The 119,690-nt window shown below is 41.7% G+C and overlaps 2 long non-coding RNA genes across 2 annotated transcripts; both read left to right on the top strand.

Annotated features, from left to right (window-relative positions):
• The first annotated feature begins 22,217 nt into the window (after positions 1 to 22,217).
• Positions 22,218 to 77,566, top strand: LOC118964914. The gene is made up of 3 exons (XR_005052176.1): positions 22,218 to 22,335; positions 74,313 to 74,452; positions 77,030 to 77,566. It is a non-coding gene; the product is annotated as an uncharacterized LOC118964914 (long non-coding RNA).
• Positions 77,567 to 89,923: 12,357 nt separating this feature from the next.
• Positions 89,924 to 93,021, top strand: LOC110525471. Its single transcript, XR_005052177.1, has 5 exons — positions 89,924 to 90,173; positions 90,545 to 90,606; positions 90,783 to 90,889; positions 91,956 to 92,028; positions 92,667 to 93,021. It is a non-coding gene; the product is annotated as an uncharacterized LOC110525471 (long non-coding RNA).
• Positions 93,022 to 119,690: the final 26,669 nt, after the last annotated feature.

Raw genomic sequence — 119,690 nt, 5'->3', positions numbered from 1 at the left:
TCAGAAATGTTTGGTTTAGGCAACGTGTTTGTAAATTTGATAAAATCGCTATACAAATCTCCTAACACTAGGATCGCTACCAATGGGATAAGTATGTGTAGTTGCACACTGAACACTAGATGGCAGTGTAAATCAATACATTAACCAATGGGAAACAGTCCGTTTGGAACACAACATATAGTAATTGTGTCTTTGTGTCTTTGATCTATAGTCTTTTGGCATGTTTTATTATATATCCATCTTATGATCAGTAACAATTCCATGGTTCTGTATAATACATTGAAACATGCACTGATTATAGAGCAGACTAAGAATGTAAATTGATATGAAATCAGAAGAGAAGCGCATCGCAGAAGTGCAACTCTACCCACAGCACAGAAGTGGGTAGAGAACATAGGTGTCTAAGCAGCCGTGTAATAGGTGGTCTGATAGATAATAACTCTGAACTCTACCCCCCCAAATAGCATGAGTTGCTATTCCCAGACTGGGAATAATTCTTTGTAGTTAGTCAGAGCAAAAGTTATTTGTGTGACCAAGGATGGTTGGCAGCATGTATAAAGATAATAATTTGTGGTTTTAACCTGTCTACGATACTGGTTCCCAATTGGGAATCAACCCTCCCACGTGCAGCTGGAACGGTGGCGCATGGAACGCAAAAATATTCTTAAAAATATTTAACCTCCACACATTAACAAGTCCAATAGCTCAAATGAAAGATAAACATCTTGTTCATTTAGCCAGCAAGTCAGATTTCTAAAATGTTTTACGGCGAAAACATAGCACATATATATGTAAAACCACCACCAGACACAGCTCATTTCAATAGCCAAAACATGCAATCAACAAACGCAGGATTAAAAAATAAATCGCTCACTAACCTTTTGAAAATCTTCATCAGATGACAGTAATATGACATATTACACAGTACATATTTTTTTTTTTCAATAATATGCCATTTATATCCATAAATGTCCATTTACAGTGAGTTCACCTTCAGAAATTACTCAAAAACGCCCGCAGGAAATCTATGTAGCGCGGCAAGATAACGTAAAATAGACATCATAAACTTTGACTAAATATACATGTTCTACATATAGTTAGAAAGATACACTGCTTCTTTATGCAACCGCTGTGTTAGATTTATTTTTAACGTTACAGAAATCGCACACTATTCCATATTGTGAGACAGCGCTCAGTTCCAAGCTACATTTCCACGTAATGTTGGAGTCAACAGAAACACAGATTTAAGCATAAATATTCCCTTACCTTCGATGGTCTTCGTTCAGAATGTTCTGGAAGGCTTCATACTTACCCAATACATCGTTTGGTTTCAAGTCTTGCGTCTTTGTATTAGCTACTGCTAATAACATCAGCTGAAATGCACCCAAAACGTCCTCTGGTCCGGATAAGTTGCGCATCAAAACTTCAAAATTACACATTATATGTCGACTAAACAGGTCAAACTAAGTGCAGAAGCAAGCTTTATGATGTTTTAGACGTGCAAAACAAACTTCAATTCAATCGCCCATCGTCTGCCCTTCTCTTCAGTGCTGGAAACAAAGGAATGACTGTGACCAATTCGCGCCCATACGCACAGCCTATTCTCTCGTGGCACGCACTAATTTCACTCCCATAGGGTCAATTCTCGCGCGATTTGAACGGTTTGAAGCTCTAATGAAAGAGGACATCTAGCGGAAGAGATAGAAAGTGTCCCCAGAATCATAGCTGGTTGGGAGGGGTGGGGGCATGACGTCAAAGTTGCTCCAACTTTCATGGCCACAGAAACTAGTTTGGAAGAATGCCTGCCCTGTGAGTTCTGCTATACTTACAGACATAATTCCAACGGTTTTAGAATCTTTAGAGTGTTTTCTATCCAATAATAATTTTTATTTGCATATATTAACAATTTTTGAAAGATTTTTTTTCCAGTTTACTAGGGGTACCCAATCTCTCCAAAGGGGGCGTATATCTGCCATATCCTACTTTGTATATAGTTATGTATAGCTTGAATGGTTGGCAGCAATGTAGGCCATGACTTAGAATTGATATACTTCTGTATTCTTCTAAAAACAATTGTATGGCTAGCGGGCTAGCTGGTTATCTAAGTGGGTGTCGCTGTGGTAGACAGATTTATCATAGAGCAGTACGTGGTGCCATGTGTTCCCTCAGGGTGACCAGGACACGAAGGGCCATGCCTCCACCTCAACAGCTGTTCAGGGGACACAGGCAGAACTAGGGATTTGTATTAAATAATGTATATATTGACATATTGCAAATTAATAAAAGTTGTTCCCCATGAAAAAGAACCAGGGCTCTGGGGAGATTCAGACTCATTACCCATCTTTTTTTGTAAACAAATGTTTTTCTCGGGTCATCATGGCAATACAATTTTACAATTTTTTAATCAAAAAAATAACATTTTCCTCATATAAGACAGCAGAATATTGAAACCAAGCAAGTGTACCGGCCTCCCATGGCAACAATTTCACACTCACAGTCATGCATTTTAGAGTTGCTGGACAGCGAGCTATCTGTGTCTAAGTGGATCTCTCTCTCTCCAGATGCTGTTGTCTAGTCTGCCATGTCATTTGAAGTCCAGCTGCCAGTCGGACCCAAGGAGAAAGGGGATAATTAAACCTCTATCCCTCTGTCCATCTACTAATCACTCAGCCCCTCTACCAGCTCCACAGACAGGCTCCATCTCCAGCTAACAGCCCCAGCTATAGGTCACTCAGAACCAGCCTTCAGCTAAACAGACAGGTCCAGGGACCAGCCCCAGCAATTGGATCCTGCTGCTAGCTCTGCAGATCCGGATGGAATGGGGGTGCTCTCTCTCCCTCTCCCAAATGTTCCTCCCTCCCTCCCTCCCTCCCTTCCTTCCATCCATCCATCCATCCATCCATCCTTTTGAAATGTTTTGGCAAAGTTTACAGGTAACTTTTGATATATTTTGTAGTCACGTTGAGCAAGTTTGAACCAGTGTTTTTCTGGATCAAACGCGCCAAATAAATTTACATTTTGGATATATATTGACGGAATTAATCGAACAAAAGGACCATTTGTGATGTTTATGGGACATATTGGAGTGCCAACAAAAGAAGCACATCAAAGGTAAGGCTTGAATTATATTATTTTTATTTCTGCGTTTTGTGTCGCGCCTGCAGGGTTGAAAAATGGTTTCTCTCTTTGTTTACGGAGGTGCTATCCTCAGATAATAGCATCGTTTGCTTTCGCCGAAAAGCCTTTTTAAAATCTGACATGTTGGCTGGATTCACAACAAGTGTAGCTTTAATTTGCTATCTTGCATGTGTGATTTAATGAAAGTTTGATTTTTACAGTAATTTATTTGAATTTGGCGCTCTGCATTTTCCCCGGCTTTTGGCCAGGTGGGACACTAGCGTCCCACATATCCCAGAGAGGTTTTTAAACTAATTCCCTATTATGTGAGTGTTAACACTAGTGATTCATTTGTCCCAGAGTCTAATGCACTTTCAAAAGCACTTATCTAAATCATTTGAAAGGCTTCTCTGTCGGTGTCCTATAGTGCACTTCTTTCTCTTTCTTCATTTTTTCTTATTTACAATTCCCTTATCAAATCAAATGTAATTGGATGCGTACATATATATATACCCAAAATTAAATCTAGAATCGGCTTCCTATTTTTTCTTCACTCACGCTGCCAAACATACCCTCGTAAAACTGACTATCCTACCGATCCTCGAATTCGCCGATGTCATTTACAAAATAGCCTCCAACATTCTACTCAGCAAACTGGATGTAGTCTATCACAGTGCCATCCGTTTTGACACCAAAGCCCCATATGCCACCCACCACTGTGACCTGTATGTTCTCGTCGGCTGGCCCTCGCTACATATTCGCTATATCTATATCTATCTATATCTATCTATCTCATCTATAAGTCTTTCCTAGGTAAAGCTCCGCCTTATAGCAGCTCATTGGTCACCATAACAACACCCACCCATAGCACGCGCTCCAGCAGGTAAATCTCACTGGTCATCCCCAAAGCCAACACCTACTTTGGCCGCCTTTCCTTCCAGTTCTCTGCTGCCAATGACTGGAACGAATTGCAAAAATTGCTGAAGTTGGAGACTTATATATCTCCCTCACTAACTTCAAGCATCAGTTATATGAGCAGCTTACCGATCGCTGCAGCTGTACAATAGCCCATCCAACTACCTACCTCATCCCCATATTGTTTTAATTTACTTTTTTGCACACCAGTGTTTCTACTTGCACATCATCATCTGCATATCTATCACTCCAGTGTTAATTTGCTCAATTGTAATTACTTTGCTACTATGGCCTATTTATTGCCTTTCCTCCTTACTCCATTTGCACCCACTGTATATAGCTTTTTCTATAGTGTTATTGACTGTACTTTTGTTTATCCCACATATAACTGTGTTGTTGTTTTTTGTCGCACTGCTTTGTTTTATCTTGGCCAGGTGGCAGTTGTAAACCAGGCCTGCCTGGTTAAATAAAGGTGAAATAAAAAATAAATAAAAAACGTACATTTTGCAGTTGTTGTCGCAGGTGCAGCGAAATGCTTATGTTTCTAGCTTCAGTAGTGCAGCAATACCTAACAACACTACACACAAATCCCCAAAATTGAAAGCTCCTATCCCGGAGGAGTTTCATGTTAAAAAACAAACATCCCTTTTCATTGTGATGCACAATGCATCAGACAATCCAATGATTACTCTGACCATCAGTGTCAGTGTTGCACAGAGTCAGTAATAATTTGCACAAATGCACTATTGATATTATCCCATTCAGCTCTTACAATTTACAGTTATTGATGTTTCTTACATATACACACACATCTGTGCATCTTTCTCCCATGAGAGGTTGTGTGTCTATATGCGCGCCCATGCGCGCCCATGACATTCTGCCCTTGAGCAAGGCAGGTAACACCCAACAACAACAACTGCTCCCTGGTCACCGATGACGTGGTTGTTGATTAAGGCAGCCCCCCGCACCACTCTGATTCAGAGGGTTTGGGTTAAATGCCTCGTTGTCCTTGTGTGTGTGTGTGTACGTGGTCTCTGCTCATTAAAGACAGTGTGGCCATTTGCTGCCTGGTGTCTTCAGGGCAGGACCCTGTTCACAGTCCAGTGTTCCGTGTTGTCAGGGAGGATGTGGCATCATAGCAGCCTACTAAGCGTGCCAAGGTCCTGCTGTTCTACCCCTCTGTACACTAACTACAGCACTGTGTAATATGTCAAATCCTGCTCTTTTTCTTTGACAGATATCTCTGTCCCAAAGAATTGAGGGTCATATCTACCCAAGTAATGCTGTTCACTATACTGCTCTTTCCTCCTACCCGTCTCCCTGTCTCTGTTAGAGTGATTCATTACTGTCCTCTGGCAGAGCATAGGTTGATGGCTGCTCTATCTTTCCCTCTCCACCACACCCCTGTCATTTGTATTTGTATTTATTTGTATTTGTATTTATTACTCTTCCTGGGGTCCAGCAAAATTAAGGCAGTTTATACAATTTTGAAAACGTTACAATACATTCACAGGCTGTGTGCCCTCAGGCCCCTACTCTACCACTACCACAAAAAGATGTGTGTGTGTGTGTGTGTGTGTATGTGTCTGTGCCTATGTTTGTGTTGCTTCACAGTCCCAGCTCTTCCATAAGGTGTTTTTTTATCTGTTTTTTAAATCTAATTTTACTGCTTACATGAGTTACTTGATGTGGAATAGAGTTCCATGTAGTCATGGCTCTATGTAGTACTGTGCTCCTTCCATAGTCTGTTCTGGACTTGAGGACTGTGAAGAGATCTCTTGTGGGGTATGCATGGGTCTCCAAGCTGTGTTCAAACAGACAGCTTGGTGCATTCAACATGTCAATACCTCTCATATATACAAGCTGTGATGAAGTCAGTATCTCCCCAACTTTGAGCAAAGAGAGATTGACATGCATATCATTAATATTAGGTCTCTGTGTACATCCAAGGGCCAGCCGTGCTGCCCTGTTCTGAACCAATTGCAATTTTCCTAAGTCCTTTTTTGTGGCACCTGACCACACGACTGAACAAAACTAGGGCCAGTAGGACCTGCCTTGTTGACAGTGCTGTCAAGAAGGTAGAGCAGTGCCTTATCATGGACATACTTCTCCCCATCTTAACTACTGTTGTATCAATGTGTTTTGACCATGACCGTTTACAATCCAGAGTATCTCCAAGCAGTTTAGTCACCACCACTTGCTCACTTTCCACATTATTTATCACAAGATATAGTTTAGTAAATTATTTGTCCCAAATACCATGCTTTTAATTTTAGAAATATTTACGACTAACAAATTCTTTGCCACCCACTCCTCAAAGCCAGTGGCAATTCATTAGCAAAGATTACTTTTGTCAATGCGCCTAGACAGCTACCATGGGGAAATCCTGATTCTACCTGGATTATGTTGGAGAGGCTTCCATTAACTTCTTACGGGCAGGTGGGACGGTAGTGTCCCACCTGGCCAACATCCGGTGAAATTGCAGAGCGCGAAATTCAAACTACAGAATTATAAATATTGAACTTTCATAAAATCATAATATATAATGCATCAACATAAAGCGTAACTCCTTGTTAATCCAGCCGCTGTGTCAGATTTCAAAAAGGCTTTATGGCGAAAGCACACCATGCATCTGAGGACAGCTCCCCGCATACAAAAGCATGAAAAACACATTTCAACCAGGCAGGTGGGCCACGAAAGTCAGAAATAGCGACATGCCTTACCTTTGATGATATTCTTCTGTTGGCACTCCAAAAGGTCCCAGTTACATCACAAATGGTATTTTTGTTCGATAAAGTCCTTCTTTATGTACATAAAAACACAGTTTAGCTGGCGCGCTTCAGTCAATAATCCACCCAGTTTCCCTCCATCAAAATGCATACAAAGTTCATCCCAAACGTTACTAATAAACTTTTCCAAACATGTCAAACAACATTTATAGTCAAACCTTAGGTACCCTAATACGTAAATAAACTACACAATTTAAGACGGAGAATCATTATTGCCTTTACCGGAGAAAAATACCAAAGAACGCGTTCTCTTCCATGCACTTGGAAACACTACAGCCAAAATGGGAGCCACCTAGAAAAACTACAATATCTGGCTAATTTTCCAAAAAACAAGCCTGAACATTTTTCTAAAGACTGTTGACATCTAGTGGAAGCCCTAGGAACTGCAATCTGGGAGGATTTTGCCTTATAATAAAAGTGACAGCCTTTGAAAACAGTGGTAGGCAGATTTTTTTTTTTGGGGGGGGGGGGGGGGGGGGGGGGTGGTTTGTTCTGCCATATACCACAAACCAGTACAAACACCACAAACCAGTACAAACACCACAAACCAGCATTTCACAATAAATGTTTTATTATTCTGTTCTGTTATTCTGTTATACTCACAGACATTATTTTAACAGTTTTAGAAACTTTAGAGTGTTTTCTATCGAAACACTTATTTTAACAGTTTTCTATGCATATCCTAGCTTCTGGGCCTGTGAGTAACAGGCAGTTTACTTTGGGCACGCTTTTCATCCGGACGTCAAAATACTGCCCCCTACCCCAAAGAGGGTAAAGCACACCCTCTTTGTTCTGTTAGACAGGTAACTCTTTATCCACAATATAGCAGGGGATGTAAAGCCACAAAGTCTAAAAAAACAGCTCCTACAATCTTTTTATCATCAATTTCTCTCAGCCAATCATCAGACATTTGTGTAAGTGCTGTGCTTTTTGAATGTACTTCTCTATAAGCATGCTGAAATTTTGTTGGCTTTACTATTCTTAGGTAGCGGAATGACTTTTGCTTCCCTCCAGGCCTGGGAGCACACACACATTCTAGTAGGCTCAAATTGAAAAAATGGAAAATGGGAGTAGCAATATCGTCCGCTATTATCCTCAGTAATTTTCCATCCAAGTTGTCAGACCCCGGTGGCTTGTCATTGCTAATAGACAACAATCATTTTTTCACCATTGCTTAGTTAGGATGAAAATAATAATTATTGACCGCACCAAGACATACTGTACCTCTCGATGACATTTAGGATGTGCATGTGTGTGTGCGTCCCTGACTACCTTATGTTGGTATGACAACGGCAGCTGTCGAGAAGAGCTCAGGTGAGCATCTGGGGTCTGACTGACCCGGTCACTGGTGACATATTCATAAATATTAATAAACATATTAATAAAACTGGTCACTTGTGGAACAGTGTCAACAGAAATCTCTCAGAAGAAGATGAGGATGTGATCATGCTAAAGCTGGGTAACGAGCTTATTCAGTTCTACACTCGTTCTCCCCTTACCCACAAAGAGGGGTATTACAATACGTGAGGACTTTTTGAGGAACAACAATTGATTCACATTCAAAATCCTATTTTTTTTATAGGCATTTAGCAGATGCTCTTATCCAGAGCGACTTACAGTATTGAGTCCATAAATGTTTCATACTGGTTCCCCTTGTGAATCCAAATCACAACCATGGCATTGCAAGAGCTATGCTCTAACAACTAGCTGACGTTTGTATTCAATACAAAAATGCATAATAAAAGGTCAAATCCATTTAAAATATTCCATGCACCAAAACTGCTGAATACAGCACTGAAATAAAATATGTTACAACCATGCTAGCTAGCATCGACACTTGAATACGTGCTACGTAACCATATTAATAATAGCCTTTTTTATAAGTGAGTGTAACAGTTGTTAAAATACTTTGTGAATTTCACCAGGTTCATATAGCATGTTTATTTGTTATTATGCATGCCTGCCCTGCGTGTTCCTGAATAGGGGAGTGTGTATTTACGTTTTGCCCTGCGTGCTCTTGTACTTTTGTACTTTTTAGGAAGATATTAATATTCTGAATTCATGTGGTTACTAGCTAACTCAGGTATTGTATGTGCGAACGATGACTAGCTCCTCGACTGATCCCAGTCATTTGTATTGTTTGTCTATTATGTAGAAAGAGGTGACATTTGGCAGAACATATGTGCTCTACAAATGTTTTCTTAAAAAACAACCTGATCTCCGAAGTCCACGTCTATCGCCTAAATCAGACACAACACAGAGTTACAGCGGTGCAGTGCACATGAGGACTGGCAAAATCACCATGACGACTTCTGGTATAGCACTGAAAGCACACACACACAACTCCCTATTCCTTATTTCTCCTCTATTCCCCATGCTGCTGAATCAATCTGCTGTGTGTACATTGACACATAGCAGGCCCTATTGACTTTCATGACAGAATATCTCATCCATCCCTTTTGCCTGTCTGTGAGCAAGGTCTTCATATTGTGTAATTGAAAAGACGTTGTCTGAGTTGAATGGAGGTGACAACTTAATGACTTTGAATCCAAACATTTCACACGAACGCTGCATTGCCTTGTGACGTCACCATTGCTAGTCCCTCAATTGATAGGAGACGTTGTGCTATATGGCGTAATACTATGACGAACCCTTTAATCATTTAGAAATACAGTGCAATCGGAATGTATTCAGATCCCTTGGCTTTTTAAATATTTTGTTATGTACAGTTGAAGTCGGAAGTTTAAATACACCTTAGTCAAATACATTTAAACTCAGTTTTTCACAATTCCTGACATTTAATCCAAGTAAGGGTACAAATCTGACGTTCTGCCCCTGAACAGGCAGTTAACCCACTGTTCCTAGGCCGTCATTGAAAATAAGAATTTGTTCTTAACTGCCTTGTTGTTCTTAACTGATTCCCTATCTTAGGTCAGTTAGGATCACCACTTCATTTTAAGAATGTGAAAGAGCAGGAACAGGGAGTACTGGACCCTGGAGGCGCACTGGTGGCCTGGTACGTGGTGCCGGCACTGGTGTTACCGGGCTGGAGACACGCACCTCGGGGCGAATGTGGGGAGGAGGAACAGGGCGTACAGGGCTCTGGAGACGCACAGGAAGCCTGGTGCATGGTGTTGGCACTGGTGGTACTGGGCTGGGGACAGGCACCTCAGGGCGAATGTGGGGAGCAGGCACAGGACGTACTGGGCTGTGGAGGCGTACTGGAGGTCTGGAGTGTAAAGCTGACAAAACCCATCCTAGCTGGATAGCCCGGCCAATGCGAGGAGCTGGAATATAGCGCACCGGGCTAGAAATGCGCACTGGAGACACCATGCGCATCTCTGCATAACACGGTGCCTGACCAGTTACACGCTCCCCACGGTAAGCACGAGGAGTTGGCTCAGGTCTCCTACCTGACTTAGCCAATCTCCTCATGTGCTTCCCCCAAAAAATCTTCTTGGGGCTGCCTCTCGGGCTTCCGTGCTAGCCGTGTACCCTTATATCTTCGCTGTTCCTCCATTCTCCTGTATCCCTCCTCGCACTGTTCCAAAGAATCTCATGCAGGCTCTGGCACTCTCCCTGGATCTCAATCTCCTCCCAGGTTGTTACCCATTTGTCCTTCTCCCGGGTCCATTTCTCCATTAAGCGCTATTCCTCCCAATCACGCTGCTTGGTCCTTTTATGGTGGGTTATTCTGTCACGATCGTCATATTGAGGAGACCAAAGCGCAGCGTGGTGTGAATACATTCTTTTAATGAATGACGAAAATTTCCCTTCACCCTGTCTCCCTCTGCTGGTCGTTGTTAGGTTACCTTTTCTCCCCCGCTTTCCCCCAGCTGTTCCTTGTCTCCTCTGACTACCCATTCACCCCGTTTCCCACCTGTTCCCTTTTTCCCTCTGATTAGGTCCCTATATCTCTCTCTGTTTCTGTTCCTGTCCTTGTCGGATTCTTGTTTGTTGTGTTTCATGCCTGAGCCAGACTATCGTCATGTTTGCTGTAACCTTGTCCTGTCCTGTCGGAATCTGCCGGTCTATCTGAGCCTACCTATGTTTGGTTATTAAAGAAGCTCTGTTTAAGTTAGTTCGCTTTTGGGTCCTCATTCACTCACCATAACAGAAAAACACGAAGTACACTAGACAAACTATACAAAATAATAAGACGACCGTGAAGCTATACTATAAATGTGCAGACACAGGCAACTAGACATAGACATAGATAATAACCCACGAAATACCCAAAGAAGATGGCTGCCTAAATATGGTTCCCAATCAGAGACAACGATAAACACCTGCCTCTAATTGAGAACCAATCTAGGCAACCATAGACATATATAAACACCTAGATGATAAACAACCCCATAAACCAACAAAACCCCTAGACAGTACAAAAACACATACATCACCCATGTCACACCCTGACCTAACCAAAACAATAAAGAAAACAAAGAATACTCAGGTCAGGGCGTGACAAAAATATTAGAGAGAATTATTTATTTCAGCTTTTATTTATTTCATCACATTCCCAGTGGGTCAGAAGTTTACATACACTTAATTAGTATTTGGTAGCATTGCCTATAAATTCTTTAACTTGGGTCAACATGGGTCAAACGTTTCGGGTAGCCTTCCACAAGCTTCCCACAATACGTTGGGTGAATTTTGGCCCATTCCACCTGACATAGCTGGTGTAACTGAGTCAGGTTTGTAGGCCTTGCTCGCACACGCTTTTTCAGGGCTTTGTGATGGCCACTACAATACCTTGACTTTATTGTCCTTAAAGCCATTTTGCCACAAATTTGGAAGTATCCTTGGGGTCATTGTTCATTTGGAAGACCCATTTGCGACCAAGCTTTAACTTCCTGCCTGACTGATGTCGCTATCAGAAGATTCTAAATCTATGCCATTTTTCTGAAATTTTCCAAGCTGTTTAAAGGCACAGTCAACTTACTGTATGTAAACTTCTGACCCACTGGAATTGTGATTTTATTTTTATTTATTTTATTTTTATTTATTTCACCTTTATTTAACCAGGTAGGCTAGTTGAGAACAAGTTCTCATTTACAACTGCGACCTGTCCAAGATACAGTGCGTTATTAGCAAAATAATCTCTAAACAATTGTTGGAAAAATCACTTGTTATGCACAAAGTTGATGTCCTAACCGACTTGCCAAACTATAGTTTGTTAACAAGAAATTTGTGGAGTGGTTGAAAAACGAGTTTTAATGACTCCAACCTAAGTGTATGTAAACTTCCAACTTCAACTGCAGCAGCCTTTTTCTAAAATGGATTAAATTGCTTTTTACCCTCAATCTACTACACACAATACCCCATGATGACAAAGCAAAAACTGTTTTTTAGACAATTTTGCAAATGTTTTACAAGTTGAAAACTGAATTATTACATTCACATAACTATTCAAACCTTTTATTCAGTACTTTGTTGAAGCACTTTTGGCAGCAATTGCAGCCTCGTCTTCTTCGGTATGCAGTTTCAAGCTTGGAACACCTGGTTTTGGGGAGTTTCTCCCATTCCTCTCTGCAGATCCTCTCAAGCTCCGTTAGGTTGGATGGGGAGCGTCGCTGCACAGCTTTTTTCAGGTCTCTCCAGAGATGTTCGATCGGTTTCAAGTCCGGGCTCTGGCTGGACCATTTAAGGACATTCAGAGACTTGTCCTGAAGCCACTCCTGCATTGTCTTGCTTAGCGTCATTGTCCTGTTGGAAGGTAAACTTTCACCCTAGTCTGACGTCCTGAATGCTCTAGAGCAGGTTTTCATCAAGGACCACTCTGTTCTTTGCTGCAATCATCTTTCCCTCGATCCTGACTAGTCTCCCAGTCCCTGCCTCTGAGAAACATCCCCACAGCATGATGCTACCACTACCATGCTTCACTGTAGGCCAAAGAGTTCAGTCTTGGTTCCATCAGACCAGAGAATCTTCTTTGCCGAAAGGCGCCTAAAGGACTGTCAACAAACTCCAAGCGGGCTGTCATGTGCCTTTTACTGAGGAGAGGTTTCTGTCTGGCCACGCTACCATAAAGGCCTGATTGTTGGAGTGCTGCAAATACGGTTGTACTTCTGGAAGGTCCTCCCATCTCCACAGAGGAACTCTGGAGCACTGTCAGCACTGTCAGTTCTTGGTCACATCCTTGACCAAGGCCCTTCTCCCGATTGCTCAGTTTGGCCTGGCGGCCAGCTCTTGAAAGAGTTTTAGTGGTTCCAAACTTCTTCTATTTAAGAATGATGGAGGCCACTGTGTTCTTGGGGACCTTCAATGCTGCAGAAATGTTTTTGGTACCCTTCCCCAGATCTGTGCAACGACACAATCCTGTGTTGGAGCCCTATGGACAATTGCTTGGACCTCATGGTTTGGTTTTTGCTCTGACATGCACTGTCAACTGTGGGACCTTATTAAGACAGGTGTGTGCTTTACCAAATCATGTCCAATCAATTGAATTTACCACAGGTGGACTCCAAGTTGTAGAAACATTTCAAGGATGATCTATGGAAACAGGATGCACCTGAGCTCAATTGAGTCTCATAGCCTGGCGGCCAACTCTTGGAAGAGTTTTGGTGGTTCCAAACTTCTTCTATTTAAGAATGATGGAGGCCACTGTGTTCTTGGGGACCTTGAAGGCTGCAGACATTTTTTTGGTACCCTTCCCCAGATCTGTGCTTCGACACAATCCTGTCTTGGAGCCCTATGGACAATTGCTTGGACCTCATGGCTTGGTTTTTGCTCTGACATGCACTGTCAACTGTGGGACCTTATATAGACAGGTGTGTGCTTTACCAAATCATGTCCAAACAATTGAATTTACCACAGGTGGACTCCAATCAAGTTGTAGAAACATTTCAAGGATGATCTATGGAAACAGGATGCACCTGAGCTCAATTGAGTCTCATTGCAAAGGGTCTGAATATTATTATTTTTTTATATATTTGCCAACATTTCAAAAATCCTGCTTTCGCTTTGTCATTATGGGGTATTGTGTGTAGATTGAGGACATTTTTTTCCATCCATTTTAGAATAAGGCTGTAACGTAATGTGGAAACAGGGAAGGGGTCTGAATACTTTCTGAATACACTTGATAACGGGTCTATGGGTTTAAGCTTGTTGTAGCTTGCCTGCTGCAAGCTAGCTTCACTGATAAACACAGGGATGAAATTCTAGCTAGCTAGCTAAGGATGTTGGACACTGCACTGATAAACAGTGTGTTGCTTGTCACTTATCAACGATAGTTTGACAGCTTGCTGATGAAGTTGTATACACGTTCCCAGCAGTCAGTCCATACTTCTGCGTGTTTCCCATGCCTCAATTTCTACATTGTAATGTTGGGTCAGCTAAACTCACAGTGAAGCAGCAGACTGGACATTGTACTGACTCGGGGCAGAGCAAGCAGTTTCCTGCTTCATTAAAACTTGTTCATTGTCATAAAATAATGTTACTACAGTAGCTAGCTAGCTTGCTTATGGAAGAAGCATTGCATTTAGTGTTGCATTAGCTGGTTGGTTAGCTTCTCTTTTGTTTAATATGAAGTGACTGGCTTAGTCTTAGCTAGCAAGTTAATTACAGACAGTTTTCCTGTACATGATCAAACTTCAGAAATATACTAAACTCCTTTGCTAAATGTAAAATTGTGCGACTAAGACCTTCTATAAATGAAGCTTGATATCTTGGATTTATTTAGACTTTTCTTGGGGTAATCTAGTAGTGACTTTTGTTGCTATGTGACATAATAAAATTCATGGTAAGAAGTTGCTGCCAAGGGCGCCAAGTTAGCATGCACACTCGACGAAGGGGCGCAGTGGATCCCTCGGACTCGACAACTAGCATTTGAGATTGACTCGTGAACAAGCATATCGAGTGCTCAAAGTGTTCGGTTTGAGATTCCTCCGGATAGAGGATGATACAGCTGGCTAATTACTATGGTAACACTTCCTATGAATAACCTTTTCTTAATGCATTGTAACCATATAACACCTCATGAGCTATGCATTAGGCATTATAAACACATTTGAATTGACTTAGGTTTTCGTAGGTACGGCTCCCAAATTGTCATTAATTCTGCCTTGTGTCTGGATTATCAACAAGAGACTTTTAACGCTCTTGAGTCTAAGCCTTCTACTAAGATAACATATGGGATGTTTTAGGATGCTCATACCATGGATTATTTAGTTATTTGACAATTGTAGGACCCCTGTAGGTATACAAAAAATATATTTAAAATATATTTAATAAAATATTGAATATTGCCTTACTCCTATTATCCCATAGAAAGGCATTGAATAATACATTCATACATGGCAAAACAGATCAAAAGGAACTTTGTTTTGAAGTGTATGTCCTATATCTTAGAGATAAGAAATCTTAGAATAAAAGGGAAAGTAATGGACCCATATTTAACCCCTTTAATATTGTCACATTATACCCCCTATTAAATTCCATTTATTTTTAACTCCCGGTAACGGGTTACATTCAGACGAGTCCCATTAAGCTTGTGGCCGGCATAGAGCAAAACAGACAATGTTGTTGTGTTCATAAGAGTTTCAGCTTTCAGTATAGTTTCTAGCTGTTTAAATAGTTTCTAGCCCGTTCAGAGGTACAGACATTTTCGTGAGAAAGAAGGAAAACATTTTTGGCAAACGGAAGGGGCAGACCAAAACAAAGCATATTTTGAAAATGATGTTCAAATAGTTTGTAGCTCAAACTGTTCAGACTTTACAGACAATTTTGTGAAAAGTAACTTTCAATATCCTCTCATGTCTGACAAACACGGGCACTGACAAGAGGGATGGCAGACCAGATGTAGAGAGGAGAATGAAGAAGAAAATTGAGTAGTAGAGGGCTGCCAAAGATCCGTTTTATAGCCACACCAGACCAGATACAAAGAGTAGAGGGAAGATGAGAGAGGGAAGCCAAGGGCCTGTGTTATAGCAATGCTTGACCTTTATCTCTGCTCACTTTAGAGCAACTGGCTGATCTGCTGAAAGACAGCCAGCAGGCAGCAGCCCTCTGATGTTCAAGTGTCTGAGTCTGTCTGGTGCTGGGTTTGCTGACAGTAGCTGTTCCTCAGGAGAGAGGAACTTCTATTGTCGCAGGAGAGAGTGAGTGGTTTAACATGTATGTGAACAGCGGATCCTACTGTACCGAGACGAGAGCCTGGGTAGAAGAAGCAGCCAGCTGCCCTTCAGGTAACCAACACAATCTCTCTTACTGCCTGGTCCTGGGTTTCCTGACATCAGCTGTTCGTAAAGAGACAGAGCGACAGCTCTCACTACCATACTGTGGTGAACTCTAAACATAAACAAATAATGGACTTGGTGATAGTGCTGTTAATGTCTGATAACAGCCTCTGTGACATCAATGGCAGTCAGTGCAGATGAAGTAGATGAAGGATTTTTAAGCATTTGAAATATAGCTCAGAACTAGAGTGGGGGAGATTTGCCTTTTATGGCTGACTTACTAACTCAATGAGAACATGGCAGAAAGGGTGGAACTCCTCTCCAAGTCCAATCCATTTCCACTTGCTGCTCTTCTCTTCTTCCCCTCTTTCCAGAAATCACTTCTCTCCTCCCTTGCTTCTTCTCACTGGTGCATTATCCATGACCAATCAGCTAGCATTGCCAGCCCTGCTCACTGATGCCTGGAAGTAAGTGAGTGCCTCAGTTTGTCTTTCTCTGCTTCTCTCGCTCCCCGTCAGAGAGACAGAGAGACTCCCTCTCAATCTCAAATTCAGATTCAGATAAGCTCTATTAGCATGAATGACAAGTCCACTGTTGCTAATGCCAAGTAAGATAATGACATCAACAATCACATTTTTTTTTAAACAATAGAATAATACATTAAATATAATATTGATAATAGTGATGGTGATTAGAGAAGGGGGACAATATATATTGTATATATGAATTTTACAGGATTTGCATTTTATAATTTTTTTTAAAAGCAAAGTGGTTGTCTAAAAAGCATTTTGCTTTAATAAGTAAACAAAAATAAGATATACTGTATATCGGTGCTATGAGATTATGCAGTGCATACGTTCAGGAAGCAGCAGGTAGCTTAGTGGTTAGAGCGTTGGACCAGTAACCAAAAGGTTTCTAGATCGAATCCCCTAGTTGACAAGGTAAAAATCTGTAGTTCTGCCCCTGAACAAGGCAGTTAACCCACTGTTCCAAGGCTGTCATTGTAAATAAGAATGTGTTCTTAACTGACTTGTCTAGTTAAATAAAGGTTAAATAAAAAAACTATGTCTACATCCTCTCTCTCTCTTCTCCTGTCATCTTTCTATTTCTGTCCCTGATGTGTTCCTTTATATGGTCTTTCTGTTAGGACATCTCTTTCCTTTGCCCATGGGACAACATACCAACTCCAGTTAAAATCTATTCAGAAAATCCTCCTACAGCAATCTTTCTATCCCCCCTTTCTCTATTCCCTCCCTCCCTCTCATTATCTTCTCACCCACACTTACACTTTCTTTCTCTCTCTCTCTCTCTTTATCTTTCTCCCATTCGCTCTGTGTTGACACTATATATCCAAAAGTATGTGAACTCCCCTTCAAATCAGTGGATTTGGCAATTTCAGCCACACCCGTTGCCGACAGGTGTATAAAATCGTCATTGGATGCAACTTTTCCAACAAGTCAGTAAGTGAAATTTCTGCCTTGCTAGAGCTGCACCGGTCAACTGCGAGTGCTGTTGTGAAGTGGAAATGTTTAGGAGCAACAATGGCTCCGCCGCAAACTGGTAGGCTACACAAGCTAACAGAACAGGTCCGCCGAGTGCTGAATTGCGTAGTGTAAAAATCAACACTCAATACAGAGTTCTAAACTGTCTCTGGAAACAACGTCAGCACGAGAAATGTTCGTCGGGATCTTCATGAAATAGGTTTCCATGGCTGAGCAGCCATACACAAGCCTAAGATCACGATGCGCAATGCCATCTGGGAGTCTGGGTTTGGCAGATGCCAGGAGAACACTACCTGCCCCAGTACATAGGGCTGACTTTAAAGTTTGGAGGAGGAGGAATAATGGTCTGGGGCTGTTTGTCATGATTCAGGCTAGGCCCCTTTGTTCCAGTGAAGGGAAATCTTAACACTACAGTATACGATTACATTCTAGACGATTATGTGCTTCCAACCTTTTATTTACTTATTTGATTTAACTTTTAACTGGGCAAGTCAGGTAAGAACAAATTATTATTTACAATGAGCACCTCTCCCTGGCTTGCTGTCACGCCCTGACCATAGTAAGTTGTTTATTCTCTATGTTGGTTGGGGCATGATAGTGACTAGGGTGGGTCATCTAGGTTTTTTGTATGTCTATGTTGGCCTGATACGGTTCCCAATCAGAGACAGCTGTTTATCATTGTCTCTGATTGGGGATCATATTTAGGTAGAAATTTCCTCATTTATGTTTGTGGGATCTTGTCTACATTGAGTTGCCTGAGTGCACACCTGTAGCGTCATGTTTCGGGTATACTTTATTGTTTTGTTTAGGTGAGTTTCAGTTTATTAAAAATATGCGCAACTCTATTCACGCTGTGCTTTGGTCGACTCATTTCAACGAGCGTGACACCTCCCCTCACAACAACAATATCTGGTGTATTTGGCACATAGGAAAACACATCATCTACATCAAACCAGCTTCCCCTTACACAAGAATGTTTATGCATGTGTGTTGTTGGTGAGACCCCTTGTTTCAACTCGCTGGCTATCAGGTCAACAAGGCGGTCATGTCAAGCAATGTACAAATCATTGTATGAACAGCAACCATTCACAACATGGGCAACGGACTCCATTACCTTTGCCTCGTGTAAAATACAAAATGGGTCATGGTTTGCAGGGTTCCAGAGCCAGATTATACAGTATTTTGTTGGTAGAACTTGCCTTAATAGTAAATAGTAATAGTAAAGGTGAGCATGTCCTCACCAACCATTCTGGAACGTGGAATGGGAAACAGAGTGATCAGCACAGTCCAGAGCAATAATGAATCTGTCACTGTGCCCATGTACTTTAATATGCTGAAATGGAATATTTGGCTCCAAAAGCCTGATTGGTTGCTGTGGGTAGATTAATGGGCCTGGGTGACAGCTCTGTGCGGGTTGAGATTAAACACAAAGGCTTCATCCCAAATGTTATTGTATTCCATATTTAGTGCACAATAAATGGAATAGGGTGCCATTTCGAATGCACACAATAGGGTGCCATTTCGGATGCACACATATAAATGAAGAGGTAGGTGCACAGGCACCGCACACCCTATCACTCTGATGCAATACAGTTTAGATGGCAAGCTGCCTTTATCAGGGTTCTTCTGAAGATAAAGTACACAGTCTTCCCACATAACAAACACCCACACAATCCCTAACCCACATTTCTTGTGTATCACTAAAACCAAATAACAAGTTAAATATGATGGGAGAATCTCTTTGTATGCAAACATACTAACTACACAGACATGAAGACTCACAGCATGAAACACACAGACAGTCACTCATTTGAAAATGTAATTTCTAATGAAATAATAGGCTACTGTTGGGTTCAACATTTTGAACATTGAGATATTAAATAAATTATAGAGAAGAAGCATAGAATAAAAGGAGAAAGTTAAGGGTTCTCTGTAGAAAACCAGAAGGCTTTGGAATGTGTTTGATGGAGGAGAGGAGAGTGACGTGTTGATATAGGGAAGGCAGATGGATATCTGTGGACAAGGTGAAGGAGGGGTTGAGGTCAGCAAATGAGGGGCGAGGTCAGTTCCCCTTAAGGGAGTAATCAGGGTTTATTATCTGGTTACCTTCTTCCTGTTGGGCATAAACTGTAATGATTGGAGAGAGGGAGTGTCTTAAGTGGGATATAAATATCTGGATGGGACAAATGTTGAGTTGTCTGATTACAGCTGGACAGAACCTTTGGGAAGAATTAAACTTGGTTAAAGCTTCGAGTGTCCGTGGGTTACTTACTCTGAAAAATAAGAACCTAACAGATGGCGAGCTAGCCAGGAGTTCACCATGATTTGTAGTCAAACCAAAGAGTCCAGATCAGTGGAGCAGAGCTGGCAACGAAGAAGGTAGGCTAGATCCTATATCTGTTTCCACTCATTTTGACACCTTGGGGAGATGAGAATCGTTGGCTGAACTAATTATGGGATACGGACCTGGAGAGCCTAAGTTTAATTCTATAGGCTCATTGTGTAAACGACCAGTCGTAAATATATGTTGAAGGATAGGTTCCATAAGGATAGGTCCCAGTGGAGGTTTTCCTCTGCGAGATCCAGATAAAAATATAAGAGCCAGGCTAACATAAGTGAAGGTCGGTTCCTTTTAAGGATGGGTCCCAAGTGGAGGTTTTTCTCTGCGAGAGCCAGGCTAATATAGGTGAAGGGTAGGTTCCTTTAAGGAGAGGTCCCAAGTGGAGGTTTTTCTCTGTGAGAACCAGGCTAATATACGTGAAGGGTAGGTTCCATATAGAATAGGTCCCTAGTGGGGGTATTCCGCTGCAAGATCTGTAAAAAGTCCCCTTTGCAGTGAGTTTTAAGACGACAGTTCTAGAAGATTGTGAGTTAAAAAAACGAAAAGAAAATATAGGATATTCGAACACTGTTTGATTTACGTGTAGTAGCAGTATCAATATGGAGAGAGGTTGGTTTATATCCTATGAGGAGAGGGCGCAGTGAGAGATGATGTGGGTTATAAATAATACTGATATTTGAGGAAGTATTGGAAAAGGACATAAAGTTCTGTCCATATTCTCCAGTAATAAATTCGCAGACGCTAAGGTATTTTTTCTAATACAAAGTATTAAGTGCCGTGACCAATTAATTATTATCCGGTGAAGTGTGTAGTGCTATCTTAGAAAATAGTTAATAGAAGGTGTGTATTATAGACAGGATTGAAGAAATCTAAGACACCCTGAACACCGTCGGGAGTGTTTAGGCAATAACAACTAGTGATATGGCGACAAACGGACACATTTCTCCATGTAATGTAGAGATAGCGGAATTTAACAAAGCCATGGAGGCGCTAAAATAAGCGCATGAGCATTCTACCGATTCGGCTGGAATATGGGAACATTTTTGCAAATAAGACAAAAATGGACAACATTTTCCTGCTGACGGTGAATTCAAATGAAATAAAGAATTCAGCGAGGCAACAAAGACATGAAACCAGAATCAAAAGCTCAATATATCAGCGTTTTGATGTCAGCATTCTATCAACAGAAAATGCATAACAAATAAACCCAGAAAGTGTTACACCAGAACTTTACTACAGAAGACCTCGGAACGGGAGTGTATTGATAAAATTTGCGCTTCTGCTTTTGATGACGGGGTTGCATGGCTGCAAACTTTCTACTTTTAAAATCGGACAAAACAGAGATGCTTGTTCTAGGTCCCAAGAAACAAAGAGATCTTCTGTTGAATCTGACAATTAATCTTAATGGTTGTACAGTCGTCTCAAATGAAACTGTGAAGGACCTCGTCGTTACTCTGGACCCTGATCTCTCGTTTGAAGAACATATCAAGACTGTTTCAAGGACAGCTTTTTTCCATCTACGTAACATTGCAAAAATCAGAAACTTTCTGTCCAAAAATTATGCAGAAAAATTAATCCATGATTTTGTCACTTCTAGGTTAGACTACTGCGATGCTCTACTTTCCGATAAAGCACTAAATAAACTTCAGTTAGATCTAAATACGGCTGCTAGAATCCTGACTACAACCAAAAAATGAATTGGACTCACATTTTTCTGGTCTTGACTCTGTCTCGGACACCCTCTGGCCTTGGTCTTGACTTGGACTCCATTTGCTCCGGTCTTGGTCTTGCTTTAGGTGTTCTCGAACACAACACTGGCTACACACATGTCAAATTGATTCCCTAATAAATAACAGAGCAATATGTTTGTATGGCGATTTATGATCCCCCCCCCCCCTCAAAATAACAGAGGGCCAATGATTAAAAACTATAATCGACAAAGAGTACTTTACATTTTACCGTAATGATAACAGCGCTCTGTTGTGCGTACTTTGCATTACGTTTGAGCATAGATCACTGTCTGACCTGTGAGAAGAAAGCCACAATAAGGATTAGCCACAATAGTGGAATTTTTGTTTTGCCTGTAAAATAAAAGGACACATTGAAAGTGACAAAAATGGATATAAACAGGGGAATCTGTTTACAATGAATATACTGTAAGTATGCCCCCAATGCAATTCTAAAGTCTGATAGTATTTTGTTAAATGTATATAACAACTTTCCGAACTTGTTTAGCATTATCTATTCCAGATATGGAAGGATTCCATTATTTGTATAAGTTTGAATGACTTTCAATGCGGGACCTTTATTTTGAAGGCAAACCGAAAATTCCACTATTGTGTCTAATACTTATTGCGGCTAGCTTCACACGTATCATTCTCCACTCCATTGCAAACCCGAACAGTACTGTCGCGATTTGAATATCGTGCTGCTTTTCAAATTCAAGTGAAAGGGCAGCTACTCTTCGGATTGTGGTCGCTTTTACACTGCCTGTAAGTAGCCAAACACATACATTTGATTATATATATATATATATTATTATGCTCAATATTTCTTTGCGTTTTGTTTTTTCGGTTTTGAAGAGAAGTCATTTTGTGCGTTGGCATGTGGCTTATTTTGTATTTATTATTATGCTGGAACTTCTGTGGACAAATAGCCAATAAATTAATAGATTGAGAAAAGTTAATCATGATTAGCGTGTGGCAGAACTATTGGAATTTAGCCAATGTTTGATACTCATAGAATTTAAAGATCCACGCATATATAAGTTCAACAGCGCCGCGCTCTACAACAAAAACAGCGCGTGCCCATTTGACGCTTCTGTGTAACGTTTATTCCTTGATGCAGCGTTTTCACATCTGGGCGGATGAGTCAAATGTAGCCTGGGCTAATTTTATTGCTTATACTGTGAAACTTTGCCCAAACAAACTACTTTAGGTCGAAAGGATAATCGCAACATTGCGAATGGTTCTGTTCATCCTTCATGTCTCCTTCAATTTGTTGTCTGGGGCGCCTACAGCCCACCCAGTTCTACTATACGGGTAGCCTAAAAGGCAAACGTTTATGGAGTAATTGCATGGAGAGACCAGACATATTAATTATACTTTTGATTAATCCAGATGATTAGAGTGGTAATTAATTTTCTATTTCTGTTATTTTCTGTCCATCTCCGATGCTGTGTGCCCCATGGTGTTGTGTTGAATGTGTTGCTGTTTTACATGCTAAAGCACATTTCTCTACTATATATTTTCTCTCAATGAATGTCTGTCATTCCTCTTCATGCTTCAATATGAACTGTGAGTGTGTGAACTGCAGATGACCAACCATACGTAAAAGGATAAACCACCTTTTTCACAGATAAGATAAAATAAACATGAATCGGTGTAATCCACTATAGGGACAAACTATCATATCTGTTCAATTAAAATAATCACTTTGAAATTTTTTAAAAGAGCTGGAACCACTCAAATGCACTTAACTTTTGACAGATTTGAGAATACAGGGATTAATGGCCCTTTCAGGTAGAGCGAGAGGGGGGGGGGGACTGAATGAGAAAATAATAGAATTATCCTTTTGGCCATGTAGTGTATGTGGACGCCCCATCAAATTAGTGGATTTGACTATTTCAGCCACACCCGTTGCTGACAGGTGTATAAAATTGAGCACACAGCCATGCACTCTCCATAGACAAACATTGGCAGTAGGATGGCCCTTACTGAAGAGCTCTGACTTTCAATGTGGCACCGTCATAGGATGCCACCTTTCCAACAAGTCAGTTTGTCAAATTTCTGCCCTGCTAAAGCTGCCCTGGTCAACGGTAAGTGCTGTTATTGTGAATTGGAAATGTGACTGACCGACCCAAATCGTTCTTATGTAGCAAAATTTGAAATTGTGTTTTTACATTGGATAAAAGTAGAGACTCAGAGCTACAAAATGCTATATCATACACTACAGTTGAGGAACTATGGGAAAGTACTTTTGCTTTGAAAGTTGATTAATTTGTAAACTTACTTTTGAGAAAATTGCCTTTGAATCTTTTGGTACTTCTACTGGAGAGCCCTTTCTTTGTCCACACCCATTCAACATCGTTCACACCCTTGAAGCTAGGGGGCACTATTTTTATGTTGGGAAAATAACGTTCCCAAAGTAAACAGCCTATTTCTCATGACCAGATGCTAGAATATGCATATAATTGACATATTAGGATAGAAAACACTCTAAAGTTTCCAAAACTGTAAAAATATTGTCTGTGGGTATAAAATAACTGATATTGCAGGCGAAAGCCTGAGGATAATCCAATCAGGAAGAGCCTCTTATTTTGAAACGTCTGTGTTCCTATACGTGCCTGTCCTCCATTTAAAGGGATATCAACCATATTCCTTTTTCTGTGGCTTCCCTAAGGTGTCAACAGTCTTTAGACATGGTTTCAGGCTTTTATTTTGAAAAATTAGCGTGAAGGATTACATTGCGTAAGTGGAGAGGTGGGGGCTCTCAGTGAGTTGGTGCGCAATTGAGTAAACCGGCCATTGTTCCTCCCTCTGCTTTGGAAACAGCTACACACTCGGTTGATATATTATCGAATATATATATATTTTAAAAACTACCTGAGGAATGATTATAAAAAACGTTTGACATGTTTCTGTGGACATTAAGAAGACTATTTGGAATTTCCGTCTGCGTTGTCATGACCGCGCTTTCCTGTGGATTTCTGAACATAACGCGATAAACAAACGTCGGTATTTTGTTCAGCGTGCACACCGGATGCTCTGGCCTACGAGTAGGGTTGATCCGAACGTTCTGACCTCACAACGGCACTCAGGCACCCACGCTAACTGGCTAACATTGGCTTGCTTGCTAGCTACTTCCAGACACATAATGAGAGAACACCCCACTCTGACCATTTTACTCGCTCTAGCAGAGCTGGTTAGGCTGTTTTCATGTTATCCAGAGTGTTGGTGGCTGTAACTGCTGCTGGTAACAATTAAATTATGTTTTCTTGCCGACATTTACTGACACCGGCCATATTCAACGGGTGTTGAGTGTTCTTAAGTTCATCAGTTATTCTGCACACTGGCACACTCAGATGAGAGTGCTCTGAAATTGGAGTAGATGGCCAGACTGAATTTACGAAAGCACCCGAAATGGATACTTGCATAGTGGAGTTTTTTTTGTTAAGACATGTAGCTAGTTAAACAATGAACCATAATCCCAACTCATGACATTATTACCCTGCATGAATCTGCAGGTACCTAGCCCACCAGGTTCAATGTTAGCTAGCTAACATTAGGCTATAGCTAGCCAAGCAAATGGCTCTCTGTCAATTAGTAACGTGTAATATCTGAAAATGTAGCTAGCTAGACTATCTTACCGGCATACATCATTCATGGTTGGAAGCATATCCTGTCAGATGCCATGGTTGACCTTAGTTTGAAGATGTAATCCGGAAAGAGGTGTTTTCTCCATCTCCTTAACTGTCATACTAAAATTCCACTGATTTCAAAACTCGGTGGAGAGCAACACTGAGACGACAGGGTGATTAACAAAAGGCTAAGCTGTGTTTCGCTTGGAGTGGCTTGGACAGGCAAGTCCCATACTATTGTGGAGGACTTAATTCTTCCTGCTGCTGTGGATATGGCTGGGATAATGCTGGTGGATGAGTTAACAGATGTGGTGGACCTGGCACCGCTCCTGGTATATGTCTTATGTTTATGGGGGGTCAATTAAGGAAGACATCCTCTCCTGCAAACCACAGGAAACCAGGACAACATGGGAGGATATTTGTAAAGTTTTGAACAGCTTTGTGACATCAAATGGACTTTGGTGGTCAAGATGTGTTGGTATCTGTAGTGATGGTGCAAAAGCCATGATAGGGAGACATAGTGGAGTGGTAACGCGCATATGCAAGCAGTTGCTCCTGACGCCACTTGGGTACACTGCAGCATCCCCAGAGAGGCTTTTGCTTCCAAGGGAATGCCTGACAGCTTGAAAGACGGTTTGGACACTGCAGTGAAAATTGTTAACTTTGTAAAGCAAGGCCCCTGAATACCCATGTATTTTCTGCAGTATGCAATGATATGGACAGTGACCATGTAACACTTTTACAACATACAGAGATGTGCTGGTTATCAAGGGGCAAAGTATTGACACATATTTTTTTTAAATTGAGAGACTAGCTTAAAGTTTTCTTTAATGACCATTTTCACTGGTCTGACCGCTTGCATGATGACGAGTTTCACACGACTGGCATGTCTGGGAGATGTTTTTTCTTGCCTGAATGATCTGAATCTAGGATTACAGGGACTCTGCAACTATATTCAATGTGAGGGACAAAATTGAGGCTATGATTAAGAAGTAGGAGCTTTTTTCTGTCTGCATTAACAAGGACTACACAAAGGTCTTTCCATCATTGTCTGATTTTTTTTTTGTGTGTGCAATTTTTATTATTTATTTTATTTTTTATTTTACCTTTATTTAACTAGGCAAGTCAGTTAAGAACAAATTCTTATTTACAATGACGGCCTAGGAACAGTGGGTTAACTGCCTGTTCAGGGGCAGAACGACAGATTTGTACCTTGTCAGCTCGGGGGTTTGAACTTGCAACCTTCCGGTTACTAGTCTAACCACTAGGCTACCCTGCCGCCCCAATTACGCAGGTACTTTCCCGAAACGAACTTTCTCGAAACAAACAACTGGATTCGTTATCCTTTTCATCCCCTGCCCCCAGTCCACTTACCGATATCTGAACAAGATTGCCTCATTGAAATTGCAACAAGTGGTTCTGTGAAAATTGAATTTCATCAGATGCCACTGCCAGATTTATGGATAGGGCTGTGCTCAGAGTTTCTTGCCTTGGCAAATCGCTCTGTTAAGACACTGATGCCCTTTGCAACCACTTACCTATTTGAGCATGGATTCTCCGCCCTCACTAGCATGAAAACTAAATACAGGCATAGACTGTGTGGAAAATGTTTAGACTGAGACTCTCCAATACAACCCAACATTGCAGAGTTATGCGCATCCTTTCAAGCAAACCCTTTTCATTTATTCACAATTTTTGATTAAGAAACAAGGTTTTATATGTAAGATGGCTAAATAAAGAGCAAAAATATTGTTTATTATTTGTGCCCTGTTCCTATAAGAGCTCTGTCACTTCCCACAAGCTGGGTTGTGATAACTCCCACTCATTCTTATGTTTAATAAATTTATCGTGTGTGTGGCAGGCTTACAATGAGGGGGAAAAACATTTGAGAGTGCGCTGACCCTGGTACTGGAGGTTGGAGGTTTAATGTTTTGAAGGGGTACGAGACTAACAAATTTGGGAACCACTGCAGAGTGATGAATCATGCTTCACCATCTGGCATGTAGTGTGAGAGGTTTGGCAAATGACAGTAGTCCTCCAGGCTCTTTCATGGGCTGAATGGTCTAAAATGTGCCTGGCGTAATGTTATGGTCTCCTGCAGGAGGAGGAGAAGGCAGTGTGTGTTGAAAAAGAGCGTGAGTGTGTAGGTCCATGTTTGTACTTGGGAGAGTTATTGACTCTGAAGTCAGGAAATTTGATGAAATTTGGATGGATACCATGCATGAGAAGAAAAGTTCAACAAAGGGCTTCTTCCTGTCCCTTCCTTTAAATTAAGCTAATTGATTGCACCCAAATTGGCCATTTTAATTGATAGGATAAATATAATCTGCTGCTTGGAGTATTGCTTCTTCATCTTTTGTTCTGTATTCCCTGTGAATTTGGTGATTTGTTTTTCCCCCCTGTTCAGAGATCCATATTTATTGCAAATAAAATGTTGTGATAAATTTATCTAGTGGGCAAAACCTTTATATTTTCACACATTTATTCTATATTCTATTGACTTCAATGGCAAATGTCTCAGAACACGGTGTGGGGAAACTATCACCTGAATACAGGGAATACATTACAAATGGTGAAGAAGCAGTACTGCAAGCAGCAGCTCCATACTACTTGTCAGACATAGAGAACTGATACGGTAGACTGGTTGTTGGGGTGGGATTGGTGTGGAGGGTCCGTGGGTGTCTCTTTACCATTTTAATGGATTCCTCATGTCTTGTGAAATGGCAGGAAGAATTTTGGTCGAAATTGGCTGTTGAGTACTATATTTGTTGAATCCTATAAAAGGGTGAATTTGGATGCAACCAATTTGCTTAATTTCTGAGATTACATTTCAACATATTTCAGGAATGGTGATCTGTTTCAAACTCCAGAAATTATTTCGGAACAATCTGAGATGGTGGGTGTCATAGCTTGCTGGAATGACCCCTCTCCTTTGAGCATTCGATCACTCCATATGAGGGTCTGCGGACACATAGCAATGGGTGTTTTGAATACATAATGAAGTGACATGGTTCTGTACCGATGTTGTCAATGTGTAGGTTAATTGTATGTAGGTGTTACTGTTAATTTCTTGGAACTAGCTCTGCAGCATGTGGTAGCTTTTTGAGCCTGAAATAAGGATAAGGCCATCTGGATAGATACAACGACGAAGTTCTTGAAAATGTCCGCTGACTGAATGCAGAGATTGTGTTGTGGATCAAACGGTAGACTCCTGAAATATAACACCGTCCTTGACCTTTCTTCACCTATGACAACCATTCAAACACTTTAAAAAAATAGTTCTCCATGTAAAAAAAAAAAAAAAAGGCTAACACAAGGGGCTGGTTTCCCGTAGTCAGCCAAACTAAATAGCACTTTCAATTTTATTTTACTCCAGGCCTGATGTGTTTAGTGATTGGTCGATGTATCAGCCAATCACATCCCAGCTGCTAGGCTACATTGGTTTCTCAAATTATCAGTATGGATAATTGTCAGTATGGATAATTGTACAGTTTGATGAAAAGACAGTCTTTTCCTCGCCTTAATGCCTGAACTTGTGATCGACTGCATGTTGCTTTTTTATAATTAAGGCATAATGTTCTTAGCCTTGGAACGGCATTAACAAAGACATGTTTCTTGAGACCTTTCCTAATTTGCCATCATGCGTAGCTTTGAGTTGCTTGCTGAGATTTTTTTTCTTAAGGCATAATTCCATAGCTGCAGTGTGGCACACAGGGATGGAGGGGGTATTTCTTTATTTTTCATTCTTCCTTTCCTAGCTCCCATAGACATAAAGATGCATCTTGAGAAAACTATGTAGAAAAGCTATGGCTGACCCCAATTAGCCGACTGGTTGGTCTGTTGGTTGACCAACAATAATATATATATTTTTTTTTTAGCAGTAGCATATACAGTTGAATACAGAAGTTTACATGCGCCTTAGCCAAATACATTAACTCAGTTTTTCACAATTCCTTGTAAAAATTCCCTGTTTTTTAGGTCAGTTAGGATCACCACTTTATTTTAAGAATGTGAAATGTCAGAATAATAGAGTGATTACACCTCCAATTGACTCAAATTATACCAATTAGCCTTTCAGAAGCTTCTAAAGCCATGACAACATTTTCTGGAATTGTCCAAGCTGTTTAAAGGCACAGTCAACTTAGTGTATTTTATCTTCTGACCCACTGAAATTGTGATACAGTGAATAAGTGAAACAATCTTTAAACAATTGTTGTAAAAATTACTTGTCATTCACAAAGTAGATGTCCTAACTGACTTTCCAAAACTATAGTTGGTTAACAAACAATGTGTCGAGTGGTTGAAACACTTAGGTTGGAGTTATTAAAACTAGGTTATGTAAACTTCTGACTTCAACTGTACCATTACAGAAGGTAAAGTAAAAACTCAAACAGGTCTGTACATCAACACCGGTATATTTAATAATTAAAGCTGAGTGCGTGTTGTGTATGGCAAATATACCATGGCTTAGGGCTGTTAACTACGACGCAACGCGAAGTGCCTGGATACAGCCCTTAGCCATGGTATATTAGCCATATACCACAAACCCCTGAGGTGCCTTATTGCTATTATGAACTGGTTACCAACGTAATTAGTAAAAAAATAAAAATCAGTCATCTCCTGGTATACAATGCCTGTCAGCAAATCGGCATTCAGGGCTCCAGCCACCCAGTTCATGAAGTTAAATAAGCTATACGGCCCACCCCTAATATCATAGTGTAACATTTACCCCCAAGGAGACGAGGACATTATTGTTCCTCCACACGTCTATCCAATCCTCTGAGGTCCAGACAAAAGCCAAGGGGTTAAGGACTTGTTTTCAATTTGGAACTCAATCATCTTCACGATTATAATAACCTTGGGTGGGTTTGAGCCTGATGAGGAAAACCGTGTGGGCAACCAGCCCCTTCTCAGCTCCTCATCTGCCCAATCATCATCTACATAATTGTTAACCATGCCTCACATATAGCTTTTCTTAGGGCTGTCCCCGTCACTTGTCTGAATCTGTTCTTTCGACCAATCGATTGTATTTTTCCATACAGTGTATTCAGGCCACTTCCCTTTTTACACATTTTGTTACGTTACAGCCTTATTCTAAAATTGAATCATTTTATTTAATCCATCTACACACAATACCCTATTGACAAAGTGAAAACAGATAAAAACATACCTTATTTACAGAAGTTTTCAGACTCTTTGCAATGAGACTTGAAATTGAGCTCAGGTGCATCCCGTTTCCATTGATCATGCTTGAGATGTTTCTACAACTTGACTGGAGTCCACCTGTGATAACCAAATGTTATTGTACAAGATTTGGAAAGGCACACACCTGTCTATAATTAGGTCCCATAGTAGACGGTGCATGTCAGAGCAAAAACCAAGCAATGAGGTCGAAGGAATTGTTCGTAGAGCTGTGAGACTAGATTGTGTCGAGGCATAGATCTGGGGGAGGCTACCAGATGGAAGACACTCTTCATGACCCCATGTGTGTTATTTCATAGTTCATGCCATCACTATTAGTTAACAACGTGGAAAATAGTAAAAATAAAGATATCCTTGAACGAGTAGGTGTGTCAAATTTTGACTGGTAAAGTGTGTGTGTGAGAGAGAGATCTATCTATCTATCTATCCATCTATCTATCTCAACAAAAAAAGAAATGTCCCTTTTTCAGCACCCTGTCGTTCAACAATAATTCGTAAAAATCCAAATAACTTCATAGATCTTCATTGTAAAGGGTTTAAACTCTGTTTCCCTTGTTGCTTGTTCAATGAACCATAAACAATTAATGAACATGCACCTGTCGACGGGACGTTATGACTCTAACAGCTTACAGACGGTAGGCAATTATGAAAACTTAGGACACTAAAGAGGCCTTTTTACTGACTCTGAAAAACACCAAAAGAAAGATGCCAATGGTCACTGCTCATCTGCGTGAACGTGCCTTAGGCATGCTGCAAGGAGGCATGAGGACTGCAGATGTTGCCAGGGCAATAAATTGCAATGTCTGTACTGTGAGACGCCTTAGCGCTACAGGATGGACAGCTGATCATCCTCGCAGTGGCAGACCACGTGTAACAACACATGCACAGGATCGGTACACCTGAACATCATACCTGCGGGACAGGTACAGAATGGCAACAACAACTGCCCGAGTTACAGCAGGAATGCAAAATTCCTCCATCAGTGCTCAGGCTGTCCGCGATTGGCTGAGAGAGGCTGGACTGAGGGCTTGTAGGCCTGTTGTAAGGCAGGTCCTCACCAGACATTACTGGCAACAACATTGCCTATCGGCACAAACCCACCGTCGCTAGACCAGACAGGACTGACATAGTGCTCTTCACTGGCGAGTCACGGTTTTGTCTCACCAGGGGTGATGGTCGGATTTGCGTTTATCGTAGAGGGAATGAGCATTACACCGAGGCCTGTATTCTAGAGCGGGAGCGATTTGGAGGTGCAGGGTCCGTCATGGTCTGGGGCGGTGTATCACAGCATCATCGGACTGAGCTTGTTGTCATTGCCTGCAATCTCAATGCTGTGCGTTGCAGGGAAGACATCCTCCTCCCTCATTTGGTTCCCTCACGTGGTACCCTTCCTGCAGGCTCATCCTGACATGACCCTCCAGCATAACAATGCCACCAGCCATACTGCTCGTTCTGTGCATGATTTCCTGCAAGACAGGAATGTCAGTGTTATGACATGTCCAGCGAAGAGCGTGGATCTCAATCCCATTGAGCACATCTGGGACCTGTTGGCTCGGAGGCTGAGGGCTAGGTGCCATTCCCCACCCCCTTTACAGAAATGTCTGCGAACTTGCAGGTGCCTTTGTGGAAACATCTCACAAAAAGATTTGGCAAATCCGGTGCAGTCCATGAGGAGGAGATGCACAGCAGTACTTAATGCAGCTGGTGGCCACACCAGATACTAACTTATTTTGACCACCCCTTTCTTTAATCAATTTCTGTTAGTCACGTATGTGGAATTTGTTTTGTCCATGTCTCAGTAAATATGTTCATACAAATATTTACATATTAATTTTGCTGAAAATAAATGCAGTTGACCGTTAGAGGGCGTCTTTTTGCTGAGATGTAGAGTTGAAGTCGGAAGTTTATATACACTTAGGTTGGAGTCATTAACACTCGTTTTTCAACCACTCCACAAATTTCTTGTGAACAAACTATAGTTTTGGCAAGTAGGATAGGACATCTACTTAAATAATCTGTAAACAAATGTTGGAAAAATTAACTTAACTCAGCCTATCATAAGTTTCTAAAGCAAAAAGTGCAAGTCATTCCCAGAACCTTGTGAAGATCCAGGAGGAAACAGGCACAAAAGTATCTATATCCACAGTAAATTGAGTCCTATATCAACATAATTTGAAAGGCAGCTCAGCAAGGAAGAAGCCACTGCGCCAAAACCACCGTTAAAAAAAGCCACACTACGGTTTGCAACTGCACATGGGTACAAAGATTGTACTTTTTGAAAAAATGCCCTCTGGTCTGATGAAACAAAAATAGAACTGTTTGGCCATAATGACCTTCAGTATGTTTGGAGGAAAAAGGGTGAGGCTTGCAAGCCGAAGAACACTAGTCATAAAGTGCGGGGGTGGCAGCATCATGTTGTGGGGGTGCTTTGCTGCGGGATTGACTGGTGCACTTCACAAAATAGATGGCGTCATGAGGGAGGAAAATTATGTGGATATATTGAAGCAACATCTCAAGACATCAGTTACCAAGTTAAAGCTTGGTCGCAAATGGGTCTTCCAAATGAACAATGATCCCAAGCAGACTTCCAAAGTTGTGGCAAAATGGCTTAAGGACAAAGTCAAGGTATTGGAGTGGCCATCACAAAGATCTGACCTCCATCCTATATAACATTTGTAGGCAGAACTAAAAAAGGATGTGTGAAACCTGACTTAGTTACACCAGCTCTGTCAGGAGGAATGGGCCAGAATCTTCCCAACTTATTGTGGGAAGCTTGTGGAAGGTTACCCACAATGTTTGACCCAAGTTAAACAATTTTAGGCAATGCTACCAAATAGTAATTGAATGTATGTAACCTTCTGAGCCACTGGGAATGTGAAGAAATAAATAAAAGCTGAAATAGTGTAGCTTACTATTATTCTGACATTTCACATTCTTAAAATAAAGTTGTTATCCTAAGTTACATAAAACAGGGAATTTTTAATAGGATTAAATGTCAGCAATTGTGAAACTGAGTTTAAATGTATTTGGCGAATGTGGATGTAAACTTCCGACTTCAACTGTATTTCAATATTTGGTTTATTAAATGTGATTTGCCACTCTCCGCCGAGTGTAACGTCTTTTTCTAGCTTACTGTCTTGAGTCATCTCTCCTTCTACATGCCGTTTTCCACCACACACAGCAATCCCCGCCCCCTGTCATTCAGCCATAACCATGGCCTAATGATGGCTTGTGTTGAGGACCAATGATGTCTTTGATAACATTGCCTACCAAGGAGTCAATCATGCTACAATTGGAATGCGATTCAATGTGCTTACTCCCCTAAGTGGCACCTTTTGATAAGTTATATATCCTTAGAATTGCTGTCCTCGTCTCTGTTTCAGCCTGATGGACAAGGTTAACAATGTGTCACAATAGGATGCGTTTTATGCACTACCTTCTTGTATGAATGAGGTAACCATGGCCTTAATGGCATTCATTGTGTCCCTCTTATCCTGAGTGCTTCTGTCTCTGAAAGCACGATCCAGCCACCTCAACCAACCCAGTAATTACTAATTAGACACTTGTGCATAAAGTGGTTGTCCTTCGAGCTCATAACAATCTATCTAATGGGTTACATTTAGCATTTAAGGCATGGGCAACAATGGGGATGATATTATTGTGGCCGTAGGCAGCACAGAATAATCAATAGATCTGACTGCACAGAGGTGCTTGGCAAGATAGGTTACAGCGGGAGACCAGCTTATGTGTATTGGGGGAAATCCAAGCTCCATCAGCTAGGACTAGATATTGGTTAATCAAATCTTCCCATTCCTGCTCAATTTGGCATGTCTCCCTAAACAGCCGAACTGTAAAAGGATTCAGTATTCTCTCTAGTTGGGCTCTGAGATGGAATAACTATTGAATATTTTCACTTTTGATTGTGTGGGGTGAGTGAATGCATTCCAGTTCTGTTGACAAAAATTTGGATTTTTTTTCTTTCTACTGCCACTGTTATAGGTAACAATCCTTATAGGTAACAAGTGCTTATATTACTGTGCAGATTTTTTGACAATTGTGGGAATAAATTAAGATAAACCAGATTTGCTTTACCCCCTTTTTCTTCCCCGATCCAACTATCATCCTGTCTCATTGCTGCAACTCCCCAACGGGCTCGGGAGAGGCGACGGTCTAGTCTCGTGTCCTCTGAAACATGACCCGCCAAGCCCGCTCTGCTTCTTAACACCCGCTTGCTTAACCCGGAATCCAGCTGCACCAATGTGTCGGAGGAAACACCGTTCAACTGACGACTGAAGTCAGCCTGCAGGCGCCCGGCCCACTACAAGGAGTTGCTAGAGCGAGATGAGCCAAGGAAAGTGCTCATGGCAAAACCCTCCACTATCCCGTACTACGCTGGGCCAATTCTGTGCCACCCTATTTGAATCACGGTCACGGCCGGTTGTGACACAGCCTGGGATAAGCCTGGGATAAAGCTTGTGGAAGGTTACCCAAAACGTTTGACCCAAGTTAAACAATTTAAAGGCAATGCTAATTGACTGTATGTAACCTTCTGACCCACTGGGAATGTGATGATATAAATAAATCATTCTCTCTACTATTATTCTGAGATTCACATTCTTAATATAAAGTGGTGATCCCAACTGACCTAAAACTGGGATTTTTTTTCTTACTAGGATTAAATGTCAGGAACTGTGACACCTTAGCAAAACACATGTAAACTCCGTTTATGTAAACTTCCGACTTCAACTATATTTGTGGAAAAACCTCCCTGATTAATTCTTTAGTCATATTCCAGTTTCCCAATTTACTCATGGCCAAGTTTACAGTGAACGCTGAGGCTATTAGGGCTATTTGGTCTGTAACACCATGGGTCAAATAAGTCACTGTAAATTGTGTTGAATGATGCAGGAAACTACTTTCCAGAGAATTTGAAACTGTAGGCTACCCGTCTGCCTACTGGAATATTTGTATATTCAAGCCCTTTTAATTAAGCTTTTTACCGGACTGGCTTTACAAAGACAACTTGAAATGTAGCCTACATGGTTTGTCCTCTTGTAGGAAGCAGTAACTCCCCATTGCTGGCCCATACTTAGCCCAGTTATAGATAACAACTAGCGAAGAATATCAACAAATGTGTCCACGTGCAGATCTGAAAAGCTCAATTACTTGTAGGTAATTGAAAGACCACTTGTAGGCTACCCCTGATAATAGAATTCTACTCCATTGCGCTCTTGGCTCTACCTACAACAAAATCATAGACTCAATCTTGCAAAGTTAGATTTGTTTTGTCATTGAAAAGGAGCTAATATAATGTGGATTCAATCACAGAAAAAACATTGATCTATATGCAAACTGGCTCATCAAGCTGCTCACTCAAAAAAAACGAATGACTGTAACCAGTGCCTACAACCTGGTTCAGGTTGTGAGTCAACCTTCCAGGGTAGTTACAAACAGCACAGGAATGTAATCATCAACATGTATTGATCATATCTTTACTAATGCTGCAGAAATGTACTTTTAAAGCAGTATCCAAATCCACAGGATGTCGTGATCACAATAATAGTAGCCATATCTAGGAAAACCAAAGTTCCAAAGGCTGGGCCTAATATAGTGTATGAGGTTATACAAGACGTTTGGTAGTGATTCATATGTTGATGTAAATTAGTATTTGCTGGTCTGTGGTGTGTAATGAGGAGCAACCAGACGCTGCACTTAACGCATTCATGAATTCATGAAATTGCTTATTCCAGTTACTAATAAGCACGCACCTATTAAGAAAATGACTGTTAAACTGTTAAATCACCTTGGATTGATGAGGAATTTAAAAATGGTATGGATGAGGCAAAAGGTATGGAAAATAAGTCTGGCAGCCCAACTGATTGTCAAACCTACTGAAAATGCGACCTTTTGCCACATTTCAGGCTTCAAACATAAAGATATAAAACTGTATTTTGTGAAGAATCAACAACAAGTGGGACACAATCATGAAGTTGAACGACATTTATTGGATATTTCAAACTTTTTTAACAAATCAAAAACTGAAAAATTGGGCGTGCAAAATTATTCAGCCCCTTTACTTTCAGTGCAGCAAACTCTCTCCAGAAGTTCAGTGAGGATCTCTGAATGATCCAATGTTGACCTAAATGACTAATGATGATAAATACAATCCACCTGTGTGTAATCAAGTCTCCGTATAAATGCACCTGCACTGTGATAGTCTCAGAGGTCCGTTAAAAGCGCAGAGAGCATCATGAAGAACAAGGAACACACCAGGCAGGTCCGAGATACTGTTGTGAAGAAGTTTAAAGCCGGATTTGGATACAAAAATATTTCCCAAGCTTTAAACATCCCAAGGAGCACTGTGCAAGCGATAATATTGAAATGGAAGGAGTATCAGACCACTGCAAATCTACCAAGACCTGGCCGTCCCTCTAAACTTTCAGCTCATACAAGGAGAAGACTGATCAGAGATGCCAAGAGGCCCATGATCACTCTGGATGAACTGCAGAGATCAGCTGAGGTGGGAGACTCTGTCCATAGGACAACAATCAGTCGTATATTGCACAAATCTGGCCTTTATGGAAGAGTGGCAAGAAGAACGCCATTTCTTAAAGATATCCATAAAAAGTGTTGTTTAAAGTTTGCCACAAGCCACCTGGGAGACACACCAAACATGTGGAAGAAGGTGCTCTGGTCAGATGAAACCAAAATTGAACTTTTTGGCAACAATGCAAAACGTTATGTTTGGCGTAAAAGCAACACAGCAGAACATACCATCCCCACTGTCAAACATGGTGGTGGCAGCATCATGGTTTGGGCCTGCTTTTCTTCAGCAGGGACAGGGAAGATGGTTAAAATTGATGGGAAGATGGATGGAGCCAAATACAGGACCATTCTGGAAGAAAACCTGATGGAGTCTGCAAAAGACCTGAGACTGGGACGGAGATTTGTGTTCCAACAAGACAATGATCCAAAACATAAAGCAAAATCTACAATGGAATGGTTCAAAAATAAACATATCCAGGTGTTAGAATGGCCAAGTCAAAGTCCAGACCTGAATCCAATCGAGAATCTGTGGAAAGAACTGAAAACTGCTGTTCACAAATGCTCTCCATCCAACCTCACTGAGCTCGAGCTGTTTTGCAAGGAGGAATGGGAAAAATTTTCAGTCTCTCGATGTGCAAAACTGATAGACATACCCCAAGTGACTTACAGCTGTAATCGCAGCAAAAGGTGGCGCTACAAAGTATTAACTTAAGGGGGCTGAATAATTTTGCACGCCCAATTTTTCAGTTTTTGATTTGTTAAAAAAGTTTGAAATATTCAATAAATGTCGTTCCACTTCATGATTGTGTCCCACTTGTTGTTGATTCTTCACAAAAAAATACAGTTTTATATCTTTATGTTTGAAGCCTAAAATGTGGCAAAAGGTCGCAAAGTTCAAGGGGGCCGAATACTTTCGCAAGGCACTGTATCTTATTAATTCCTTTACACGTATGTATGTAATGTATGTATGTATGTATGTATGTTAATTGTTAGGTTTGATTACTCGTTGGCTATTACTGCAGTGTCGGAACTAAAAGAACAAGCATTTTGCTACACTCGCATTAACATCTGCTATCCATGTGTATGTGACAAATTTGATTTAGTGGGAAGGTTCCTCGCTTTTTCTCGGGCTAAAACAACTAGGCTCTAAATAAATCATGTGTATTTACAGATAGAATAAAAGTTTAAGGCACATGAAAGTTCACATATTCCAGAAGGCATTTCTGCTAAAAAAAAGTTTTAAAATATTATAAAATAAAGATGTTCATATCCCCCTGTGAAGTTCAACAGTGAATCCCTGCTGTATCTGTCACATTCCAACAAACTTCAGTGTTTCCTGTCAAATGGTGTCAAGAATATTAATATCCTTGCTTCAGGTCCTGAGCTACAGGCAGTTAGATTATGATATGTCTTTTTAGGCAGAAATTGAAAAAAAAAAGAAAAGGTAATGGTAAAGAAAGCTGGTAGCTCTCACAAAATGAATAAACGCTAAACCAGTTATACTTTTAAAAGATCCAAATGGGGTAATTTGAAATAATGTGATGCATTTAAAATGAATATAAATCAGAATTAAACGACAGTTAGACATATTCTATAGCCTTCTTAGACTCAACAACCCTGAAGCAATTATCAGCACAATTATCTTTTTTATTAAAAATCGTTTTTCCCAAATTTAAGTTTTGGTTTCTTTTAAAACATTTGTGCATATAAAAGCACCAGGAATGGATGGCTTTACCATAGAATTGTATTCAACATTGAGACAAATGAGTGACCCTATTCACACAAATGAGAACACTTATGTCATTCAATGCAGTACTTCCCAATTCCATGTATCAAACCATTATATTAAAACAAGGAAAATATGGAGTCCCCTACTTATTATAGACCCATGAGTTGACTAAATTGTGACAAAATAACAAGAAGGCTTATAAGCAATAGACTGGCAAGTATTACCGGACTTGATACACACAAATCAAATGGGATTTATTAAAAATAGAATTGTACAAACAAATAAAATAACATGTTTCAGTTTAATACAATATGCAAACAAACAAGATTGATCCATTTAAAAATATATATATTTCACCTTTATTTAACCAGGTAGGCCAGCTGAGAACAAGTTCTCATTTACAAATGCAACCTGGCCAAGATAAAGCAAAGCCACAACAGAGTTTCACACTAACAAATGTTCAGTCAACACAATAGGAAAGAAAAATAGAAAAATCTATGTACAGTGTGTGAAAATGTAGGGAGGTAGGCAATAAATAGGCCATAGAGGTGAAATAATTACAATTTAGCATTGATACTGGAGTAATAGATGTGCAAGTAGAGAGTGGGGTGCAAAAGGGTAAGTAGTAATATGGGGATGAGGCAGTTGGGTGTGCTATTTACAGATTGGCTGTGTACAGGTACAGTGATCGGTAAGCTGCTCTGACAGCTGATGCTTAAATTTAGAGAGGGAGATGTAAGACTCCAGCTTCAGAGATTTTTTTTTATTTTCAATTCGTTCCAGTCATTGGCGGCAGAGAACTGGAAGGAAAGGCGGCCAAAGGAATTGTTGGCTTTGGGGATGACCAGTGCAATATACTTGCTGGAGCGCGTGCTATGCGTGGGTGTTGCTATGGTGACCAGTGAGCTGAGAAGGCGGTGGTTTACCTAGCAAAGACTTCTAGATGACCTGTAGCCAGTGGATTTGGCAACGGATATGTAGTGAGGGCCAGCTAACGAGAGCAAACAGGTCAGTGGTTGGTAGTATATGGGGCTTTGGTGACAAAACGGATGGCACTGTGATAGACTACATCCAGTTTGCTGAGTAGAGTGTTGGGGGCTATTTTGTAAATTACATTGCCAAAGTCAAGGATTGGTAGGATAGTCAGTTTTACGAGGGTATGTTTGGCAGCGTGAGTGAAGGAGGCTTTGTTGTGAAATAGGATGCCGATTCTAGATTTAATTTTGGATATTCAGTGGGGCAAAAAAGTATTTAGTCAGCCACCAATTGTGCAAGTTCTCCCACTTAAAAAGATGAGGCCTGTAATTTTCATCATAGGTACACTTCAACTATGACAGACAAAATGAGAGAAAAAAAAATCCAGAAAATCACATTGTAGGATTTGTAATTAATTTATTTGCAAATTATGGTGGAAAATAAGTATTTGGTCACCTACAAACAAGCAAGATTTCTGCCTCTCACAGACCTGTAACTTCTTCTTTAAGAGGCTCCTGTGTCCTCCACTCGTTACCTGTATTAATGGCACCTGTTTGAACTTGTTTATCAGTATAAAAGACACCTGTCCACAACCTCAAACAGTCACACTCCAAACTTCACTATGGCCAAGACCAAAGAGCTGTCAAAGGACACAAAATTGTAGACCTGCACCAGGCTGGGAAGACTGAATCTGCAATAGGTAGGCAGCTTGGTTTGAAAAAATCACGTGTGGGAGCTATTATTAGGAAATGGAAGACATACAAGACCACTGATAATCTCCCTCGATCTGGGGCTCCACGCAAGATCTCACCCCGTGGGGTCAAAATGATCACAAGAGCGGTGAGCAAAAATCCCAGAACCACATGGGGGACCTAGTGAATGACCTGCAGAGAGCTGGGACCAAAGTAACAAAGCCTACCATCAGTAACACACTACGCCGCCAGGGACTCAAATCCTGCAGTGCCAGACATGTCCCCCTGCTTAAGCCAGTACATGTCCAGGCCCGTCTGAAGTTTGCTAGAGAGCATTTGGATGATCCAGAAGAGGATTGGGAGAATGTCATATGGTCAGATGAAACCAAAATATAACTTTTTGGTAAAAACTCATGCTTTGGGGCTGTTTTTCTGCAAAGGGACCAGGACGACTGATCCGTGTAAAGGAAAGAATGAATGGGGCCATGTATCGTGACATTTTGAGTGAAAACCTCCTTCCATCAGCAAGGGCATTGAAGATGAAACGTGGTTGGATCTTTCAGCATGACAATGATCCCAAACACACCGCCTGGGCAACGAAGGAGTGGCTTCGTAAGAAGCATTTCAAGGTCCTGGAGTGGCCTAGCCAGTCTCCAGATCTCAACCCCATAGAAAATAGAACACCACTGTATCTAGACAGAACTTTAGGAATATGTTCTTCTTCACTTCATCTGACCTGACCTCTGCCCAAATTCCTCACTCCTCCCCAACTCATGGCTGTCATGTTGGCTTGAACCAGACTGTGGCCCTAATCCTTCCCATAGCATCCCTGATGTCTAACAATATCATATTCTAACAGAATGTAAATGTTCTACATTTCCCTCTCTCCCTCAGTGACATAAGGATATTTCATATTTCAGTCAGAACCCATCAGTCTCCCATTTTGAACATGACATCCATACTGTTCAACGTTATATCAACTTGGAAAATATTTATAAATTAACAAATAATGATAATAAAACATGAACAAAAAATAAAACATGATTAACATTCACAGTTGATGATTGTTTACAAATCCAAGACTTATGGCCTCTGTTCTATAATCACACTTTGCGCACTTATTTCCATTTCTCGCTGGACAGCAGAATTACATTTCAGCTGGAGCTTTTGGCTTCTTCCATTTCAGCTTCTGGTTTGTAAGAGTACAAGACTTGAAAAGCAAAAATAAATACAAAACGTATTAATGTGTTTAAACTATGCATAATTATATGCAAACACAACCAAAGTTTGATAACATAACAATTCCCACTCTCTCTTTGCCAGACTATGCCTTCAGGATACTTTTGTACTGGGTTCCACAGAAATGAAGGCCCTAAAAAAACCTACTCATGCTTTCAGCCAGTCTTCCCCGTTCAGACCACAGGCGCCAAGAGGTGTTCCCAGGCCAGGTCATTTTCACTTTACTCCCCATCTCCTTCCTCCATAGCCACCCGATATACACGTGCGGTGGCCTTAATCAACTTTACCTCATCTTGAGGTAACTCAGCATTGTATTTACCTTTCAGCATCAATGCATTAGTCTTTCCTCTGCTTCCAGGGAGTGGCCCTATAAAGTCTATCTGTAATGATGTAAATCGTCCATCCGGCAGGGGTTGCTGTCGGGCAGGGGTAGGCATTGTAGGTACAATATTGTGTTGAGCACATATCACACAACCCAATCCCGAAATGTTCCTAACACCCCTTGTCCCAATCATGTCGCCTTGAACTGAGAGTACATGTTCACAGCCGATTTGATGTTGTTGGCATGTGAAACATTTCAAAAAGAGTAACATGTATCACTACTTGGTGCCACGGTCCTCCTAGTGGTAGTATCATACCACATCCCCTCAGTGTCAACTTGGCACCCATGTTCTAACCACTCCCACATTTATTTGTTAGTTTGCTGCTGTAAAGCTTTCAGACTTAGAATCCCAGCCCTGGTATTCACAATATTTACATGTGGTTCCTTAACACCTTCTTTGACTAAGGCTGCCGCCTTCACAGTTTCGTCTGCTCGGCGAATCCCTATGTCTATTTTATCTGTACAACTAGTATGAGCTTCACATTTCACCACTGCTAATTTACAGGGTAGCTGACACGCTTCTAATAATGCATCTACCTCCTATTTATTATTGGTGTTCCTGTCACTGTTAACATGCCCTATTGGGACCATAATGTACTGAAATCATGCACTGCCCCAAATGCATATTGAGGATCAGTGTATATTGTTACATTCTCCCTTTCATAAAACCTACAGGCCTTGGCTAATGCACATAACTCCGCTCCCTAGGCTGACACAGAGGCTAGCAGTGGGTCAGCCTTCACCACACACCTGTCATCACACAGTGTACCCCATTACACTCTTCCCTTTTTCTGGTCATCTAACTAGAGCCATCTGTATACAATACTTGTCCTAATTCCAATGCCGTCTCTTTCAAACCCGGCCTAGGCTTTGGCATAATTTGATCTGGGTAACTTATGCGATTCACTCTCCCCAGGCAACGATATTAATGACTCAGGATTCAAAGCACCAACCTTATGGAATTGTTGATTTCTTTCCCCATTTTAACATGAACTCCCATTTTGTCTATCTTGCACTAGTAACATGTTGTGCTTTCGTGCTGTTAACAATGTTTGCTACTGCGTGTGGAACATACAAATCCACTTTTTCCCCCGTTGTAATCGAAGCCGTGTTACGCAACACCATTTCTGTCGCTTCTACCACTCTCAGGCATGGTAGCATTCCTCTCGCAACCGAGTCTAAACATTTACTCCAGTACATTACTGGGCTCTCTCTTCCCCCATGATTTTGCACAACCACCATGCTACAATGTCCTTCATGTTCATGAAAAACATTTTATAAGGTAATTTTAGGTTTGGAGACCCCAATGCTGACGAAGACTCCAGCCAACCGAGTCATAGACTGTTCTCTCTGATACTGCACGGCAAGCAGTACCGGAACGCCAAGTCTAGGTCCAAGAGGCTTCTAAACAGCTTCTACAGGGCCATAAGAATCCTGAACATCTAATCAAATGGCTACCCAGACTATTTGCTGCTGCCACAGTGTCCGATTTCAAAAAGGCTTTACGACGAAAGCACACCAAACAATTGTTAGGTCAGAGCCAAGTCACAGAAAAAACAGCCATTTTCCAGCCAAATACAGTGGGGCAAAAAAAGTATTTAGTCAGCCACCAATTGTGCAAGTTCTTCTACATAAAAAGATGAGAGGCCTGTAATTTCCATCATAGATACACAAAATGAGAAAAAAAAATCCAGAAAATCACATTGTAGGATTTTTAATGAATTCATTTGCAAATGATGGTGGAAAATAAGTATTTGGTCACCTGCAAACAAGCAAGATTTCTGGCTCTCACAGACCTGTAACTTCGATATAGGGGGCACTCTTTTAATTTTTGGATGAAAAACGTTCCCGTTTTAAACAAGATATTTTGTCATGAAAAGATGCTTGACTATGCATATAATTGACAGCTTTGGAAAGAAAACACTCTGACGTTTCCAAAACTGCAAAGATATTGTCTGTGAGTGCCACAGAACTGATGTTACAGGCGAAACCCAGATAAAAATCCAATCAGGAAGTGCCGCATATTTTGAAACCGCCTCATGGCAATGACTCCTTATATGGCTGTGGAGGAGCTAGGAGTCAGCTTACCTTTTCCATGTTTTCCCCAAGGTGTCTGCAGCATTGTGACGTATTTGTAGGCATATCATTGGAAGATTGACCATAAGAGACTACATCTACCAGGTGGTCGCTTGGTTTCCTCCGTCACAATTATTGCGTAATCTCTAGCTGCAGTATTTTTCCGTTTGCCTCTGATGGGAAACCGACTGCCAGGAATGATTTTTCATCGAATAGAATTGTGAAAAACATCTTGAGGATTGATTCTAAACAACGTTTGCCATGTTTCTGTTGGTATTATGGAGTTAATTTGGAAAAAAGTTTGGCGTTGTGTTGACTGCATTTTCGTTTTTTTTTCTTCGCCAAACGTGATGAACAAAACGGAGCTATTTCTCTTAAACAAATAATATTTTTGGAAAAAATGAACATTTGCTATCTAACTGAGAGTCTCGTCATTGAAAACATCCAAAGTTCTTCAAAGGTAAATTATTTTATTTGAATGCTTTTCTTGTTTTTGTGAAAATGTTGCCTGCTGAATGCTAGGCTTAATGCTATGCTAGGCTATCGATACTCTTACACAAATGCTTGTGTAGCTTTGGTTAAAGCATATGTTGAAAATCTGAGATGGCAGTGTTGTTAACAAAAGGCTAAGCTTGTGTTTCAATATTTATTTCATTTCATTTGCGATTTTCATGAATAGGAAACGTTGCGTTATTGTAATGAGCTTGAGGCTATGATTACGCTCCCGGATACGGGATTGCTCGACGCTAGAGGTTAAGAGGCTCCTCTGTCCTCCACTCGTTACCTGTTAATGGCACCTGTTATCAGTATAAAATACTCCTATCCACAACCTCAAACAGTCACACTCCAAACTCCACTATGGCCAAGACCTAAGAGCTGTCAAAGGACACCAGAAACAAAATTGTAGACCTGCACCAGGCTGGGAAGACTGAATCTGCATAGATAAGCAGCTTGGTTTGAATAAATCAACTGTGTGAGCAATTATTAGGAAATGGAAGACATACAAGACCACTGATAATCTTCCTCGATCTGGGGCTCCACGCAAGATCTCACCCCGTGGGTTCAGAATGATCACAAGAACGGTGAGCAAAAATCCCAGAACCACACGGGGGGACCTAGTGAATGACCTGCAGAGAGCTGGGACCAAAGTAACAAAGCCTACCATCAGCAAGGGCATTGAAGATGAAACGTGGTTGGATCTTTCAGCATGACAATGATCCCAAACACACTGCCCGGGCAACGAAGGAGTGGCTTCGTAAGAAGCATTTCAAGGTCCTGGAGTGGCCTAGCCAGTCTCCAGATCTCAACCCCATGGAAAATCTTTGGAGGGAGTTGAAAGTCCGTGTTGCCCAGCAACAGCCCCAAAACATCATTGCTCTAGAAGAGATCTGCATGGAGGAATGGGCCAAAATACCAGCAACAGTGTGTGAAAACCTTGTGAAGACCTCTGTCATTGCCAACAAAGGGTATATAACAAAGTATTGAGAAACTTTTGTTATTGACCAAATACTTATTTTCCACCATAATTTGCAAATAAATTCATAAATCCTACAATGTTGTATTCTGGATTTTTTTTCTTCTCATTTTGTCTCATAGCTACACTTCAACTATGATGAAAATTACAGGCCTTATCTTTTTAAGTGGGAGAACTTGCACAATTGGTGGCTCACTAAATACTTTTTTGCCCCACTAGAGGAGTCACAAAAAGAAATAGATTAAATTAATCACTAACCTTTTCTTCATCAGATGACACTCCCTGGACAACATGTTACACAATACATGTATGTCTTGTTCGGTGCAGTTCATATTTATATCCAAAAATCTCAGTTTACATTGGCGCGTTATGTTCAGTAGTTCCAAAACATCCGGTGATTTTGCAGAGAGCCACATCAATTTACAGAAATACTCATAAAACATTGCTAAAAATTACAACTTAGGCATGGAATTTTAGATCCACTTCTGCTTTATGCAACTGCTGTGTCAGATTTGTAAAAACTTTACGGAAAAAGAACACCATGCAATAATCTGAGTACAGCGCTCAGAGACCAACACAACCCAAACAGATATCCGCCATGTTGTGTTGTCAACAGAAGTCAGAAATAGCATTGTAAATATTAACTTACCTTAGATCTTCATCAGAATGCACTCAAAGGAATCCCAGTTCCACAATAAATGTCTGATTTGTTCAATAAAGTAAATTTATGTTCAAGTACCTCCTTTTTGTTCGCACGTTTAGCCCAGTCATCAAAATTCATGAGGCGCGATCACTAGGTGCAGACCAAAAGTCAAAGTTCCGTTACAGTCCGTAGAAACATGTCAACCGATGTATAGAATAAATCTTTAGGATGTTTTTCACGTAAATCTTCAATAATGTTCCAACCGGAGAATCCCTTTGTCTTTAGAATTGCGATGGAACGCAAGCCATCTCTCACGTGAACGCGCGTGGTCAACTCATGGCACTCACACCTTACTCAATCCCCTCTTATTGGCCCCACTCACAGTAGAAGCCTCAAACAAGGTTCTAAAGACGATTGACATCTAGTGGAAGCCTTAGGAAGTGCAATATGACCCCATAGAAACTGTATATTCGATAGGCAATGAGTTGAAAAACTACGAACCTCAAATTTCCCACTTCCTGGTTGGATTTTTTCCCAGGGTTTTGCCTGCCATATGAGTTATGTTATACTCAGACATCATTCAAACAGTTTTAGAAACTTCAGATTGTTTTCTATCCAAATCTACAAATTATATGCATATTCTAGGTTTTATGGCTTTCAGATTCTCATCCAAAATTCCCAATGCTGCCTAGTGAAGTTAAGTTGCTTTTGCCTATCCTTCAGGGCTTTCTCGAACTCTTGATTTAGGTTTTGAATCTTTTCTAACGCATTTGCCAATTCCTGCCTCTGTTCATCTAATCTATACTCATGCCCTACGGATATGCATAGTTTTTTATTTGCCGCTTATTGTCTACTGCCTGCTCCATTTTACCTCACAGGTCTCTATTTTTCTCGTTTTACAGTTTTATCTGCTGCTGATTTTAAAATGCAGTGGTTAGGATGACTACATATTTTGGTCTAGATTAAATAGTACCCTCAAAACACCAGTCTCAACATCAACAGTGAAGAGGCGACTCCGGGATGCCGGCCTTCTAGGCAGAGTTTCATAGAAAAAGCCATGTCTCAGACTGGCCAATAAAAAGAAAATATTGGCAAAAGAACACACACTGGACAGAGGAACTCTGCCTAGAAGGCCAGCATCCCGGAGTCGCCTCTTCACTGTTGACGTTGAGACCGGTGTTTCGCCGGTACTGTTTAATGAATTTGCCAGTTGAATACTTGTGAGGCATCTGTTTCTCAAACTAGACACTAATGTACTTGTCCTCTTGCTCAGTTGTGCACCGGGGCCTCCCACTCTCTTTCTATTCTGGTTAGAGACAGTTTGTGCTGTTCTGTGAATTTCTTGCATGGAAGAGCCTTCATTTCTCAGAACAAGAATAGACTGAGTTTCAGAAGAAAGTGCTTTGTTTCTGGCTGTTTTGAGCCTGTAACGAACCCACAAATGCTGATGTTCCAGATACTCAACTAGTCTGAAGGACAGTTTTATTCATTATTTTAATGAGCACAACCGTTTTCAGCTGTGCTAACATAATTGCAAAAGGGTTTTCTAATGATAAATTAGCCTTTTAAAATGATAAACGTGGATTAGCTAACACAACATGCCATTGGAACACAGGAGTGATGGTTGCTGATAATGGGTCTCTGCACACCTACAGTGGGGAGAACAAGTATTTGATAACCTGCAAAATCGGCAGTGTTTCCTACTTACAAATCATGTAGAGGTCTGTAATTTTTATTACAGGTACACTTCAACTGTGAGAGACCGAATCTAAAACAAAAATCCAGAAAATCACATTGTATGATCTTTAAGTAATTCATTTGCATTTTATTGCATGACATAAGTATTTGATCACCTACCAACCAGGTAGAATTCCGGCTCTCACAGACCTGTTAGTTTTTCTTTAACCTTTTGCGATGAGCAAACCCGTATCCGGGAGCGTAATCATAGCCTCAAATGCATTAGCATAATGCAACGGACATAAATACCCCTATAAACTTTTCCTATTCATGAAAATCGCAAATGAAATAAATAAATTCAAACACAAGCTTAGCCTTTTGTTAACAACACTGTCATCTCAGATTTTCAAAATATGTGTTACAGCCAACGCTAGACAAGCATTTGTTTAAGTTTATCATGGCATAATGCTATGCTAGGCTCTGCTGGCAGCAGGCAACATTTTCACAAAAATAAGAAAAGTAACCAAATTAAATCATTTACCTTTGAAAAACTTAGGATGCTTTCACTCAGGAGAATCTCAGTTAGATAGCAAATGTTCCTTTTTTCCAAAAATATTATTTTTGTAGGCGAAAAAGCTCCCGTTTCTTCACCATGCTTGGCTGAGAAATCGACCGAAAAATGCTACAACTATAAACGCCAAACTTTTTTCAAAATTAGCTACATAATATCGACAGAAACACGGCAAACGTTGTTTAGGATCCATCCTCAAGGTGGTTTTAACAAATGTATTCGATAATATATCCGTCGAGGCAGTTGGTTTCTCATATGGCTACCTCTATATCTGTATTTTACGCAAGGTTTTCTGCGGGAGACACCATGTGACCACATGCCATATATGGTCCCTTACAGCCATTCTTCAAGGGAAATGCCTAAAAAGACGTCACAATGCTGTATACACCTTGGGGAAAACGTGGAAAAAGTAAGCTCATTCGTAGCTCTTTCACAGCCATATTAGGAGTCATTGTCATGAGGCGGTTCAAAAAATGCGGCACTTCCTGGTTGGATTTTTATCTGGGTTTCGCCTGTAACATCAGTTCTGTGGCACTCACAGACAATATCTTTGCAGTTTTGGAAACATCAGTATTCTTTCCAAAGCTGTCAATTATATGCATAGTCGAGCATCTTTTCGTGACAAAATATCTAGTTTAAAACGGACGTTTTTCATCCAAAAATTAAAATAGCACCCCCTAAATCCAACTGGTTAAGAAGCCTCCCTGTTCTCCACTCATTACCTGTATTAACTGCACCTGTTTGAACTCGTTACCTGTTTGAAAGACACCTGTCCACACACTCACTCTCCACAATGGCCAAGACCAGAGAGCTGTGTAAGGACATCAGGGGTAAAATTGTAGACCTGCACAAGGCTGGGATGGGCTACAGGACAATAGGCAAGCAGCTTGGTGAGAAGGCAACAACTGTTGGAGCAATTATTAGAAAATGGAAGAAGTTCAAGATGACGGTCAATCACCCTCGGTCTGGGGCTCCATGCAAGTTCTCACCTCGTGGGGGGCATCAATGATCATGAGGAAGGTGAGGGATCAGCCCAGAACTACACGGCAGGACCTGGTCAATGACCTGAAGAGAGCTGGGACCACAGTCTCAAAGAAAATTAGTAACACACTACGCCGTCATGGATTAAAATCCTGCAGCACACGCAAGGTCCCCCTGCTTAAACAAGCGAGCGCATGTCCAAGTGCTTCTGAAGTTTGCCAATGGCCATCTGGATGATCCAGAGGAGGAATGGGAGAAGGTCATGTGGTCTGAGACAAAAATAGAGCTTTTTGGTCTAAACTCCACTCTCTGTGTTTGGAGGAAGAAGAAGGATGAGTACAACCCCAAGAACACCATCCCAACCGTGAAGCATGGAGGTGGAAACATCATTCTTTGGGGATGCTTTTCTGCAATGGGGACAGGACGACTGCACCGTATTGAGGGGAGGATGGATGGGGCCATGTATTGCGAGAGCTTGGCCAACAACTTCCTTCCCTCAGTAAGAGCATTGAAGATGGGTCGTGGCTGGGTCTTCCAGCATGACAACGACCCAAAACACACAGTCAGGGCAACCTAGGAGTGGCTCCGTAAGAAGCATCTCAAGGTCCTGGAGTGGCCTAGCCAGTCTCCAGACCTGAACCCAATAGAAAATCTTTGGAGGGAGCTGAAAGTCCGTATTGCACAGCGACAGCCCCGAAACCTGAAGGATCTGGAGAAGGTCTGTATGGAGGAGTGGGCCAAAATCCCTGCTGCAGTGTGTGCAAACCTGGTCAAGAACTACAGGAAACGTATGATCTGTAATTGGTTTCTGGACCAAATATTAAGTTCTGCTTTTCTGATGTATCAAATACTTATGTCATGCAATATAATGCTAATTAATTACTTAAAAAAATAATACAATGTGATTTTTCTGGATTTTTGTTTTAGATTCTGTCTCTCACAGTGAAAGTGTACCTATGATAAAAATTACAGACCTCTACATGCTTTAAGTGGGGAAAACCTGCAATATCGGCAGTGTATCAAATACTTGTTCTCCCCACTGTATGTAGATATTCCATAAAAATGTGCCATTTCAGCTACAATAGTCATTTACAACATTAACAATGTCTTCACTGTATTTTTTATGAATTTGATATTTGAAATGGACCAAAGAATTTTATTTTCTTTCAAAAACAAGGACATTTATCAGTAACCCCAAACTTTTGTATGTTTACACACACACACACACACACACTATAAACAGTGTATTCAGACCCCTTCACTTTTTCCACCTTTTTGTTAGGTTACAGCCTTATTTGAACGTTTAACATTTTCCTCATCCACACCATAATGACATGGTTTCAGACATTTTTTTCAAATGTATAAAAAGTAAATAACAGAAATACTTTATTTACATAAGCATTCAGACTCTATGCTATGAAACCTGAAATTGAGCTCCGGTACATGCTGTTTCCATTGATCATCCTTGATGTTTCTACCACTTTATTGGAGTCCACCTGTGTTAAATTCAATTGATTAGCCATGCTTTGGAAAGGCACACACCTGTCTATATAAGGTCCCACAGTCGAAAGTGCATGTCAGAGCAAAAACCAAGCCATGATGTCGGAGGAATTGTCCGTAGACCCTCTGAGACAGGAATATCTCGAGGCACAGATCTGGGGAAGGGTAACATGAAATGTCTGCAGAATTGAAGGTCCCCAAAAACACAGTGGCCTCAATCATTCTTACACGGATGAAGTTGAGGCAGCAAGACTCTTCCTAGAGCTGGCCTCCCGGCCAAACTGAGCAATCGAGGGAGAAGTGCCTTGGTCACAAGAACCCAATGGTTACTCTGACAGAGCTCCAGAGTTCATGGAGATGGTTGTCCTTCTGGAAGGTTCTCCCATCTCTGCAGCACTCCACCAATCAGGCCTTTATGGTAGAGTGGATGAAGCCACTCCTCAGTAAAAGGCACCTGAAGGACTTTGACCATGAGCAACAAGATTCTCTGGTCTTTTGAAACCAAGATTGAACTCTTTGGCCGGAATGCCAAACATTACATCTGGATGGGGATGTTTTTCAGCGACAGGGACTGGGAGACTAGTCAGGATCAAGGGAAATATGAACAGAGAAAAGTACAGAGATCCTTGATGAAAACCTGCTCCAGAGCACTCAGGACATCCGACTGAGGCGACGGTTCACCTTCAAAAAAGGACAGTGACCGAAGCATATAGCCAAGACAATGTAGGAGTAGCTTCGGGACAAGTCTCTGAATGTCCTTAAGTGGCCCAGCCAGAGCCTGGACTTGAACCCGATCTAACAGCTCTGAGACTTGAAAATAACTGTGGAGTGATGTTCCCCATCCAACCTGACAGGGCTTGAGAGGATCTACAGAGATCACAAGTTTGGCACACCTGTATTTGGAGTAGTAGTGTCATGCCCAAGAAGGCTCGAGGCTGTAATCTCTACCAGAGGTGCTTCAACAAAGTACTGAGTAAAGGGTCTGAGTACTTAAGTATGTGATATTTTCCTTCTTTTTTTTTTTTTGTTGCAAAAAAACAAATCTAAAAAGACAGTTTTGATTTGTCATTATGAGGAGTTGTGTGTAGATTGAGGGGGCAAACAACAATTTAATCAATTGTAGAATAAGGCTACAATGTAACAAAATGTGGAAAACGTTGAGGGGTCTGAATACTTTCTTGATCCACTGTATATTTAAGGAAAGCGACTCGATATACAATCCCAAAATCAGCTGAAACTGTCAATAGTAAAACAAAGCTTAAATACAGTTTAAGTGAACCCTGAATACAGAAAAATAATGGTGAAATCACTTCCGGACACGGTAGACAACTCTTCCTCACCACTCTTGGGATTGAGCCCTGGTTTCGGCTTTATGTAGACTGAAACTACTTGCTGCTCTGTGGGTTTTGAACAGTGGTTCAGTCATGTTGTTATAATGTAGGTTTAGTTAACAGGAGGTGTCTGTCTGCTCATTGTGGCACCCTATTCCCAGGGCCTGGTCAAAAGCAGTGCACTATATAAGGAATAGGATGCCATTTTGGATGTACTGAACTGTCTGCTCTCCTGCAGTGAGATGATTCACACACAGTGTGGGCAGAGAGGGAAAGTGTCAGCTCTGTTTTCCTCATCCTGTTCCTGCTGCTCCTGTATAATAATTCCCACTGAGCCATAGACAGATCCGACCACATAGACATCACACTGAACCCCAGCCCCCCCATACCAGTACAAACCATTCCCCACCCCAGTACTTGGACAGTAGTCAGTCAGTGTGCTAGTCATTCACCACTTACTGCCATGTTACTGAAGTTTTGTGAAGAGAGTGTGTGCAGGTTGCCATGGTACAAAGTGTATGTGTGGTACACACACACACACACACAGTGAGCCACTACAAAACAGTGACTGCTTGAAGGAACATTTAGCCTTCCTGTAAATATAATATTCACTGTGTACAAAACATTAAGGACACCTGTTCTTTCTGTGACAAACTGACCAAGTGACAGCTATGATCCCTTATTGATGTCACCTGTTAAATCCACTTTAATCAGTGTAGAAGGGGAGGAGACAAGTTAAAGAAGGGTAGTACGTGCCATGCACACCGGTTTGTGTCAAGAACTACAATGCTGCAGGGTTTTTCACGCTCAACAGTTTCCTGTGTGTCAAGAATGGTCCACCACCCAAAGGACATTCAGCCAACTTGACAACTGTGCCCCACAAAAAATTGAGGGGAAAGGGGCGAAGTCACTTCTGGACACGGTAGACGACTCTTCCTCGACAGTGTTCCTGTCTCAGTGTTGTGTGTAGAGCATGGTTGCCAGGGCTCGTACCTGTGAGCTGCAATGTGCTGTAGCCTGGTGAGACTGAGGGAATCCTCTGCCTTCCCCTTTGTCCTTTGTTGATAAGGAGCTGTCATAGCACTGAGCATTGTGTGTCGGTTTTCTACTGTTTTCACTGCCCTTGTTTCCACTACGTCAGTGGAGACTAGGTGTCAGACATAAAAGGACTGTTGAGGGGAATGGTGGAGCTTAAACACTAAACTGTCTGTAAAGAGGTAGCCTGGTACCAGGTCTGTTTGTGCTGTATAGCCAACTCCTATGGTCATTGTCATGACAAGACAGCACAGACTGGCCGACAGATATAAAAGGGCTGTTGATGGTGGTGAGAGGAGCCCTGGAGCTTGAGGAAACCCTGATAGAGGCAGCTCGCAGTCAAAACGTTGCTGTCCAAATAAATTAATGTATTGCGTTAGTGCGGCTTGTCGGCTACTTTATTTTTATTCATGTTTTATTCTGCTGGCTGATTTTATATTTGTTTTGGTCACTTTTGAATGCTGGCGGTGCTTTCACTCTAGTGGTAGCATGAGACTGAGTCTACAACCCACACAAGTGGCTCAGGTAGTGCAGCTCATCCAGGATGGAAAACAATGTGAGCTGTGGCAAGAAGGTTTGCTGTGTCTGTCAGCGTAGTGTCCAGAGCATGGAGGCGCTATCAGGAGACGTGGAGGAGGCCGTAGGAGGGCAACAACCCAGCAGCAGGACCGCTACCTCCGCCTTTGTGCAAGGAGGAGTAGGAGGAGCACTGCCAGAGCCCTGCAAAATGACCTTCAGCGGGCCACAAATGTGCATGTGTCTGCTCAAACGGTCAGAAACGGACTCCATGAGGGTGGTATGAGGGCCCGACGTCCACAGGTGGGGGTTGCCAGAGAACACCAAGATTGGCAAATTCGCCACTGGCGCCCTGTGCTCTTCACAGATGAAAGCAGGTTCACACTGAGCACATGTGACAGTCTGGAGACGCCGTGGAGAACGTTCTGCTGCCTGCAACATCCTCCAGCATGACCGGTTTGGCGGTGGGTCAGTCATGGTGTGGGGTGGCATTTCTTTGGGGGGCAGAACAGCCCTCCATGTGCTCGCCAGAGGTAGCCTGACTGCCATTAGGTACTGAGATGAGATCCTCAGACCCCTTGTGAGACCATATGCTGGTGCGGTTGGCCCTGGGTTCCTCCTAACGCAAGACAATGCTAGACCTCATTTGGCTGGAGTGTGTCAGCAGTTCCTGCAAGAGGAAGGCATTGATGCTATGGACTGGCCCGCCCGTTCCCCAGACCTGAATCCAATTGAGCACATCTGGGACATGTGTCGCTCCATCCATCAACGTCACGTTGCACCACAGACTGTCCAGGAGTTGGCGGATGCTTTAGTCCAGGTCTGGGAGGAGATCCCTCAGGAGACCATCCGCCACCTCATCAGGAGCATGCCCAGGCATTGTAGGGAGGTCATACAGGCATGTGGAGGCCACACACACTACTGAGCCTCATTTTGACTTGTTTTAAGGACATTACATCAAAGTTGGATCAGCCTGTAGTGTGGTTTTCCACTTTAATTTTGAGTGTGACTCCAAATCCAGACCTCCATGGGTTGATAAATTTGAATTCCATTGATAATCTGTGTGTGATTTTGTTGTCAGCACATTCAACTATGTAAAGAAAAAAGTATTTAATAAGAATATTTCATTCATTCAGATCTAGGATGTGTTATTTTAGTGTTCCCTTTATTTTTTTGAGCAGTGTATAATGATAATTAGGGTATTATTTTTCAATCCTGTTCTGATTTTAATCTCTTCAATTTTTGTTGGAAAGGGTTAAAACTGAAGAGGAAAAAAATCTGGATTTTTCTTTGCCTCTCTCTGGGGAGATAAATCTAGCCAGCTAAGTCAGACATTGGCTAGTCCATCAGAAGGTAAATCAAGGCATCTGCCATTCAACTGTATTAGGGCAACATTTTGGAGTGACAGTGGAATCAACCAATCACATTTTGACTTCATGGATGGGGCCATTTTTACAAAAATTCATGGAATCTTCTGCCTTCTTGAAGGTGAACAGGTCACTGCACAATAGCAGGCAGCAATTTTCCCCCAGGTCTAGCTAGCTAGCTTTTGTTGTCGGCTAGTTTGCAGTGGATGCAGCAGGTGTTATCAAGGAGGATGTTAATTTGAATGAGTAATGTCTCATACTGGAGTGCTGGTAGTTTGCCCCTGGTGATGCACTACCCTCTGGAGAGCCTTGCGGTTGAGGGTGGTGCAGTTGCCATACCAGGCGGTGATACAGCCCGACAAGATGCTCTCAATTCTGCATCTGTAAAAGTTTGTTTTTGGTGACGAGCCGAATTTCTTCAGCCTCCTGAGTTTGAAGAGGCGCTGTTGCGCCTTCTTCACTACGCTGTCTGTGAGTGGACCATTTCAGTTTGTTCGTAATGTGTATGCCGAGGAACTTAACTTTCCACCTTCTCCACTACTGTCCGGTCGATGTGGATAGGGGGCTGCTCCCTCTGCTGCTTCCTGAATTCCACAATCATCTCCTTTTGTTTTCTTGAGTGAGGTTGTTTTCCTGACACCACACTCCGAGGGCCCTTACCTCCTCCTTGTAGGCCATCTCGTCATTGTTGGTAATAAGGCCTACCACTAGTGTCGTCTGCAAACTTGATGATTGACTTGGAGGCGTGCATGACCACGCAGTCATGGATGAATAGGGAGTACAGGAGAGGGCTCAGAACACACCCTTCTGGTGCCCCAGTGTTGAGGATCTGCTGGGTGGAGATGTTGTTTCCTACCTTCACCACCTGGGGGCGGCCCGTCAAAGTCCAGGACCCAGTTGCACAGGGCGGGGTTGAGACTCAGGGTCTCGAGATTAATGATGAGTTTGGAAGGTATTGTTGGATTCGACATTTTGAACATTGAGATATTAAAGACATGATAGATCACTCATAGTATATTAAGGAGTGAAAGAGACTGGGTCTCTGTAGAAAGACAGATCGCTGTGGAATGTGTTGGGTGACAAGAGGAGAGCAACGTGTTGATACAGGGGAGAGAAATGGACATCTGTTGATTAGATGGAGGGATTGAGGTCAGTAGGTGAGGACAGATTCTCATCTGGGAGTAATAAAGGTTTGGTATCCTGTCACCCTCTTTATTCTCTTCCTGTCAAACCATAAGATGTAACCATTGGAGAGGAGGAGGGTCTTAAGTGGGATATATATATATATATATATATATATATATCTGAATGGGACAAATGTTGGGATGTCTGAATTACAGCTGTACAGAACCTTTGGGAAGAATTAAACTTGGTTAAAGCTTCTCTAGTGTCCGTGAGTTATTTACTCTGAAAAATAAGAACCTAACAGTACTATGGTGGTAAATGCTGAGCTGTAATCAATAAACAGCATTCTTACATAGGTATTCCTCTTGTCCAGATGGGATTGTGCAGTGTGATGGCGATTGCATTGTCAGTGGACCTATTGGGGAGGTAAGCAAATTGGAGTGGGTCTAGGGTATCAAGTCAGGTGGACGTGATATGATCCTTGACTAGTTTCTCAAAACACTTCATGATGACAGAAGTGAGTGCAATGGGGTGATAGTCATTTAGTTCAGTTACCTTGGCCACCATTGTTTCTGTTCCCAAGGAGGCTATCTTGAAGCATGTGGGGACAACAGACTGGGATAGGGATTGGTTGAATATGTCCGTAAACACACCAGCAGTTCTTTCCGACTGTATATAATAACACTTGAGATTTTCTAGGCTAACAATGTAAGAAATAATACATAATAAACTGCATAGTTTAAAAACCTGAAGCGAGGCGACCATCTCTGTCGCGCCATCGGTGTGCGTGCTTGCTAATGTTAGTATCTTTGAAAATAACTTTTAACGTCTGAAACATTGTTGCATTTAAAGTGGAACTGACAGCATTTGAGCATCATTAAATATGATTCAAATCTGTTCATATACACCCCCAAGAAGAATGACACTGTTTCAAAACTTTTCTGACAAGCGACCACTTTTGATATGGTCACTCTCTTTCATGAATCCCTAGAATATTTGGGAATTACGTGTAGTTAGGCCTTTCTGAAAATTCTATAGAATTATAGAGTGGGAAAGCGGCCATGCATTTGGACAATTAATAGACACTGCAGCGAATTAAAAACATCTGTCTTGTTCAGGACTGGCCTCTACACAGACGCGCTATAGCCAATCATAGTTTCAGTAGGCCTTTATACGAACAAGCCTTTTGCCACATGGGCCTGCCATCATTCACTGAACTGGATTTGTGTTTACAGGCAGTTGCAACAGCACGACTTTAGATCATTAGAACGCATTCGCCAAAAGCCACCAAAATACACCTGAATGGATTTCTGCAAATATGTAAATACCACGGGAGTCCTCTCACATTTGAGAACTTTGCATTCCTATTGATCAAACAACCATGAAAAGGTAGGCTTTCCCTCCCTAAGTTATGCACATCAACAACTGTTTGCAAGATGAGCAAAAATCTAACGAAGGAACATTAGATTAAGACTCAACTTTTTCAGCTAGTTGGCCGTCAAAACACTGATAAACGATGGGGAATTGTAGCCTCCTCATCCATTTGCAGCTCGCCTGCCAATGCATGCTTGTCCCAACCAAGCACCCAAGCTAACTGGTTAAAGTTGGCTTGCTAGCTACTTCCAGGCACAAATGAGAGAACACTTCACTCTGACCATTTTACTCGCCGTTGCAGCGCTGGTTAGGCTGTTTACATGTAATCTAGAGCATTCCTGACTAAATATAACTTTTTTTGGTCTACGTTTATTGACACGTTTATTGGGTAGATAGCCAGAGTGAATTTTGGAACGCAAGAGATAAGCTAACTGGATAAGTCGTTCAAGTTCTTGCTAGCTAACCATATGACACCTGCATTTCTAGCTGTGCATAGCCACCGAGGTGAAAAAAAGTCACTCAACCACTCCTCCAATAGCATGACATGACACCTATTGAAACCGAAACATTCTGCATACTGAATGGAGGCAGCAAACAATGTAACAGGCCAGCTGTGATTTTACAACCTGATAGCAAATAAATTGGACTACCAAGAAATGTATTGGTGAATTATATTAATTATGCATTGAACTGCATCCTTCTATTCTGCCAACAATGCCTTAGTTGTAGTCATGGAATGTTGAGTCAAATTTAACATATTTTGAAAGTTGGTTTTGTAGCATAATCTGGGAATTGTATATTTTTGACTGATATTATGGTCTGTTTGTTTTATATCTGCAATGAAGTTAAAATGCTGTCAGTTCCACTTTAAACTAGGTCACTGGTTACTTTGTGTGCTTAACGTAAAATATTTTTTGGAATGGGAAGTAATAGTTGTACATTTCGATTGAGAAATGCTTATTGGCTGTGTTTATGTATTATGATTTGGAACCTACTGTTTTATTATGTCTGAGTTCATAGACTGCGTATCCTTTAACACCCTTTAACATTTTGCCAAGAAGTTCCCAAATGGCCCACCCAGAGAAGGAAAGACACCCTGTGTGAAATCCTTTTTTAAATTTTTTAAAGTTTTCCTATAGATGTTCCTTTTTCGCTCTCAAAATATCACTTAAAAAAAAAGTTAAGTCCACAACAATGCTTAAAACACTTCAATCTGATTGGGTGGGCCTGTCAGGGCGCCCCAGTGGGTAGGCCTTAGTCCACCCAGGCCCATCCATGTCTACGCCCCTGATGCAAACTGCACATGATGACCTATTGCACATCACAAATAGCCTACTAACCAACACTTCGGACTAAAGTTTTTCAACACCTGGTTTGCATACCCATTGTTGCCTTAGTTAGCATTTACGGGTAGATATCATGAATTGAGATGTCTCCTACGCTTCTGGGTACCAATATCATTTTTCAGTGAGCTGCTCCATACCAAAAACAGTTTGTATTTATTATGGATCCCCCATTAGCTGCTGCTTTGGCAACTACTCTTCCTGGGGTCCAGCATAATTAAGGCAGCTTATACAATTTAAAAAAACATTACAACACATTCACAGATTTCACAGCACATTGTATGCCCTCACCACTACCACAAATCCATGTGTATGTATGTTATCGTGTTTGTGTGTGTGTATGCATTTGTCCGTGCCAATGTTTGTGTTGCTTCACAGTCTCCGCTGTTCCATAAGGTGTTTGTTAAATCTAATTTTACTGCTTGCATCATGTAGTCATGGCTCTAAATAGTACTGTGTGCTTCCTATAGTCTGTTCTGAACTTTGACTGTGAAGAGGCCTCTTGTGGCATGTCTTGTGCGGTATGCATGGGTGTCCGAGCTGCATGCCAGTAGTTTAGACAGACAGCTCGGTGCATTCAACATGTCAATACCTCTCATAAATTTAAGTAGTGATGAAGTCAATCTCTCTTCCACTTTCAGCCAGGATAGATTGACATGCATATTATTAATATTAGCTCTGTGTCCATCCAAGGTCCAGCCGTGCTGCCCTGTTCTGAGCCAATTGCAATTTTCCTAAGTCCTTTTTTGTGGCACCTGACCACACGACTGAACAGTAGTCAAGTTGCAACAAAACTAGGGCCTGTAGGACCTGCCTTGTTGATAGTGTTGTTAAGGCAGAGCATCGCTTTATTATAGACAGACTTCTCCCCATCTTAGCTACTACTGCATCATGACAAAGTATCCAAGATGGCGTAGCAGTCAGACGTCTTTGTCCTCTCGTGTCCCTTGTATATATCATTTTACATCTTTTTCGTTGCATATCCTTTAAAATATTTTGCTAAACCTCAACATCTAAATACTCTCCTGAAACCTGCCTCACCCAATGTGATCTGCTTTTTTTTTTCCTAAAGTATTTATATTTACTTCGGATCTGGAATCCCTCAACTGAAGCTAGCCAGCTAACTACCAGCTATCAGTCAGCAAACCATTGCCAGCGGTCATCAGCTAACCTTCAGCTCGGAAAGCTCTCGTCAGTTCGAACAACGTGACTCTAGAGCATAACGGACCTGTTATTTTTATCCCCGGATTCCTACCGCAAACTGACCATTTTCATCTGGATCTTCACAACTAGCTAACTGCAATCCCGGATGACTACTCCTGGCTAGCGTTTCCATCCCAGAGCAAGCACAAATTAGCTTGAAGCTAGCCCGGCCAGGGCTCCTGGGCTACCACCGAAGTATACTCCTGGGCTACAATATCCGGACCCCTTCTACAGCCGGTACGGGGCATGGAACCCCGCAGATCCCCTACGACTAGAATACCGACATAATCTGCCTGAGGACTCCCAACATGCCCCTCAGGCGCAACACCCGCTGAAGGCCCATTATGCTAACCAGCTAGGCCTGCTAGCTACCTAGAGCTACTTGGAACCCTACTAATTCCACGACTGGTCTATCGACGTCACCGCACGAAGAGGCAAAAACAGAACTACCCCCATTGCGACGTCCCCAAAGGCTAACTTTCTAGCCCCTGAAATCTGCTTGCTTGCTAACCTGGTCTGCTAACTGCTAGCTTGCCTGCCCGGTCTGCTAACTGCTAGCCCCTGCTAACTGCTTGCTAACCCGGCCTGCTAACTGCTATCTTACCTGCCCGGTCTGTAACTGCTAGCCCATGCTAACTGCTAGCTTGCCCCGGTCTACTAGCTGCTAGCTTGTTAGCATCGGCCTGCTAACTGTCTGAATCGCTGTGTCCCCAGCCAGCCCAACCACTCACTGGACCCATATGTTCACTTGGCTACGCATGCCTCTCTCTAATATCAATATGCCTTGTCCATTACTGTCCTGGTAAGTAAGCCCACGCCTTCCAATCTGAGTTCTGGATACACTTTGTGATCCTTCCCAAAATTAAGATGACTTTTCATAAGTGTAGTTAGACCACTGGGAATGGCTTTGATCACAGAAATAAACTCTCTGAAAGGTATTGGAAACTCTTTCAAAGTTATAAATTGTTCATATGAGAGAATATTACCCTTGTTGTCGACAAAGTCGATGCTCCTCTCATGCCAGCTGGGGTAGAACAATGACTTATTCCTTACAGTTATGTCTGAATTATTCCACAAAAGAGCTTTATGAGGGGAAAAATTGTGCAGGAAACATATTTTCCAGGCCAGTAAAGCTTGTTGGTGAAACCTAGCCAATTTAGCAGGTAATCTTTCCGGAATATAATTACATTTCATTAAAAATTGAAAACCTCCCAATTTATTAAACATTATTTAGGAATGAAATACCATATTGAATCAGTATCGAGCAAACATTTTTTCAACCAGTTTATCTTGAAAGTGTTTGTTAACAAAGTCCAACACTTTTAGACTGCCTTCAGCTATTTGGTTAGAAAGGACATATTTCTCCAGATGAAGTCAAGAAAGGTCTTATTGATCTCTTTACAAGTAGCTGGATTTACACATAACGATAATGAGGGGTACACAAAACGAGACAGTCCCTCTGCCTTGGACAGAAGTACTCTCCCAAGTATAGAAAGATCTCTTTGTAGCCAATTATTAAATATATTTTTAGTTATCTTAATTTTAGGAGAGAAACTCAAATGTTGTCTGACTAAGTGTTTTTTTGACAGATGTATTCCTAAATATTTAACACAGTCCTTTACAGGTATATTTTCAATTTCTTTATCATCAGAGTCAAATAGACATAAAATGTCACATTTAGAAACATTCAGTTTTAATCCTGATGCAATAGAAAGTGCAGTTATAGCATTAAGGGCATGTGCGTCCTGGTCTTTGTCTCTTAAGAAAAGAGTAGTGTCATCAGCCAGTTGGGAAATTTTGATTTCTTTGTTAAAAATGGTTAAGCCATATACATTTACATCATTCAGAATATCTAGAGATAGAAGTTCCACAACCAAAATGAATAGAAATGGCGAAATTGGGCATCCCTGTCGTACACTTCTTTTGATACTAAATATTTTGGAAGTATTAAGGTTTAGTAGCACAGAACTATTTATATCTTTGTAAAACATGCAAATTACTTTCATAAAATGTTCGAGACCTAAAGAGAAATTCATGTTCAATTGTGTCAAAGGCTTTACAGAAGTCCAGAAATAGGACAACCGCATCTGAATAATCTATAAGGTCCAAGACTAAACAAATGTTAGAGCTTATGTGACAGCCCTTCATAAATCCTGTTTGAGGCTCATTCATAATGGTATCTATTTATTTCTTTAATCTTTTGGCATAAAGCAGAGCAATCAATTTGTAATCAGCATTTAATAAAGTAATTGGTCTACAATTGTCAATGAGAGAAGGGTCTTTATCAGGCTTCGGAATCAGTGAAATAAAGCCCTGTTTCATAGTGGAGACCATTTCCCCTTTTTTAATGCTATCTTGAAACATATTGAAAACCAACCATGTTGTTCCACCTCCTACATATGCGGTGACATCACCTGGTTTAAATATGTCTAAAGACTATCTCTCTCTTCATTACTCAATGCTTAGGTTTACCTCCAATGTACTCACATCCTACCTTACCTTTGTCTGAACACTATGCCTTGAATCTATGCTATTGTGCCCAGAAACCTGCTCCTTTTACTCTCTGTTCTGAACGTGCTCGACGGCCAGTTCGTATAGTTTTTATCCATACCCTTATCCTACTTCTCCTCTGTTCCTCTGGTGATGTGGAGGTTAATCCAGGTCCTGCAATGCCTAGCTCCACTCCCACCCCACAGGTGCTCTCATTTTTTGACTTCTGTCAAATTAAAAGCCTTGGTTTCATGCATGTTAACATTAGAAGCCTACTCCCTAAGTTTGTTTTACTCACTGATTTAGCACACTGCCAACCCAGATGTCTTAGCCATGTCTGAATCCTGGCTTAGGAAAACCACCAAAAACCTTGAAATTCCCATTCCTAACTATAACATTTTCCGCCAAGATAGAACTGCCAAAGGGGGCGGTGTTGCAATCTTGCCCCCCCATCTATCTTCTGAGCTCGTGCTACTAGGTGACCTAAACTGGGACATGCTTAACACCCTGGCCATCCTACAATCTAAGCTTGATGCCCTCAATCTCACACAAATTATCAATGAACCTACCAGGTTCAACCCCAAATCAGTAAACACGGGCACCCTCATAGATGTCATCCTAACATACTCGCCCTCCAAATACACCTCTGCTGTTTTCAATCAAGATCTCAGCAATCACTGCCTCATTGCCTGCATCCGTAATGGGTCTGCAACCAAACGACCACCCCTCATCACTGTCAAACGCTCCCTGAAACATTTCTGCGAGCAGGCCTTTCTAATCGACCTCGCCGGGGTATCCTGGAATGATATTGACCTCATCCCGTCAGTAGATGATGCCTGGCTATTCTTTAAAAGTGCCTTCCTCACCATCTTAAATAAGCATGCCCCTCTCAAAAAATGTAGAACTAGGAATAGATATAGTCCTTGGTTCACTCCAGACCTGTCTGCCCTTGACCAGCACAAAAACATCCTGTGGCGTTCTGCATTAGCATCGAATAGCCCCCATGATATGCAGCTTTTCAGGGAAGTTAGGAACAAATATACACAGGCAGTTAGAAAAGCTGATCTGACAATCTGGACCCTCTCTTTCTAAAAATATCTGCCGAAATTGTTGCAACCCCTATTTACTAGCCTGTTCAACCTCTCTTTCGTATCGTCTGAGTTTCCCAAAGATTGGAAAGCTGCCGCGGTCATCCCCCTCTTCAAAGGGGGTGACACTCTAAACCCAAACTGCTACAGACCTATATCTATCCTACCCGGTCTTTCTAAGGTCTTTGAAAGCCAAGTTAACGAACAGATGATTGACCATTTCGAATCCCACCATACCTTCTCCGCCATACAATCTGGTTTCAGAACTGGTCATGGGTGCACCTCAGCCACACTCAAGGTTCTAAACGACAACATAACCGCCATCAATAAGAGACATTACTGTGCAGCCGTATTCATCGACCTGGCCAAGGCTTTCGACTCTGTCAATCACAACATTCTTATTGGCAGACTCGACAGCCTTGGATTATCAAATGATTGCCTTGCCTGGTTTACCAACTACTTCTCTGAGAGTTCAGTGTGTTAAATCGGAGGGCCTGTTGTCCGGTCCTCTGACAGTCTCTATGGGTGTGCCACAGGGTTCAATTCTCGGGCCGACTCTCTTTTCAGTATACATCAATGATGTTGCTCTTGCTGCTGGTGATTCTCTGATCCACCTCTACGCAGACGACGCCATTCTGTATACTTCTGGCCCCTCCTAGGACACTGTGTTAATTAATAACTAACCTCCAGACGAGCTTCAATGCCATACAACTCTCCTTCCGTGGCCTCCAACTGCTCTTAAATGCAAATAAAACTAAATGCATGCTATTCAATCGATCACTGCCCGCACCTGCCTGCCCGTCCAGCATCACTACTCTGGACGGCTCTGATAACTACAAATACCTGGGTGTCTCGTTAGACTGTAAACTCTCCTTCCAGACTCACATTAAGCATCTCCAATCCAAAATGAAATCTAGAATCGGCTTCCTATATCGCAACAAAGCATCCTTCACTCATGCTGCCAAACATACCCTCGTAAAACTGACCATCCTACCGACCCTCGACTTCGGTGATGTCATCTATAAAATAGCCTCCAACACTCTACTCAAAAACTGGATGCAGTCTATCAGAGTGCCATCTGTTTTGTCACCAAAACCCCATACACTACCCACCATTGTGACCTGTATGCTCTCGTTGGTTGGCCCTCACTTCATACTTGTCGCCAAACCTGGAGACAGTGGGTTATCTCCAAGTCTCTGCTAGGTAAAGCCCTGCCTTATCTCAGCTCACTGGTCACCCATAGCAGCACCCACTCGTAGCACGCGCTCCAGCAGATATATCTCACTGGTCACCCCCAAAGCCAATTCCTCCTTTGGTTGTCTTTCCTTCCAGTTCTCTGCTGCCCATGACTGGAACGAATTGCAAAAATCTCTGAAGCTGGAGACTCACATCTCACTCAGTAGCTTTAAGCACCAGCTGTCAGAGCAGCTTACAGATCACTGCACCTGTGCATAGCCCATCTGTAAACAGCCCATCTATCTACCTACCTCATCCCCATACTGGTATTTTTATTTATTTATTTTGCTCCTTTGCACCCCAGTATCTCTACCTGCACATTCATCTTCTGCCATTCTACCATTCCAGTGTTTAATTGCTATATTGTAATTACTTCGCCACCATGGCCTATTTATATCCTTAACTTACCTCATTTGCACTCACTGTATATAGACTTTTTGTTTTCTTTTGTTCTACTGTATTATTGACTGTTTTCTTTATTCCATGTGTAACTCTGTTGTTGTATGTGTCAAATTGCTACGCTTTATCTTGGCCAGGTCGCAGTTGCAAATGAGAACTTGTTCTCAACTAGCCTACCTGGTGAAATAAAAAATACAAAAATCTATATATTTTGACCATGACAGTTTCCAATCTAGGGTTACTCCAAGCAGTTTAGTCATCTCAATTTGCTCAATGTCCACATTTATTTATTACAAGATTTAGTTGACGTTTAGGGTTCAGTGAGTGTTTTCTTCCAAATACAATGCTTTTTGTTTTAGAAATATTTAGGACCAACTTATTCCTTGCCACCCACTCTGAAACTAACTGCAGCTCTTTGTTGAGTGTTGCAATAATTTCAGTCTCTGTCGTAGCTGACGTGTATAGTGTTGAGTCATCTGCATACATGGACACTCTGGCTTTTTTCAGTCATTGGTATGTCGTTATTTAAAAAAAATCAATGGTCCTAAACAGCTACCATGGTGAATTCCTTATTCTAACTGGATTATATTTGAGAGGCTTCCATTAAAGAACACCCTCTATGTTCTGTTAGATAAGTAACTCTATCCACATTATAGCAGGGGTGTGTGAACTTGAAATCGGCCCTAATTAATTGGCCATTCCGATGAATCAGTCGACCTCTAGTCGTGGCTTGCTTAGATGAGATTAGGAGTGAAAGGTGTTCAACAGGGGTTGCTGAGCTGATTGGAGGTGGATGTGGGGGAGAGAGTTGAGGTTTGAGGTGACGATTGGGGATGGAAGCCATTGTTCAATTCCAACTGATTGGATTCCCTGGGGTTTGAGAACCTGCAGGAATACCAGTGGACTCACAGCTTGTTGCCTAACCCTTCCCACTTCACTCTCTCTTCACCTCATTTACTTTCCTTTCATCCGCTTTCCCAATCTCCCTCCTCTCCTTCCCCACACTCTCCCCCACTCCTTCCCCACACTCTCCCCCACTCCTTTACCATCGGGGTGCTCATCTTTGTGTTAAACCAAGTGAATTCCTCCCCTCCCCTCTCTGTTTGTTCATTTCCATCTAAAAGGACCCATGAGCACCAACATGGGAAGTTCAGAGGAGCTTATCCAATTGTGTGTCAAATGAAAGCTAAGCAAAAAAAAAATAGGGCATAAGTAATGGCTTTGATTTCTAGTCAAACAGATGGAAATGGGGTCTTAGAAAACATTTACCATAGTCTTAAGGTATTATAAATGCATCAAAACACAATGTTGAAGACCCCTGCCAACTAATATCAACACTTATATTTAGTTTTGGGGAAATTATTTGCCTTGTGTAAGTTTAAGTGACATTGCCTTGTGCCAAGTAATTCCATTACTTGGCACAATCCCATCGGGGCGGCAGGGTAGCCTAGTGGTTAGAGCGTTAGAGCGTTGGACTAGTAACCGGAAGGTTGCGAGTTCAAACCCCCGAGCTGACAAGGTACAAATCTGTCGTTCTGCCCCTGAACAGGCAGTTAACCCACTGTTCCCAGGCCGTCATTGAAAATAAGAATTTGTTCTTAACTGACTTGCCTGGTTAAATAAAGGTTAAAAAAAAAAAAATAAAAAAAAAATAATTACCAAAAACCTACATCTTTAAGATATTTTCTAATTTCTCTCCCTCATGAAGGAGGATAATGAAAATTCACCAAATCAGTAACGGAATGCACTTGAATTGGCAACAATGGTTGATCATAGTAGTCACAAACCAAAGTTGGGTCACCTGCTACTGTCCACCCTGCCACTGGCTTACTATTATGTTCAGCTCATAACTGTTTTCTTTCTCTTTCTGTTGTCTGGTGGTCAAATCGCGAGTGTGAAAACAGTCTGGACAACCCCTCCTCTCTCTGACTCGCTCTTCTCTCTCTCAGTTAATATTACCTCTCCGGCTCTTACGACACCTAGGGATGAGTAGACTTGGGCATTATCCAGATTGTCATACCGATATGTGGTAATACTGGCACTGAACACAAGGGGTGCTATTTTCAAATCCCATTGAACCTCTGTAAATCCAAAGGTTAGTAATGCTAACAAGTAAATGTAAAATCCTATACTGAAGGCTAGCTACATGCTAATGAGCTCTTTGCGAACATTTTATACAGTCTGAAACTATATACAAATGCAACACATAAAGTAGGGACAATAAAAGGCCACTTCAAAATATGCAGTTTTGTCACAACATAATAACAGATGTCTCAAGTTATTATATATTTCTGTTTTTCCACCCAATTTCATGGTATACAATTGGTAGTTAGTCTTGTCTGCAACTCCCATACGGACTTGGGATAGGTGAAGGTCGAGAGCCGTGCGTCCTCCGAAACACAACTCAGCCAAGCCGCACTGCTTCTTGACACAATGCCCACTTAACCCAGAAGCCAGCCACACCAATGTATCGGAGAAAACACCGTACACCTGGCGACCGTGTCAGCATGCACTGCGCCCGGCCCGTCACAGGAGTCACTAGTGCGTGATGGGACAAGGACTCCAACAGGCAGCCAAATTACTAGCTTGTGGCTCAGTAAATCTGTGTATAAACATAATAATTTGTGTGCAGGTAGATAACTCCTCCTTTATTCATCCCTCTTCATCAAATCAAATTTTACTTGTCACATATGCCGAATACAACAAGTGAAATGGTTACTTGCAAGCCCTTAACCAACAATGCAGTTAAGAAAATACCCTTTAAAAAAAAGAAAATAATAATTAAAGAGCAGCAGTAAATAACAATAGCGGGGCTATATACAGGGGGTACCGGTACAGAGTCTGTGCGGAGGCACTGGCCTCAAGGTAATTATTTACATGCAGGTAGGGTTATTAAAGTGGCAATGCATAGATAATAACAGAGTAGCAGCAGTGTGGTGGGAGGGGGGAGGGTTGCAAATAGTCTGGGTAGCCATTTGATTAGCTGTTCAGGAGTCTAATGGCTTGGGGTTAGAAGATGTTTAGAAGCCTCTCTTGGACATAGACTTGGTGCTCCGGTACTGCTTGCTGTGCGGTAGCAGAGAGAACAGTCTATGACTAGGGTGGCTGGAGTCTGACAATTTTTGGGGCCATCCTCTGACACCACCTAGTATAGAGTTCTGCACTGCCAGAGCCCTGCCAGAGCCCTGCAAAATGACCTCCAGCAGGCCACAAATGTGCATGTGTCTGCTCAAAAGGTCAGAATTAGACTCCATGAGGGTGGTATGAGGCCCCGACGTCCACAGGTGGGGGTTGTGCTACAGCACCCAAGTCACGTTTGGCATTTGCCAAAGAACACCAAGATTGGTAAATTCGCCACTGGCGCCCTGTGCTCTTCACAGATGAAAGCAGGTTCACACTGAGCACATGTGACAGACGTGACAGTCTGGAGACGCCGTGGAGAACGTTCTGCTGCCTGCAGCATGACCGGTTTGGCGGTGGGTCAGTGGGGTGGTATTTCTTTGGGGGGCCGCACAGCCCTCCATGTGCTCGCCAGAGGTAGCCTGACTGCCATTAGGTACCGAGATGAGATCCTCAGACCCCTTGTGAGACCATATGCTGGTGCGGTTGGCCCTGGGTTCCTCCTAACGCAAGACAATGCTAGACCTCATTTGGCTGGAGTGTGTCAGCAGTTCCTGCAAGAGGAAGGCATTGATGCTATGGACTGGCCCGCCCGTTCCCCAGACCTGAATCCAATTGAGCACATCTGGGACATCATGTCTCGCTCCATCCACAGACTTTCCAGGAGTTGGCGGATGCTGTAGTCCAGGTCTGGGAGGAGATCCCTCAGGAGACCATCCGCCACCTCATCAGGAGCATGCCCAGGCATTGTAGGGAGGTCATACAGGCACGTGGAGGCCACACACACTACTGAGCCTCATTTTTACTTGTTTTAAGGGCATTACATCAAAGTTGTAGTGTGGTTTTCCACTTTAATTTTGAGTGTGACTCCAAATCCAGACCTCCATGGGTTGATACATTTGATTTCCATTGATCATTTTTGTGTGATTTAGTTGTCAGCACATTCAACTATGTAAAGAAAAAAGTATTTAATTATTTTCTTATTTTCAATGACGGCCTAGGAACAGTGGGTGAACTGCCTGTTCGGGGGCAGAACGACATTTGTACCTTGTCAGCTCCGGGATTTGAACTTGCAACCTTCCGGTTACTAGTCCAACGCTCTAACCACAAGGCTACCCTACTACCCCAAGGGTGTATAGTTTAAAGTGACTAGTGATACATGTATTACATCCAATGTTTTAATTATTAAAGTGGCTAGAGATTGAGTCAGTATGTTGGCAGCAGCACACTCAATGTTAGTGATGGCTGTTTAACTCCTTGACGCTACCCATCCCTTTAGTTGGATCATTTTTGTCAGCAACCGCTGAATAGCATAGCGCAACAGTCAAATAATATTACAAAAAAAATATTAATATTCATGAAATCACAAGTGCAATATTGCAAAACACAGCTTAGCCTTTTGTTAATCCACCTGTCATCTCAGATTATGAATTTATGCTTTACAGCGAAAGCAATCGAAGCATTTAAGTTTATCGATAGCATAACATAACATTATGTACACTAAGCATTAAGTAGCTAGGTCACGAAAAGCAATCAAATTAATCATTTACCTTTGATCTTCAGATGTTTTCACTCACGAGACTCCCAGTTACACAACAAATGTTCATGTTCAAATAATAAAGATTATTTTTATACCCAAAATACCTCAGTTTATTTGTCGCGTTATGTTCAGAAATCCACAGGAAAGAGCGGTCACGACAACGCAGACGTATATTACAAATAATATCCATAATGTCCACAGAAACATGTCAAACGTTTTTTATAATCAATCCTCAGGTTGTTTTTAAAATATATATAGTCGATAATATATCAAAACGGGTGTGAAGGTTTTTCAAAAACAAAACTCACTGAGAGCCCCCACCTATCCACTTACGCAATGTGATCTTTCACGCTCAATTTTCAAAATAAAAGCCTGAAACTATGTCTAAAGACTGACACCTTTAGGGAAGCCATAGAAAAAGGAATCTGGTTGATATCCCTTTAAATGGAGGATAGGCATGCATAGGAACAGAGGTTTCAAAATAAGAGGCACTTCCTGATTGGATTTTCCTCAGGCTTTCGCCTGCATTATCAGTTCTGTTATACTCAGACAATATTTTTACAGTTTTGGAAACTTTAGTGTTTTCTATCTTAATCTGACAATTTATATGCATATTCTAGTTTCTGGGGCTGAGAAATAGGCAGTTTCAAATGGGTACGTTTTTTTGCCAAAAATGAAAATACTGCCCCCTACACGCAGAAGGGTTAACAGTCTGATGGCCTTTAGATAGAAGCTGTTTTTCAGTCTCTTGGTCCCAGTTTTGATGCACCTGTACTGACCTCGCCTTCTGGATTATAGCGGGGTGAACAGGCAGTGGCTTGATGATCTGAGCAGGAATCAGAGTTATGGTCAGATTTTCCAAATGTGTGGAGTAAAGGTGGACAAAATTTTTGTTCCCTCTGGCTGCACATTTAACATGCTGATTTAAATCAGGTTTACCTGATTTAAGTTTCCCTGTTTTAAAGTCACCGGTCACTATGAGCGCCGCCTCTGGTTGAGCTGTTTTCCGCTTATTGCGGAATACAGCTCTTTTAGTGCGGTTTTAGTGCCAACTTCGCTCTGTTGTGGAATGTAGACGGCTACAGAAAAAACAGATCAATGATACTCTACCTTAGGCGAGCAAAACCTTGAGACTTCTTTAGATATCGTGCATCAGCTGTTGTTCACATAAATGCATAGGCCGCCGCCCCGTGTCTTACCAGAGGCTGCTGTCCCTCTCGCACTCTTTCGTTTCTCTCCCTGTAATAAACCTCAGCTGGGCAATTTGGCTTATGAATGAATCAAAAGTTTTTTTGCTTTCACTTACAGATATTTGTGTGTGTCTAACTGTGTTGATACACTTTCAATTGGACAAATGAAGCCCCTCTGTATCACGCACAATGCTTTGCTTTATATGTTCTTCAATAGCAAATGGATCCTCTTCATGTGCCAAGCCAAGAGTTAGTTTTTTTTTCTTGCAATTTCCTGTCGGGAAATCATTACTTTAAGAGGAAGAGAACATTAATTTCCCTCTCTTGTTGTTCATTTTCTTTGTCTGTCTGAAACGATTTATTCTTATAGACAAATGGCAGCAGGGAGTCCCAGATTGCTTGTCTGGAGGGTGTGTGTGTTCTGTCACAACGTTGGTTTGGAGGGTCACACTTGTCTCTGTCATCCCAAAGCGTTGGTCTGGAGGGTGACACTGAGTCTGATCCCCCTTCATTACTCTGTTCTGATAATAGCCTGGTTCCATTCGGGCCTCAGTTGGACCTCTAGCTCTATTCATTAGCCCTGATCAATAGGATCCCTACAGCATGTCCTGTTCCTCTCATCAATGGTCCTTATGGATAGACGACTGACAAGGAGGCAGGCAGACAAACAGCCAGCCAGCCGTCCATAGTCCTTATTCTCTGCATCGAGGGGTCCTCATAATGGACAGATATCCAGACAGGTAGGCAGAAGTGCCGAGCCTTTGTTGCTGCCGGCACAATGTGGATGAGTGAGTGAGGTGAGGTGAGATATGATACAGATTATAAAAGGTGATTTATGGATGACCAATTTATTTATTTAGTTCGCCAACGTGTTAAACAAGAGTCATGTTCATGTAAGAATGATGTGAATCTCACCTTTTACCTATATTTCACACTAATCCACATTAGGACTCTCTGAACTAGGGATGGGCATGAGTAATTGAATGGACGTCAAAACTTTCTTTAACCAGAGATAAAAGTGTCTTGAAGACCACGTTCATTTGCTTGGACTCATGTTCCATTTGTACATGTACATTTGAAAGGCACAACACAAAAGAAACCAAGCCAACCATCACAGTTCTCCCTAAAATCCCTTTCCCGTCCATGTCTCACTCACTCAATTGCGTTCCAACCACTCCCTCTGCACACGCGTGCTGAGTTTGCACACAAGCTCCCGTTAGGCCTACAGAAATAAATGCCTATAAAAATGTATCTAACTGACGGGATAGACAAGCTACATAGTTTTATCACATTCAAAATGGAATGGTTGACTGAAGTAGGAAAAGCTGAGCTGCAGTTTTGGAATAAATGCGTCCCGTCTATTTTCCGGTTAGGGTACCTTGTGAACTGCTTTTGCCATTTAGAATTGGTTAGACTAGGCAAAAAATCCCCGTAAACAAAGACAGTGAAATTATGCAAATACTTTAGTTTGATAAAGACAAGTTTATTTATCAGAATCATTCAGCCTAGGCCTACTCACCAAATGTGTTGTGGCAGTAATTCATCCCCATGTAGTATTCAATGTGGAGTTGTTAATCCCATCACTTCTGATGTTGACAGTGGAACCTAATTGATCTAGACAGACACACTTCTGCCTCCAGAGAGAATGACAGACGGCTCCACTTCAAGGTGTGTGTGTTCAAATACTTCCTGACGAGCCACCACCAGGTAAGGTAGGCAACAGCACATGCTGATCCTCAACACTGTGGCCCCTCACTGCGGCCCCTCAGAGGGGTGCGTGCTTAGTTCCCTCCTGTACTCCCTGTTCACCCACGATTGTGTGGCCAAGCACGACTCCAACACCATCATTACATTTGCTGACGACGCAACAGTAGTGGAGCAGTCAAGTTTCAAGTTCCTTGGTATCCACATCCCCAACAAACTATCATGGTCCAAACACACCAAGACAGTTGTGAAGAGGGCATAACAACACCCCTCAGGAGACTGAAAAGATTTGGCATGGGTCCCCAGATCCTCAATGTTCTACAGCTGCACCGTCGAGAGCATCCTGACCGGTTGCATCGCCGCCTGGTAGCGTCAAGTGTAATTCCAAAGGCTCTTCAACAGCTTCCACCCCCAAGCCATAAGACTGCTGAACAATTAATCAAATGCCACCCCCCTGTTTTTACACTGCTGCTACTCGCCATTTATTATCTATTCATAGTCACTTTACCCCTACCTACATGTACAAATACTTTACCCCCTACCTATGTACCTCAACTAACCTGTACCCCTGCACATTAACTCGGTACCGGTACCCTTGTATATAGCCTCGTTATTGTTATTCTGTGTTGCTTTTATTACATTTTTTTGCTTTAGTGTATTTAGTAAATATTTTCTTAGCTCTATTTCTTGAACTGCAATGTTGGTTAAGGGCTTGTACTGTATGTAATTTCACATTAAGGTCTGCACCTGTTGTATTCAGCGCATGTGACAAATAACATTTTTATTTAATTGAGCTTGCCTGTTGCAAAGAAATCAATATAATAGTCACAAAAAGTCCAAACCCCACCCATCTGGCACTCCAGGCAGGGTAAAGCAAATGCTCAACCTATTTGAAAGATTTCAAAGACTATTTGTCATCGATACAGTGAGTACTACCTGTATCTGCAGTATAGAGATACTGTATTGTATGGGCTCTACTGTAGGTTACCCTATGGTTGCTTGTCCTCTGTCCTCTTACATAATGCTGGTGTTGCATAAGATACTTTACTCTCCCCCTAGTGTTATTGGTACAGTATGGTTGTATTGTTGTCTGTGATATCTAAAGGCAGGGGGATGACATTACAAGGTTTTCTGAAAACTCTCACTCTGTCTCTCTCTATCCCTCTTTCCTCTCTCTGCCCTCATCTCTCTTCCGCTTCATCTGTGCACCCCCTTCACTCTCTCTCCCCTAAATTTCTCACTCTTGCCCCTCTTTCTTGTTGATCTTTTGCATGATTGTTCTGAATCGAAGGACCATGCAAGCTCTGTATTATCCCCTTAAGTGCTAAAATGTGTGTTAAAACTCTCTCCCACTCTACCCAGGTTAGTGTACCATGGCTTCTAAGCCCCATCCTCCTTTGATGAAGAAACACAGTCAGTCAGACCTGGTGAGCCGGCTGAAGACCAGGAAAATACTTGGGGTTGGAGGAGAGGATGACGATGGAGAGGTGCATAGGTCAAAGGTCAGTATAATAATACAGTAAAAGTGTGCACTAGCTCCTTCTCCATCACGGTGGATCAATCGTTGACATTGTGCAAGCATTGACTACAGGGAGATTCTACCATGATTTAATTCCTAAAAAGTAGTGTGGATAGAATGATCTCTTAATTGCATCAGTTGATGAATTACTCATGCAACATGACAGCTCATTCAAACTGACACGCATAGCTGTAAAAGTAACAATTATTCATGACGCATTTGTTAAAGGTCCCGAATAGTGAAAATCATGTTTTTCATCAAATTGGATGATATTTTGATCTAAGCAGTTCAAAGTAGGGTGACCCAAGTATGAACATTGACTGTAGCTGGTACATTGATAAAGTTTGATCATGAAGTTACTGGTCCCCTCCGCCCGTGTCAAACACTTGGATTCAGGAGGCAGGCATTACCAAAGATTTACTTCTGACTTTATGCAACGTAATTAATGTGTCTTATCTTTACTAATTTAACTATATACCACCTTAAAATCATCATGTGCGCTTACGCCTTATTTTTTGTCAACAAAGCCAAAGCATGTGGACACTTGCTTGTCGACCTTTACATTCCAAAATCATAGGCATTAATATGGAGTTGGTCCCTCCTTTGCTGCTATAACAGCCGCCAATCTTCTGGCAAGTCTTTCCACTAGATGTTGGAACATTGCTGCGGGAGACTTGCTTCCATTCAGCCACAAGAGCATTAGTGAGGTTGGACACTGATGTTGGGTGATTAGGCATGGCTTGCGGTTGGCATTCCAATTCCTCCCAAAGTTGTTCAATGGGGTTGGGGTCAGGGCTCTGTCAACATTTTCCACACAGATCTCAACAAACCATTTCTGTATGGACCTTGTTATTGCATCGGAGCACTGTCATGCTCTAACAGGAAAGGCCTTTCCCCAAACTGTTGCCACAAAGTTGGAAGCACAGAATCGTCTAGAATGTCATTGTATGCTGTAGCGTTAAGATTTCCCTTCACTGGAACTAAGGGACCGCGACCGAACCATGAAAAACAGCCCCATACCATTATTCCGCTTCCACCAAACTTTACAGTTGGCACTATGCATTCGGGCAGGTAGCATTCTCCTGGCATCCGCCAAACGCAGATTCTTCCTTTCGACTGCCAGAATGTGAAGCATGATTCATCACTCCAGAGAACGAGTTTTTTTATTTTTTTATTTTTTTATTATAAATTATTTGTTTATTTATCGTTAAGATTTCCCTTCACTGGAACTAAGGGACCGCGACCGAACCGAGTTTAATTGGGTTTACTCGATAGCTACCTACACAAATAGCTAGCTAGAACAAAGTGTTAATAAGAAATTCATTTAAAAAGATTATAAGCAATACAAATAATTGTGCTGGCCACTGCTCCAAAGTCCAATGGTGGCAAGCTTTACACCACTCCGCCATGCGCAATGCCAAGAGTTGGCTGATCTTAGGCTTGTGTGCGGCTGCTCGTCCAAGGAAACCCATTTCATGAAGCTCCCGACAAACGGTTATTGTGCTGACTTTGCTTCCAGAGGCAGTTTGGAACTCAGTAGTGAGTTTTGCAACTGAGGACAGACTTTTTACACGCCTAGGCACTCCCGTTCTGTGAGCTTGTGTGGCCTTCCACTTGAGCCGCTGTTGCTCCTAAATGTATCCACTTCACAATAACAGCACTTACATTTGACCAGGGAAGCTCTAGCAGGGCAGAAATTTGACTTACTGACTTGTTGGAAAGGTGGCATCCTATGACGTTGCCAAGTTGAAAGTCACTGAGCTCTTCAGTAAGGCCATTCTACTGCCAATGTTTGTCTATGGAGATTGTGTGTGTGTGTGTGTGTGTATTAGTGTAGCTAGCTCAAGGAGAACGTACAACCGAAGATGGTGGTAGACTTTCATCTGTTGTGTGACTGTGACTGGATGCCATAGTGTAAATTGAACGCTACACTGTTTTCCGTAGAATGAAAATATCCGACAGCAGTGGCTGCTTTTCATTTCGGGTGGACAGGCTGAACCGAAAATTACGATCATGTCACATGTGCAATGCACATTTTTAGCGTAGTTGCTTGATCAGTTGGGGAGAACATTCGATGGGTCTTACCAGGAAGCTAATCCTGAAGACGGATGCTGTACCATCGTTGACAGTGGATCTTGCAAGTGCTGACCATAATGACCATAATAAGAACCAGAGTTGGATGAGTCTGATACCGCATTTTCGGGGGAATCGGGGTGCTAACGTTAGATAATCAGGGCGGTTGCTGCTTGGATGTTATATTTTCTGTGACACACCTGATAGCCACTTTTTTTTGTTCCATCCCTAAACCCCCTACATTGAGTCTGAGAACTGGCAACACACAGCTGGCATGAAGGAATATTGTCCACAAAAGGAGTTGTTTTTTTGTAATTTACCCCTGAAAATCACATGTTGCCATTCCATTGTGTAGGTTGCTGTTTTACAGTTGATGTGGCTTGTCATTGGGGCTAATCATGAGGATTAGGAGGGGGGTTATTATTTGGTCATTTTCCAGCAGTAATGATAGACATTTTCGGAAAATCAACATCTACTGTCTGCACAGCTTCCCAGGCTACCACCGCAGAAGGAATGCTGTGAGACAAAATCAGCTTTCCCAAAGGCAAAGAAGGGGGAATATGCTGTGAAGACAGACCCAAGATGCTGTAAATCATAGTTAGTTATTAATTTAAAATCTGCATCAATTGAGCATTTCAGGCACACAAACATTTCCAAATTGTCACGCCCTGGTTGAAGTATTTTGTGTTTATTTTCATTTATTTGGTCAGGCCAGGGTGTGGCATGGGTTTTTGTATGTGGTGTGTTGGGATTGTAGCTTAGTGGGGTGTTCTATTGAAGTCTATGGCTGTCTGAAGTGGTTCTCAATCAGAGGCAGGTGTTTATCGTTGTCTCTGATTGGGAACCATATTTAGGCAGCCATATTCTTTGGGTGTGTTGTGGGTGACTGTCCTTAGTATCATGATGTCCTTGTAACTGTCTAGTGTTAGTTTGCACCAGTTTAGGCTGTTTCGGTTTTTACATTACGTTTATTGTTTTTGTATTGATTCGTGTTTACTTTGTTTTTATTAAACATGAATCTCAATAGCCACGCCGCATTTTGGTCCAATCCTTGCTACACCTCAGAGTGCCCCACCAAATATTGCATATTTCAAATTGAGTATTTCAAAAAAACAAGAAAACACATTGTAGAATTAGTAGATCACTATATCAATGAATTGATAGCATCGTAACAATAAATACACTGAACAAAAATAAATGCAACATGCAACAATTTCAAAGATTTTACTGAGTTACAGTTCATATAAGATAATCAGTACATTGAAATAAATAAATTAGGCCCGGTCTATGGATTTCACATGACTGGAAAAACAGATATCCATCGGTTTGTAAGAGATATCTTTAAAAAAAGTAGGGGCATGGATCAGAAAACCATTCAGTATCTGGTGTGACCACCAATTCACATTTCCTTTGCATAGAGTTGATCAGGCTGTTGATTGTGGCCTGTGGAATGTTGTCCCACTCCTCTTCAATGGCTATGCGAAGTTGCTGGATATTGGGGAGAACTGGAACACGCTGTCGTACACGTTGATCCAGAACATCCCGAACACGCTCAATGGGTGACATGTCTGGGGAGTATGCAGGCCATGGAAGATCTAGGACATTTTCAATTTCAAGGCATTGTGTACAGATCTTTGCGATATGGGACTGTGCATTATCATACTGATACATGAGATGGCACGACAATAGATGGCACGACGATAAATGGCACGACAATAGACAATGGATCTCATCAAGGTATCTCTGTGGATTCAAATTGGCATCGATAAAATGCAATTGTGTTCATTGTCTGTAGCTTCTACCTGCCCATACCACAACCCCACCATCACCATGGGGCAGTCTGTTCACAACGTTGACATCCCATTTAACAAACATATTTTCCTTTTCTTACCCCTTTTTTTTCTCCTCAATTGGTAGTAGTTAGTCTTGTCTCATCGCTGCAACTCCCGTACAGACTCGGGAGAAGCGAAGGTCAAGAGCCATGCGTCCTCCGAAACAAAACCCAACCTAGCCGCACTGCTTCTTGACACAATGCACATCCAACCCGGAAGCCAGCCGCACCAATATGTCGGAGGAAACACTGTACACCTGGTCACTGCACCCGGCCCGCCACAGGAGTCGCTAGTGCGCGATGAGACCAGGATATCCCTGCCGGCCAAACCCTCCCTAACCCGGACGACGCTGGGCCAATTGTGCGCTGCCCCATGGGCCTCCAGGTCGCGGCCGGCTGCGACAGAGCCTGGGCTCGAACCCAGAATCTCTGGTTGCGCAGCTTGGAAGCCTTAGACCACTGCACCCACCTGGGGGTAAAACATTTCCCCTTTCAATAACATTACAGGCTACTTAGACAGGATCCTGGATCTCCTCTTCAATGAGGTCACCCTTTATCCAGCACTATGAGGGAAAGCTGTGCTTGCTCTCCATCCCAGAACTCCTGTCTGCCCAGTGTGAGAGCCTAACTAGGAGGCCATAGCTGTATTTGTTTCCCGCTTCAGTCTTGGGGGTGACTGAAGCCAACTGGGTGACTGAGGCCTGCTTGATTGAAGCGGGGTACATGGGTCTCCCTCCTTTCCCGCTCCCCTATCAATCTCTGTAGTTGTTTGCATTTCTTAAAGCCTATCTAACTTTTACATTATGATATTTTGTTACTTTGTATTGTTTTTTTCAAGCATTTGGACGAGAGATGAGTGTTAAATGTATGAATCAATGGGTCCTGTGCACGGCTTATGGTTCTAATTATTGTTTATTTTATGTCAAATGTCTCACCATGATTTCTCACGAGCATTCATGTTGATCCATATTTTGTCTATGCTGACCTATTCTAAAATATCAAATAAGTGCCTGATCAATACATACCATTATGAACAGTAATTTATAATGCTGAGGCACTAATACATTGTCCAGTACACTTATTGTATGCTGTTTCCATGTACATTCCCTTATGTTTAGGGTGACTCGGGCTTTACTCATTATTGTGAAGAAGTGTATCAGTGAACTGTATTCTGTAATTAGTTACAAAACAATTGTGTATTGCTGCTGATTGTCTGAAATCCAACAGTCCATAATCAACTCTGTTGACCATGAATGCAATTCAGAGAAAATGGGTTGAGGCATTTTATTTAGGCTTGGTTTATTTTGGACATGCTGTCCATTGTTTACCTTGTCATCAACGACATGTTTACCTTGTTACCTGGCAATGACCACAAGGGTGTTTCAAAGAGTTCTCACTCAAGGCGAGTTCTGAATATTTCAGGCTTCCTGAAAGTTAGAGATGAGAGAAGGTACAATTTCTTAATTCTGATCATTTTAATAGTATAAAAAGATTGGGTGATGTTTTGGTCATTCAAAGGTTATTTTTACATGGAAATAGGATGACTGTGCAGGACCTTTTAAAATGAGCTATAGTTCCATGCAGGGGTTGGAACCGGTTCAGGAAACAGAACAGGAAACTAGGCCAACCAGGCAGGATATAACCCCACCCACTTTGCCAAAACACAGCCCACACCACTAAAGGGATATCAACAGACCACCAAATTACTACCCTGAGACGAGGCTGAGTATAGCCCACGAAGATCTCCTCCACCGCACGAGCCTGACGGGGCGCAAAACCAGACGGGAAAATCACAGTGACTCACCCCTACTCGGGAAGGAATGGAAGAGCATTAGTAAGCCATAATATGGTCATAGGCAGAGATTCACAGTGGAGAGAGGGGAGCCGCCCAGGCAGAGACCGCACTCAATCATAGGACCTACTGAAGAGATGAGTCTTCAGTAAAGACTTAAAGAAGCCACTGTAGCGATGTAAAAATTAGTGGTTTCTTTTCTGCATAATTTTTGGACAAGCTTCTGATTTTTGCAATGTTATGAAGAAGGAGAAAAGCGGTCCTTGAAATATTCTTGATACGTTTGTCAAAAGAGATCAGGGTCCAGAGTAACACCGAGGTTCTTTACAGTTTTACTTGAGACTGTACAACCATCAAGATGAATTGTCAGATCAAACATCAGAGCTCTTTTTTTTTCTTGGTACTCAGACAAAACAGATGGTAGTTCTGAGTTTTTAAAAGTAAACATTTGCCGCCATCCACTGTCTGAAACACAGGCTTGCAGGTTAGGCAATTTTGGGGCTTCGTCGTGTTTCATCTAAATGTACAGCTGTATGTCATCCGCATAGCAACGAAGTTGACATTGTGTTTCCAAATGACATCACCAAAAGGTAGAATATATATATATATATATATATATATATATATATATATATATATATATATATATATATATATATATATATATATATATATATATATATATATATATATATATATATATATAATGAAAACAATATTGGTCCTAAAATGGAGCCTTGAGGAACACCGAAACATACAATTGATTTGTCAGAGTACAAACCCTCCAGAGACAACCCGATATCTTTCTGACACATAAGATCTAAAATAGGCAAGAACTTGTCCGCGTAGGCCAATTAGGGTTTCCGATCTCTCCAAAAAGAATGTGGTAATCGATGATGTCAATAGCACCACTAAGGTCTAGGAGCACGAGGACAGATACAGAGACTTTGTCTGATGCATTAAAATATAATTTACCACCTTCATGAGTGCATTCTCGGTACTATGATGGGGTCTAAAACCAGACTAAATCATTTCATATACATCATTTGTATATGAGTTGCAGTGAGTTGCTACGCAACAGCATTTTCCCCAAAAAATTGAGAGGAATTTTTTAATTTTAGGGGTTTGGCTTTTTCAGTAGAGGCTTTATTACAGCCACTTTTAGTGCATTTGGTACACATCCGGAGGATAGAGATACGTTTATTATGTTCAACATAGGAGGGCCAAGCACAGGAAGTAGATTCTTCAGTAGTTTAGTTGGAATAGGGTCCAGTATGCAGTTGAAAGGTTTAGAGGCCATGACTGTTTTCATGAGTGTGTCATGACACAGGATTCAACAACTTGTCTCCATTGATCCTAGGTCCTGGAAGTTGTGTAGACTCAGGACAACAGCTTTGGAGAAATGCACAGATTCAAAGAGGAGTCTGTAATTTGCTTTCTAATGATCATAATATTTATAAATCCTCTCTTGGGGAATGCTTCTTTTTATTCAGCTTTGCGACAGTATCACATTTTTGGGGGATTCTTCTAATTCTCAATTAGGTTAGAAAAATATGTTGATCGAGCAGCAGTGAGGGCTCTTCGATGTTGCATGGTACCGTCTGCAAGGTAATCAGAAGACTTCCAGTTTGGTGGATCGACATTTCCGTCCCAATTTTTTGGAAGCTTGCTTCAAGGCTCCGGTATTTTCTGTATACCCGGGAGCAAATTTTTTGTGACAGTGTTTTGGTTTTTAGGGGTGTGACAGAATCTAGGGTATTACGCAAGGTTAAATTTAGTTCCTCGATTTTTGTACTCGACGTCCTTGGGTCGGTGGAGGGAGTCTTGAAGAGCATCAAGGAATCTTTGTTATCTGAAAATGTATAGCACAGCTTTTGATAATCCTTGGTTGGGGTCTGAGCAGATTAATTGTTGGGATTGCAAATGTAAAATGGTGTTCCGATAGTCCAGGATTATGAGGAAAACAGATCCACAATATTTATTCCATGGGACAAAACGATCTAGGGTATGACTGTGGCAATGCGTAGGTCCGGGGATGTGTTTGACAAAACTCACTTTGTCGATGATGGCTCCGAAAGCCTTTTTGGAGTGAGTCTGGACTTTTCCATGTGAATATTAACCTCTTGAACCTATAGGGGCGCTGTGTCATTATTGGATAAAAAGACGTGCCCGTTTTAAGCGCAATATTTTGTCACGAAAAGATGCTAGACTATGCATGGAATTGACAGCATTGGAAAGACACAACTGACGTCTCCAAAACTGCAAAGATATTATCTGTGCGTGCCCCAGAACTAATGCAACAGGCGAAACCAAGATGATGTTTCATACAGGAAATGCCCCGGATTCTGAAGGCGCTGTGTTCCAATGTCTCCTTATATGGCTGTGAATGCGCCAGGAATGAGCCTGCGCTTTCTGTATATTCCCCGAGGTGTCTGCAGCATTGTGACGTGTTTGTAGGCATATCATTGGAAGATTGACCATAAGAGACTACATTTACCTGGTGTCCCGCCCGGTGTCCTGTGTGCGTAATCAGTAAGTCCATGCGCGTTCCATTTCTTCAGAATTGAAAGTAAACTGCCACGATGGATTTTATCATTGATAGATATGTGAAAAACACCTTGAGGCTTGATTCTAAACATCGTTTGCCATGTTTGTTGATATTATGGAGTTAATTTGGAAAAAAGTTCGCGTTTTAATGACTTTTTTTCTTTTTTTTCTTACCCAAACGTGATGAACAAAACACAAAGAGTGATTAGTCGACACAAATAATATTTTTTGTAAAAACGGAACATTTGCTATCTAACAGAGTCTCCTCATTGAAAACAGCTGAAGTTCTTCAAAGGTAAATTATTTTATTTGAATGCTTTTATGTTTTTTTGTGGAAAATGTTGCATGCTGAATGCTAGGCTTAATGCAATGCTAGGCTATCAATACTCTTACACACATGCTTGTTTAGCTATGGTTCAAAAGCATATTTTGAAAATCTGAGATGACAGTGTTGTTAAAAGGCTAAGCTTGAGAGCAAATAGATTAATTTCATTTCATTAGCCATTTTCATGAATAGTTAACGTTGTGTTATGCTAATGAGCTTGCTGATAGATTTACACAATCCTGGATACAGGGGTTTTTTCGTAGCTAAACGTGACGCAGAAAACGGAGCGATTTGTCCTAAACAAATAATATTTCAGGAAAAACTGAACATTTGCTATCTGAGAGTCTCCTCATTGAAAACATCTGAAGTTCTTCAATGGTAAATGATTTTATTTGAATGCTTTTCTGTTTTTTTGTGTAAATGTTGCCAGCTGAATGCTAATGCTACGCTAAATGCTATGTTAGCCATCAATACTGTTACACAAATGCTTGTTTTGCAATGGTTGATAAGCATATTTTGAAAATCTGAGATGACAGTGTTGTTAACAAAAGGCTAAGCTTGAGAGCTAGCATATTTATTTCATTTGCGATTTTCATGAATAGTTAACGTTGCGTTATGGTAATGAGCTTGAGTCTGTATTCACGATCCCGGATCCGGGATGGGGAGATCAGAAAGTTTAAAGTAATCAAAAATTTGAATTATCTGCTATGACCACAAGGTCCGATAGGAATTTAGGGAACTCAGTGAGGAAGACTATACTGCTCAGGATGTCTGTAAACAGTAGCAATACAAAGTGATTGAGTAGGCTGCATCAAGATCCTGACTAAAAGCTCAAAAGATAAGTCTTTTTTTTTTTTTACTATTGTAATTTGCTGTCGTAAATGTTAGCAGCACCTCTAGTCACTGTTGTAAACAGGAGGAGGCCTCGTTTACCACAGTAAATTAATCAGGCTTGAGCAATGTTTCAGTCAGGCCACTCACATCAAGTTTGTTAATCACTTGTTGAGGCATCTGTTCTTGCAGCGACAGTCATTTGTCCTCGTGTTTTTTTGTTTTAAAGTTGCAATCTACCTCAACCAACCAAGTTTTTAGTGGTGTTAAATTGGACAGATAATGAGGCAAATAGCAATACTTTAGCTGTTAGTTTTAATCAGTATTTGTAAAACGCACCAAACAAGCTGTCGGCCTAACCTTCAATGGATACAGCGAGCCACAACTGCAAATATCATACACAAGCGATGTCCTGCTCAATCTCTGACCCTTTGCTGCAAGTCTACACTGCAATGGAATATCACCATCAGTACAATGAACATGTTCCCAAGGAAAGGCTTCCAAACCAAGGAAACGTGGCAGTAGAAGAGAAATTCAGAATTCGGATTAAAAAACAGCCCTTCAGAACACCTCTTTCATCTATTATACATGGTGATGTATAAGGAATAAGACTGAGCTATGTGCTTGTTCCCAATACCTCGGAGTACCGACAATCCTGCTTGATCTGTCTGAGACCTGGCATACGGAACAATAAATCAAGTCCGACTACTGTTTACATAGCCCCCTCCGCTGACACCAAAATAGCTGCCGACTTAATTCATGACCTTGTATCCAAGGCTGAGAGTCACCTGAAGCAGTAAAGCTGATCATGGGAGAAATTAACATGTGCAAGCTATCTGAACATTTAGAGAGAAGGATAAAAAGGTGGAGATTTTCCGGACTGTTTTGAGTCCACTGAGTGGGCGACCCTGATGGACAGCGCGGATGACCTGGAAGAGGCAGCGGATATCGTCTGAGTCACCGTTTCTGTGAGGATCTCATTATTCCCAAAGAAAGTCAACATCTTCCCCAATATTAAACCATGGGAAACTCGTGAATTAAGAGCTTCTCAAACAGAAAAGAATAGTGTTTTTAAATCATGTGGCAGTAAAGAGGGAAGGAAAAATATTCAGAGGCGACTTTAAAGCAAAATCAAGGAGTGCAAGGCAGCTACAAACCATCACAGGCTACAAATCAGAGACATTGTATGACTGTCTAATGACCTTGCTTTTGCAAGTGATTTGAACAGTTTCTATTGTAGGTTTGAAGTGTGAATTTACATCGCAGCAGAAAGTGGCCTTGGACAGTAGACAGCATAGCAGCTGTTGATATACAGATCTCTGTGAATGACTTCAAGCAAAACATTCAACATGTCAACCCCACGAAAATCATATGGTCCAGATGGCGTCAGCAGCAAAGCACTTCAGGCATGCTCAGACCAGCTCACATTACCGTTCCAGAAGCTGTTCCAGCTGTCACTGAACAGTGGGATGATTCCAGACTTATGGAAGAAGTTGCTAATTGTCGCAATACCTAAAAACAGGCCAAAAGAAAAATGATTTATGCCCTGTAGCCATGACATCTATACCTAATGCAGTGTTTTGAAAAAAATTATTCAAAATCAACTTCTCTCTGGTCTCTCATCCCAATTAGACTCAAACAAATTTTCCTGCTGTGCCTCCAAAGGTGTTGATAATGCGTTACTTGTGCATAAACTGGTCAACTTGGGTGTTAACTCTCTACTTATCAAGTGGATTAATAGTTTATTTATGAACCGTACTCAACAAGTGAAGTTTAACTCTGCCATCTCCACATCTAAAATGGTGAATACGGGAGCCACTAAACAAAAAAGATGGCGACCAGCAATTTAGGCATGGTGGCAGCACTTTTACATTGTTTTAAATGTTACTGAAAATAATTGCATCTGCTATTTACATTAAATAATAGTAAATTCTCAGCAACTTCCCAGTCATGCAAACACTTTTGATGGCATCCAGCACTGTATTTGGAAGGAATGTTATATACCAAACTTTATAGCACCTTGGCACAAACCAAAATGGTCATCCAGTCAAATCGCAAATTAATGGTGGAGCTCTTATAATAACTCTATGCCTTCTCTTATCGGGTGATATCCATCAATGCCCTGGACCTCACTTTATCACAAACTCCATCAAACGGCCTATGCACCCATGTTCCTCTTGCGAACGGTGGATAAAGAGTAACAAAGCTTTGGTATGTTTTGAATGCGTGCAGTGGATTCATTTAAAATGCAGCGATTCTAGCTTTGGGCAAGGGGTCAATGAAGCTTACCGTTGCTGTCAGTGTGCTGTATCCACAGGGTGTGTGAGCACTGAAGGTGGAGTGGGACCAGAGGACTTACCGAGGGTGGAGAGTGCACCGGAGGGGGGGGGGTCCACAGTAGAGCGGAGGCAACCAGAGGTGAGTGACGGGGGACACGGTGAGGACGATGGAGTGGCACCTGGGGAGGGGTGCTCCATGGCGACAGAGGCCACCGGAGGCAGGGCAGTGGGAAGATGGCAGCGCAGGGGGAGGCGAGTTACAAGTGGATCGGGAATTCAATGAGGTCTTTGGGAAGAAAGGCTTACATTTTGTTCACCTAAACGTCCGAAGCCTACTACCGAAGATCGATGAGATACACCTGTTTGTTTGCAAATCAGAGGTGGGTGTCTTATGTTTTACTGAGACATGGTTGGATTCATCTGTTTGTGACTCAGAAATTGAGTTAGGTAATTACTCTGTCAGGAAGGATTGGAATCGGAACAGTGGGGGAATATGTGCGTTTGTAAGATCAGACATTGCTTTTAAAGTCAGATCGGATTTAAACGCTGATCTGGAGATTGTCTGGCTGGATATTTGCCTTCTCATGGATGGATGAAGCTAAGAGGGGTTAATTTGCTGAGAAAATAATTGAAAACTAAAATGACCTTAAAGCTTTGAAAATCATTTAAAGAACTAGGCTGTAGTAGTACTACCAAAAACAAACTAAACAGTATTGGACTGAACATCAAAGGGGAGATGATGGTATATGAAAAAGCAGAGGTTGCCAATGAATTCAACTTTTAATTTTAATTTTATTTTTTACTTCTGTTGTCAGCAAGCTGCCCATCAGTTCTGGATTGTATGAAAGCAAACAAGTCAAGAAGTATTATGTAGAGTTAGGAGTTCCGCCAAACTCTTTTTGTTTTGCAAAGGTAGCAACAGCCAAAATAGTCAGTATGCTGGCAGAGCTTAAATGCTCCAAAGCCACAGGCCTTGATAATATTCCTGCAAGGTTTCTTATAGATTCTGCTGAGCAAATTGGCCCTTGTATTATGCTTATTGTTAATCTCTCTCTTGAACAAGGCACCTTTCCCAGGGACATGGAACAAGCTAAAGTTATATTTCTGTATAAGAAGGGGATAAAGTCTGACCCTGGGAGTTATAGGACTGTATCTATCGTCTGTGTAACAAAGATCCTGGAGAGAATTGTACATGAGCAAATGTATGAATATGTTAACAAACAGGGTCTAATGTATGATTTTCAGTCAGGTTTTAGAAAAACATACTCCACTGATTCATGTCTACTTGACTGACTTCATCAGGAAAAAGATTGAGGTAAATCTGTGTGGAATGGTACTGCTTGACCTACCGAAGTGGTTAACTGTATCAAGGCCTATCTCCTCATTTCCAAACTGGAGGCACTGGGGATAAGCAGTATCCCTCTAGGCTGGGTAAAGTCCTATTTAGTAGTGTAGTGGAGTTCTGCAGGGGAGCATGCTTGGGCCCCTGCTGTTTTTATTGTATATTAAGTATATGAAAGATGCTTGTTCTTGCTGTCTTTTTCTTTATGCAGATGACTCTACACTTCTGGTGTCTCACAAAAATAAAACTATATTGAAGAGCATACTTCGCACAGAGCTTACTAACATTAGCAAATGGCTTGGAGATAAGCTATCTCTGCTGGACCCAAGGAAAGAAACTACAAGCATCCAAAAACACCCCTAAGCTAAACTAGCCTATTTCAACAACAGCTAACTAACTAACCAAAAATACAGTGGGTGGTCCACCCAGTTCTAACTAGTTTTTAACAAAGTTTACCTACGGGTAGTGTATGCCCATGGGTGACTTGTCTTGGTTCTCCCTTATTCCACCATCAAACACCATAACAAAAACAATACTCACAGGTGAGGACAAAGCGATATGGAGGTGCTCAAACAAAAGAGTGCTCAATACATAAAGCGAGATAGAGACATAGAATGGAGCGAGTGAACCAGAGAGGATCTACAAACATATGGCATTTACAGAGAGATTGAGCTCCAGAGCAAACAACTGAAAGGGTTTTTAAACCAAGGGAAATGAACTGTGATTGGGTAGGAAACAGGAGGAGGTGTGTCTTCTGATTGATTGGTGACTGATTGTGGAGTGATTATTTCCACCTGTGAGGGGAGAGAAACGACAATCCATAATTACTTTAAGACATGAAGGTCAGTCAATATGGAATATTTCAAGAACTTAAGTTCATTCAAGTGCAGTCGCAAAAAGCATCAAGCACTATGATGATACTGGGTCTCATGAGGACCACCACAGAAAAGGAAGACCCAGAGTTACCTCTGCTGCAGAGGATTAGCGTTACGAGCCTCAGAAATTGCAGCCCAAATAAATGCTTCACAGAGTTCAAGTAACAGACACATCTCAACGTCAACTGCTCAGAGGATTGGATTGGATTGGAGGATTCTAAATTGTTTGCCTTCATTAGACAACTGTTTCAATATTTCTGTAAATCAGTATTTATTCCCGTAGTAATTTGTTATAGATCCATAACTAAATAAACATCTGCAATTTGAAAGTGTTTTTTATCATTATTTTATTAACGAAATGTATTTATTTGTTTATTAGGCTACTGTGTAGTCTACAATACATACTGTAGTAAACATGGGAAAGTGCCTCATTCCTCACATAAGGGAGAGCAGGCCATGTCTGTACTACAGAATGCGGGGCATGCGGGAGACTGGTGTTATTTCATAGTTGTGATGTCTTCACATATGTAGAAAATAGTAAAACTATAGAAAAACTTGAATGAGTAGGTGTGTCAACTTTTGACTGGTACTTGATTAATTAATTTGATTTAATATTATGGTGTTTCTATTCCATGAAAAACCCACTGGGTTTCCGTTAGGATGGAACAGAAAATATGGCGCTGTACAGTGTTACGCTCATAAATTCAGAGCATTGTCATATTGTCAGTTTGTAAATTCAGACCGTTTTGCTCTCAGAACGCACACTGGACGTTTGGGCCGAGGAGTAGGGTTGATTTGAGCATTCTGGCCTTACAACGGCAGTCAAGCACCCAAGCTAACGTTGACTAGCTTGCTAGCTACTCCCAGACACACATGAGACCACTGACCATTTTACTCACCCTAGCAGAGCTGGTTAAGCTGTGTTGGTGTTAACCAGAGCGTTGGTGACTAACTGTGCTGCTGGAAACAATTTAATTACGCTTTTAATTACGTTTGCTGACACGGCCATATTCAACGGGTGTTGAACGCTCGTAAATTAATTATTCTGCGCTCTGGAGAGATGGAAAAATCTCCAAGTTCTGGTACACTCAGACGAGAGTGCTCTGAAATTGGTGTAGATAGCCAGAGTGAATTTAGATAAGCTCAGAATGACGTAAATAATCAAGTCAATAAACATTGGGTAGTTAGCCTGTAGTTAATATACTGTCAAGTTTGATTTTTAACTACTAACGTTAGGTAGCTAGCTAACATACCGGTACATACTGCTGTAATGATATGTTATGTGGTTTGCAAGGACAGCGTAGCTAACAAATTGTCAGCCAACATAACATGTAAGGTAACATAACTTTATTACATTGAGTAGCAAGCTACCCCTTGGTCGTTAGGGCAAATCTGGTCTGTGATAGGAGGGGGGGTTTCACACCTAGCTCGGCTATTAGACTATTCTTTAGTAAAGGTTAAATAGTCTATTGTTCAGCTATTAGCCCCCTTCCCCAACTTGCAGCAAATTGTTGTTGTTCCCATCTCATTCCTTTCCCTCTTCCACACGTCATCATTCTGCGCCTGAGGGGCTCGCTTGTGGGTGTGCTGGCAGGATATTTTTGTTTGTGCGTCAAGAATTCTACATACAGTAGCACGTTTGTATGAAGGTGTGATTATTCACAGGCAAATTGTTATATGCTATGGAGGTACATTTGTGTCTTTGTCGAGAGCAAAACGTTTTATTTTCAATCAAAAAGCAAATTTTTCAAACACAAAGGAAGTCATAGCGGACACCACCAAAGAAGGACTGTGATGATGGCATCTCAGGTAAGCAGCACTGGGCGTTCTTCCGTACAACTTTTACATAGCTAGTAGTTAGATCTTCCGATTCAGTGTTGGTTCATAACATTCTACTACATACATACATACATACATACATACATACATACATACATACATACATACATACATACATACATACATACATACATACATACCGTAGAATGATAAATCATGCAATTATTATTCTCAAGCTAACCAAAAGCATTTAGCTATGAACGCCAGTTCTCGTCATTTTCAGCATAATTAATCTAACTCTTTCATGGCAACTCATAAGCAGGCCATGTCATATTTGTTTCATAGTCGATATATAATTATATTTCATGACAGTAACGGTAAGCTTTTTTTTTTTACTGAAGGATGAAAGAACACCGTCTGTCACGAAGAGTTAAGGAGTCTTTACAGCGTGTAGATGGTGCAGGTATCATTGCATATTTCCCATCACCTGATGAACAACCACAATACCAGTCTGATGTTAACATTTCTGTGCTGTATTGACGTATCCTGAAAATGACATCTGCTGCTTTAGATTGAACGGTCATATCTCAATTATTGTTTTCATATCTACAAAAAATAAGCTATTTTCTTTACTTTCAGAGAGCAAGCTGATCAAGGGGTCAAAAATGTAGATATTCCCAGATGTTCACTGCCCGAGGAAAAGGCAGTGGAAGCTTCATTGCTGGCAAAAGTGTCCATAACCAGAGGTAATTAAACTGTTCTGTGTTCTTTTTCTCCATCTCTGCCTGTCTTGTTGTACATAGAACCTGTCTCACATGCCTTAATTAAAAAACCTTTAAGATGTCAGTTGCTGATTTTCAGATTTACACCACATAAACACAGCCGTTTTCACTGGACTATCTGTTGCTGCCAAGTCATGATTTCCCTGGGAGTTAGCCTTGCAATAACCAAGTGCCCTCTATATTTAAATGTTTCAGGTACACTCCGATAGGTGTCTGCTTCACATACAGTACCTTCTATTGACATTATATTCTCAAATCAAATTTTATTGGTCACATACACATGGTTAGCAGAGGTTAATGAGAGTGTAGTGAAATGCTTGTGCGTCTATGCAGTAATATCTAAAAAGTATTGTAAAAAATTCACAACTACCTAATACACACAAATATAAAGGGATGAATAGAATATGTACATGTACAGTTGGAAGTTTACATACACTTAGGTTGGAGTCATTAAAACTCATTTTTCACCCACTCCACAAATTTCACAAATATAGTTTTGGCAAGTCGGTTAGGACATCTACTTTGTGCATGACAAAGCACTTCATGATGACAGAAATGAGTGCAATGGGGCGATAGTCATTTAGTTACCTTCACTTTCTTGGGAACAGGAACAATGGTGGCCATCTTGAAGCATGTGGGGACAACAGACTGTGGGAGGGTTTGATTGATATGTCCGTAAACACACCAGCCAGCTGGTCTGCGCATGCTCTGTAAATGTGGCTAGGGTTGCCATCTGGGCCGATAGCCTTGCAAGGGTTTACACATTTAAATGTTTTCCTCACGTTGGCCACATTGGCTTTGGTAGCAGGCTGTGTCAGTGACACTGTATTGTCCCCAAAGCGAGCAAAGAAGTTCTTTAATTTGTCTGGGAGCAAGACGTCAATGTCCGCGACCGGGCTGGTTTTGTGTCTGTTTTTCAGCATAAAGTACTCTTTAGCCACTTAGTGTGGACACCAGGTGAGACCACACACACACAATAAGTCTCTCTTCTTCACTTCATCCCTCTCCCCCTTCTCCCTAAATCCTCTAGGTTATATCTGCTGTTTTGTAGAACCCCTCATGCATCTGAACTGGCTGACACAGATGGCATAGCATGATCATAGGTGAGAGGACACTTGGTCGGGTCAACAGGAAGTGTTATTAAAGATATGCTTTACATTGAAATAGAGATGTAGTAGTTCCAGAGTTAATGATCCAAAGTTAGTTTTGAATTTCACCTCCTGATGATTATTTTTATTTATTTTATTTATTTTACCTTTATTTAACCAGGTAGGCAAGTTGAGAACAAGTTCTCATTTACAATTGCGACCTGGCCAAGATAAAGCAAAGCAGTTCGACAGATACAACAACACAGAGTTACACATGGAGTAAAACAAACATACAGTCAATAATAAAGTATAAACAAGTCTATATACAATGTGAGCAAATGAGGTGAGAAGGGAGGTAAAGGCAAAAAAAGGCCTTGGTGGCAAGGTAAATACAATATAGCAAGTAAAACACTGGAATGGTAGTTTTGCAATGGAAGAATGTGCAAAGTAGAAATAAAAATAATGGGGTGCAAAGGAGCAAAATAAATAAATAAATTAAATACAGTTGGGAAAGAGGTAGTTGATAGGGCTAAATTATATGTGGGCTATGTACAGGTGCAGTAATCTGTGAATTATGATGACTGACCGTGTTAGAATAGAAAAAACAAGGCTTAATCATAATCTCTCTCTATCCATCTGTCTCTCGTCTGCAGGTATGTTTTGATGTGAGAGAGGAAGCCTGTCCCATCATCGGCACCTCACACGCTCTTAAGATTTGGGCCCCCAGTTGGCCCGAAGGGTTAGGAGACACCGTGATTGTGATGAACTGAGAGAATATTAGGGTAGCACTGTAATTCATTAATCGGATGCTGTCTACCGCTGGTCTTACCACTTTCCCTTTGTCTTCCACACCTCTCTCCCCACCTCGTCTTTCTTCCTTGTTTAATAATGCACACCGTATGTTCATTGAAGTACAGATTGAACTTGTATTTATATTATAATGCATGTATTATGTTTTTATAACACCTGGCTAATGAACGTCTTTCAATAAATGTTTCACATTCTCCACTGGTTGAAATTAAGTATCTCATTGCAATACTATCCTGTGTCCTCAGATTAATGCAGATGAAGGGAGTTAGATATGCATTGTTTTTTTTCTGTATATATGAATTACAAATCAATCATGTTTCTAGTCTATTGCATAGTTACAATGTGTAATCATTGATGTCCCAGGAGCAGGAGTAGTAAACACTGTTGAAGTGTATAATTGTAATACATACATGCAGACACAGCATCATTCAAATAATGGAGTTTGATATGCCTGAAAAGAATGTCTCAGATTCATACCTGAACCGCACCTTTATTTGCCAAGGGAGAGTTCATGATCAGTGAATATATTCAATGTACAGGCTACAATGTGGGGATCTCACGTGTGGTAATAACTGCAGTACATGTATATAGGACTTCCATGGCACAGTAAAGTTATTATATTCTACTCTATCCATAGGCTTCATTAATGCCATTCAGACTTGAAGTTGATACAACAACTATGATAGCTGATTTGCTGGTTTTCTCAGGAGTCCCTAAAACATTAAACACAAATTACAAATGCATTCTCCTGTCATAACACTAGCTAGCTAGCTGGCTAATGTTAGCTAGTCAGATAACTTGCTAAATAACGATTTTTGTAAATTAACTTTATGACAAAAAAATATGCACAAACGTTTCACTACACTAGCTAACACATTCCTCTCAATTGTACATTTTTTGCTTGACTCGTTATGATGTTATAACTACTTACATTTTGTTCCACTATAATGTTTTGTCAGCCATGTTTGTTGAAGAAAGCCACCAGGAACGGGTGGCTCGCGTCAAATTCATCATTGGAACCACTCGATATGATTGGTCATATAAAAGCCTTGGGACTCAAATGCATAATGAGTTTTCTAACTCCCCCTTGTGGTGGTCTGGAGCAATGAAGCTGTTACGCTGGGTACCTCTAAGTCCCACGGTGCAAGCTCGCAACTTTTAAAGGAGGAACCACTGTAGGTATAATTCTACGAACCTAATTCATACGAACCTAAGAACACCTACTCCTTCCATGACATGGACTGATCAGGTGAAAGCTATGATCTCTTATTGATGTCACTTGTTAAATCCACTTCAATCAGTGTAGAAGGGGATTTTTAAGCCTTGAAACAATTAAGAAATGGATTGTGTTTGTGAATGGGCAAGACAAAAGATTTAAGTCCCTTTGAAAGGGGTATGGTAGGAGGTGCCAGGCGCAAAGTTTTTTGTCAGAACTGCAACGCTGCTGGATTTTTCACGTTCAACAGTTTCCTGTGTGTATCAAGAATGGTCCACCACCCAAAGGACATCCAGACAGCTTTCGACACCTTATAGAGTCCATGCCTGACGAATTGAGGCCGTTCTGAGGGCAAAAGGGGGTGGGGGGGTGCAACTCAATATTAGGTGTCCTAATATTTTGTATACCTAGTGTATAATGCATGTCATAACAAGATGCTCATTACTTCAAGCCTCCTCTTCAACTCTATCTCGCTCTCTGCCACCACAACATTTCTGTGGCATCTTGCGCCATCTGTCCATCACGCATGTAAAACAAACTAGCTTGCCTGCTCTATCTGCACTGAATGGTGATGTAATTTAATGAGCTAAATGTAAAAAAACAGTTTTTCATAAGTTAAAAAGGAACAGAAAGTAACTATATAAATAGGTAATTTTGTTTGGATTCGAACCGGTTCAGAACTTTAGTTTGCTGGTCGGAACAGTGGAACGAAACAAAAAAGTGGTTCTGTTCAGAATGAAACGGTTGGAAAATAATTTCTGTTCCACGCCTTGAGTCAGTATTGGTTTCTTAATTACGTGCTTATTGCGGCGCAATGCACTGAATGATTGCATTTTCTTCATGTTGGCGTGGTATTGGGTCCATTGACCCATCTCTCTCGATTTGTTCAATTGCGTTTATATCCCCCATCACATCTGGATCACTTAGTCATACCATGGTAGATATTGTATCGGATGCTGAGACTCTCCGCTGCATAATTCCTCTGGGATCCTCTCTCTCCTTGCTCACTGCTCATTCTGCACTTTCCTCATGTTCCCTCACCTACGATGGATGCACGCATGCATTCTCACATGTGAGCTTACACACACATGCACCAATGAAGACGGGCACTGATGTAAACGCATACAAAGATACAGAGATCCTCACATAAAGAGACATGCACACATTTGTTGTACTCATAACTACAGGATTATCTTTGTATTCCATCAAATGGCATTAGACACACAGACCACAGTCTGATCAGAGCTGAAATATTAATCAGAAAGCAGGAGACCGTCATATATGGTGAAGGTTGGCTTGTGATGAAACGTCAGTCTGCATCCCCATCTTTCTTTTCCTCCAGTGTATGTTTTCTCTCCTGATGTTTTAGCAGATAGGCAGCTCTGATCTTTCTCTCCCTCATCTCCCTCATCTCTTTCTCCCTCCTTTCATCTCATCCCTTTCTCCTTACTGTTAGTGTTTTTGCTGGGAGGCAGCTCCAATATCTCTCTGCCCAAATCCTTTTCTCCCTTATCTCTCCATCCTCAGTGTTATTGTGTTCAGCTCCCTCCTTGCTAAAACTATCTGACACTTTGATCCGTATTTGTTTAGTCTCTGGCCGCTTCCGAAATCTCTTGCCTAATACTTAAACTGCATACCGTGTATTCATCGTACTACATACTATTTAGAATGTACTGGTTAGTAAAAAGGTATGTAGTAAGCAACAAATCAGCATACTACTCATCCATACTGAGGAGTCATCGTCGATGCGTAATATTATTTGTACCCCGCCATTCGTTCAATTATCAGCTGTTGTCAAACACAGGTGGGTGTGAAAAGACGATTCTCTTCCACAATCGTGTGCAGCAAATTCGACTAGATGAAAATCTTAAATTAGTATGAAATCCTGACTTTTAAAGCATACACTTTGTTTTATTTAACACTCAGGAGTTGAGGGAAGGGAGGGCGAGAGAGATGGGAACTGCCTCTGCTAAAACAAGAAAGCATATACACATGACGGATTGTCAGGGGTCCGGAACATAATTACAACTATTTTGTAGATTGCAAATTGACCGCAAGAATCCAAAATATTTGACTAAAACATAATAAATTCTGTACATTTCTGTACATTTCACTTACGATCACATACATCTCTCTACTATGCGTGGCAATACTTTGGAACATATATCCTGAATTAAAATCCCTTGGGAGCTTATTTGCTTGTGTTTTTACAGTCTCCAACAATTTATTATTATTATTTTGCTCAAAAAACTTTGCAGGGCAAATAAAATCACCCGCTATCAATGGGGAACCTTGCCCAATGAGATAATGGAGATAAAGGAGAAACGCATACATTCATAATCACTCACTCTTTCCCCAATGACATACTGTAGATTAATGCAGATATTCTTAACTCATTGTTTAGTCTCTGACACCGGGGACTTGGTTAGAGAGACCGATTGTGGAGATACAGTACCAGTCAAAAGTTTGGACACCTACACATTCCATGTTTTTCTTTTATTTTTTACAATTTTCTACATTGTAGAATAATAGTGAAGACATCAAAATGATAAAATTACACACATGGAATCATGTGATTATTCAAAGTAGCCACCCTTTGCCTTAATGACAGCATTGCTCACTCTTAGCATTCTCTCCACCAGCTTCATGAGGTAGTCACCTGGAATGCATTTCAATTAACAGGTGTGTCTTGTGGAAAGTATTTCCTCAATGCGTTTGAGCCAATCAGTTGTGTTGTGACAAGGTAGGGGTGGAATACAGAAGACAGACGTATTTGGTACAACTGTGAGTCCCAAAATGTCTTGAATGCTCCTACATAAATTATGCAATATGCCAGGGAGATGCAGTGCAATTGGAAAGTATTCAGACCCCTTGCCTCTTTTCCACATTTTGTTACGTTACAGCCTTATTCTAAAATGTATTCAATTGTTTTTTCCCCTCATCAATCTACACACAATACCACATAATGCCAAAGCATAAACTGTTTTTTAGACAATTTGTTCTAAATAAATAAAAAAATATATACATTTACATAAGTATTCAGACCCTTTACTCAGCACCTTTAGCAGGGATTACAGCCTCAAGTCTTCTTGGGTATGATGCTACAAGCTTGGCACCTGTATTTGTGGAGTTTCTCCCATTCCTCTTTGCAGATCCTCTGAAGCTCTGTCAGGCTGGATGGGAAGCATTGCTGCACAGCTATTTTCAGGTCTCTCCAGAGATTTTCGATCGGTTTCTAGTCCGGGCTCTGGTTGGGCCGCTAAAGGACATTCAGAGACTTGTCCTGAAGCCACTCCTACGTCGTCTTGGCTTGTGCTTAGGGTCGTTGACCTGTTGGAAGGTGAACCTTCGCCCCAGTCTGAGGTCCTGAGCACTCTGAAGCAGGTTTTCATCAAGAATCTCTTTTGTACTTTGCTCCGTTCATCTTTGCCTCAATTCCTACTATTCTCCCAGTCCCTGCCACTGAAAAACACACATGGTTCCACCACCATGCTTCACCATAGGGATGGTGCCAGGTTTCCTCCAGACGGGATGCTTGTCATTCAGACCAAAGAGTTCAAACTTGGTTTCATCAAACCAAAGAATCATGTTTCTCATGGTCTGAGAGTCTTTAGATGCCTTTTGGCAAACTCCAAGCGGGCTGAGGTGTGCCTTCCGTCTGACCACTCTACCACAAAGGCCTGATTGGTAGAGTGCTACAGAGATGGTTGACCCATCTTCATGGAGAAACTCTGGAGCTCTGTCAGAGTGACCATTTGATTCTTGGTCACCTCCCTGATTAAGGCCCTTTCCACCATTTGCGCAGTTTTGCCAGGCAGCCAGCTCTTGGAAGAGTCTTGATGGTTCCAAACTTCTTCCATTTAAGAATGATGGAGGCCACTTACTCTGACTTGCACTGTCAACTGTGAGACCTTATATAGACAGGTGTGTGCCTTTTCTAAATCATGTCCAATCAATTGAATTTACCACAGGTGGACCCAAACAAGTTGTAGAAACATCAAGGATGATCAATGGATTCACCTGAGCTCATTATTGGGTATTGTGTGTAGATTGCTGTGAGGAACATTTTGTATTTAATCCATTTTAGAATAAGGCTGTAGCGTAATAACATTTGGAAAAAGTCAAGGGGTCTGAATACTTTCCAAAGGCCTGAATGTATACTGTAGCTAAGAAAGTAATAGTAAGTGTATGTTGTGTAGTAAGCTGTTAGTAGCCTATGTACCTCTCCCTAATAATTTGGTCATTTTCTCCCTTATAACTTAGCCTACTGTTCTGAGTAGTTTGAACAGCCCAGTACGTCACTGGGGCCAAGCTTCCTGCCATCCAGGACCTCTATACCAGGCTGTGTCAGAGGAAGGCCCTAAAAATTGTCAAAGACTCTAGCCACCCTAGTCAAAGACTGTTCTCTCTGCTACTGCATGGCAAGTGGTACCGGAGCATCAAGTCTAGGTCCAAGAGGCTTCTAAACAGCTTCTAGCCACAAGACTCCTGAACATCTCGTCAAGTGGCTACCCTGACTATTTGCATTGCCCCTCCCCCTCTTTGCATCACTACTACTCTCTGTTGTCATATGCATAGTCATGTCAATAACTTTACCTACATGTACATACTACCTCAACTAACCGGCGCCCCCGCACATTGACTCTGTACCAGTACCCCCCTCTATATAGTCTCGCTATTGTTGTTTTACTGCTGCTCTTTAATTACTTGTTACTTTTATCTCTTATTCTTGTCTGTATTTTTTGAAACGGCATTGTTGGTTGGCGGCTCTTAAATAAGCATTTCACTGTTATATTCGGCGCATGTGACTACTAAAATTTGATTTGATTTGACTTGGTGGTGCACATGTCGCCTATAGCCTCTTTTTAGAGAAATGTCATCATTATTGTAACAGCTTTCATTGCCTGCTTATGTCCCCTTTATTTATCCTACGGTTCTGACTTGGTGTACAGGGAGAATACTGTAAGAACAGCCCATGTTCTGAATTCTGTCGCTGTACATTTCAAAAGTGCGGAATAAATTGTCTGTCTTAACCCGTCTTAACCCGCTCATGAATGTCTTAATCGAAATTACGGATTGCCTCTTATCCGCTTATTCCCTTATGCTGTAGTTTGTACATCTCAATTGTCAGTAGAAAATATTTGTTTAACCCCTCTAGGGTATGTGGGATGCTAGCGTTTGACTATGCATGCTTCTGGTGACCAAGCAGCACACAGGGCACTGCTTCATTCCAGTCTATTCAATACAAGTCATTAAGCATGCTTCTGGTGACTAAGCACTGTGCGGTCACTGCCTCCTACTTCCAGTCTTTTCAATAGTCATACACAGCATGATAGTCTCTTACACTGTGTTGGGCCGGCTACTGCTACAGTATGTTTTGTTCTTTTTGTTTGGCATCTTTACCTCTGTCTTTGGCATCATTAAAGTGAAGACTTATTTTATCAAATCAATTCTCTGTAGCTATTATTACATTATTAAACCAATCATGTACATGCAATTAACTAGGAATTCAGGGCACCAAGGAAAATCTTCAGATTACAAAGTTGTAATTTTCCTAACATAACTCTTCAGATATTTTATCTTATTTTATCTTATATTTTAGATCTGGTCAATTAGTCTTCTAACTAATTATTCTTTACCTCATGTTTGTCTCATTCCAAACATCGTAAATTGTTGGTTATCTGCACGAACCCAGCCTTTACTATGAATCATCCATACACCAATTGTCTTAGTAAATAAATAATCCAACTAAGTAACCACAGAAATGCATAAACACACAAACAGTAGATATGGTTACAAGGAAATGATAGGGGAGGTTCCCTAGTGGGCTAAGCCGGTATGATGCTAAATGCTAATTCTTTACGCATGAACGCTCACTCATTCGGGAATAATTGCAATCAATATATATATATATTTACGCCCAGTGTGTCGTCGTGATCTCTGTTGGAATCGTGCGTCCTTCTGTTGGAGAGTCAGTTCACCATTGCCTCTCAGCCTCCCTGAATATCAGAAGTATTCCGTGGTTAGAATGGATACTTCAGATTACCATACAGAAATGTTCTCATAGAAACCATGTATCAACACTCGTCATACGTGTCTCTTAAGTGTCCACGGGCCTTTCCCACCTTCTCACAAGTGGACATTTTGTATCAAATGATCATTTTGGGGGATTTAGGAGTTCGCCATGTGAAATCCTTTGTTCTCTCTCTGTCTCTTTCTGCATGGCCAGGGGGAGAGCGTCTCCTCCAGGAATTTACAAACTGAGATAACAGAACCTGGGTGTAGGATAGAGAAAGGGGGAAGCCACTAGTTATAGCCAAAAAGGGCCACATCATGACACCTCTAATGTCCCCATTTGAAAGATCGAAATGTATTTTCAGGACTATCAGCTACTATATAAGAATGTGAGTTATAAGAATGAAGAATGATTTCCTGAAAGCAATTTTCTGCTTATCTGCCAGCGTTACTGTTCCATCTCCCCTGAGGAGAAAATAAAATGCTATTGCAATTACAAGTAATTGCTTTATTGAATGGCAAACACATTAAATGGTGTTGTTTTTGTTTCAGTTGAATTGTCCTCTTGCCATATGTACCTCGGCAGTTGGTCCAACTCAGACAAAGAGACTCCTGGGATATTTTAATCAGGTTGCAAAAAGAGCGCAGAGTGGGAGTCGGAGGTTTGTGTGGAGGGAAGTGTTGTCTCAGTGTTTAAACATCCTGTTGTCGTTCTGTTCTCCTGCCCTTCCATGGTTGGAAAAAACATTGATGCTTTCCCTCGGTGAGGGATAGCAGTCTTTCCTGTGCTGTGTGCTACGTGCCAAGCAGGGGCATAGGGTAGGTAGACTTGTGCTAACAAGAAGCATTGGGTGAGGGTGGTTGGATGTGTGCCAACCAGGATTTTGTACCCAGGCCATTAGAAATGTAGTCTACTATAGCACACTCCCAAAAAAATATTATTTTTAGTTATGTTTTATTGTCACATGCACTGGATATGTGCAGTGAAATGTGTTGTTTTAAAGGTTCAGTCTTAGTAGTACGGTGCCTCTGGAGAATTTGGGTTATTAAGTGCCTTGCTCAACTGTATGTTGACAGATTTTTTTACCTTGTCGGCTCGGGTATTCGAACCAGCGACTTTGTGGTTACTGCTAGGTTACCTGCCACCTTGTATGCAGGAAATAAGAGGTAATTTTGTGAGCCATTGGAGCCAATGCTAACTACCGTTAGCGCAATGGCTGGAAGTCTACAAGAACATCCCATAGACTTTCAGTCATTGTGCTAACGCTATTGCTTAAAAACACTAGAAAGCAACTTCCTGCAAGCTGTACGCAGAGAAATAAAAATGATATCCACGAGTTCATCTGACTCTGGGGAAGTAGATAAAGGGCCTCATTGACAAAATCTCAAACTCTTGTTATATATTTATCATGCCCGTTATCAAGTCATACTGTTAAAATAACAACACAGGCATGTGTCATGTATGCTTAGGCTCCTACCAAGTTAGGGATACTGTTTTGGAGCCTAGTTCCTGTCTTTAAAGTTGTACCTGCTCAGTCAGGTTAAGACCAGTGAATTCCAGATACCCCAAAGCTGCCACAGACCGAGCCAACCAGACAGAGGAAAAGCTTCAGTTTCGCTAGACAGTGAAATACTGTGGGCTGGGCTGGCACAACAGATGGAGCTTAGAGACTCCATGCTGTACACAAGCTCATTTTGTCTTTTCCGTCTTTCCACTTCAATTTAGACTCCTTATTTTTCCACTTCCTCCCTCTATTACATTGTGATTTGGACATCCTTAACATCCCAAATTGGATGGCTATAAAGCCAATTCAGCCTTTCTCTTTTTCAATAAATTGTTCAGTGTCTGTGTCTAAGGTTGTGCACCCACTGGGGTTCTGATGGTAGGGAGTCTGGGTACCTAATGCTCTGGGTACCTAATTCTCTGCTTGAAGCCATCTCCAGGCTCTAGAAACCATGGGCAGCCATGTGAAATGTTAATCTCATTATTTTATGGAAACAGTTAAAGGTCGGTATGTGTACTGTGACCTTCTCTCATGACGTCCTCCTGCCTTGAGCCAGTTATGACAAACAGTAGGTGGAACATCTCCATTATTTTTCCTTGGCATTGCATACTTCTCTCTCCTTGCAGTCTTCTCTTAACGCATTGGAGGAGAAGGCCCGAGGGGAGGAACCTGAGATCTTCTACTCCAATTTGATTTTGAGAAGGATGCGAAGATAGAGTATGAATCTAATCAAGGATAAACAATTGAGGTTCATCCATAGACACAAGGGTAAGTGCATGTGAATAAAGGGTCTTGGGAGAAATTAGGCTTGTGCTATTTCAGGGAAGAATCAATATGCTCAAAGAGAAACAGGATATAGAGAGGTGTGAGGTGATGTTGCCCATTTGAACTTGAAATGTTTGTTTGAGGTTGTCTGTACGGTGAGGAAACTGCCCGGAACAGACGAGGGTTCAATGGAAATGCCCTTCTAGCCTTGTTTTAGGTTGTCTGTATGGTGAGACAAGGGTTCACTGGAAATGCCCTTTTCTTCTAGCCTGGTACTAGGTTGTACAGTTGAAGTCGGAATACACTTAGGATGGAGTCATTAAAACTTGTTTTTCAACCACTCCACACATTTCATGTTAACAAACTATAGTTTTGGCAAGTCGGTTAGGACATCTACTTTGTGCATGACACAAGTCATTTTTCCAACAATTGCTTACAGACAGATTATTTCACTGACAATTCACTATCACAATTCCAGTGGGTCAGACATTTACATACACTAAGTTGACTGTGCCTTTTAAACAGCTTGGGAAATTCCAGAAAATTATGTCATGGCTTTAGAAGCTTCTGATAGGCTATTTTACATCATTTGAATCAATTGGAGATGTACCTGTGGATGTATTTCAAGCCCTACCTTCAAACTCAGTACCTCTGTGCTTGACATCATGGGGAAATCAAAAGAAAGCCAAGACCTCAGAAAAAATGTTGTAGACCTCCAATTGTAGACCTCTGGTTCATCCTTGGGATCAATTTCCAAATGCCTGAAGGTACCATGATCATCTGTACAGTCGTGGCCAAAAGTTTTGAGAATGACACAAGTATACATTTTTACAAAGTCTGCTGCCTCAGTTTATATGACGCAATTTGCATACACTCCAGAAGGTTATGAAGAGTGATCAGATGAATTGCAAAGTCCCTCTTTGCCATGCAAATGAACTGAAACCCCCCAAAACATTTCCACTGCATTTCAGCCCTGCCACAAAAGGACCAGCTGACATCATGTCAGTGATTCTCTCGTTAACACCGGTGTGAGTGTTAACGAGGACAAGGCTGGAGATCACTCTGTCATGCTGATTGAGTTCAAATAACAGACTGGAAGCTTCAAAAGGAGGATGGTGCTTGGAATCATGATTACCTGCAAGGAAAATGTGCCATCATCATTGCTTTGCACAAAAAGGGCTTCACAGGCAAGGATATTGCTGCCAGTAAGATTGCACCTAACTCAACCATTTATCGGATCATCAAGAACTTCAAGGAGAGTGGTTCAATTGTTGTGAAGAAGCCTTCAGGGCGCCCAAGAAAGTCCAAGCGCCAGGACCGTCTCCTAAAGTTGATTCAGCTGCGGGATTGGGGCAACACCAGTACAGAGCTTGCTCAGGAATGGCAGCAGGCAGAGGTGTGAGTGCATCTGCACGCACAGTGAGGTGAAGACTTTAGGAGGATGGCCTGGAAGGGCAGCAAAGAAGCCACTTCTCTCCAGGAAAAACATCAGGGACAGACTGATATTCTGCAAAAGGTACAGGGATTGGACTGCTGAGGACTGGGGTAAAATCATGTTCTCTGATGAATCCCTTTTCCAATTGTTTGTGGCATCTGGAAAAAAGCTTGTCCGGAGAAGACAAGGTGAGCGCTACCAACAGTCCTGTGTCATGCCAACAGTAAAGCATCCTGAGACCATTCATGTGTGGGGTTGCTTCTCAGCCAAGGGAGTGGGCTCACTCAGAATTTTGCCTAAGAACACAGCCATGAATAAAGAATGGTACCAACACATCCTCCTAGAGAAACTTCTCCCAGCCATCCAGGAACAGTTTGGTGTCAAACAATGCCTTTCACAGCATTATGGAGCACCTTGCAATAAGGCAAAAGTGATAACTAAGTTGCTCGGGGAACAAAACATCGATATTTTGGGTCCATGGCCAGGAAACTCCCCAGACCTTAACCCATTGAGAACTTGTGGTCAATCCTCAAGAGGCGGGTGGACAAACAAAATCCCACAAATTCTGACAGAATCCAAGCATTGATTATGCAAGAATGGGCTACCATCAGTCAGGATGTGGCCCAGAAGTTAATTGACAGTATGCCAAGGCGGATTGCAGAGGTCTTGAAAGAGAACGGTCAACACTGCAAATATTGACTCTTTGCATCAACTTCATGTAATTGTCGATAAAAGCCTTTGACACTTGTAATTATACTTCAGTATTCCATAGTAACATCTGACAAAAATATCTAAAGACACTGAAGCAGCAAACCTTTTTAAAATGTAAATTAGTTTCATTCTCAAAACTTTGTGCAAATCAATCCCAGAACAACAGCAAAGGACCTTGTGAAGATGCTGGAGAAAACGGGTACAAAAGTATCTAAATCCACAGTAAAACGAGTCCTATATCGACATAACCTGAAAGGCCGCTCAGCAAGAAAGAAGCCACTGCTCCGAAATCACCATAAAAAAGCCAGACTACTGTTAGCAACTGCACATGGGGACAAAGATCGTACTTTTTGGAGCCCCGCCCACATTCCAATGGCTGATGAACAGAGTGCTTTGACCCCACCAGCAGTACGCAGCGGCATATCTGGATGATATCATCATCCACAGCCAAGGTTGGGAAGAGCACGGGCGGTGCTGGACGCGCTCAGATAAGCCGGGTTGACCGCAAACCCCAAGAAATGCAAGCTAGGGTTCGAGGAGGTGGAGTACCTGGGGTATTTGATCGGACGGGGGAAAAGTCAAGCCCCAGGAGAGGAAGGTACACACGGTGCGTGACTGGCCCGTTCCATGCACCAAGACACAGGTCAAGTACTTCCTGTGACTGGCAGGATACTATAGCCAGTTTATCCCTAACTTTGCGACTATAGCTTCCCCCCTCACCGATCTAACCAGGGCCCGCCTCCGGAACACAGTGAAATGGACGGACGAGACAGAAGCGGCGTTCAACAGTCTGAAGGAAGCGCTGTGCTCCCATCCGAATCTTGTAACTCCCGATTTCCAGGTGCCAATGGTGGTCTAGGCACCACGGACGCATGTGATACGGGATTAGGGGCCGTTCTGTCTTGGTCACAAATGGGTCTTCCAAATGAACAATGACCCCAAGCATACTTCCGAAGTTGTGGCAAAATGGCTTAAGGACAACAAAGGCAAGGTATTGGAGTGGCCATCACAAAGCCCTGACCTCAATCACATGGAACATTTGTGGGCAGAACTGAAAAAATGTGTGCGAGCAAGGAGTCCTACAAACCTGACTCAGTTACACCAGCTCTATCAGCAGGAATGGGCCAAAATTCCCCCAACTTATTGTGGGAGGCTACCTGAAACGTTTGACTGAAATTAAACAATATAAAGGCAATGCTACCAAATACTAATTGAGTGTATGTAAACTTCTGACCCATGGGGAATGTGATGAAAGAAATCAAATCTGAAATAAATAATTCTCTACTATTATTCTGACATTTCACATTCTTAAAATGAAGTGGTGATTCTAACTGACCTAAGACGGAATTTGTACTAGGATTAAATGTCAGGAATTGTGAAAAACTGAGTTTAAATGTATTTGACTAAGGTGTATGTAAACTTCCGACTTCAACTGTATGTACGGTGAGACAAGGGTTCACTAGAAGTGTCCTTTGCTTCTAGCCTGTTACTAGATTGGTTAGTGCTCTTGCCAACTCCATTGCTAATTTTAAAGCAAAACATGACAGAGTGACAAGGAAGTTGGCATGATAGTAAATAAGCACTGGCACTCAAGCTACCTTTTCTCAAGTAGGCATTAAAAGCAATAAGTCAAGTGAGGACAATGTGAATAATCTTTGTCTTGGTCTCTCTAATGCTTTCTGTCTCTTTCTCTAGTGCCTCTTCTGTTTATGTGACCATGGATATATTTAAACATTTGAGAGACTGGGTTTCATTTTTTCCCTTTGAGGTGGATCAGATTAGGTTATGACATGGTGACTGGGCCATGACACATCCAATGCTAATGTAAGGATAATGTAAACATAAAAAGTTGCAAGTCTGATGTTGAAGAAAAGGCAGATTTTCACAGTTTGTTAGGGTAAATGTTGCAGGGTGACTGACCCAGGGTAATGTAAGCCTATACGTTGCAGATCTGATGTCAAAGAAGTTAGGACTTATTGCACCAATATTTCTAAAAAAGCTTGGTTCCCCATTTCACTCTTTCATGGGTCTGTCTTTTAAAGTAAACATCCGCTTTCTGTTTCTGAATCCTAAACATCTATCCACAATGAATCATTCCAGGTTTATTTTTCAAATCCCAGATTTATAGAGTCACGAATACAATACGAAAGTGTTCTTTTTTTATTATGTTTTTATTTATCACCAGAATTGAGCCTGTTTGTGCTATCACCCCAACTCCTTGTCACTCATTGGCATGGCTTGACAATGAGCAATGGAGTTGGTAAGAGCACAAACAGATCTGGGACAAGGCTGCCGGTGTTGTTAAATAGCCTGTTGTAAAATGAAAGTTAAGCTGGAAAACGGTCTCTCTGTTTTAACTGTTACAGAAAAACAAATGAATAAAGAATGATTCTGTTTCATTTCACTTTGACATTTCACAGGCTTGTCATGCCGAAAACGACTTTTGCGATTGGTAGTGGCTTCCTTCTCAACACTACCAACCATAAAATTATTCAAATCTTCCGCAGATTCTTTATGCTCCACTATCCTTCAGTTACATGAACACACACCTCGATAACCACAAAAAAAATGGTGTGTGTCTTCTAGACCTAGAGGGATGTTGTGAAGCATTGTGAAGTGTATAGGAATAAAACCTAGGAGAAAAGAATGGAACATGAAAGACTTTAACAAATCCACAAATTGTCTACACACACAGAAATTGTTTATCTTTATTTTCTGTTTGTTTGCTCTCCACTGATGTGGAACATTTTGCAAAAAAAAAATGACACAAACAAACCCAGAAAGAACAGAGTACTGAACACAGAAATAAATCACAGAAATCTTCTCATCCTTGAACAATACATGCCAGTGAGGCTAGACAATGTGTCCAAATGGCACCCTATTCCCTATGTAGTGCACCCATTTTAACCAGACCCTGGTCAAAAGTAATAAACTATAAAGGTAAAAGGGTGCCATTTGTGATATAGCCCAATATCAAAGGCCTTCATTGAGTTGACTCCTTGATAATTCGGTCACAACATTAAATTATTTTTGGCCTTGGAAAGCAGCTAAACTAACCTGCCACGCAGGACTCCCAGCAATAGTCATTATAGCTACAGTACAGTGAATGTGCGTGTGTGTATTTGTGTGCGCCTGTGTGTGTGCTTGTGTGTGTGTGTGTGTGACTCCCCCGGCTGCAGGGGACTGATATGGCCTTGGGGTGAGCCATGAAGAATTCACTGACATTGCTACAATGACATCTATTCAGGTAGCTCGGGCAAGTGATTCAATAATAGTGTGGGAGTTAAAGGTATGGGTTGTGTCTCAAATGGCACCCTATTCCCTATTAATTACATCACATTTAACCAGGGTCCATAGTGCCCCAGAGGCTGGAATTTGGTACTTCAGCCTGGCTGGGAGCAATCTGGGATTCACCCAGTTAATTGCATTATGAATTATCATGTTATATACACACAGAATATTATAAAGACTAGACTAATAAACAGACTAATATAATACCAATGTCTTTTCCACAGTAAAGTCACAAATAATGCTATGTTTATGTTTTTAAGAGATAATGTGAATTTAATTAGACACTCACAAACATAGCATTTTAGATACTAACACATTTTTGGAGGGATGATACTAATATATAATATGCCATTCAGCATGACTTACATATTAGTGGTCTCAGGAATCAAACCCACTACCCTGGCATTACAAGCACCATGCTCTACCACCTGAGCTACAAAGGACCACACTATGATAATGTATAATATCATGATGATGATTTATACGGCATGCGTCTTCAGTTTTGAGGTACTGTATGTGTGGTATGGCATTAGTTCTGTAAATGTTAGATATTAACTGTACTCACATGATGTTATTGTATTGCACCATCTGTGTTGACACGCTGGGTTCTAGAATACTGCACAGAATTGAGTTCATTTGTGGTTTATATACAGTGACACATTGAATAAGCAATCATCTGATGTATTGCACCATAGTGTGTATACTGTAACTCACACTAATTTTGCCGTGCATCACTCAGGTGGGTGGCGCACATTGGTGGTAGATGAGGTGAGTTTCTCCCTTACTATGTAAAGTGCTTTGGATACCTCAGCTGGTAGAAATGCGCTATATAAAACCAATCCATTATTATTCCTAGGGGTTCATAGCTTAGACCATGAAACTTCACTGCTCTGAAACAGAAGTTGGTTGGAAATAGACATTATCAGTGACTGAAAAGAGGGTGTTTTCAATGCTAAAATGTGAGCTACACTAACTTCACGTCCATAAACCTTCAGGCTTTCCATCTATGGCAGAGAAGGAAAAATGCTTTCCATCAACATTCCATTTTCAGAAATAGACTGAGAAATTGCTCATCGTCCGTCACCACCCAGACAGATTGTTCCCTTGATGTTACTAAGAATATGGGCTTGCTACCAACACAACACTCACCTTACTGCAGGAACAAGATGGGAAGATTGCAGCAGGTTCTAGGTTCGAGTGGCGATGGTCAGAATTCCCATGATTGCAACCATGTTCAGGAAATTTGTTGGACTCTCTCCAATGAACAAGATGAAACTTGTGATCATGAGGTTACCTATAGTCATAGTGTCATGGGTTGGCTGGCTTTTCCAGGTACTGGTGTGTCCTTAGGGAAAAGTTGGTCCAAAACGATGAGGGTGCCGATGCACCGGCACAGGATGACGCAACATGGCTGTGCACCGCAAACCATGTACCTCAAAAGAAGGAAAGACAGGCTGCTCTCAAAGACCAGGGATGGTCTTTGTTTTCCTGGTCTATGGTCTGCTCTCTGCTCTTCATCAACTCTGATATCCAGATCATCTTCCTCTGAATCCTCATCTGATGTCATCTCCCAGGTGGGATCTTCATCACCTGCATCTTCATCTGCTCCACAACACTCAGCCAACTCTTCTGCCCGGAAGTTTCCTCTTAGGGGTATCGATCTGGAGTTTTACCTGGATTCCCCTAGAATATGTAGATCTTCTCCCAGGGGCCTGGCAGGATTGTATTACTACTGGCAATTTTGTATCCCTTGGGTTCTGTGTTTTTGCTCAACCACATGATCATCCAAAGCAACATCCACTGTGCCATCCACAGCATTTTCTTGCCCAAATGCATTTGGAAAGTCTGGAATAGTAATTCACAGAAATATGTAGTAGGATTCGTATGCACACAAGAAAACTGATTAGACTACACATTTTGTCTGACGATAGGCACCATTCCAGGTTTGCATTACGTTTTTGATTTGATTCATAAACTCAGCAAAAAAAGAAACGTCCCTTTTTCAGGGCCCTGTCTTTCAAAGATAATTAGTCAAAATCCAAATAACTTTACAGATCTTCATTGTACAGGGTTTAAACACTGTTTTCCATGCTTTTTTAATGAATCATAAACCATTAATGAACATGCACCTGTGGAATGGTCGTTAGGACACTAACAGCTTACAGACGGTAGGCAACTAAGGTCACAGTTATGAAAACTTAGTAGAAAGGCCTCTTTAGTGTCCTAACTCTAGAAAAACACCAAAGGAAAGATGCCCAGAGGCCCTGCTCATCTGCGTGAATGTGCCTTGGGCATGCTGCAAGGAGGCATGAGGTCTGCAGATGTGGCCAGGGCAATAAATTGCAATGTCCGTACTGTGAGACGCCTAAGCCATCGCTACAGGGAGACAGGACGGACAGCTGATCTACCTCACAGTGGCAGATCATGTGTAACAAGACCTGCACAGGATAGGTACATCCGAACATCACACCTGCGAGACAGGTACAGGATGGCAACAACAACTGCCCAAGTTATACTAGGAATGCACAATACCTCCATCAGTGCTCAGACTGTCCGCAATATGCTGAGAGGGGCTGGACTGAGGGCTTGTAGGCCTGTTGTAAGGCAGGTCCTCACCAGACATCACCGGCAACAACGTCGCCTATGGGCACAAACCCACCGTCGCTGGACCAGACAGGACTGGCAAAAAGTGTTCTTCACTGATGAGTCGCGGTTTTGTCTCACCAGGGGTGATGGTCATATTTGCGTTTATCGTCAAAGTAATGAGCGTTACAACGAGGCCTGTATTCTGGAGCGGGATCGATTTGGAGGTGGAGGGTCCGTCATGGTCTGGGGCGGTGTGTCACAGCATCATCGGACTGAGCCTGTTGTCATTGCAGGGAATCTCAATGCTGTGCGTTACAGGGAAGACATCCTCCTCCCTCATGTGGTACCCTTCCTGCAGGCTCATCCTGACATAGCCCTCCAGCATGACAATGCCACCAGCCATACTGCTCGTTCTGTGCGTGATTTCCTCCAAGACAGGAATGTCAGTGTTCTGCCATGGCCAGCGAAGCGTTGTGGGACGCTTAGCGTTGTGAAGATATTCCAGGTTCTTGTGATCCGTCCACACTATGAATGAAAGTTCTGCCCCCTCTAACCAGTGTCTCCACCCCTCCAAGGCCAACTTCACTGCGAGTAGTTCTCGATTCCCCACATAATTCCTCTCAGTGGCGTTAAGGCATTGGGAGAAGGCGGCGCAGGGATGCAGCTTAAGGTCCAGGGCAGAACGTTGGGAGAGAATGGCCCCCACTCTGACATCCGAAGCGTCTACCTCCACCACGAACTGACGGGATGGGTTCAGATGAATCAATATGGGAGCTGTAGTGAAGTGGTGGTTAAGGTCCAGGAACGACCGGTCAGTAGCTGGGGACAACGTGAACAGGACCTTGGGAAATGTGAGTGCTGATGGGGGAAGCCAGGGTGCCAACTTCACTGCGACTATGGATAAAACAGCGATAGAAATTGGAAAATCCTAATAAATGTTGCATTCTGGAAGTGGTTTGGGGCCAATCCACCACCGCTCTCACCTTTCCCAGATCCATCTGCACATTCCAAGCAGCGATCATGTATCCAAGGAAAGAGATGGTGGAGTGATGGAACTCACAATTTTCGAAGTGGCTCTAAAGCGGGTAGCGTTTCTTAACGTGTCTAGGACCAGGGTTCCGTTCCTCTAGCAGAACCCCTCGCCAACAGCCAATGAAAGTGCAGGGCGCCAAATTCAATCAACAGAAATCTCATTATTCAGATTTCTCAAACATACAAGTATTAGACACCATTTTAAAGATATAATTCTCGTTAATCCAACCACAGTGTCCGATTTCAAAAAGGCTTTTCGGCGAAAGCAGAACTTTTCATTATGTTAGGTCAGCAACTTGTCACAGAAAGCATACAGTGATTTTACAACCCACGAGAGGAGTCACAAAAAGCAGAAATAGAGATAAAATGAATCACTTTGATATTCTTCATCAGATGACACTCCCGGGACAACATGTTACACAATACACGTATGTTTTGTTCAATCAAGTTTATATTTATATCCAAAAACCTCAGTTTACGTTTGGCTTTGCCTCCAAAACATCCCGTGAATTTGCACAGAGCCACATCAATTTACAGAAATAGTCATCATAAACATTGATAAAATATACAAGTGTTATTCACAGAATTAAAGATATACTTCTCCTTAACTTCCTAAGGTATAGGGGGCAGCATTTTCACTTTTGGATAAATATGCATATTAGTAGTAGATTTGGATAGGAAACTCTCTGAAGTGTCTAAAACTGTTTGAATCATGTCTGTGAGTATAACAGAATTTACTAACCATTCAGCATTTTTTTTTTTAGGACATTGGGAAACAATATTTCTTAGGCACTTGTTTGCAGTTCCTACCGCTTCCACTGGATGTCACCAGTCTTTGAAATTTGGTTGAGGTTATTCCTTTGTGCAATGAAGAAGTACGGCCATCTAGGAACTGGGTAACACTATTGAGAGTTGCGTAAGACTTGAAAAGTAGCGTTGGTTTGTTGTCTTCCTGTATAGAACACAGATAGACCCGTCTTCAATTTGATCGATTATTAACGTTTAAAAATACCTAAAGTTGTATTAAAAGTAGTTTGAAATATTTTGGCAAAGTTTACAGGTAACTTTTGAAATATTTTGTAGTGACAAGTTGGAAGCTGTTTTTTTCTGGATCTAACATGCCAAATAAATGGACATTTTGGATATATATGGATGGAATTAATTGAACAAAAGGACCAATTGTGATGTTTATGGGACATATTGGAGTTCCAACAAAAGAAGCTCGTCAAAGGTAAGGCATGATTTATATTTTATTTCTGTGTTTTGTGTAGCGCCTGCAGGGTTGAAATATGCTATTCTCTTTGTTTACTGTTGTGCTATCATCAGATAATAGCTTCTTATGCTTTCACCGAAAAGCCTTTTAAAAATCTGACATGTTGGCTGGATTCACAATGAGTGTAGCTTTAATTTAGTATCTTACATGTGTGATTTAATGAAAGTTAGATTTTTATATCATTTTATTTGAATTTGCCGTGCTGCATTTTCCCTGGCTTTTGGCCAAGTGGGACGCTTGCGTCCCCTATCCAAGAGAGGTTAATGCAACCGCTGTGTCAGATTTCAAAAAAACTTTACGGAAAAAGCACACCATGCAATAATCTGAGTACGGCCCTCAGAGACCAAAACAACCCAAACAGATATCCGCCATGTTGGAGTCAACAGAAGTCAGAAATAGCATTATAAATATTCACTTACCTTTGATGATCTTCATCAGAATGCACTCCCAGGAACCCCAATTCCACAATAAACTTTGTTTTGTTCGATAAAGTTCATAATTTATGTCCAAACACCTTCTTTTTGTTAGCGCGTTTAGCCCAGTATTCCAAAATCATGACGCGCGATAACTAGGAGCAGGCGAAAAGTCAAAAAGTTCCGTTACAGTCCGTAGAAACATGTCAAATGATGTTTAGAATCAATCTTTAGGATGATTTTAACATAAATCTTCAATAATGTTCCAACCGGAATATTCCTTTGTCTTCAGAAATGCAATGGAATGCAAGCTAACTATCACGTGAACACACATGGTCAGCTCGTGGCACTCTGGGAGAGACCTTACTCAATCTCCCCTCTCATTCGCAACACTTCACAGTAGAAGCATCAAACAAGGTTCTAAAGACTGTTGACATCTAGTGGAAGCCCTAGGAAGTGCAATATGACCCCATAGACACTGTGTATTCGATAGGCCAAGAGTTGAAAAACTACAAACCTCAGATTTCCCACTTCCTGGTTCAATTTTTCTCAGGTTTTTCTGTTATACTCACAGAGTGCGCCGACTTCAGACAACGGGCAATGCAGAACGGGCTCCAGCACACGATAGTACCAGCAGTCCAGTTGATAAGGGGATGTTGCTAACATTCACGATATCAAATCTCAAATTACAAAAAAAAAGCAGTTTTCGTCTTTTGAGCTTCTAGTCATGAAATCAATGCGCCTACTCAATCACTTTTTATAGCTACTGTTTACAGGCCTCCTGGGCCATATACAGCGTTCCCCACTGAGTTGCCTGAATTCCTATTGGACCTTGTTGTCATAGCAGATAATATTCAAATTTTTGGTGACTTTAATATTCACATGGAAAAGTCCCCAGACCCATTCCAAAAGGCTTTCGGAGCCATCATCAACTCAGTGGGTTTTGTCCAACATGTCTCCGGACCTACGCACTGCCACAGTATTACTCTGGACCTAGTTTTGTCCCATGGAATAAATGTTGTGGATCTTAATGTTTTTCCTCATAATCCTGGACTATCGGAACACCATTTTATTACATTTGCAATCGCAATAAATAATTTGCTCAGACCCCAACCATCAAAAGTTGTGCTATAAATTCTCAGACAACCCAAAGATTCCTTGATGCCCTTCCACAGACTCCCTCTGCCTACCCAAGGACGTCAGAGGACGAAAAGCTGTTAACCATCTAACTGAGGAACTCAATTTAACCTTGCGCAATAACCTAGATGCAGTTGCACCCCTAAAAACATTTGTCATAAGAAACTAGCTCCCTGGTATACAAAAAATACCCGAGCTCTGAAGCAGGCTTCCAGAAAATTGGAACGGAAATGGCACCACACCAACCTGGAAGTCTTCCGACTAGCTTGGAAAGATAGCACCGTGCAGTATCGAAGAGCCCTCATTGCTGCTCATCATCCTATTTTTCCAACTTAATTGAGGAAAATAAGAACAATCCGAAATGTACTTTTGATACTGTCGCAAAGCTATCTAAAAAGCAATATTCCCCAAGAGAGGATGGCTTTCACTTCAGCAGTAATAAATTCATGAACTTCTTTGAGGAAAAGATCATGATAATTAGAAAGCAAATTACGGACTCCTCTTTAAATCTGTGTATTCCTCCAAAACTCAGATGTCCTGAGTCGTCACAACTCTGCCAGGACCTAGGATCAAGGGAAACACTCACATGTTTTAGTACTATATCTCTTGATACAATGATGAAAATAATCATGGCCTCTAAACCTTCAAGCTGCATACAGTGCCTTGCGAAAGTATTCGGCCCCCTTGAACTTTGCGACCTTTTGCCACATTTCAGGCTTCAAACATAAAGATATAAAACTGTATTTTTTGTGAAGAATCAACAACAAGTGGGACACAATCATGAAGTGGAACGACATTTATTGGATATTTCAAACTTTTTAACAAATCAAAAACTGAAAAATTGGGCGTGCAAAATTATTCAGCCCCTTTACTTTCAGTGCAGCAAACTCTCTCCAGAAGTTCAGTGAGGATCTCTGAATGATCCAATGTTGACCTAAATGACTAATGATGATAAATACAATCCACCTGTGTGTAATCAAGTCTCCGTATAAATGCACCTGCACTGTGATAGTCTCAGAGGTCTGTTAAAAGCGCAGAGAGTATCATGAAGCACAAGAAAGACACCAGGCAGGTCCGAGACACTGTTGTGAAGTTTAAAGCCGGATTTGGATACAAAAAGATTTCCCAAGCTTTAAACATCCCAAGGAGCACTGTGCAAGCGATAATATTGAAATGGAAGGAGTATCAGACCACTGCAAATCTACCAAGACCTGGCCGTCCCTCTAAACTTTCAGCTCATACAAGGAGAAGACTGATCAGAGATGCCAAGAGGCCCATGATCACTCTGGATGAACTGCAGAGATCTACAGCTGAGGTGGGAGACTCTGTCCATAGGACAACAATCAGTCGTATATTTCACAAATCTGGCCTTTATGGAAGAGTGGCAAGAAGAAAGCCATTTCTTAAAGATATCCATAAAAAGTGTTGTTTAAAGTTTGCCACAAGCCACCTGGGAGACACACCAAACATGTGGAAGAAGGTTCTGGTCAGATGAAACCAAAATTGAACTTTTTGGCAACAATGCAAAACGTTATGTTTGGCGTAAAAGCAACACAGCAGAACATACCATCCCCACTGTCAAACATGGTGGTGGCAGCATCATGGTTTGGGCCTGCTTTTCTTCAGCAGGGACAGGGAAGATGGTTAAAATTGATGGGAAGATGGATGGAGCCAAATACAGGACCATTCTGGAAGAAAACCTGATGGAGTCTGCAAAAGACCTGAGACTGGGACGGAGATTTGTGTTCCAACAAGACAATGATCCAAAACATAAAGCAAAATCTACAATGGAATGGTTAAAAAAAAAACATATCCAGGTGTTAGAATGGCCAAGTCAAAGTCCAGACCTAAATCCAATCGAGAATCTGTGGAAAGAACTGAAAACTGCTGTTCACAAATGCTCTCCATCCAACCTCACTGAGCTCGAGCTGTTTTGCAAGGAGGAATGGGAAAAAAAATTCAGTCTCTCGATGTGCAAAACTGATAGAGACATACCCCAAGAGACTTACAGCTGTAATGGCAGCAAAAGGTGGCGCTACAAAGTATTAACTTAAGGGGGCTGAATAATTTTGCACGCCCAATTTTTCAGTTTTTGATTTGTTAAAAAAGTTTGAAATATCCAATAAATGTCGTTCCACTTCATGAGTGTGTCCCACTTGTTGTTGATTCTTCACAAAAAAATACAGTTTTATATATTTATGTTTGAAGCCTGAAATGTTGCAAAAGGTCGCAAAGTTCAAAGGGTCCGAATACTTTCGCAAGGCACTGTACTGGACCCTATTCCAACTTAATTACTGAAAGAGCTGCTTCCTGTGCTTGGCCCTCCTATGTTGAACATAATAAACATCTCTCTATCCACCGGATGTGTACCAAACTCACTAAAAGTGGCAGTAATAAAGTCTTTTTTGAAAAAGCCAAACCTTGACCCAGAAAATATTAAAAATGATCACCCTATATCGAATCTTCCATTCCTCACAAAAAAAAAAAATACTGTTGCGCAGCAACTCACTGCCTTCCTGAAGACAAACAATGTATACTAAATGCTTCAGTCTGGTTTATAACCCTATCATAGCACTGAGACTGCACTTGTGAAGGTGGTAAATTACCTTTTAATTGCGTCAGACTGAGGCTCTGCATCTGTCCTCGTGCTCCTAGACCTTAGTGCTGCATTTGATACCATCGATCACCACATTCTTTTGGAGAGATTGGAAACCCAAATTGGTCTACACGGACAAGTTCTGGCCTGGTTTAGATATTATCTGTCGGAAAGATATCAGTTTGTCTCTGTGAATAGTTTGTCCTCTGACAAATCAACTGTACATTTTGGGGGTTCCTCAAGGTTCCGTTTTAGGACCACTATTGTTTTCACTATATATTTTACCTCTTGGGGATGTCATTCGAAAACATAATGTTAACTTTCACTGCTATGCAGACGACACACAGCTGTACATTGCAATGAAACATTGTGAAGCCCCAAAATTGCCCTCGCTGGAAGCCTGTGTTTCAGACATAAGGAAGTGGATGGCTGCAAACCTTTTCCTTTAAACTCGGACAAAACAGAGATGCTTGTTCTAGGTCCCAAGAAACAAAGAGATCTTCTGTTGAATATGACAATTAATCTTGATGGTTGTACAGTCGTCTCAAATAAAACTGTGAAGGACCTCGGCATTACTCTGGACCCTGATCTCTCTTTTGAAGAACATATCAAGACTGTTTCAAGGACTGCTTTTTCCATGTACATAACATTGCAAAAATCAGAAATGTTCTGTCCCTAGGAGGGAGGCGTCACTTGAGTAGGTTGAGTCACTGACGTGACCTTCCTGTCGGTTGGCACCCCCTTTGGGTTGTGCCGTGGCTGAGATCTTTGTGGGCTATACTCGGCCTTGTCTCAGGATGGTAAGTTCGTGGTTGAAGATATCCCTCTAGTGGTGTGGGGGCTGTGCTTTGGCAAAGTGGGTGGGGTTATATCCTTCCTGTTTGGCCCTGTCGGGGGGTATCATCGGATGGGGCCACAGTGTCTCCTGGCCCTTCCTGTCTCAGCCTCCAGTATTTATGCTGCAGTAGTTTGTGTCTGGGGGCTAGGGTCAGTCTGTTACATCTGGAGTATTTCTCCTGTCTTATCTGGTGTCCTGTGTGAATTTAGGTATGCTCTCTCTAATTCTCTCTTTCTTTCTCTCTCTCGGAGGAAGACCTGAGCCCTAGGACCATGCCTCAGGACTACCTAGCAATTAACACTGGAGTGATAGATGTGCAGATGAGGATGTGCAAGTAGAAATACTGGTGTGCGAAAGAGCAGAAAAAAACAAACAAATATGGGGATGAGGTAGGTAGTTGGTTGGATGGGCTATTTACAGATGGGCTGTGTAAGCTGCTCTGACAGCCGATGCTTGAAGTTAGTGAGGGAGGCCATGTTCTGTTATAATCTCCACAAGGGACAGCCAGAAGAGGACTGGCCACCCCTCAGAGCCTGGTACCTCTCTATGTTTCTTCCTAGGTTTTGGCCTTTCTAGGGAGTTTTTCCTAGCCACCGTGCTTCTACACCTGCATTTCTTGCTGTTTAGGGTTTTAGGCTGGGTTTCTGTACAGCACTTTGATATATCAGCTGATGTAAGAAGGGCTATATAAATACATTAGATTTGATTGTGGAGCTGGAGCCAAGAAAACCCCAATACCACGGGAACCTGAGGAGACTTGATGAGCATAAACTGTATAATTGTATTGACTCACTGTGGTTCCCGGACAAACGCAGGTGGATAGGGCTAGTATTGTGGGTAAGCCTGCCTATAGAGCGTTCATCCAGTGCTTTAACGTCCAGGTTAGTGGAGACGGGCTGAGTGGGGATGCCTAGCTCAGACACCAGGGTGTCTTCCATGAAACTCTCGTCGACCTAGAGTCAATGAGAACCCAGAGAGATTTAGACTGGTCGCCCCACTGCAGGATGGCATGAAGAGGGTGCAAGTAAGGGGAGAAGAAAAACTCTCTGTGTGGCCCACCAGATTCCTTGTACCTACTGATGAGCCTGGTCAATTTAAAGGACAGGTAGACACATAATGACCAGCAGTTCCACAATACAGACAACTCTTGATTTTAAGTCTGCGTAATCTTTCGGCTGGAGCCAGGCTAGCTCTGCCGAGTTGCATCGGCTTCGATAAAGGCGAGTCGGTAGACTTCGGGGGAACTCTAGTAAGCTCGGATCCTCTCGGGGACATCCAGAGTTCCTCGGAGGCAAGCAATTGGGACCGCAATCAGATCTCCTCTCCCCCCTAAGTTCCCGTAGCCGCCTATCGATCCAGATGGTCAAGGCGATGCGCAAATCAAGACCTGTAGGCAGCTCCCGGGCTTCGAGCTCGTCCTTAACCACCTCCGATAATCCATTAAGGAATGTGTCGAACAGGGAAATCCGGATTCCTGGCACTCTCAGCAGCCAATGAGCGGAAATCAACCGCATAGTCCGCGAAGCTGGAGTAACTTCCGGGCAGCCTCTCTCCCAGACAACAGAAAATCGAAAACCTTTTTCACCTCAGCCACAAATTCTTCCAGGCTGAGAAACACGGCAGATTGTTGTTCCCCCACCGCGGTAGCCCAGGCGAGAGTCCTCCCGGTCTGGATTCCGTCCACAAGACCTTGGAGTAACTTGTCGTGTCTCCCAATGGTGGCTCCTTGGGAGGAGATGGCGTTGCGGACCTGGTCGGAGTGTGCTGGGTCAGTCATGGCCAGTTCGTACTATCAGACCTCAGAATAAGACCCAGATGCAGGCAGTTCGAAGTAACACAATTTTATTACAAAACAGGGGGCAGGCATACAACAGGTCAATGGCAGGCAGAGGTCAGTAATCCAGAGCAGAGTCCGAAAGGTAAAGAACGTCAGGGCAGGCAGATTCATCAAAACCGGGAAAACTAGGAAACAGGGACTAGAGAGAAAAACATCAGTACAGGAAAAACGCTGGTAGGCTTGATGAGACAAGACGAACTGGCAACTGACAAACAGA

This window comes from Oncorhynchus mykiss, chromosome 1 (assembly GCF_013265735.2).
Source record: "Oncorhynchus mykiss isolate Arlee chromosome 1, USDA_OmykA_1.1, whole genome shotgun sequence".
NCBI lineage: Eukaryota > Metazoa > Chordata > Actinopteri > Salmoniformes > Salmonidae > Oncorhynchus > Oncorhynchus mykiss.
Note: the sequence above shows the minus strand (reverse complement) of the source record. Positions and strands in the feature narration are given on the sequence as shown.